Source organism: Tauraco erythrolophus, chromosome 16 (genome assembly GCF_009769465.1).
Source record: "Tauraco erythrolophus isolate bTauEry1 chromosome 16, bTauEry1.pri, whole genome shotgun sequence".
NCBI lineage: Eukaryota > Metazoa > Chordata > Aves > Musophagiformes > Musophagidae > Tauraco > Tauraco erythrolophus.
Genome location: NC_141480.1, coordinates 3,071,358 through 3,214,551, shown reverse-complemented (window position 1 = coordinate 3,214,551; position 143,194 = coordinate 3,071,358). Strand labels below are relative to the sequence as shown.

Here is a 143,194-nt window from a genome sequence, read left to right as displayed (position 1 = left end):
GGGAGGCACGTGTTCCCTGCTGTCTCCTCTGCTGTTGGAGAGTTACCTTTCTTAGCTAATTATTTTTGGCCAGAAGTGAATGTTGTAAACTGTCCCCGACTGCATTTGCAAGGGCTTTTCCATTAGCTAGCTTTTGCATTCCCATATCTTTTCATGTAACCATCACATACAACTACTCTTCAAACTAAGATGGTTGTAAAAATGAATGTTCCTGTCAGAACTTGCTATAAATCAACTGAAAAACCTGCCCCAACAGAATTCCCAATTCAAATACATGGGCCATGTATTGGACAAGTTCTGTGTCCCTCCACCCCTACCCCTGGCAGAAGAACGTGGGTCTGGAAGGCACAGCAGTTCAGTTTTCCTTTGCTACTGCATGGGCATCTGGATGTGCTAACAGGGAAACCCTTGGAAGTACTGCCAGTGGCGGCAGTTTGTTTTTCCAGGGTGTGTGGGAGACTGGAAGATAGTTTAGGATCCTTTGCTGCTGCTTTGTTGAACATCCCCAGGGATCAAGCTGTTGATAGGTGCGGATGGTTATACCTTCCATCTCTGCAGAGTTACAGGAATATTGTGAAAAGCTTTTTTGGTGACATTTTTATAACTGTGTTTAAGATTATTCTGGAACGCTTCCTCGGAAAAGATGCTTTCACTCCCAGTGTTCTGTTGATTTTTTTTTTTTGTGATGTTAGTAGTATAAAACAGAAATTGTCTTTGTACACAAAAGGCATTCAAAATGTCAACCTTTGCCAGCCTTTTCACCTAGTTCTGATTGTACTTACAACGCTTTGATGTACGTATGAGAATTTAGTCTTGTATGTGCCAGTTCTTGTAGCATCAGCAGCTTTCTAATTTTTTTCAACTTTAGGAAGTTCTGTAAAATCAGTTTGTGTTGACGTGTGGTTTTTGGGTTGTGGGGTTTTTTTAATTGCAACATTAGTTGTGATCAAGTGGGAGTTAAATATATTTTTGTGTTGTTCTAGAAGTTATTTTGGGCATAGCTTGAGGTAACAGAAGTAAGCACTTGTAAGTCAGAGCAAGTTCCTACCTGAGTTCTACCAATTTAAGGCTCTGGACGTGGATGAGGCTGTAGATACATGTCCTCTTCCCAAACTCAGTGTGGTGAGGCTGTTGCCTCCTCGGATCTGATGACAGTGCTGGTCTGTGATTGCTCCCTGACTGTTTGCAGTCGGTCATCTGGGGCCGTCGTGCTAAACCGAACCTGCCTGGCTGTGTCTGGCACGAGTGAAGGAGGCCTTGTACAAAGGCTGTGCAAGGGGAAATCAAAGGAGCAAGGATTGAATCTCCATCCTCACTTAGGGACCCTTGAACACTACACCTATAGTCAGTAACACAGTTGTTGCCCTCTGTTCCTTTTATTTAGGCAGTGTGTTAAGCTGGAAAAACAGTTTATTCCTGGCTGAAGAATAAATACTGTAGCTCAACTCCTCAGAGTCAGGTCTCCAATATTTCTGTTGGTTATATGGAAAATACCTTCCAATACAGGTGTTACGTGCTTGCTAGTTAAGTACGTTTTTTGAGATTGACACGTATGCCTATCTCAGCCTCCAGTCAGTATCCTGACTGTGCCTACTTGTGGTTGGAGTTCTTTGAGCAAAAGAGTTGAAAACTTTTGGAGCTTATCTGCAAGTCCAGCTTCGCATATCAGGCACAGCTAGTTTGGGAATAGCTTTAGTCTATTTCTTTTTTTAACAACTTGAATGATACGAACTGAATTCACCTCGCACCTACAGACAGGACCAAAGGCCATCTCTGTGTACGTGGTCAGCTTCACGCGTTACTACTGTTGCTGTGTTTCTTTGAACTCCCATGTAGAGAGGAAGACATCTGGACTTCCTGAGCTATTTGGCCTCTTAAATTTTTTTTAAAATACTTTTGTAGACTGTGTTTTTCTTTGAAATCAGAGTTGCAGGCACTAAGATTCTTCTGCATAATACAAAATAATGACATTGAGTTCTTTCAGGGGAGCCCCTTCCCATCCTCATTTCCCATTTGGTCTTGTCAACTACTGACACTGAAACAGCGATTCCCCTTCTCCCAAATCTGCCTCTTGAGGGAAAGAACACTCCTTTCAGTTGTGCTGAGTATGTAAAACTGCTAATGATTTTTCCAGTTGAAGTGTTAAGGGGACTATCAAGACTGCGAATGGCATCAGTCAGTGCTTTGTAATACAAGGGAATAGAGGGTTATTTGCCAAAAGTTCCCTGCCTGCATGCTTTTTGTAGAGCTTCTAGTATTTACGGGAGAAGGAGGAAGATAGTTGTCTCGTTTACTTTCATATGCAGTACTGGCATTAGGATTGATCTTTTGGTTGGCTAACGGGTTTAACTGGTCTCTCTTCTAACCAAACAGAAATTGCTAAAAGAGTAAGGGAGCAGTTGTTGCTGGGTTGTGGAGCAGTGAAGAAGGAAACTCTGCTTGCTGTGTGTTGGGAAATACGGAGCTGATTGGGTTTTATGATTTTTTCTGTTGGTTAATTGCCTGTTCTTGATTCATTGTCAAATAATAATTGATACATAAGCCTCTAAACTTTGTGCACTTTGAATTAAAATAAAACTTTTGTGTTCATTTGCTAGTTCTTTTTGCCCTATCCCAAGAAAATGAATGGCTACAAAGGTGTAGTGACCACACCATGACACACGTGTTCTCAGGAGCTGTGTTGTGACTCTGACTGGGCATGCCTCGTTTTCCTTTGTTGAGTTCTAAACCTTTGCTGTCACTGGTAGTGAGAGAGGTTAGAAATGGAGGTGTAGCCACTAGTCACAAAACCAGAGAGAAAGCAGATCGGTTATCTTCTGTTCCAGTCCTGAGAAAAGAGTATTTTGCTGCTGTGGCTTGTTCTGTGGGGATGGAAATCCTGTTTTTACTTCCTCTGGAATACTAAATAGTTAAATGTCAATGGAGAGCTTTGTATTTTAATTTTACTCCTACTTAAACATTCACATGAACTCCTTAGTGGTTTCCGAAGTTCAGCATAAATCAGTTTCCTATTTGTCATATGTAATCTGACTGCTGTTGTGTTGTACCTTCTCCACAGAAGGGTGGTATTGGAGGCCTCGTTTCTCTAGTTTTGTTTAAAATGTCAGACAGTGATTGAAAATACATTTTGCTCTAAAAAACCATGAGCCCATTTTTGTCTGAACATGTTCTCTTTCCTCTGCAAGTAAGGGATGGGGGGGAAACCCTTAAATTGAAAGAAACGTGTGTACTCTGCAGAAGAATTGCTGACTGTAATGGATGACTTTGCTTGGAAGTGGAATTTCTTCTAGGCCACGAGGTTTGGCCAGCTAAAGCCAGTATTCATCCCAATTAGCTGATCATTGTGCCTTTAGTCACATCCTGTACATCTTGACGACAGGAAATTATGGGTGTGGTTGAGGTCTTCAATCTCATCAAAATATCTTTATGTTAACTACAAATACCTATCCCCCCTCCTTGGTTACACTGGATGCTTCTCAACACCCAGTTTACTAGACAGCAGGTGTGCATTCTGGTCTGCCAAGAAGAACACATTACTGACTGCAACCATGACTTTGGATCAATGTCTAATTGAAATAATGGTTGGATTTCTTCTACTGAGTTAGTGGTAGTCTTTTGGGAAGTGCAGCAGTTTCAAACATTGTTCTACAATTCTGCAAAGCCACAGTCATGTTTAGTGCATTGTGGTGTTTTTTTTTCCTGATGTGCCTCAGTGTTTTTAGGGTAGATATTTGGTTTGAGCTGTCCGAGCTTCTGCGATCATGTAGGGATCTAAGAAGGGATAGGAGTAATTGAAAAATAACTGATATGTTCTGGAAACACAAAGGAATTTGGGTGCAGGTGAATTCAGAGGATTGTTCAGAAATGGACCACTCGAATTCTGTGAGGCATGGTTGATGATCTCCTCTGCTCATGAGGGAAACTTGCGTGTCCTCAGCATAGAGTGAGTTGAGAGAGTGAGTGGATGGATTATAGCCTTTGTGGCACTTGACTCTGAGCTTTAATCTGTGGGATGTAGGATAAAAACACATGCAGGGAACAGGGGAAACGGGAGATACTCTGCATATATACAACCTCTGCATCTCACTAAATAAAATTGTGAAGATCTGAAAATCATGCTGTAGTAGTTTTAATGGTCGTAGAGGTTTTTTTTTTAATTCTTATCCCTGCCTATTCATTATAAAATGGAGTGTTTACACTAGGATCTTGCATTGTCTTAAAACAATGAAGCTAATCTTCCTATTTTAAGAACAGTGTTTTGCATAAAAGATATTCTTTGTAAACAAAGGCAGCAAAACAGTGTTTTACTGTTTGTCTGGCCATTTAGATGGTGTGCAGCAGTCCAGGAATGTTTTAATTCTTAAATACTGGATTGTATTTTTATGCAGTACTACTTGCTTTACAATAAAGTGAAAAATTGTTGTTTTCTCGTGTGTTTAAACCAATATGGGTTTTATTCTTTTGGGTGCTTTGGGATTGTACCAGTTGCCTCTTTCCAGTGAAACGGCTGAGTAAGCCAATATTTTAGATATCAAGTAGAAACAAATTCCAGTCACTGTGACTAAGCTGAAGTGTATTCAATATGTGCTTACTGTTTGAACTTTGAGATTGCTTTAAGTAAAATACGTGACTTTCACCTCGGCAGTTGTTGTTTATGACAGCATTTTACTTGATTCTTCTTGTGCAACTGTGTCTTATAACTACGTGTTTTTTCTGTGGTGGACTTCCTTGGTGCTTGGCTGTAAAATCAGCATTTTTTATTAATTTGAAATAATAGGTTCTTTTCAGTCTTAATCTGTGTCTGCTTGCACTTGGTTTTGAAATCAAGAGTGTGTAGTGCTGAAAAAGGAGTTAAGCTGATTTGGAGGTAGGGTCTTGTGATTGTAAATGTAGTATGCTGTTGATACCAAGTTTATGCTTAAGTTTATTCATCTGTTTTAAATTTTAGAATGCCATCACAAATTAAAATTTCCATGGTGTGAGGTGCTTATGAGGACAGAAGTCTTAATGTTAAGAATTGTTAAGAACTGAAAAAATACTGGGAGGTAAAAGCGCTAATAAATGTTCAAGAAAAATCTGTTTCAGAATTGCACAACTGTTTATTGTAGTGATAGGCAATGAAACTTGGATGTTTCGAAACATCAGACTTGGATGATGTCAAAATACCGCAGAGTATTGCGCTGTGATCCTTCTTGGCAATAGGTCAGTGGGTTTTTGAAGTACAAGGGGTCAGGTGTGTGTCTCTTCCCTCGCTCTCCCTTACTGGGGGGTTTGGCCAAGGAGTGCTCCGTCTGGTGTTGGAGGCTGCTCAAATGCTCTGCTGCTTCCTTGCCATGGGGAAGTGAGGAGAGCTGGTGGTGTGAAGCTGGTGTGGTTTCACCCCAGCCGGCAACTAAGCCCCACACAGCTGCTTGCTCGCTCTGCCCTGGTGGGATGGGGGAGAGTCAGAGAGTACAAGTGAGAAAACTCATGGGTTGAGATAAAAGATGGTTTAACAGGTAAAGCAAAAGCCGCACGCACCAGCAAAGCAAAACAAGGAATTCCTTCCCTGCTTCCCATCGGCTGGCAGGTGTTCAGCCATCTCCAGGAAAGCAGGACTCCATTATGCTTAACGGTGACTTGGGAAGATGAACGCCATCACTCCGAGCGTCCCTCCCTTCCTTCCTTCTTCCCCCAGCTCTATATACTGCACGTAACATCGCATGGTATGGATATCCCGCTGGTCAGTTGGGACCAGTTGCTCTGGCTGTGCTCTCTTCTGGCTTCTTGTGCATCTCCACACTAGCAAAGCATGGGAGGTTGAAAAGTCCTTGATTTCTTAGCATCTACTAAAAACATCAGTACGTTATCAACATTCTTCTCATAGCAAATCCCATGCAAAATCCGAAACACAGCCCTGTTCTAGCTACTAAGAAGAGAATTAACTCTATCCCAGCTGAAACCAGGATAGAAACCCAGTGCACTGGGGAAGGATGGAGAGGGAGGGAGTTGTGTGATGTGGCTGAGCAAGTAGCATCATCATGGATCTTGGGGAAGGGATCAACAGAGAGGATGTGGAACCAGATGAGGTTGCACAGGGCAGCATGTGGTCCAGCACAAGGTCAGGGTCACAGGTACTTCAGTAATACTAGTGATAGCTTAATTTCTGTGAAACTTGAGTTGTGGAATTGTAATATTACACGTGTTGTCTTACAAATTGTGTTTTTGCTATGTTATGCTATATTAAAACAATTTTTGCTTTACTCTTTTATAGGAATTAATTCAATGTGGAAATTCAGGGTATGATTGATGGACCACTTGTTGGTGGCTTGTTTTCAGGGTGTTACTTTTTCCACTTTCAGCTCTGCTGAAGGCTCTTCTGTGGAAGCAAGTGTACTGCTTAAGCACTTCAGTATATGCCACTGTTAATGCTACAGGACGTGGTAAGACTGTAAATGGGCTAAGCAGTTCGTTAGGCAGTATTTCGTGAAACTTGGTTCAGAACGTGGAAATACTGAAATCCCTGCACCAGCGTTCCTCCACTGCAGGATGTAAATAGAGATTGCTGTTTTGCAAGTTGACCTGGAACAGTCTTTTTCCATCAGAGAAGCTGTCTAATTCACGCATGTGATCGAATGCGTAGCTAGCTGAGTGATTTAAAAATTTCAAAAACTGAGGAAGCAACAGCTCCGTTGCTGAGAACTGTGCTGTTTGAATCTCAGTCAGCATAAACGTCGCATACCTTTGAAAAAGGAATGCTGCATTCTTTGTGCAGCGCTTCCAGTCTTAGAAAATATGGCAGTAGAAAGCATTCTCAATTCAAGAGCAGTTTTTTTTAATATTGGAGTGCTGTAAGTATCTGCAATGTTCTCTGTCAAAAGGAAAATTAAGCTGGCTAATGCTTCTGAATGTAATAGTGTATTAAAGGAGGCTAAGACTGTTAAAACGCTTTCAAAACATCCGGTGAGTGTCACTGCATTAAAATGAACTTAAGTCAGGCTATCTTAAAATAAATCTACATTTTTAGCATCTACCACAAGCCAGCAATGACCTATCTTTAGCACTAGGCATGGCATGAGTGGAAACTCTCATGTGAGGTTGACTTTTGGTGTAAATATGTGTGCAGAGTGATTTAATTTTCATGCTGTAATATCTGAAGCGCTGTGTTATGCAGGGTGTTTAACAGTGATTGTGTTTTTGCATTTCTTTCTAGTGTTGAAGGCAATGTTGAATTTCATCAATCACCATCGTTAAACTACCTGTTGCTGGCACTTTTCTTGTTTGAAGTGGTGACCGTGGTGGTTAGCCTGGGCGATGTGTAGGAAGAGGGAGACCAGTTTTGGGAGTGGGGGTGTCAGTCGCTATCCTGCTGGTGGCTTCAGGAACAGCCTGGAAACTTGGACCCAGCAGCATGTTTCTTAACAGCTTGGCTCATGGCAATACCCAGTATTTAGTATACTGTTTGGATTGTAGCTTCAAATATTTATTTCTTTCCTAACTTTTAAAAATCTCACGCTCTTCAAATGATGAATTTTTCCTAGTGTATCGAAATACTTCTTTGCTTAGCAGAAACCTCCCAAAAATGAGTATGCTGCTTCAGTTGTTAGGTTATGTTTGAGAAAGTTAAGAAAAATGACTCTAAAATGAATGTGGTGTTACTTTTCCATGTCTCTTATACTGGTGTATGTACTTCAGAATATTTTGGATTTGGTGTGGCCTGTGCATAGGTGGTATTTGGTGCTGTTTCTGCAAGTCTTGTAGACATCTTGAGTTACAAAATAGAAGAGTTTTTGTATTTTCTCTTGTCATTCTGGTAATGAGGTTAAAAAGGGATCCTTTTGAATAGGAACACTGGTGCTTGAAAGGCGTAGAAATCTCTGTGGATGGTAACTGGTAAACTTGTTACTATTTATATTACTAATACCCTCTTGATTTAGGAAATTGTTGTGGTGTGTGTTTGGTGGCTGTTCTGAGAACAAACTAACAACTGGCAGTGTGGTGGTACGATTAAGGAATTGCATTATTTCAAAATTACCTTTCCGATACTATATTTAGCTTGTGCTTTTTTGTGTGGATTGCTTTTGTCTGCAAGTTTTCTGTACACAATTTTGTGGGGGGAAAAATATGATGACAAAGATCTTTCTCTGTGCTTTGGTTTATAAAGACACAACTCTGTGTTCCTCATGTGTACTTAAACACAAAACATGTTCAGAAAGCTTGTGCAGACAGTCCACCTGCTCTGCTATTGCTGATGCCACTGGATGTTAGCTCCTGCATCGTGTAGGACTCTGCCTTTGCATTGGAAGATGGATGTATGGATGGGGGGCAAACTGTCTTCTGCAGCAAGGCATCTGCAGTGCAGAGCTCCCCAGGAGCTTCTACTACCTGATACAGTCGTGTTCACCTGCCCGAGGGAGAGTCTCCCTTTTGACCATGACTGAGTTCAGGCTTTTGAAGGGTTGGAGTTGAGACATTGTTGTGATTTCAGCTTTAATTTTTCCAAATCCTGTGAACTTCTTCAATTCGAGCAGTGCTGATCGTTGTTTATGCTTCATTAATCTGTTTTTATAGAAAGTCTGAAGGTTTTTTTTTTTCCAGTATAGCAAAATGAATTCTTAAAATACCCTCCTTGGGGAGGGAAAAATACACTAAAACCAAATTCTGCTACTAATATGGGGTTGTATAAAGCAAAGTGTGTGTGTGTGTTTGTTTTTAAGTAAAAATAAACTCTTATTCTAAGTGTTTTAGACAAGGAAGGGACAAGAGTGGCTAAAGAGGGCAGGCAGGAGACAGCTGGAAGCGGTAGAGCATACTTTGAACAAAATGACTGTAATAAAATGACTGTTCCCAGACAAACCCAATTTATGTGTGTGTGTTTTTGTTTTGTTTCATAGGCTAAAGAAATTTTGACAAAAGAATCTAATGTACAAGAGGTGCGATGTCCAGTCACAGTCTGTGGAGATGTCCACGGACAATTTCACGACCTCATGGAACTTTTCAGAATTGGAGGCAAATCACCAGACACAAACTATTTGTTTATGGGGGACTATGTTGACAGAGGCTATTATTCAGTGGAAACAGTCACATTGCTTGTAGCTCTTAAGGTAACTTTTCCTCTCAGCTGTACAATTCTCTATAAAACGTATATAAATGTTGTCCTGACTGTATGTATTATCTGTTACGGATTGTACGACATCGGTTTTATAGATAGGAAAACTGGAATGTCTTAGTTTTCTAAGGCACTTCTGAAAAAAAATTAACATTCAGGTGCAAGCCTGGGTAACTTTTTCTAAAATGTGTTGTATTTACTTTTATTTTTTACTTGCCTAACTAGCAGTCATTAAGAATTTGCTTAGAGAGATCAGCTTAATGCATAGGTGTAGTAAAGCCCACTAGTGACAATGAAGAAAATTTGGAATTAATCTTAAAAGCGTTTGGCAGCTGAAGATTTAAATGAATTGTCTCTTCTTTTCTCACAGGTTGCAATTAAATCTTCATCTTACAAAGAGTTTGGTTTTGATGGCTTTATTGACATTTGATGGGAGGTGGGGAGCTGTGACAAATCCTGTTTTTTTGGGAAGATGTGTATTTTGATGTCTTTAAAATAAACTGTTATTTTTAGGTCCGTTACCGTGAACGTATCACAATTCTTCGAGGGAACCATGAAAGCAGGCAAATCACACAAGTATATGGTTTCTATGATGAATGTTTAAGAAAATATGGAAACGCAAATGTTTGGAAATACTTTACAGATCTTTTTGATTACCTTCCTCTCACTGCCTTGGTGGATGGCCAGGTATGTGAAATTTAACAAAGTTAAATGTTATTAGTTGTAAACAGAGTGACTAACACTGTATACTTTAAAGCTGAGGGCTGATAGAAATCTCTTGCATATTTTTTCCTAATCAGTTCTACTAAACAATAATGAGTGTCTGTGCTGATAGAATTAATGTAAATGAATGAGATAATCTTCACATATGTAACTCTTCCAGATTTTCTGTCTACATGGTGGCCTCTCCCCGTCGATAGATACACTGGATCACATCAGAGCACTCGATCGCTTGCAGGAAGTTCCCCACGAGGTACTGAAAAAGAGTTTTCTAAACTCATGGTGCGATTTGTGATTCAGCGTGTGTTGGGTGTTTGAATACATAGGCTGAGAGTGAAATTCAAAACAATATAAAAGCCTAGCTTCCTGTGCTAGGTTGTTTCTTGGGTTTGTCTGTTTTTTGGGAGGGGGAGGAGGTGGGGATGGGGTTGGTTTTGGTGGTGTGGTGTTTTTTTTATTGTTTTTTTTTTTAAGGAAAACTAAGGGGCATGTTGTTGCCTAAAGTAAGAAACATTTTAGTGTGCCTAGAATCTCAACAGGTATCACCACTTAATGAGCTCAGAGGTGGGAACTATTTCTGTGAAGGTTCTTATTTTGGATAAACTTCTTGATAGTATTTCCAGTGTTAACTGGACCAGCTGTTGTAGTTGATGGTGGATTTTATTTAGGTCTTAGATGCTGCAACAAGTTGTGTAGGATTTTTACACTCAAATTTCTGAAACATCTTCAAAATCTCTTACAGGGTCCAATGTGTGACTTGCTATGGTCAGATCCAGATGATCGTGGTGGCTGGGGGATTTCTCCTCGAGGTGCAGGTTATACATTTGGGCAGGATATTTCAGAAACCTTTAACCATGCTAATGGCCTTACGTTGGTTTCAAGAGCTCATCAGTTGGTAATGGAGGTAAGCAGGATGGCCTGTGTGTGTAAACTCTTGATTGTGTCGTTGCTACATTAATATTGTACTCTGTGTGTAAGAGATGTGTGTAGAGTCTTCCAGAAACTATTTTGACAGTATTCGTGTGCTACTAAAGGATTTTTCAGTTTGACAGTGGAGTAACCTTTATTTTTGCCTCTTAGGAAAATCTACAGTAACATCCCAAAACAGACTTTAGTAGTAGATGTGGTATTGCATTTAGGCGTAGTAAAATGGTTGTTAAATGTAAGTGCTGAGTCCCTTGATAAGAAAAAGTACACAAATGTGTGCCTTGAAAAAAGATGTGTTTGTCCTTTTTACCTTGGATGTGTGGTTTTGTTCTTAGTCTCTAGTTATCCCTGACAGTTAATGTTTTTAAATGTGTGTCTGGATTCTAGTTTTGATAATCACAGCCGAAGATTCAGAATAGATTGTGTAATTCAGAATTACTGTTGTCATTTTTTTTAATGCTAATGCAATGGAGAATTCTTGCTGATTTTTTTTTTAATGTGTTTAGGTTGTGCTTGCTAGTAAGAAGGAACATAGGAAGGCCAAAATTGCTACTTACCCTTTTTCTCTCAAGAAGACAAAAGATACAGCCTTAATCTTATTTAAAATGACACTACAAATGCCACTTAGGATTTTGTGCATTAAAAATTCAGTTTGGTAATCAGATGGTTTATATATAAACAAATGAACTTGGCTGTCATAATTACTAATGTTTTTTTTCTCTCCAGGGGTACAACTGGTGCCATGATCGGAATGTAGTAACAATTTTCAGTGCTCCAAATTATTGTTACCGTTGTGGCAACCAGGCTGCAATTATGGAACTTGATGATACTCTAAAATACTCCTTGTAAGTATGTGTAAAAAATGAGATGTATGTTGCCCATGATTTTGAGATAGTTGCTGTAGCAAGATACCACTTAATTATTGCGTTACGCACTTTTGGGAGGTGAAGTGGATGTGACATTGTGGGATTAGCCGTGTCTGAAGTCTTGGAATCAAATGTCTGGAACAGCCATTGATACCTTATCCGTCAGATTAAAGTGAGATCCCTTGGTTTTGTTCTGTATAACTGGAGTTTAATGAAATACTATAGAGGTATGTGATTTGGGACCAGGAGTACTCTGTCACATCTCAGGCAATGCCTTCATGTCAGTGTAGGGCAAGAGATTTTTGGAGTCTTCAAATTCTTAAGGTGTTAGAATGCTGGCTTTTTTAATGAGGTTTCTAACCACCTGAGCAGCAACTTTACTAGTAGATGAGGCAAAAGCATTGTGTAAACTGCCCCCTTTGACAATTACTGGAGACCTTATGCTAACATTTGACCAGTTTCTGAGTTTTTAAAGTGAAGATTCTCTCCGGTCTATAGTAGTAATCATAAAGGTAGTTTAAAACACGGGGATTGTAAATATGTACTAATAAAAGGAGTGGAAGAAGTTGAATGGTTGCTGTAGAAGACTAGACTTGGTTGAAAAAAAACTTGAAAAGATGTATCCGTGTTAGGACCGCTGCTCCTGTGTTTCACGTCTGAAACTGCTGAATAACTCCCGCGGTTCCGTTAACGTCTGTGCTTTTCAGTTTGCAGTTTGATCCAGCGCCGCGTCGAGGTGAACCGCATGTGACTCGTCGCACCCCAGACTACTTCCTGTAAAGAGATTTTAGACCTGTACAGTATTGCCATGAACCGTATGTTGACCTAAAGAAAATGGGAAGAGCAACAGTAACTCCAAAGTGTCAGAAAATATTTAACATTCAAACTTGTTTTCACATGGACCAAAAGACGTGCCATATTCAAATGCAAAGCCTCTTGTCGTCAACAGCTGTGACCACTTTAGAATGAACCAGTCCATTGCATGCTGAAGCAACATTGTTGGTCAAGAAACCAGTTTCTGGCATAGCGCTATTTGTAGTTACTTTTGCTTTCTCTGAGAGACTGCAAATAATAAGATGTAGACATTAACACCTCGTGAATACATTTAACTTTCCATTTAGCTCTAGCTTTATTCAGCATGACTGTAGATAAGGGTAGCAGCAAACAATCATTGAAGCTTAAAGAACATTTTTAAAATAAGTACCAAGGCCTCATATTTGTTCTGAAACTGTTTGTTTGTTTTATTTTCAGGGAATACTGTTTAATTTAATTGTATTGATTTTTTTTTTTGTCTGCACTCAGTTCCCTCTTCCACTCTTTGCCCTACCATATTGTCCCTTGTAATTGTCCAAGGATAGTGAATTACTTTGAACAGAACTGTTTTTTTCTGTAAAACAATGTTACTGCAGGACAGAGCTGCAGTGTTTTTCATAATAAACTTGTGAACTAAGTATGGAAAAATGTCAAATCCTGATTGCCTCTCAGGCCAACTGTGGTTTAATAAACGAACGTGTAGCTGGATGGGTTTTATAAACTTGCATAGAAATTTCCACGTTAAATAAGTAAAACCGAGGTGATTGGAGTGTGCTGGAAAACTCTGACCTTCTGAATTGTGTCGCAGGGAGGTGCCTGGTCACTGATGTCACGCAGCTGAGAACAGAGCTCACTTATTACTGACGTAATAAGTCTCTACTGAAATATTCAAAAATGGAAGAACGGAGCATAACTTAATTGATTGAGCGTGGCTTTTCTCAAGTGTAAATCTAAGTTTGAGTAATTTACCATGTAGGTGCTAATACTTCAAATCATTTGCTGAAAAACTAAGAATAAAACCAGTTTTTCTAAATATTAAAGGAAATAACTTGAAATTTAGTACTACGTGTATTGCCCAGGCTTCCCTTCTGAAAAATAGTGGTGTGTGTTTTATGTTAACTTCTGTTAAAATATTTCCTTTTTACTAATTTGTTTCAGAATTTGAATCCTGATTTGATTATTTTATTCAAACCAAATTCCAGCTTTATGCCTCCATAAGGATTGTGTTTGAAATTGATGGGGCATATCCTAAAAAGATGTACGGGGCGGCTGTTTTAATAGAGGAGTCTTAATATTCATACTGTTCAGGAGCCTTGAAATTCCTTGGACACAGTGTAAACCCTGCAACAACATAGAGGATTGATTTTTTTTATTCTAAGAGAAAGTACAGAAAATTTGAAAATGTCCAACTTAACCTGGAGGCACTTTTTGGGGCTTTCTTTTCTGCTTGGAGGACTGCTTAATTCCCTTAACTTGCCAAGGAAGTGCTGCATTTCACCAAGCATGACTTCATTCCTTTTCTGAAAGGCTCGAGTGGTTTTTCTTCAGCAAAAATTCAGCCATGTCCTGCAGGTTGGGTTCCAAATGCTTTCTGGAGAGCGCTCAGTCTTCTGCAGTTTGATCTCTCACAGGAAGAAGTGCATACTAAAAATAAGTGCACCTGAAGTGTCTTTTTTTAGTATATTGGGAATTTTTGCTTTGATCACTATTTTAAAAAAAAATCCATTGCTGTAGAGAGCCGTTCACTTTAAATTCCTTTGACTTGCCGTTCTCTGGAAATGTTTTTGTGGCTAGAACTTTGTGCCTCAATTGACACCATTCCTTCAAGAGTAATGGCTTTGCCCTATTTTCAGTTTTCCCTGGAACTTTAATTGGCGTGACTCATCTCCTGCTCTGGGGGGGGAGCAGTCAGTTCTCTCCTTCAGTTTCTGTACGCGGTGCAAGGGTACAGAACCAAGTAAAGTCAGTGCAGAACATTGAAGGTCACTCCAGTTTCCCCACCATTGCACCATCACTGGCCATTCAAAGATTTCATTGAAAATACCACATTGTGAACAAAAAAATGCTGCTCTGGTGGAGATTGGGAACCAGCAGTACTGACCAGCTGAAAGCACGTTTGGAAGTTTCAGGAGGAGAATGCAGACTCCAAGTAGAAATAATTAATGTCTGATTTATTGGTAGCTGATTGATGGAAGTTCACCTGAGTGAAAGCCAGCTGCAGAGAAATGAGCATAATTAGGGTTTGTTCTTGTTCTGGAGATCAGTGTTGATGTTTCCTTCTTCGCTCTAAGGGCTGGTAAATGCCATGAAATGTGAAATAGGAGTAGCTGGAACTCCCATACTGTGGTAGTTCAATAATATTTTCTGAAGCAGGACAGTTAAGCCCAGTGGTCAGTGAGGGGCTGACACTGGGATTGGACTTGGCAGAATGCAGTCATGAATGAAACTCGATGCTTTTCCACAAACCACTCTTCTTTTTTCTTCTGTTTCTCAACAACTTGGAGTGCCAGTAGAATCCTGTTGTTGTTGGACAGGTGGAGGAGGGTTTTGAGCTTTCCATACTGCATTTCACTTAAGTCACACTTAATGCCCCGTCGTTTGGCCATTTATCTATTGGTGTATCGGACTGAAGTAAACACTCATTTGGGGAGGCCTGTCCTGAACTCGGGGTCATTAAGTCAAAAACAAGAGACGGAATTACACTCTTACACAGGAAAACATTCAGTAACTTTGGTTTTGAAAGGAAAAGTGGTATGGCTTTGAAGGATATAGATTTGCCAGTTTTTTTCCCCCTGTGCCCTCTCTGCACCTTTCTTCCTCTGCCAGTTCCCACCTTCTGCTCTTTTCCCTCTGCCCGTCACCTTCTGCCTGGCAAACCCCGATCTTGGGTGTTGCGTGTGTAGACAGATGTTTTCTCCGAGGTAGAACCAGCACACATGTTCTGTGGGTTGGTGCCCGTGTCAGATTGTTCCCAGCTGCTGACGTTGGCTTCAACGTTCAGTCTCCCTGCTTCCAGTGCTGGGGCAGCGTTCCCTGCTTTAGATCTTGGGACAATACCCTGGGATGATACTTGATGCACGGGCAAGTGAAGAGGGATGGAGCTGGTCACCCCATTCTTCCCCTGGTGTCTGGGAGCGAACAGTAAATTCCACCTTGGGGAAGAACGCGGTGAATGTACATGTTGCTGATGAAAGCTCTGACGTTTCACCTGCCTGTGTGCAGTCTGCTTAGTATCAAAAGTCCATCTGGAAATGTTAGTAGAGAAGAGATTTCGGAGTTGCTGATAACTTGCTAATCCATGCTTCCATATTCCACCTCAGGGATTTTCTTTTTTTTTTTTTCGTTTTCATAGTAGTAGACACCGAAAGTCATTCTCATAAAGTAATTGTGCATTAAGAGCCTGGGACAAAGTCTTTGGCAATTTATAAGTTCAGCCTGAATCTTAAAAGCAAAGGGTTTCCTCACGTACAACATGAAATCAAAACTGCCTCACAAGTGCTAGGTTTATTTTGGACCTTTTTGTAGTTCCATAAACACATTCCTTGTTTTTTTCCCCTCTCACCCCTTCATTTCCTTAGAAATACCAGAGCTGTCAGAGGAGCTGTGACCTAAGGAGCAGGAGGGGGCTGAAGGATAAATGCGCTTGTTCCTTCTGGAAATAATGGTCTGTAAGAAGAGGCAAGTGTGATCAAATCACCAATTTGAATTTCAAATGAAATGCTGCTCCAAATTCAGTTAATTGAAGGTGCAGCTCCACTCTCACCACTTGCACACCTGTCACACACTCGTCGATCACTGAAGCTGTGACTGCCTTTTGTTTTGGCTGTATCACGGAAACTCAAGATATGTTTCAGGGTTTTTTGCAGAGGTTAAAGCAACGTTTTACATGAGAGAAATGGCTTTTTAGTGCTCCCTGGTTTTTGCAACCACATGCATGGTTTACATGAGCTTAGATTTTGGAGCAGAATGTTTGCAGGCAATGGTTTTTGAGCTCTTGTGGAACGCGTGGAGTGCCTTCTGCATGCTACAGCCCTTGCTACATGGAGTATTAGCTCTCTGCAAGTTCCAGAAGGTTGCAAATGGGTAAAGTGTTCAGTAAAAATTACCCTGGACTGCGTAGAAATCTTTCAGTACCTGTGAATACACTAAAAAAGCCCTGCAGAGTAAGCAGTTCATGAGTCAGCCTACTGTGGTTTTTTAAAAAGTTATTTTGGTGCTCTAATTCATTTGGCTGTGCTCCTTTTGGATGCAAATAAAGGCAAGCGGCTCTCTTGAGCAAGGGACCAGAGTTCTTTGGCATATATACAGGGGAAAAAAAGGCTGAAACAACACTTCTGGTTTTAAATTAAGCAGTGCTGCATGGTTTAGCCTTTTAAAACCTGTGCTGTGGCTTAAAATCTTTATTTCAGATGGGTTGAACTACAGCTCCTGATCTCTTGATCACTCTGTGGTGAACAGAACTTTTTTTGGATGAAGATTGAACTGATTGCTGTTGGTGTATAAAACATTAACCACTTACAGTATCTAAATATTCTATATGTGTAATTGACCGACATATAGGAAATATATAAATCCAGGTTGGACATCATGGCTTTTGGAGTAGGAGGGCACTGTAGCACAGGGACAGGCTAACTGGTGAGGCTGCAGAATATCTCATCTTGGGAGTTTCCAGGGTTGGGATAGAAAACGCCCCAGCTGAGCTGGCACTGGGGCTCGTGCCGCTTCAAGGGGGAGAGCAAGGGCCCTTCCAGCCGACATTTCTGTGTTTAAAACTGTCTTACTGCTTCGCAGCAGCTTGATGAACGAGCGAACGGGATAACCACCGATCCCGAGTCTCGTGCGCTATTAACCCAGTCAGACACCACTGCTTGTGGTTTGCAAAACAGCAGCTAGAAATAAATGGAGTGGGGAGGTGTTGGAATAACTTCAAACCAACACCAGTTCGTTTTTTTTCTGACCTTACCAACGCTGCACTGGGACTGGCGTTGGAAGGGAGCAGAGTGATGAGGGTGAGTATGCGGGATGAAGACTGGCAGGCAGGTGCTTCTGGTGAGACTGTCCATTTTGCAGGTACTTGTATCATCGCATGGGGTTGTATAACTCAAACTAAGCCCTTTTTTTATTTGCTCTTCCTGCTGACTTCTCCATACATCTCCCTCATTAGATTCCCCCCAACCATAACTGGGTTTTTTTGGACAGGTTGGGTTTTTTTCCTAATTTTTATTAAATATATATGCTGTCTTCTAGATTATGCATTTAAAAATCAAGTGCTGAACTGTCAAAGAGGAGTGTACTGATTAAACTGTGAATTACATGATTGATTGGGCTGAAAGGCTTTAGCCTGCCTCCCAACTGCCTTTATTTTTCAGGAGTTTGAAAAAACACTCACCACCACCCAACCTAATCATAAAACTTGCTGTGAAAACCCCTTCTTTATTGTTGCTGGTCAATGACCACTGCTCTTTTCTGTCTCCTTTTCTATGAAGAAAAAGGGGAGGCCCTGGAGGAGCCTTGTCTGAGAGCATCCCGCGGTGTTCATTCCATGCTTGACCCAGTTTGCAGGCAGCTTCGCTCCTTCTCCACTGCCCTGTTTGGCCTCGGGGAAGAGGAACGAGCCCGCTGCTGCAGAAGGGGGAACCCGTGCCCTGGAGAAGGGGTGCTGCGGCTCCCTGGGAGTCTGCTCGCCTTTCTTCTCCCTCTCCAAGAAAGGCTGGTGATGAGATCTGCGTTGTGTCGCTTTTTACCTGCAATCTCTTTTTAAAATGCTTTGAGTTAGCCTGGCTTCTGAAACACACTGTATTTATTCCCATGGACTTTGAAACCTCAAAGCAACTGTTCCTTATCGTCCGTGGCGTCAGAACCAGTGCAGAACCATCTGCTTTTTGGACTCTGAACAGCTCCAAGGTTGAAGACCGGTGCCATGCAACCCTTTAAAGCCAACCTAGTTCACTTAACCAAGCGTGAGAGTATCGAGGATATTCACAATTGTGTACGTTGCCACTTAAGGTCGTTTTTAAGACCATTTAATGCAAGTCTACGATTTTCCTTCAGTTCATGGAACACACACGAGCGCATGTGCCCTCGGATGAGCCCTGTGGACCGCTCCCCGCCATCTCCGGTCCCTCGCGGCGAGCCCCGGTGCCGCTGCACAGTCGTGCCCCGCACGTCCCTGCCGTGGCCGGCGGGCACCGTGCCCCGGGCAGGCCTGGGGAGCCAGGCTCAGGTCCCCACGCTGCATTGCCATGGTTTCCTGCCGCTCTCTTGTAATCCAGCAGCCTAAACGGGCTGGATGTGGGTGGGTGACTCCCACCCAGCAGCATCTTTTCCAGGATGAACGCAGCCGCAGGAACCGCGGGATCCGAGCTCGGCTCCTGCTGAGCCCTCCAAATGGTTTCAAAGGATGTTGGGGCTCGACTGGTACAAAAATGGGTCTGTTTCAAGTATGGGGAGGTGGAGTGAGGATGAGGTTAGGAAGTAGATGCTGCAAATACGCTTGAGGCACGTGCATTTCTATTTTTAATCCTTCCCTCCGCCCCCTTATCTTTGGACTTCTAAACTAGAATCCCTGTAGTTATGTAAGGGGAATATGAGTGTTGTTAGAGGGAGAAACAGAAGCTAATAAAGAAAAAAACCAACATGGTGTCTTCTTGACAGGAGTTGGGTATTGAGTTTTGTCAGTCTACCAGTGTTAGTCGGATCCTCACCCAACCGGTGGGCTCTGCCACCCACCATCTTCCATCGCTGGGGTACAACGCGGATGAAAAGCGGCACCTTCCCAGGGCAGCTCCTGTAACACAAGTTTTGATGAAGTGGAAACGCAACAGTAAGCTTTGGAATTTCCAGAGTTGCACTGAGATGAATAATTTTCCTCTTCTGCTGCATTGTTGCAAGATTGCTTTACACAACAGTGGCACAGGCCTTTGGGCTCGGCAATGTCGTTCTACCATCTGTCTCTCATGAATAATTCCGATGTTTTCTGTTTTTACACTGATCCAGCCAGTTCTCCTTTTTTTCCCTTGTTGATGTGGCTGTTTGTTTTAAAAAAACGTTCCCCATCTTTCATATTCCTGAAAAAAAAAGGATTTTTGCTGCAAGTTTCATCCTTCCCTACGTGTAGATTAGGTTCTTGTTTAGATTTGATGGTCACACCTCGCTTCCCAGAAAATCATACCTGGCTCTCTCTGCTAGAGCAGCTGTGCTCTGGAGACCCTCGAGTCCAGCCCTTGCCGGTTCCCCCATCCCTGTGGGGATTCAGGGAATCCAGGCTGAGTTCTGTGAAGTTTCCCAGCTTGTTGATGGAGCGAAGCAGAGATCTATGAAGCCTGGTTCTCACTAGGCTTTGACAATTCCACGTCAACGCTTGTGATGTTGAAAAACAATCGGTGTGTTATCACCATAGACTCTAAATCACTCCCAGCAGCAAAAAAAACACCCTCCTGTTTCTCTGTAAATGCAGAGTGTGAGGTGCTTGGAGGGGTGAAGGGCACAGTAGTTTTTTGCCTGGGAGAAACAGCCAGGAGGAGAATCCAAAGCTGAGGAGCGATGCAGTGCTCTGCCCGGGAGGCTGCTCTCCAATGCTCAGCGTGTTAAAATCCCCGTCCCCCTGCGGCTGCATCGCTGCTCAGCTGGCTTCGCCCACAGCCCCGGGATGCTGCCAGTATGTAGGTCAGAGCTCTTCTGGCTCTGGGAAGCGTTAAATCAAGCTTGCACTCATCTCAGTGGCTCCAATCTTTTCAGGTATTTGCTTTAGTGTTCAGCTCCCCCTTCCTCTTCCGAGGTCTCCGTGGTAAAGGGCCCTTAGTTGTAATTTATCTGTGGATGATACATGGTGCAATTATCTTTATGGCTCAGAGTGGCAATGCTTAGGTTTGGGATTATTTGCATGGTAATGATTACCTATGCACGTAACAATTGAAACTGGGACACTTATTTTCTGAAAAATCTTGTTCTTTGCCTTGCAGCTTTAGTGAAGGATGAGTCTTTTGTGTTATTAATACCGACTGACTCGCAGGACTCTGGCTATCAACGCTGCAGCAGCTGCTTTTTCGCGACAGATAACAGCAAGCATCTGGACTAGCTGGGGAGGTTCATTGCACGATACGTAGGGCACAGCGGGAGGCGGCCAGCGTGGGATTACAGAATATCTGTGACAGCCGTCTGCCACTTTTTTTTGGGTGTGGGGTGTTTTTGTTGTTGTCACTTTCCCAGACTTCTAATTCAACAGCTAAATTCAAAGTCCCCCGTTTACTTAATTTTCTCCCTTAGAAAGCTGTAGAAGGCTGTTATCAAATAAAAAGCTCATCGATAGTACCACTTTGAATTAAACTTGCACACAGACGGTAATTAAGCATGGAACTTAGCTTTCTGCCTCTTCCTAGATTTTATTAGATTTGTCTTGTGCGGAGAGCAAGCCCCATCCCCCCTCTGCTGGGCCTGATTTGCAGTCTGAGAGCTCGCGCTCGCTGATCACGAGCCAAATTAGAAACCTTCATCTCTGGCAACATGGGAAAGGGGATTTAGGATTTGCAGATATGTTTTCCACAGACCACCTTCTGTCATTGTCTGATCCTCGAAACCAAGGAGTTTTAATAAAAAAAAACCCACACAAAAACATTTAAGGAAAATAAAAGCAGTGTTCTTTTTTTTTTAGTGCAGTGAATGTGGTTCTCAGCATTCGTGTACAAGAGGGGGTGACCGAGGAGGAAAGAGGTAAATGTGATGATGGTACACTGAAAAAGTCACACTAGGCATAGTTTGGAGGCTTCACACATCTATATATGTATTTAAAAAAGGATAATTAGGTGCTAATGAAGGGTGAGCAAGCAGCTTATCTGGTTACTAAGACCAGGACCTTTGAGGAACCTCTGTTAGCGTCACTGAGCATCACCTGCCACCTTTGGATGCTCACTCGGCTGTCATGGAGAGTTCCACTGAGGCGCATGCTGCAGAAGTGAACAGTAATTCAGGCTGGAAGGGACCACTGCAGCCTTCTGGACCACACTCTGAATTTAGATCCATCCTCAGTCAGATCAGGTTGCTCAGTCATCTTCAAGCGTGCTGTAACCAACGAGCTGCTCCACATCCTAAAACCCACGAAACAAGATTCCCCAAGTCAGGCAGTGGTCTCCAACAGTTCTTTGGAATTTCTATAGAAATCTATTTAAGTGATATGATGATGTAGAATAGCCTTGCTGTCACCTGAGCCCTAAGAGGTTCTTCCTGGCTGAGAGTTTGTATTTGAGCTTTCTGTCTCTCCAGAGAGTCAGCCCGAACCAACAGACCATTTAAAATTAAATAATTCCAATATTTGTGGTCTCACTGGTTATGTTACCAGGTAAAAAACTAAGGAAAGAAAGACTTGACACTCTTGACACTTCAGTGGCTAGGCTGCTGCCCTGGGCTACAGACTCTTGAAATGAGCACAGCAAGCTTCTGAACGGAGACTTTCTGAATCTCAGGAAAACTCTTTATGCTCAAGGCATTTTTGAGCAGGTACGACTGTCGCTTGTTCCGTACGCTGTGTGCTGCACAGCCTGGGACCCCAAGGAAAAGGAAAGCTGTGAGTTACGCAGCACTTGTGCTCTGCAGTGCAATGCTGTTGCAGCAGGTACCAGGCTGCTCACAGGTAGCCTGGGTATGCCTGCACTGAAGTGCTGTGAAAACATGTTCCGGTTCTAAAACCATTTTAAATTACATCTGAAGTAAGGCAAATTGCCATAATTACAGGTTGTCACTGTGTAAATATCTTAACTGCTTAAAAGCCACTTTGCCATGGACAGCTGATGTCAAACTGGGCTCCAAAGCATGCTGTGGACTGAGTGTGACAGCACAACACAGCACCTTGAACACCTCAGGGTTACTCAGGTGGACTCATACGCTGGTTTGCCTTCCTCACTGAGCAAAAACTTTCAGATCTCTCTTCTTCTCACCACCCCATGCCTGTTGCTATCTAGCACATCCTCTTGACCTTTCAGGAAGCGCCACCTGCACTGGGGTACACGGCTCAGGTGGGGTGTTTTGCCACGGCAGCACTGCTCTGACCGCATTTCTGTGGTTTCTAGCTCCCAGTCTGCTCCTCCGGCCTGACGGCTCCTTGTGCAGCTGGTGTTTGGGGAGTTTTTAATGGGTTCTGGCCATGGGCAGAGCTGTAGCTACCTGGAATTCCTGGCTGGAGCCCGGGCAGATGTTCATCGATTGTTAGTTAGACCTAAATCCATTTCCAGCACCACGTCCTGAGCTGTATTCCCACCAAGAGAGCAGCCTGTTGTAACAAGGCGAAATTAGCCAGTTTTGCAGCGTAGCTCTTTAGTTCAAAGGTGTCCTGCTGCCCGGGCAGCCGCTGAAGATGGCATCTCACCGCACCCACACGCCAGACGCCACCACGGACCGCGGCAGCCCCACCGACCCCCCCGGCCCCCCGAGCGGGGTGCGGCACCCACAGCGCCTCGGGCCTTCTCCTCGTGAACCCCGCGGGAAGGAGAACACCCGACGTATGCGTTCGGTGACGACTCCACGTCACCCTAAATCACCCTTTTAACCACGCACGGTGCCCACCGTGCCCGCGGACCGGTTGTTTCCCGGGCCGGCCTCCAGGCACCGCAGCCCGAGCGCCCTTCGCCATCACAGGTGAGCTCCCCGCACGGGCCGGGCGGCGGCACCGGGCCGCCCCTCGCTCCCTCCCCGCGCACCAGGCCCGGCCCGAGGCCGCAGCGGCCCCTCCGCGCCGCGGGGGGAGCGGGGCGGTGGGGGGGGCGCCGCAGCCGTTGGCCCGCGCGAGGCGCCCCCGCCCATTCTGCGGCTCCCGGCGCGGCCGCGCCGCTGCCTGAAAGACCCGACGGCTGCCGCGCCGTTCTTCCAGCTCCTTTCGGCTCCGCTGCCCGCTTCCCCACCCTTCCAAGATTGGCACGGGCCCGCTTTTTCACCGTCGCCCGCGCCCGGCGTGGTTCGCGAGCAAAGGCGAGGCGTTTTGCGCAGGCATTCGCGGCAGCCAGCCCAGGCGGGTCCTTCACCCCTGCCCCCGCGCCGCTGCCCGCCATATAAAGCCGCCGCCGCAGTCGGGCCCTGAGTGCCACCGCCGCCGGGTCCCGTCAGCGCTGAGCTGACGCCGCCGCCGCACGGTGAGGCCCGCGGGAGGGCCGCCCGGTGCCGGTGGGCCGGGGAGAGACGCCCGAGGGGGCGGCAGGGGTCGGGGGTTGGCGTGGGCCCGCCGGGGGGAGGCGGCGGCGGAGCGCCTGGGAGGGCCGCTGAGGGGGCGGGCCGGGGTCTGAGCCCTTCCTGGGCAGCGCGGGGCGGCGGCGCCCCTGGGCCGCCTTAGGGGAGGCGGTGCGGGGGGAGAGGCCCGTCCACGGGGTCTGGGAACGCAGCGGGGGCGCTTTCCCCGGGCCGTCGGGGCCTCCCCCGCGCGGCTGCCGGGTGCTCCGGGGCACTGCGGGTGTCCCCTCGGAGCGAGGGGGGCGGCTCGGGTGTGATTTCGTTAATTAGATAAACGCAGCGCTGCACGCAGTGACACGGGGAGCGGGCATCCCTCGGGAAGGGCTCCGGGAGCCGCGGGGTCGCCTCGCAGCGCCGGTGCAGATGGCCGAGCTCCGCGTTTCGGGTTTCTGCACGCAAATGAGTGTCGTAATTCAGGTTCGTCCTTTGGCCGGCTCCCAGCCCGCTTCGCTGAGACCGTTTTGGGCCGGTCTGCTTAGTCACCCGGTTCTGCTGCTGTGTGAGGCCTGGCTGTTTCCAGAGCTCTATTGCAGCGTGCGAAAAATGACTTTATTTTCTCCTTCCGGGAGGCTGAGCTCTGTGGTATAAAAATAACGAAACTTGCATTAAATCCTTGTCTGTTAGCAGTGATAAGACAGTAGAGTAACTTCACTCTGTGTGGTTCAGGCTCTTAACAGGAACCTGAAGGTCTCAGTGAAAGCGAGTTTAGGTGATGGAGGGGTCTCGGTGCGAATATTCTTGCAGGAGCTGGACTCGTTGGGGCAGCATCCCCGTCTTGCTGGCTCCATTGTGCAGCATTATGTAATCCCAGACACGAGCAACGGGAAGGCTGGTGTATGAAACTGGGTTTGTTCTTGGGTGCTCCCTAGTAATCGCTGCAAGAACAGATGCATTAAATCTGAAATGTATGCCTAGATCAGGGTTTTTTTCTTTTCAAAGAATCATGCAAAACACCCATTCGGAACCAGTTTTTAATCTGAGTTTGAGTTTTGAAGCTGTGTGTGTAGATATATATTTGTATCTTTGGAGCAGTCATGACTGTCCCTGCAGAACACTCATCTTAATTAGAAGTAGCACTGTCATATAGGGTTACATTACTGTCTAAACATTAACCAGCCAGTCACTCTGCCAAGTGGGAATTAAAGCAATGAGGACTTCAAGCTGGTGGGAGCTGCTTAATAACACACTTTGGCCTTGTTGGACGGGGATTGTTGCAGCACTGTCAGGCTCAGCCGTGCTGAAGAGCTACAGGAGGCACTCAGGAAGGGGAGATGTAAGTGTGCTGAAAGTGGGCCAGCTAATTCAGTTTTAGCGGTTCAGGTACTGCCATGAGGATGGAGCCAGGCTCTTCTCACTGGCATCCAATGATAGGACAAGGGGAAATGGATATAAGCTGGAACATAGGAGGTTCTGCTTAAACATGAGGAAGAACTTCCCAGCAAGGGTACCATAACGCTGGAACAGGCTGCTCAGAGAGGTTGTGGAGTCTCCTTCCCTGGAGATGTTCCAAACCTGCCTGGATGCATTCTTGTGTGATCTGATCTAGGTGGTCCTGCTCCAGCAGGGGGATTGGACTAGATGATCCTTTGAGGTCCCTTCAGATCCCTAACATTCTGTGATTCTTTACTACTGTAAGGAACTTGCAATGTAAGTTTGCTGAAAGTGGGCCAGTTAATTCAGTTTTGGTGGTTCAAGTGCTGCTGTAAGGAACTTGCATGCGTAGCTCTTGGGTTTGGTGGAGGAAGAACGTTTGAAAGTTAATTTGCAATTCCTTGTTTCTCAAGCTTCTCTTTACAGTGCCTTGCAGGCTGTACTTACAAATACATACTTTGGAGATCTTTAAGCAGGTAACTTGAGGAAAAAATGAAACTGTTGCAATGGTCTGCTGCTAACAAATATTTTGAATTGTAAAGGAACTTACTGTAGCACATCCTACTAGTTTGTTGAGAACTGGTTTATAAAATTATTTGGCCAGTGGTTGTGCCTTCAAGTCAGTTGGTTAAGTGCAGTGATACCCAAACAGATGTCATGTGTAGCTTCAGGCAAAAGTTGTAACCTACTAGGTGCTGTATCAAGTGCATTACTTGTGGATTTGAGTTGTTCAATATCTGGAAAGATGCATTCTTGTAAAGTTTCATTATTTTTCTGTTAGTGACATCTTTGAAGTCTGCTTCTATTGTAGGTCTTATCACAGCTTGTTTGAAAAACTTTGTTAGCATTAGGAAAGACTTAAGATGACTATGCATTTTAACAAAGTGTTGATCTGACTTCCTACTCTGTGAGAGTAGTACTGAGTGCTAAAAAGCCTTCCTTGTAGTTGTATATTGCTTTTTAATCTCTTCGGAAAACCAAGCACTTTCCTGAAGGAAAGCCTTTGATCCTGAGTAACTTGGTCTGTTTGATTGTGGAACAGGGGAGGTTGGACTAGAGGGGTTCCTTCCAACCTCAGTTTTGATTCTGTTCCAGAGGCTGTAATTTGAAAACTGCTTTTGAGATCTGACGTCATTTAAGTAGGTAAAGTGAGTAGCAATTGTTTGGAGTTGAAGAAAAGCAGTGTTTTGGAAGTGTTGTTGAAAGTTGTTTCAAGAGAAGGATAAGCTCTAGTGTTGCACTGTAAAAAATGTAAGCACTGTTGACTAATAAGTCTTGTGTATTCTGTGCTTTCAGATTAAGAAAAAAGTTCCTTTAAATTGGTGTTAGGTGTCTATCAAGCCCTGTTTCTTAGGCATGAGGATTAATGAATTTAGGTGTCTTGATTGAAGCAGTGAATAATCTGAGCATGTGTTAAGTGGTACTGGGCTATCTGCTGTTGGTAAGAAGCAATATAAATAGTAAAGGTAACAACTAAACTGAATATTGTGTGAAAATAACTGTCCTTCTCTTGCAGATGCCTTCAATTAAACTGCAGAGTTCAGATGGAGAAATCTTTGAAGTCGATGTTGAAATTGCAAAACAGTCTGTAACTATAAAGACTATGCTGGAAGGTAAGAGTGTGAAGCCTGGAGGATTGCTAGCTGGTGCAGAGAGAGCAATGTGTTCCAGGAAGCCTTCTGAGCAGGGATTGTGACCAGAGGAGACAAACTGGTGCTGTGCTGAAAAAGGATTCCCAGGCCTAGGAAGCAGCTTGCTGTCTTATGTCAGAACAGCTGTGTTGTGGTTTAACCCAGCTGGCAACTAAACACCATGAAGCTGTTTGCTCACTCTGTCCTACCCCTGGGGAATGGGGAAAAGAACTGTAGGTTGAGAGAACAATTTAATAACAATAAAAAACTAATATAAAAATAATAATGATAAAATATTAGTATATTAATATATATGTAATGATGATAATACATACAAACAAGTGATGTACAGTGTAATTGCTCACCACCTGGTGACCAATGCCTGTCCTGTCCTGGCAAGTGATCCCAAAAGAGAGAAGTTCTGACACTGCAATCCTGGAGAGGCCTCAACAAAAGCAACAGAGCCTCGGGAAGAGCAAGAGCCCTTCTTCCTGGTCTACCCTCATCTCTGTACTGGGCATGATGCTGCATGATATGGAATACTCCATTGGCCAGTTTGGCCCTCAATCCCAAGTCTTAAGTTCAAATCATAAGGGGCTTTGTGGACCCTTTGTCCTGGCCATGCTTCCCCTCAGCCTGTTGTGGTCCCACACACTGGGAAAAACATGACAAGCTGAAAGGTCCTCCTTGTCTCAGCACCAGCTATAAACATCAGTGTGCTATCAACATTCTTCTCATAACAAATCCCAGACTAAATCCAAACCAGAGCTCTTCTAGCTGCTGAAAGGAAAATTTAACTCTGTCCCAGTCAAAGCACTAGGACAAGCTGGAACAGTTGCTGTTGTAGCATAAACTGTGCTGTGGGTGGATGTGCTCTGGCAAAAACCTTAAAGCTCAGTCCCCTTGTTAAGGGTGCTTACAGGGAGGCTTGTAAAATATAAGCACCCTGCTGCCTTGCTTACAGCCTACTTCACTTTTGTAAAAGTTAAGCAAACAGAATATCTAATAACATTAAAACCTAAGTTTGTTTAATCAAACCAACTAGTCTTATGATGTAAATATCTTCTAAATGGGATGGGAGATCATAATCAGTGCAATGAAGAAAGAAACAAAGTGCAGCCTATATTGTGAGCTGGCGGATGCAGCTCAATTATTTGGGATAAATACTTAGTTCTGATCTCCTGCTGACATAAATTTGAAACAAAAGAACTCGTGGTGGGGGAGGGGAGATGTGCCAGATGGCCAGGATACAGAGCAAACTGTCTAATCCCTCTAGTGCAAATCCTCATTGTTTACTGGTGGCTTTTTCCAGTTTTTGGGTGTATTCATGAATTAGCTTAGAAAAAAATCTTTCTATAGAGATGGTTAAAATGTTATTCTTGGGTATAAATCTGCCTTGTTGTGACACTGTATACACAAGAACCATAAAAATAAGGTTGAAATACTCCAACCATTGAACACTTTTTAATTCTGTTAATAAGATGCTGTTGAACATGACTAGCAAGATGAGCAGGAGCGTAGGAATCGGTTACAATACACTGGGGAGCACAATTCTCCAGTTTTCTCGTGCAGAAGCTGTGTCACTGCTGGTGTTTAGTGACACTCAGGTGTTGATGAAAGGGAAGTTACTCATGGGAAGTGTTGTAAACTGGGCACCATAGACTAGCCTGTCACTAATCTGGGTAGGAACTTGATTCCTCATACAGATGGAGTGCACTTGCACTACAGCTGGGTAAGCAATGATTAATAGTGTTTTGTGTGGCAGGTGTTGCAGCTGAAAGGTGAGGTTGTGTTGTGTTGAGCATCATGGGACCACCAATGAAGTATAAATTTTCTGATAACAGATGGAATTGCTGTTTTGGAAGCAGTGGGGACAAGTTGAGCAGAGCTGACTAAACTTGAGATATTGCTTGAATTATTTCCCTATACCAACAATTTTGGACTAGCCACTTAAACTGCCACCATGTCCAAATTACACATTTCCGTTAATTGGTGTCATATGCAGTACCCTGTAGTGTCAGTATTTTAGTTTTTGAATCTATGAAATGAGTTATTCCAAACGAAGTGGTACTAATATCCCACAAATAATAACAGTAGTTGACTTGCCTAAATACAGAAGTACATGCTGTTTTACTTGTGCACTATTTTGATCAGTGATTGTGGTGTCAGTCATCTGTTCTTAAAAATCAAGTTCCTTGGTGATGTAGAATTTGCTCATCTATGTGTATGAGTGAAGGTCTGTGTAGCTACTCAATTACATAACTAATTACAAGATGTTAATCTTTGACAGGGTGTCATCTAACTGTTAGCATCTGTGTAACAAAAAAATGCATCTTCTCTAATCAAAGATGGCTAATGTGGTATTTGTTCTGTAAATCAAGTCCAAATTTTAATTACGTTTTTCTCTCAATTCTGACTTTGCCTCCTTGATATGATTAAGGAATTAGTGACAAACTTTATCCAGATCTGTCTTGAGCATGCTGACAAGCTTTTAAAATAAGAAGTGTCAGAAGCATGCTTTCTAAATGGCTTTGTGATTGAAGGATTTCTGTAAGAATCAGTGCAAGCGCTTCGGGGGCCAGATAACTGGCATCTCTGTGACTACAGAACTTACTGCTCCTGTAGAGGGTGAGACAGTGTCTTTACTTAATACAGGAGATCTGAGTTCTTATTTAATAATAAATGGAATGGGAGATCTCATTTGGAACACTTTGGTTTAACTTGTGTGTTGGACTCTTGGAAGTAGCAAAAATACATAAATATGTTGTCTGATTCTTCAACATCTCTTATTCCCGGAACACAGCACTAGCAAGTTCTGCTCTGACGAGTAACTGGCTGCTTAACTGGTGGTTTAGTGGTGCTCTCGCTTGATGAGTGCCTTACTAGCTACTTAGCCTAAGCTTGGTGTAAGCTAGTACGTATAATGCAGCCGTGGCTCCACAAACACTTACTGAAGCTTTCTAAAAGCTGCTGACTTCACCAGTTAGGGATCCTTTGCTCCCAGTCCATTCAGCCTCAGTGGTGTGGAAAGAGTGGAGAATTGGTTAAGCGGTGCAGTTCAGAGCAGAGTAAATGGTTTTGCCTGTCAATTGCTTAGTCATCTTTCTGTTTTTAGATTTGGGAATGGATGATGAAGGTGACGATGACCCAGTCCCTCTTCCAAATGTTAATGCAGCTATCTTAAAAAAGGTAAGGTGCTGAAAGTGGTAGTATTGTGTGGCAGTAGCAAAATGTGAAGTTCATGCTGGAGTAAGATATTATGAACTGTTGTATTAAAGGTACTTTTCATGTGCTAGCTGTAGGCTTAACCAGTTTGAGGTGTGTGAACACAGGCACCTAGGGTATCTGAGAACTGGGGTGAGGCTTGCAGGCAGATGGTGGCAGAAGACCTACAGGGGTGACCTTCTGGAACAGCCAATGGAGGCCAGACGGGCTTCCTAAGGTGTTGAAGTGGTGCTGGACATCTGTGCACACTGGTGTTCCATGGTATTAAAGTGCTGATTTTAATTGGATTCTGTGAACTGAGGTGGCAGTTCACGAGATCCAAATGTTAGGAGAAAGGATTAAGGGACAGGCAGTGGTGAGAGTAACTGGCAGTAGCCATGCCTGTGTGGCACTTAGTGTTTGAGACACTGCGTGCACCTGGTGGTGTTAAATTCAGTAGTAGACCATGATAATTGTTGGGTCAAGTGAGGAAAGTGGAAGAGGATGTTGCTGTCTTCAGGGCAAAAAGCATCTGAGAAGTAGAAAGTGGTGTGCCAAAATCAGCACTGGACTGTTTGAGGGTAAATACAGGGTTAGGAATTATTTCCTAGTGAACATACACATAAATACTTGTGAAGTCTCTTGAGTTGGCAGAATGGAACAGGATTTTACTTCCAGTACATCCCTACTCCTTTTAATTTTAATTGTCTGTGTGATGAGGTGGTGGGGTTTCTTTTTTGTTGTGTGTTTTTTTTTTTTAAAAAAAGGCAAGCTTGTGAACTTTCCAACTTTGCCAGGTGAACTTTGTACTGTGGTGAACATGTCCTGCTGGTAGCTATTACCAGCCTACACTCTTCCCCTCTGTAGTATTCTGCTTAATAAGAGTTAATGCTTCTGCAAACAGATTAACCACCACAAAATGAGGTTTAGATTTCCTTTGTGCAGTCTTATGTGTGTTAGCACAGGGCTGAATAACTTTGTAACCCCAGCAGCTGGCTTTTAAGATCATAAGTAATTAACCAGCTAGTCAGATGGGATTCTTGAAGGCTCTCGTACTCCAGGATTGGGGATCAGTTGTTTTAAGATGAAATATTGGGTAATGGAACATGTTCATACAGGATTCTAATGTTAATCTAGAGAAAAAGGTACTGTCCTTATAAAATGAAGTTAAGTTATAGTTGGGGGCCTAATGGGAGAATCATTTGGATAAAACTTTAATATCGAAACTGTAATTAGGTGATTCAGTGGTGCACCCATCACAAGGATGATCCCCCTCCTCCTGAGGATGATGAGAACAAAGAAAAAAGAACAGATGACATCCCTGTGTGGGATCAAGAGTTTCTGAAAGTAGACCAAGGAACACTTTTTGAACTTATCCTGGTAAGTGTGTTCAAGATGTGTGAAGACTATGCCTTATGCCTGTGAAGTGCACTGTGTTTGTGCACTTGTAATGCCCAGCATTAGATCTGACTTGCTCATTTATCAATTAATGTGCTTTTCTGAATATGGGGCCCTGTGTGTCTCTGTTCTTCTGGCTCTTGGGCCTTAGTTGAGGGCTTATTACTAGAAATGGAGTTCTGGAGATCTGCATACAAATTAAAATCCAGCTGTGACTAAAATTTTGTACCTCGTGTGGTACTGTGAGCCAACATTACTTGTTTCAGCACTGAAGATCTCAAATGTTTGCAGGCTTCTGAAAGCCTTTGTAAAAGGAGGAATTAAGGGGGTGTGTCTTTCATGGTACAAATGACTTTCCCTTCTGTTTGGCAAGCAAGTTTTAGGTACTGTTACTTCAAAGTTCTAGCTAGAAGCTTCTCGAAATGGAGGTGGTCTGTTCACAGTTACAGTTTCAGTGCAAGCATAACTTGGGTAGTACATCTCCAGAGGCAGAATATTGATATGGAGGCTTTAAATTTTGAAACTCTTCTACAGGCTGCAAATTACTTGGACATCAAAGGCTTGCTTGATGTCACATGCAAGACAGTTGCAAACATGATCAAGGGGAAAACTCCAGAAGAAATTCGGAAGACATTCAATATTAAGAATGACTTCACTGAGGAGGAGGAAGCACAGGTACTTGATCTGGGTTTAATTATAGTTTAGCTGTGTTTTTTGTGCTGAATTATTGTGTGGTTCTTCATAATTTAATGTGTGATGCAACTGATTTGTTAACTAGAAATGTAAACTTGTTGTGGCTTAACCCCAGCTGGCAACTGAGCCCCACACAGCTGCTTGCTCACTCCCCCTTGGTGAGATGAGGGAGAGAATTGGAAGAGTAAAAGTGAGAACTTGTGGGTTGAGATAAAGACAGTTTAATAGGTGAAGCAAAAGCTGTGTGCACAAGCAAAGAAAAACAAGGAATTCCTTTGCTGCTTCCCATCAGCAGGCAGGTGTTCAGCCATCTCCAGGAAAGCAGGACTCCAAGTGTAACAGTGACTTGGGAATACAAATGCCATCACTCCATCTCCCTCTTCCTTTGTCTGCTCAGATCTATATACTGGGCATGACATTTCACAATATGGAATATTTCATTGGCCAGTTTGGGCCTCAATCCTAAGCCTGAACTCAAATCCTAAGGTTGGAGTTGTGGGTCCTTTGCTCCAGCTATGCTCTGTCTCAGCTTCTTGTGCACCTGCACACTGGTGAAATGGGAAGCTGAAAAGTCCTTGATGTCTTAGCAACAACCATAAATATCAGTATGTTTATCAACATTCTTCTCATACCAAATCCCATAATAGATCCAAAACACAGGGCTATTCTAGCTAAGAAGAAAACTCTCTCCCAGTCAAAACGAGGACAAAACTAATGCATCAGCTCCTCGTAACTGGGTTGCTATGAGTGCGAGACCTTTCAGTGCCTACAGTGGCTGCAGCCCATTACCTGAAAAGGTCAAAACAAAGCATATTGATTTCCTACCTCAAATATGTTTTGTAAGAAAGCACGTAGGCTTGTTTGTGGCAGCCTTAGTTTGCTGTTGCAGAGCTGTAGTAAGAAAGCTGAAGGTGTATTGTTGCGTGTGGCTAGAAAGGTAAGATGCTTGTATTCCCTGTCTTTGCTGAACTCATCAGTCTTGGAACTTGAACAACAAACCAACTGCAAAATGGCAGAGCTGGGGAAGATCAGAGCAGGATGTCTTGTTTAAATGTAAAGGCAGTGAGTTGTGCCCTTTAGTTTGTCTTCAGTGCTATGTCATGAAACGAGCAATTTAGTCTTAAGCTTGTCCATTTGCTTTGCTCGGTGGAAAAAAAATCAGTTTTGGTTAAATCTAGACATGAGAGAAATTGCTTGGTTTATATTGATAAGTCAGTTTGCAAGACTGACTTTCTAACTACAAACCCTGCATGAAAAAGTAAAGCTGCTTCCAAGTGTACACCTTCCTGCAGTAAGTAAGCCTGAATGCTTTGGGAATTCACAGCTAACTTAGAAGTTCACTGCAACATATTAATAGTTAAAATGTTCTTTCAGGTACGTAAAGAGAACCAGTGGTGTGAAGAGAAGTGAAGTATTGTGCCTGACACTCGAACACTGTAAGGATTGTTCCAAATACTAGTTGCACTGCTCTGTTCATAATTGTTAATATTAGACAAATGCAGCAGCAAATGAAGTTGTGTTAGCAGGATATTGTTCCCTTTGCATGTGTAGTGGTTTTTGAGTACAAATTTAAATCTTCTGAGTTTTTACTAGCGTAATTGGATGTCTTTTTACTTTACTCTGCAATGAATAAAACTGAACTAAGTGTGGATTCTGTATGGAAAGTAGCACTCAAGGTTGTCATTTTCATTACACTTTAAAACTGTTCAAGTCCAGTTACAATGCTAGACTCCGTTGTAAATAAAACCACCTATGACTTCCTCAAGAAGAACATAACACTTGTATTTACAGGGTATTGATAGCTTCAGAAAGGAAAAACTAGAATGTCTTGGGGAACTGGGTAAAGTAAAAAAGTTACTGGATTTCTTCCAAAAACGTTGTAGGGAAAATTAGTGTTACTTAAAGCTATATAACTTTCAAGTTGGTTCTTGTCCTGCATTTTTTTTTAAAAAAAAAAAGGAAAATTTGACCACTTTCTTGTCCTGTTAGTCTTGCCTTATAGCCTGGTGAAAAAGGTGATCTAGAACTAAGCAAGCTCCTGACAGCTAAAATTTTTAGTACTTCAGCCATGTCTTGAAGACCTGCCTCTAGCTGGTAGCAAACGAAGAGTCTGTTGCTTTATGCACAGGATGGGTGTGTTTTTTATACATGTTACTGTTCAAAGTGGAATCCCAAGTTTGACCAAAAATGACTGACATTACCAAAGTTTAATATTATTGACCTGTGCATGCCATTAGTGGCTGGTTTTTAGGCAATTTTAAACAACCCTTGTGCTGTAGCTCTTTAAAACATGGTTTCATGTGTCCACAGGAAATCTTATGCCTCTGTATGTGATACTTCAGCTTGTAGAGAATTAATTATTGAATACAAAGCTAATGCAATATCAAGCTTAACTTCTTTGGACAAAGCCACTTGCAACTAGTTAAACAGTAACTGGTTTTGATTTTATTTTTTTTTTACAGTTCCCTTATAGGGAGTAGGTGATGGTTGTGTGGTAGATCTTTCAGGTGTGCTCTTAGCTTGTATTGCATTCCATTCTCTGTATAAACCTTAGAGTAGAATGAACCTTAATAAACATACTTATCTCACTTTAAATATCAGTGTTTCACTTCTGAATTAATAAAGGGCTTTTAAAATTTTGTTTGCAAATGGTTCTAGTTATTTGAAACCAGACAATCTTACTGTCACTTACTGCTGAGCGTACACATTGTAGCACTGAGGCAGGGGTTGATTGAAATAAAACATTGAGATTTTGTCAAATGACTAATGCAAGCCACTAGTCACACACAGTGGGCAACTTCTCAAATTAAGTTGGAAGTTAAAGAGCAAGCAAGCCAGATGGATACTTTTTTTATGGCTTACTAGCTATTAGGTAATCTTTGATGTAACCATTAATGAAAGCATTTATAAGTTGCTCTACTGCAGTGTTCAAACTGATGCTTTGGATGCAGCTGCTGCTCACCTTTGCTTAGTCATGAGGTTGCTGGACCTGCCTTTGTGCTGGTGTGTATATTATAGGGAGATTATAGCTCTATATTGTCAGTGGGCATAAAATACTCCAGTGCTAGACTTGGACATGACAAAGCCTTTCCAGCATCCTGTGTTGTGAACAATCCACCTCAGTTTAACAGTGCTACTAGAGAAGAATCTTCTGATGGCAGTTCTGTTTGTGGCTATATTTGTAATTTAATATTAATTCAGCTTATCCTGGATTCTTATAAGAAATAAATCCATCTGTGTGTGAAGTTAGTGTTCCAGAATACACTAGTTCATCCTTGGAGTGCTCTGTTGCTGATGTAGAAGCCTGTACTGTAACTGTGCTGAATGGTAGAAGCCTATAAATTCCTTTAGTACTTGTCATCAGAGCAGGTTTCATGTTTACTAGCAGCCACTGCCTCCCACTGTGCCTCGCTGTGCTGTGGGATGAGGAAGAAACAAAGACATGTAGTTTGTCTTCCTCATTACCTTGCTTCTATTTTGTTTGCCATACCTGCATAAAATGCACTCGTGACCCTGTGGTAAGGTTTGCTAATGATCAGAACAGCTTGCCTAAAACATAAATAACCCTTGGTGGTCAAATGCTGCAATGATGGAGCTTCTGCTGAAGCTCCACAGTTGTGGCAGTTGGTTCTTGATTCTGATGCAAGTGTGGAGGTACAGCATAGTGGCGTGCAGAAGAAAAGGCTGGTCTGGGTGCTCTAAGAATTATATAGCTTTGACAGGTTTTAATATTCTTAGTAGCCCTGGTAGTCAGGATTCTGTACAACTTTAATTGAAATTCCCCTGTGGGACTGTCACAGACTTCATCCACATTCCAATTCTGTAGCTGCCTGACATGTATGAGTAAATAGTTTTTGTTTTTTTTAAATCTCCGGAGGTACACCCTCTCATTTGTCTTACCCACTCCATAATACCAGTGCTAGGCTGTAGTGAACAGCCCTCTTCAGGAAGGTGCTGGGACAGCCTGGTGTAGCATGTGGATCCTCTTCTGCTGAACCTGATAGTTCCCTGCTGCTGTAATAGACACCAGCTGTGTACTCTGAAGTTCTTGAAAGGGGAGAGACTGTCCAGTTTCCCACTGTTAAACTTTATGTTGCTGTTTAACTTGGAGGGTTCTGCCTTAAGGTTTTGGTTTTTAAAGTCATGGTATGATCAGGAACAGCTCTTGGTTAAAGGCATTTAGTGTGGGGGTAGGGAAAGGGAAGGCAAGGAAAGGTGTTGATAGGCATTGTAGAAGATGGTATTTTTTCTTAGTCTTGGTTTACTACTTCAGTCTTACCCACTGAAGACTACTGGAAGTTACTCTGAAAACCATGCATACAAATGCTGAAGGGGAGGGGGGAACCAAACCAGTAATCCTTTTGAATTCTAAGAAAGTTATTTGACTGTTTGATAGAATTATAACTTCCAGTGGCCTAGTTTGAATAGCCAGTCTGGCAATTATTTTATTTATAAAGCTATAAACATATTTTGAACATAAAAGCCAAAAAATACAAACTCAATGAAGTAAAAAAATTACAACAAATGATGGATAGTCATTGGACAAATGAAAGTACAGCTGCAAAACATTTATCCCTGCTACATACATACAGTGGTTTTACTTGGTTTAATGAAGTGGTGTTTCTATGACTTCTACATTCAAACTGATTTCAGGAATTCAAATATGTATTTCAAGAAGAGCTGAAATTGTGAAAGAACTAAAAGAAATTCTTGTTGTGATAGAAACTTAAGGTCAAAGTTTTCCTTCTGTTAAAAAAAAGAGTATTAACACAAAATAGTAACACTTCATACAGCATTTCTAAAGACACTTTTTTGGTATTAATAAAAGTAACTTTGTTTTGGCATTGGGTATCACCCAAGACTTGATGGTGCTCACTGTTTTGTCTTGGAAACAGGCAGCTTGTCTCATAGCGTGTGTGATTTAGGGGGGGGGGGGGAATAAAAATTAAATTTTCTCAGTTGCAGCAGTATAAACTGACCATGTTACAGTACACCAAGCAGGTGTTCTGAGTTTATACTGGGGTAGCTGAAAACAGAGGGTGAGGTCTGGCCATAAACCTGCACCTACTGACAGCACAGCGTCTGAACGGCGCTGTGCCCCTGTGAGCCCCAGTTTGGGGCACCAGTTGGAAAAGGGCTGTGACTGCTCCAGCTCCGTGGCTGTGCAAACGGCCCCGTGCCGTGGTCTGCATGAGGAAGGGCTCCCGGAGAGGGGGGCAGGAGGTTTTGCTAAGGAGGTTTTGCAGGAATCAGCTGGAATAACGAGGAGAGGAGGCTGTGCTACAGAGGGGCCTGTTGCTGGGCGGTGTGCCCTGAACCAAGGCAGGAATTGCCGCGCTGGGGAGCGGGCGAAGCGGCCCCGAAATAAACGGGCGGAAGTCCCGGTGGATTGCGGAATAGGGCCGGCTGCTCCGGGCACACGAGCACTGTGCAGTCCTTGGTCAGGGCTTTCCCCTGCATTTCCTCTGGTGTTACTGGGACACATCTGCTTTTTCTTTTATACCTGCCTTTGCTTTGCTGCAGCGTTACGTGCTTTATGCAGCCACAAAATACCAGTCGGGGATGGAGTTGCTCCAGCTTTCCAGCCAGTATTGAGTTACGCTCGGCCACTCTGGCCGATGTGTCATCTGTGGCGTTCCCAGTAGCTGCCACTTCTACAGCACCTTACATCGAGGGTCTCAATGGTGAGCTGAAACACAGCTTTTTTTTTTAAGCAATTTTTTTTTTTTTTTTTTTGTAATCAAGTGATAAAAAGAGACTATGTCAGATGTGCGAAGAGTCTGCTGAGTTCCTCTGTTCAGCACTGGAATATGCTGTTGTCTCAGCTTGCTAAAATAATTTAAAAATGAGCAGATTGCGTACAGATCTAGTGCTAGATAATTAACCCTCTGAGTGCCGTACGTACACGACTAGGTGTACAGCTGGCAGTCTGTTCAGGTAATGCTACTTCTCTAAGGGTTAAAATGATTCTTTCAGACTTTAAAATGACTCTTCAAAATTTCCAGGTTTGTGCACGTAGCTTTCATTCAGTGCTTCTGAAGTTACATTTACACAGGAGAGGAATAAAGCAATAGGTTTGGATCTTCTAAACTAAAACTGGAATTAAAAAATCTACACTACTATAAGCAAAAGTACCTAAATAAAGGGAATAAACCCAAAGCTGCTCTACAGACTAATCAGGTTGTTGTTTTTTTTTCCTCAAATTTTCAATCTTTGAGGCATAAACTTGTTTAAAAAGTTATGTTTAGCCCAATGTAAAAAATTAGGGTTTATGTTTTTTGCGTTAAGGAAAAAAATATAAAAATATTTTGTACATTATAAAGGTCATCTTAAATTTCTTGCAGTTCTACAATAATATTACTACATAATTTGTATTCAGTACTCTAAACCCTATTCTGTAAAGTAGAAAAAAACTAGACCTCCCTCTCCCTCTGTGTGGTGTTATTTTTCTCTTCAGCAGTCTAGAATGTATTTCTTTCAAGCAGGAAAAAGTCTGCACTGGACTAGATTGTGGTCTCTGCGAGAAGTCTGTAAACCTGAAGTAAATCAAGAACTTGGATTAATTTGGGCTTTGCGTCAGTTCAGGGAGATCAGAATCTGTCCACAGTGTTTTCTGTTTATCAAGCTCAAAACATAAATAAAATACCACAAACTGGTAAACGTTTCCAAGCTGGAGAGAACACGTTAACATTTGGCATGACGGTGGGAGCGGAGGGAGGATCTTTTAGAAGAAGCTAGAATAAGGTTTTTTGAAAAGTTCCACACCAAATCGTGAAGAAAAGGGTTCTGATGTTGCTGAGGGTGGGCACGGACGGAGGCCTGACGCCAAGAGCAGGGTGGTGTGCCGTTCTGCTGCCAGACTGCCCCACGGCAGAGGAGAGCCGCGCGCGGGGGCACAGCATCACCCCTCTCCTCTGCCCCGGCCGCTCGGGACAGCGCGTCCCCTGCCGTGGGTCAGTCGGCTGGCCAGAGTTCCGGCTGTCCACGTCTGCACTGGACAATTCCCAACAGCAAGGAAGACCCTGTGCCTGACCGACGCTGCGAGCCATCCGCCGTCGGAGCTGCCAGTGGCCCGTCCCAGCTCCTTTTAGTGCTCCCTTTTCCTCTGCCGTGCTGCACGCTTGCAGAACGGGACGAGTCTGCACAGAGACCTGTCACCTGTAAACAGTATCTTCCTGTTCTCCAACAAGAAGTGGAAAAAATTCACCTCGTTGGTTTAAATATTTCATTTCTCTATTATCTGCTCGGGTCAGAAAGCTGGCATGGCTACATTGAGTTTTCAGACATTCAGGGCTTTTGAGAAATGCTCCTATTCCAGCTTTTCCAGCTCTGTGGTGTAACGGCTACGAGAGATCTGGGAGTGACTACGCATTAAAGCAGCTCGGGAGGCAGGGGGTGGAAGCCAGCGTTGGATCCATAGCACCTACCATCTACTGCAGCAAGCTGCGGAGTCGCCTCTGCGTTTGGCCATATGTGAAGATAATGCAGTTAAAAAAAAAAAGAAAAACCCCAAACAAACAAAAAAAAGCAGCACAGGGCAGGGACAAAAGGCTTGTTTACTCATTAGCACGTTAAGTGTTGGTAAATACTGATTTTTTTACTTTTTTTTTTTTAAATCACTTTTCTATCTTTACTCCTCCCTCCCCCCCAAAAAAAAACCAACCCAAATGAGTTTTTCCAGCATCCTTACGTCATCCTGTTGCCTAGCTTTGCGCGTTTTACAGTGAGGTGGGGAATTTGGATGGGCCTCTGGTCCTTTTCAATGGGCTGCGAAACCAGGTGGGAGAGAGCCAAGCTCCCAGTGTCCCGGCCAAGGTGGTGGGACTATGTCCCCGTGGAGGCCACGCTGTACGCTGGGGACTCCGTGGGCGCGGGAGAGCACCTGGTGATCAGTCTGGAGGAGCAGGTGGCGGTTTGGAGGTGAGCGGAGACGGGGAAGGGGTCAGGCTGTTCTCTGTGTGCGGAGTCAGCGGGGGCTGCGAGCTTGTCTGAAGGAAAAGCAGAGGAGATGCATTGGAGTGCGTCCAGAGGAGAGGGAGGGGAGTCTATAGCACTTCCATCGGAAGAAACTGGGCTGGCACAGCGTCCTTCTCCTTGTAAGTACCGAATGCACTTCTTTTTCCTCCTAAGAACAGTGAAGAGAGTTATCTGTGAATAAAGGGTGAGTTCACGGTCACACACCAGATGTAAACCAGCGCTCGGCGCAAGCCGGGGCACGCAGCCAGCCGGGCATCCGCGCCCCCCGCCCCGTCCAGGGCAGCCCCCGGCCGGGCTCTCCCTTCTCCCCGGCCCGGGCTCGCCCTTCTCCCGGGCCGGGATCGCCCTCGACCGCGGAGCAACGGGGCCGGACTCGGGGCTCCGCTGCGCGGCCCCGCGGCGACCGCCAGGCGGCGCCCGAACGGTGGGCGCTGCGCGGGGCGGGCGCTGCGCGGGGCGGGCGCTGCGCGGGGCGGGCGCTGCGCGGGGCGGGCGCTGCGCGGGGCGGGCGCTGCGCGGGGCTGGCGCTGCGCGGGGCTGGCGCTGCGCGGGGCGGGCGCTGCGCGGGGCGGGCGCTGCGCGGGGCGGGCGCTGCGCGGCCGCGCACAACGGGCGCTGGTCCGCGGCTGCGGGCTCGTAGCGCGGCCGCTGGAAGAGCGCGCTGCTCTGCGAGCGGAATCCAAAGGGAGCGGCTTCACCCACGAAACGGGGAGAGGAGGTCCTAGCAAGAGCAAAAATGAGAAAAACTAATCAAAAAATCAAAATGGTAATAAAAATCAAGGCAAAAATAAAACCCAAAATAATAATAAAAAGCAAGACATGTTTAAAAACCAAAATAATACTAAAAATCAAAATAAGGAGGTAATTTCTCACCAGCTCAGCACTCACGCTGCCATTCAGGCTTCTCTGCTTCTGGAGGGCTGAGTGGGGCGAACAGGCACCCGCTCAGTTCAAGACTAAAATGTTCCCCGATGCCTGAGCCCACACCCAGTTGGCGCAGGGCACACGCAAGGCACATGCAGAGCACACGGGACACACACATGCACATGGTGTTATGGGGCAAGTCGGCTGACGTGCCATGGCACGGGGTCACCGTGCAGGCAGGTGCCCGGTGGCCCGCCGGCCCTGGGCTGTACCAGCTCAGACAGGGTGTGGAGCACATGGCATCGCTGTGGTCAGGAGCGCCAGGTCACGCGCTGCCAGGACACTGCCCTTCACACCATTGTTGGCTTTTCTCCTCAGGCAACACAAGTCAACCCAAAATTTTAAGGTCTTAAGAGCCCATTTCCTAGCACTTTCCTAGACTTGTGCACAATTACTATCTATTTAGCTCTTCCTTCTGCACCAAAAGCCTCTCATCTGGGCCATCTCTGCATCTCAACATACTTTACATTCATTCCCACCTCTGATGATGACTCAGTGTACATGGCTGAGCTGAAAGTGCTCTACAGAGATTCAGGAAGAGGGAAGAAAATGGCCTGGGACCGGCTGGAGGAAGACATGGTCCGAGGCTGTCTGAGGTCCTGCTGTGGATGTTATCCTGAGCCCTTCAGAAGACTTGGTCTTTGGAGGGTAAATCACCTTTTAAACTGCTAAACTAAGGAAAAAACAGCTCAGACACTTCAGCCTGTAGCTTTTCTGGGCAGGAAACATTTGCTGTGATCTCTCCTTTAGGAAACAGAGTACAAAATGCAATGTAGACAGACACTGGAGGGAAAGATTAGGCAGAAGGACCTGAACTGGACCTGCAACTGTGAAACACTCAGTTCCACGCTCCCTTTCTGTGGAACGTGACAAATAAAGCTCATCAGCTGGGGATTTACTCACAAAAAGGGTTTTTTACAGAAAAGTACCCTGACGGTGGCAACTCCCCTCCCCTAGCCTCCACTTGCCCACTGGGACTGGGAAGGTCCCAAAGACAGCAGCATCTGGGGAGCAGGAACCAGCCTCCCTTCACCCCTCTGGAGAAGATATTCAGGTTCCCCACTTGTTTGATTTAGGGAGGTCTCAAAATTACTAGTTGTGCATCATCCTTGCTGTAAGTGGATTTGGGTGTGATTTCTCCGCATCCCTGGACAATTCTGCTGTTTGGTATCAAAGCCAGGAATATTTAGCCTGAGTTCCAGTTATCACCTCATATGCCCAGATTACTTTAACCACTCCCCGGCTCTCCAGAGTCAGTCCCTGGCTCTGTCATGTGTTGTCTGTACATACTCCATGTTGAGCTGGTTTTCCTTCGTGTGACAGATCCCTCCCGTCACCTGCTACAGGTTCTCCAGCATCTCAGTATAGTTTTAAACAAAAGACATCTCAAGATGTCACCTTAATAGTAGTGAGGGAACAATTCCTCTGCTGGAGCTGGTATTAATGACTTTACAGCTAAAACAGCTAAAAAAGAACATCTTCCTCCCGCTCAGCTCCCTGCCTCAGCTGTCTCATTTGAGGAAAACAGATCAAATGGAGAGCTTGCTAATGCGGGCACACACCTTTCTTTGATCTTACTAATGAAAAACTAGACAGTGTTAGAATATGTATTAACTAGTCCAGTATTAAACACGACTTTGCACTGGATGTGAACAAGACAAGTGCTATTACTGCTGTCAGTGTCAGCGTTAGCCGTGGTGACCCAATTAATGCGATATGAAACACGACAGCCCTGATGAACTGAATATTTAACTCGGAGGTTACTCTACATGGGCTGTAATTTCCCAGCGCAGACAAGCCCGGGGAAAAGCTGTATTTCCCACAGACATCTCAGGAGCAGCTGGAGGATGGAGAGTTTCAATGCCCTGTTTAAGACGACACAAATATACCCACCGATTCACTGATTTGATTTAAAATAACGGAGGGGGGAAAAAAAAGCAGATCTGATACTACAGACTGTCGATAACGAACCAGGTTAGTGGGCTACGGTTGATGTGGCTATTACACAGCTAAAGGGATTGATCCCTCTCCCTTTAGGAACTAAGCACCCTGGAGCGGTTTGCCAGGGGTGAGGAGGAGGAGGGTGAAAGCTCTAGAGCAGGAACACCCAGTTTTAACCTGTTGACATCTCCTGCGGGGTGGAAATCCTCCGGTGGAAGTTGCTTTCCGCAGGTGACCAGAGCACGTAGGACAGGAGCCCTTGAGCCGGCAGCAGCACGTTAGTACGGGAATTGCACAACAGCTGGGATGAACCAGGGTTCCAGAGGCAAAGGTTAAAAAATTGAAGCATGCCAAGGGCTCCGAGCGCTGCAGCAGCCGGTGTTAATCGGGAAGCAGTGCAGAGGAGAAGCTGAATTAAGAGAATTCAAACGAAGGCAGAGGGAAGTTGGAGGAACTGCCCAAAAACCCTGAGTCGTGCCCTGCGCCGCGGTACGGGGCTCTCAGCTCGGTGGCATCGCTGCGTGAGCGATGGGGTCACAAAAATCCCTCTCTGGACATTGGGGTAAAGTATTAATGAGATATGAAGGCAGCTCTGGCCAGATTCCTAGTTAAAAAATGGTGCTTGATGACATTATTAAAGGTGAGCGGGGAGGCTGGCTGTTGCGTGGCACGCCGAGGTGCTGGAGGCGGCCGCAGGGACGGGAGCTCACCCCGGGGTGCCGATGGCCAAGCACCGTCCGGACTCTGCAGGGCTGTGCTTCGGGGTTCAGATTGGGGTAGACTAACTGATTTTAGTCACTTTAAGCTGCGGTGAGCACGGTAAGCGTTTGCTAAAAGTCCTCAACGCACTGGTACAAAAACGTGCTATGAATCGCAGACCCCTGTCCAGGCTGGAGCCTCTCCATTCGTCAGTGCCCAGGTCTAGAAGCCCCCCAGGAACTTTTCCTGCCTGGCTGCATTTGCAGACCCCCCAGAGCCAAGCAGCACTTGCTTCATGCACTAAGCTTTACTATTGCCCAGCCATGTCTGTTCCCTGGAAGCCCAAGGCACAGGGCACTTCCAAACTGACTCGCTGCTTGAGGCTGTCCCACCCCTCCCACGGTGGGTACTGCAAAATTTCAGGGTCAAGAAGAGCTGGATCTTGAAATACATGGTTAACCTCAGCATAAATAGAAAAAAAATCCATTAAGTACTCACTACTGGCCCCAGGGTGCTATTTATGTGATATAAAATCTTTTAATAGGGGAAAAAAGCCCCACATCAGGGTCACAGAGGTCTCCACCCTGGAAATAAGCTTTTAAGACCAGGGAAGTCCATCAGCCGAGAAACACGTACAGCATTACACCAACATTGCCCCGGGGGGGTAAGAAACCCAGGGTGCAGCCTGACCCTTGCAGCTCGGCCAACAACTGCTGACGATGCCCAGAGAAAACCCCATCCCTGCCTGGCCGGAGCAGCCCCCACTGGCACTGGGACGGCTGCAGAAGGATGCCCAGAGCCGAACCCGCTCGCCCAGGAGCACCCCAGCAGCGAGGAGATGCTGATACACACCTGCACGGGCCGCACCAGTCCGTTTGTTGGTTGAGGCCAAAGCGAGCTCTGCATTTCTTAGGAGAGGCAGGATCTGAACACAGAAGCATGCGTGGCGGAGAATGGGCAAGGCAGAGGCACAAAGAGGAGGAGGAGCAGGAGGAAGAAAAGAGGCAACATCATTTTAGCCACTTTAACACACGACTAACAGACTACAATCCAACTTTGCTTTTTTTTTTTTTTCTGCAACGGAACGGTGCCGGCACCACCTCTCCTGGAAAAAAGTGATCGTTAGGCAAACATCAGTGATCTCCGCCGGCAGCTGGAGAAGAAGGAGGTTTGGGAAACGGCCTCAGCTCTGGGAAATATGGGCAGTTACGGGGTAATTCACAGCTCTTTGAGTAAGTTTGGAAAAGCTGCCAAATCCCAGAGGTGCTGCCAGCCTCCTGTGTCTGCATCCTTACCTGCTCCCTGCCTTTCCAGCAGCGACTAAACGGGGCTGCTCGGACTGCGCATGGAAAAGAAGAGGAGGAAACGTTGCAGAAGCAGGCTGAAAGCAGAATTAGCACCAAGGAGAAGCAGGCCCAGGTTATACTACTCTGCCCTCCACCATTCCCCTTCCAGTTTTAATGGAAAAGCTATTCTCTGTGCCCTTTCCTAAAATGTTGCAGCTTTACTGTATAAATTAGGGGACTCATTAGGGTGAAGCCCTGTTTGCTTTCAGGCACATCATGTTTTTCCTCTAGAGCTGGAAACAGGATTTGAACAGCACGTTTCTGTGCTGGATTCACGCTCCCTCCTTCAGCCACCACCACTGTCTCCTGTAGTGTACAACCAGCAGTTGGTTTTCAATCCATAACAGGTGAAATTACCATTTCTGTAGCACACAGACAAGACATATCATAGAATGGGATGTCTTGAGGTATGCCAACATGTATGGATATATACAAATAGAGATACATATACACACTCCATATAAACCTAAAAGCTTGGATTCCCCTTATCAGGGCAAACACTGAATGAGATCAATGGTGTCAACTAAACTGAAGATACTGCTGGGACACAATTCTGGAATTAAACAATTCCAGTTTATGGACAATTCAAAGAGGTTATCCAACAGCGATTCGTTAAATTAATGAGATAATCTGAACTTTATGGATTAATGTGGGCTGCAGGATTCTGGTCGCAAGGACGTATAGTCCACAGCAATAACACCAGAGCTGGACTCCCACGTTGTAGTCAACAACTGAACCGCCCAGATGCAGCCAGCTGTGCACCTTGGGATCCCCAGCTCAGCTGTGGCAGGTCTTTGGGTGGGTGTGCAAGGCCAGGAGAGCAACAGGCTGACGTGGCACCCTCCCCAGGGAGCATTTCTGGCGGGAGAGAGAACTAGTGTATTGCTTAGAAAGCCAACAGCCTGTCATCTGGCTGGCTTAATTTATCCAAAAGTAAAAGCACGGAGCTGTAGTGGAGACTGGTAGGCTGGAGAGCGGGAAAGGCTCTTTGTAAGTCTACAGGCAATCACAGAACAGACATACGGGCAAAACTGGGCTGTCTACCTTCATGTATATGTGATGCCATGGGGGGCAAGGACAGTCTCTTGATGTTTCGTTAGGGATATTTAGTGGTACAGGTGTTATTTATTCCTGATACAGCAACAATGCTTCCGAAACCAGGACAGGAATAACCTTGGATGATGGGAACGTGTGTGTCACCAGCTGAAATCTGCCAAAAGGGCCTTTTCTAATAAACAGCGCGGTGCGGGGAGGCAGCTGGTACGGGTTTTTAGTGTGACTTTCCTTAAACTCTAGGTTACTTGGAAATGAAAACCAAATCTGGGGTAGTGCCATGGGTGACCTTCAATCCTGCCACTGCCTTCAGTCCCACGTGCAATATCGATGCATTTCAGAGGAGTTTTCTTTAATTAATGGCATCTGTAGGGCTGATGGGGACACTCACCCTGCATGTTTTGAACAGATTAAACTTACTGAGAGTTAATATGAAGTTATGCACTTGCCAAAATCTAATATTTTCAGTTTTCACACACTACCTGTGTTCTAAAATTCAAACACGTCTATGAAAAAGTCGCAGAAATGTTAATTTATCGTGTCTTAAAAAAAAAAAAAAAGTGTATTTCTTTAGTTACGCTCAGGAGAATAAAAAAATCCATGGTAAAAGATGACAACTGATTCGGATTATCCCCTCTAAGCAAAAACGAAGGGACAGCCACCGAGCCGCAAGCATTTACCTGAGTTGGAATCTTGCTGCTTCTCCCGTGTTCGTCTCTTCTTTTTCCCCTAGGAAATGGAAGGAAAGGCCGTTAGTCCATGCTCCCAGGGGACCGAGGGTGCTGTGCAGGGCTCTGGGGGCTGGATGGGGCCCCCAGGGAAGGCTGTGGCTGCTGCCCAGGTGAGTGGTCACGTCCTCATTGTAACAGCCACAGTGCCGCCCGCTCTGCCCGTGCCAGGGAGAGACGAGCCGGGAATCGCTGCGAGGGGACCTGCTTGGGTCTATCTGCGTGGACATCCCTTCCCTTTCCCCGACCCCCCAGTCCACTGCTCCAGAAAGCAAACCCAGGAGGAACTCTCGGAGCAGCCACCCAAGTTGCGTTCGCACACATGCTGGTGGCTCCTTCTACGCAGCCCAGGTTTGCTCTGGGCACATCCCTTTTCTCAGGAATAACCCCTCATTTCCAGAATCCCCGGATCCAGCACCACTGGCCTTTTGACTCATCCCAAACCCACTCTGCACGAGATCCATGCCTACGTAGAAACAGCAACAGAAACTCAGAGGAGATGGTGGCCGCATCCCAGCTGCCACCTCCCATGTCTGCTGCATCTTCCCACCACGCTGCTCCCTGCTCTGTTTTCTAAGTCCACAACCACCCTACAAACACCACTGAGACTCTCACTTCTGCTGCACTCCACGTACAAAGGCACAAGAGGAAACGTTACTGGATGCAAAACAGCTGTGATAAACCCCACACCTGTGTCCGCGCTGCTCAGCACCTCCACCAACTCCTGCCAGTCCTCCTCAGCCCACCCTGATGCGTCTCACCTGGGAATCCCACCCACTGTCACTTTAATTAATTAATTGGTAATTTCATTGCTAGATTTAACTAGATTAAAAGAATTAAACAAGATTTACCGCATGCAAGGGAGGCAGTCTGATCAACAGCTGATCCTTCTCACATGTTCTTGTTCCTCCTCCCTCTTTATGTTTCTAAAAAGCACTTGGCCCATTTTAGCACCTTCCCTATTTCTAATACTTGCTTTAATGTGGTGCCTTATACCTGAACAGAAATTGCTCCATATCGCATTACCAGGAGGAGCATCCTCGATTTCAAATGGGAAAGAAAGTTTTAGGAAATCCTCAGAAATTTATTTTTAAATAATACTTGTCTATTCCAGTGCTTATGCAGCGCTGGACCCACCTCCCATTCTTCTGTTTTCTTCCTTCCCTAACAAGAAAACCCAATTTTATCCCCAAACTGCCTAATGAGCTTATTAATGAGGGCACAGCGGTGCGGGAGCACAGCTGGCCTGCGTGGAGCCGGCACCTCGCCGGGCTGCCTTTGACCCGTGACTTTTTATATGACTTCTTGTGGTTTGAGTGAAGGTGGAAAGCTCCAAGCTGCGGTAAGCTTTTGCTTCAGTGTGGGAGCAACGGTATTTCCTGCCCGATATCCGCATCACGTGCTGCAGAAATGACCTACATTCCTCCTCCTCCTCCTCCTCGCTCAGGCTCTGGGGAGAAAAGCATCTCTTGCAAGGACCACAAGCCCCAAAACAGCTTCTTGCCGGTGCCAGGAGAACCGACGTCCACCTTCGGAGCTCAGTTGAAAAGAAAACTCTTCTGGAGCAAAGAACCAACCCTTGCCAAGACAAAGGATGCTACGGGATTGAGATTTCCACGGAGGATGTGCTTGGTCTTGGAGGACGATGGTGCCTTGCTCTCAGCGATGCTGCTGCTGCCCTCCAGATGTTGATGCCCTCCAGATGTGTGCCCAACGATGCTGCCGACCTCTGGAGCAGCACCAAAGGTGCTGCCCCAGTTTCTCTACGGGTGGCTCCGGAGGTCGGCAGCATCCAGGACTGATCCTGCAAAGCTGCATGTGGATGCTGAGCTCCTGGTCTGTGCTTGCAAGGAGGCAGGGATACGGACAGGGGGGGCTTCCTGAAACTTCTGCTTTTCCTGCATCATCTCTGCCTTCTGTTTTTGTTTTTGTTTTTTTTTTTTTTTCTTTTCTTTTTTGGGGTCTGTTTAAGAGTGTTTTCTTGCCCTGGGTGGAGTTTGGGCTTTCTGGAAGGAGGGTTTGGGTCTGGGTGGGCTGGACGGGTGCTTGCTGGGGAAAGAAAGCGGCTGCGAGGGAAACGACGGAGTTTTAGATCAAAGGGCAGAACCCTCAAGTGGACGGACGGACGGACATCTGAAGACTTATGTGTGCTTTGCTTCAGGTCTCTAATGAGCTCGTTAGGCATGTAAGATCAAAACGGTCGAGAAAACCACTAGAAAAGACCCGGAGTGTATATCTGTGCTTCTGGGGCACTGCTACACCTCTGCAACCTCGTTTCACACAGTCCTTCTGAAGTGATTAATACAACTAAGAGGAAATGAAAGTCAAGAGTAACCTTGCAGTGTGCCATGGAGTAGCCCAGAGACTTCCCAACTGCTGGCCCTGCCACCACGAGCTGCAAAGCAGCTTTGTCCTTCCAACCAGACCAGGAGCTGCTGCTACTTCTTCCCGGGAGTGGGGGGCCTTGCAGAGTCCGGCTGGTTCACTGCAGCCCCCTCCAAAAAGAGCCTCTATTTCAGATGTAGAGCCGAGTCAGCTCTCTAGAAAAACCAAAGCGCAAGTTTTTCTCCGCTCACGCCTCGGGGATCGGTTTGGCATCGATTGCTGCGGCAGCATTACCTTGCTACAGCCAAAACCAGGGCAGATCAAGGCTGGAGCTTCCCTTCTTTGCCTTGTACACAGGGAAAGTTGGAACTAGATGATCTTTAAGGTCCCTTCCAACCCTAACCATTCTATGATTCTATGATTCTAAAGCTCTTCTGGCTACGGGAACGCATGATCCCAACACCCAGCATGCTTCAGAGCCCTCTGCACTAGCTGATTTTTATTGCTGAGAACCACTGCTATTTGCTGCGTGGCTCAGCAGCCACTGCCTGCTTTGGGGGCTTGTTTTTTCTTTTTTTTTTCAATCCAGAAAGGGCTTTTTCCCTCTAACAGCAACCTTGGTTGGCAAACAGGCTCACCAAAGAGCTGGATTTAGCTCGCGAGCTCACCAAGCAAGCAGTGCTGTTGTCTGCGTGCGCTCGGATTGCGTTGGAATACTTTGAACGTGTTGTGCTCGAATTGGCCGGGGTCCCTGCAGGACAGGCAGAAGCTCAGTGACATCATCCTGTGGGTGCTGCTTACACGTCCCACAATACACGGGGCTCCTGCCTGGGATGTATCCCACGGAGAGTCCGAAATCTGAACCGAGCAGCCTGCGACACCGAGGTTCGCACTACAGCTTGTACAAAGCAACTTACACTTCCCTGTTTTGCCTTTTTAACAATTATTTCCCATTATTATGATGAGGCTCCTGTGGGTGCAGCTTGGGCAGACACCCTGCTCTAGTTTTAATCCCTCTGATCAGAGGCAGCAGCCCGCAATTCACCAAATCCCCCCAAATCCTCAGCGTGTGCCTGGGCTCAGCACCACGGGCCCAGGGCTACGGAGCCCGCGGTACCCAGCCCCATGACTTAAAACTGATGAACGAGGTGCTACCACAAAGCCAACGGAACTGATGAGGCGGTGGCAGCCCATTCAGGCCCCCCAGCCCACCCCAGTGCAGCCTCCCCATGAGTTTCTCCTCCTGCATCTCTGCCCCGTACTCTGCTCTCGATGGCTCAGCTGCTGCCTGAGATGCACAGAGCAGTGGGTTTCCATAAAATTACATTTCCAAAGATCATCCACATCACTTAAAAGTTCCTCTTCCTTTCTACTTGTATTGACAATAAGTGAACAAATGGTTGGGGTACCTGGGGAGCTGTACCATTCATGCTATGGGCAGGCAATGAGCCAAGACAATGTTCAAAATACTCCTGAAATGTGAATTTCTATACTATAGCGCCGTCAGGAATGGCACTAGTGGGGACAGGTGGATTGTTTGGCAAACACCAGCTGTCAGCCCCCCACCCCGGGTCGTTTCTGGCTGTGCCATGGGGAGGGGGTCCGAGCTGCAGCAGCCACTCACATAGTTGTCTCTGGCAGACCAGCCGGGGTAGAGCTGCATGTGGAGCTGCCGTTCCTTGCGAGCCAGTTCGTAGTACTTGGCCTGCTCCTCCCGGGACAGCGCGTGCCACTGCAAGGACAAGGGTGGCAGTGAGACGTGGCCCTGCCATCCCCTCCCAGCCCAGCCCACCGCCCCCACCCTCCTCCGGGGCGAATCTGACTCCATGTGTTTAAGGGATAAGAGCACCTGGTTTGGAAAGCAGATGCTCCTTACGTGCTTGAGAGCAGCTGCAAGGGACACGGATGCTGCACTGGGACGACGACGCGGAGCCCCGTGTGCTCTTACCCTCCTTCCCAGGATCTGGTTGATGGCAGCGCTCTCCTTCAGGGTGCATTCGGCAATGACTTTCGCCCGCATTTCTTTCATATACAACATGAAAGCGTTCAGGGGTTTCTTGATAGTGGGCTTCTTGGCTTCCTTCTCTCTCTTTGGTTCTGGTTGAGGTTTCCTTGGTGGGACCAAAGGAGGAGCTGTCAGCATCAGAGCCCCCCCTCCAGTTTGGCTGCCCGGTGGCACCAAGCTCAGCAGAGGACTCGACACCAAACCAACCCGGTGGCACCACGCTCAGCAGAGGGCTCCACACCAAACCAACCTGGTGGCACCAAGCTCAGCAGAGGGCTCCAAACCAAACCAACCTGGTGGCACCACGCTCAGCAGAGGACTCGATACCAAACCAACCCGGTGGCACCACGCTCAGCAGAGGGCTCCACACCAAACCAACCCGACGGCACGAGCAGGTGGGGGGCTTGAGATCCGCACCTCGGATGCGTGCCGTTGCCTGATGCAGGCAGAGCTCGGTGTTCATCCATCCTCCCCCCAGCCCGTGCAACCATTAACAGGGATAAATGAAATGGGCATTTCACTAACGCTGCTGAGCCCTGCCAGCGCTTCCAACTTACATGTTTCGGTCATAGTGCTCCATCTCTTGCTTGCCGGAGTGGGGCACGATGGCGGGGTGCGGGATGCCGGTGGTGTGCATACCGGAGCCCAGCATCAGCGGGTGAGTGAACCTGCAACAGAAAGCAGATGAGCCGTGCCAGGGATGCTCGGGACGCTCGGGCAGCCGGAGCAGCACGGCTCACGAGGCGGCACTCTGACGTGGCAGAAGCAGACGGTAAGCGGAGGACACGGAAAGCAAACTTGCAGGTGCCGCCAGGCTGGCGCAGGGCAGGCAGTGCCCACCACCCTTGGGTCGCCCCTGCCACGCCGGCAGCAGGCACGGCCGGCTGAGCCGTGGGCAACGTGGGTGGCAAAGGTCTGGGTGCCGCTGCGAGGAAACCAGCTTGCGGCGGGAGCCAGCCTGGCCGAGAGCAAGGGCGCTGTCAGCCAGTGGTTTCAGCTGCTCAGATCTCTGCTGTTGCAATATCTTATGAGCACTGGAGGAAGGAACAACAGACCCAAGGCAGGGTTTGGATGGGAGAGGTGAGGACCACCCCGCACCTTTCTTTTAACAGAAGTAGCATAAGCCTGAACATGAACCAAACTGCATCTCTAGGAGGTGCACGTTGCCTACGCAATGCTCGCCGCCGACACGGCGCTGAGATCACGAGAGGTCTCGCCCGCTCTCAGGCTTCATTAGCTCTCCGGAGAATTTCAGAGGGCAAAGCCAACGCAGTCAGCTTTGCCAAGCTTGCCACTTTATGGCTGTAGCTCGAGATGGCAGAATTGCCTATGGGAGATGAACTGTTCATTAGATATGCTGGCACGAAAAGAAAAGCTGTTTAATTTAATCCGCCAGCACGGTCTGATCCTTATCTGACCAGGTGTACGTTCTCGGCTGCAGCAGCGCTGCAAAATCCACCCCAAAATCCTGCGAGCGAGAGCTCCTACACCAGGCTCGGGGAGGCTGCCGGGCCTCCAAAGGGAACGGAACCGTTAGCTCCTCTCTTGCCTTCGCCTTCGAAGGCTGGCAAAGCGATGCCTTGGCAAGCAAGGAGGGGTGGCAGTACCCCAGCCTCCGCTGCGGGGCTAATGGTCTGCACTGGTTGAGGGTTGCATGGATCGAGGGCTGCATGGATCGAGGGTTGCATGGATCGAGGGCTGCATGGATTGAGGGCTGCATGGATCGAGGGTTGCATGGATCGAGGGCTGCATGGATCGAGGGTTGCATGGATCGAGGGCTGCATGGATCGAGGGTTGCATGGATCAAGGGTTGCATGGATCGAGGGCTGCATGGATCGAGGGTTGCATGGATCGAGGGTTGCATGGATCAAGGGCTGCATGGATCGAGGGCTGCGTGGATCGAGGGTTGCATGGATCGAGGGCTGCATGGATCAAGGGTTGCATGGATCAAGGGCTGCATGGATCGAGGGCTGCATGGATCAAGGGTTGCATGGATCGAGGGCTGCATGGATCGAGGGCTGCAAGGATCGAGGGTTGCATGGTGTTCCTGTGGGAAACCTTCACTAACAGCTCTTCAGGACAACACGAAGCAGAAGCGAAAGCTGGTGCATGAGCACACACAGCGTGCACATCCCTGCGGTGCCGCCGTCCTCGCTGCAGCCATGGGGGCTTTGCCCACCAGCATGCCCGGAGGGGCTGGGCACTGCCATTTCCACCTGCAGGGGATGTATTTTGCTCACTGGGACATCACTGGGGTCATGGTACATTTACAGAGGGCAAAATTTGACCATAAGCTTGCAGTATGAGTGGTCCGAGGCTGTGTTACGCACTTAGGGCTGAGCTGTGCCGATGGACGGACAGCACGGAGCTGCCCGCTGCCCGTCCTGCTTCTAAGGCTGAGACTGAGTAAACCAGATCGGTCTCTGCAGAGCGAAACTCAGCAGTGGTGGCCGCAGGGATGTATTCAGGATTAGGGTTAATGACAAGGAGCAAAACCCTGAGCCATGGATTTCAACTCCTTTTCCCAATGCTGAGCTGAAGGCAGAGTTTTCTGGCTTTGTTTTGACTTCTGCTGATTAAAACCCCGTCGTGCCGCATCCTCCCGCGCCAGTCGCTATTCCCCTGACCGCCCTTCGGACCAGGCAGCCCGGGGAAGGTGCGTGGCCGTGGTCTGCTGCAAGCTCCTGCTGCACAGACTGCAAGCTGCGAGACCAGCCGAGCTGCTGCCCTGTCTCACACAGCTCGTACTCACCTGGAGAAAGAAGCCCCAGCAGAAAGCGCTGACGAATACGGCTGTCTAAATCCACATGACGGGAGCGGATAGACAGACTGGCTCTGCCTGGGATCGGGAAGAAAGAGTCTATAAAGTATCCACAGCTACGTGGTGTTTCCTAAAGATATCCTTGGCTAAGGGGACTGAGAGCACCAACAGCCCAGGAGCTCTGCCTGGTGGGATGCTTGGGCTGTCCCTTGGGCTCGAGGGGTGGTGAAGGACTTGGACTTTATTTCGGGAGACACTGGGCCTCCCTGCAAAGGTTGGATCCAACTCTGCCCCCCCCTCTGTCCCCGGTGTTGAGGAACACGGCAGCTTTGAGTTCAGCATCCCATTAAAATGCAAAGAGTAGAGGTGTGCTGAAAAATTAGGAGATGTTGCTATTGTAGAGAAAAAGTCGCTTAAAAGAGCACGGTTTGACCAAAAAACTAAAGCCTGCTCAGAGTCTCCCTCTTGGGAGGACACCTTAGGACAGGAACGTCCCGGTATCCGGAGATGAAGCACCTACTCTGCTTCAGAAATGCTCTAGTTTCCCCAGCACATCCCCAAAGGGATGCCCATCATTTTTAAACACGCTAGAACCTGGTCCTGCATTTCTTTTGAAAGTTGTTTCATACTGGAGAGCGGGCATGTACCAGACCTGGAGCTGGAAATTATTTTTGAGATAATACAATAACTATTCAGGGAGTTCCTCCTTGTTCCCAGCAAGGGAACCCCCCCCTCCTCTTTTTCCCATGGCGACAGCTCAAAAATACCTTGGCTTGTTCTGCAAACCTGCCAAAAGATGCTCCCGGCCTCCAACCACGCGTGGAAACCGAGATGCCCGCGGAGGACACGCCAGGGTGCTTAAACCCCTGCAGATGCTCTGGACAAGCTGCACAGAGCTGTGCCTAAGACCAGCACCAGCTATTTTCAGCTTTAATAAGCCAAAAAAAACCCCAAAAGCCTGTTATCATTGTGTGGTGCCACCCCGCTGCCCTGCAAAGGACCGAGCTCCTGGACGCCAGGGATTTTTCAGGGCTAAAGACCGTTTCTGCCCTGAACCGAGGAATAACGACAGTGGTGCAGCTGTCAGGCCCTCGAGCTGCGCTTTGGAGGAGGAAAGTTTCTGTTCCTGCTGCTCCAGAAGCTGCTGTGTCTCGGCTTGACCGAAATCTGCAGGATCTGTCTGTAGGAAAGGCAGGCGAGGCGGCGGGGCTCTGTTTACACCCTGCCAGGCAGAAGCCCTCTCCCACCCCTTAGATGTCGGTGGGTATAAACACGCCAACAAACAGCCAAGTGCTACCGAAAGAACCTTTGAAGTTGGAACGCAGCTGCCCCGGGGCCGAGAAAACACTCGGAGCTAATCCAGAAGCGACACGCGTTACTGCGGAGGCTGAGATATCGGGATAGGAAAGGAGCCGGGCACTCGCGGCGTCAGCCGAAGTGATCCCGACGTGCAAGTTAAGGCAACTGCAAAATCAATCCCTGACGGTTGGGAATGAACGGTTACAGCCCGTGTCACCTGGAGATGGGAGGGTGGCTTGGAAAAAAGGCATGGGATGGTGGCGGAGGGGCTGCCGCGGCACTGCCGCCGCTCGGCCCGGGGAGCGACACGGTTCGCAGGCTCCCAGCTGCTGTTTGCTGCCAGGCTGCTGTGAGCAAAACTCACTCGACTGGACTCTGGGAAGCATTTATCCGACTGTCATCCCAGCTAATTACAGGGAGAGCGATTGCAGCTCCTCCTCCCGAAGCACTCGGCAAGAATGAAGCCCGTTTCTACCCAGCTCCTGCCCGTCAGCTCGTGGAGGAAAAGCTGCTTTCCTGTGCATCCCTGGCACAAGCATCCCTGGCACGAGCATCCCCAGCACCAGCATCTCCAGCACAAGCATCCCCGGCACGAGGATCCCCAGCAAGAGCACCCCTGGCACGGAACCCCTGCTGCCCACCGCCTCCCGCGCAGGGCTCAACTCTGCCACTTCTGCACCCACCCGTGCCCAGGTGCTGAGCCTCGGCTGAGGACTGGGCACTTCAGGAGCGGTTTTGGGGCTCTTTCCATAAATTTTGGGCAGGCAAAAGGATGAGCAAAGGTTCTATCACAGACACAGGCGCTGCGAGGTGCTGCTCTGCGCTCCATCAGGCCCGTCTGGTGCTTTACCGTATCTGCTCTGTCAGGCACTAACGAACGGGTCTGACGAGGTTGCTGGAGGATGCCAAACCCCGCAGACGCCGGAGCAGCTCTCAGCACTTCAAACTCCTTCCACCATCGACTGAATGACAAACACTCTGTGCAAAGCAGACTTTGCCCCTTCCACGTGCCCAGGGCTGCCCTTAACAGCATCCCACCCTGGGAGCGGACCTTCCGTTTGGCAAACAGGCTCCTTTCTCAGCCCCAACTATTTTTTTTTCATGTTATACAGCACAGTCACCCCAGTACTTGTTTTTCCTGAGGATGAATCACATCGTATGAGGAGTTAAACCATCGCCCAAGAGTAGCAGATTTAGCACAGAAGGCAAAATGTAATCTCTTTGAAGCCAAACTCTGTACCAAAGGCCTCAGCCTCTGTTTCCTTGTGGTTAAATATCTGGAATATGAAATTCATGAACAAAACAAACCAAAAAGCTAACATTTTACTTTGTGTTTTCATACGCTTCGCCTCTCCCATTCTGCAAGACATTCTTGTACCTGGAGGTCTCACCGGGCTTTGCTGAGGTTTTGCCAGCCGGCACCAGGGGGCATCTGGCTGCCTGCCCCCGCCGTCGCCCTCCCCACTCTCTTCCCCTGCCCCAGCCACCCCAACCCACTGCCCACAGCCGCCAGCCTCCCTGCCAGCCTCTGCAAGGTCCCCGTGTCACTGACGGGGATGAAGAATTAATCAGAGGAGTGATGATGCCCACACGGCACCGCCCGCCAGACCTGCTCCCTCGGTGTCACGGTGACAAAAGCCAGTGGCAATGACCACGCAGCACGTACCGGTGTGTTTTTCACTCATGTCCCTGGGGCAGGTTTCCCAACGGGCTGTGGGAAACATCCCGCTTTGTGGGATGCTTCTCCGGGCTGGCCCATGCTGGGGGCACATTTTGGGAGTGCTCCAGCTCACAGTCCCTCCTTCCCCATCCCCACTGGGGTAGTGGGTGCCGTGGATCCAGCTGTGCAGTGGCCAGGCTGAGGGTACCGGGGTCATTTGCTGGGGCAGGTCTCTGCCACCACGTATTTTTTCCCTGCGTGTCAGACTCTCAGAGGCACCATGGCCCAGCGGATGGAGCATCCCGCTGGATGACACCACGCCGGCAGCACGCTCGGGGAAAGCACTGCTTGTGCTGAAAACCCCAGCGAGGGAGAAAATTACCTCCATCTCCAGGAGAGAAACTTTTGTTGTGATTAGGTGAGGTGGGTAGGATGCTCTCCGTGGGTTTCCTAACCCACACAGGCAGCTAGAGGTAAGGCAGAATTGAGCCGTTTGTAACCCCGCTCCAGGGATGCCCCAGCCAAGACAAAGCCTTCGGCCTCTCCGCAGATCCGCTCCCCATCTCTAAAACGAGGCTAAATCCTCCTCCCCATCACACAGCACGCAGGAGGGATGCAGCCGGGGCGAAAGCACCGTGGAGGTTACGCAGAACGGCCGCAGGCGGTTTGTTCGATAAACCGTCCCCGGTACGGAGCGGCCGGCGGGCTGGGGGCTGCGCGGGGCCGAGCCCTCCACACTCACCATCCCATCGACGGCGTGATCTGTCCGACTCCACCGGGAGGGAGGGGGTAGAAACCGGGGATGTCTGAGGTCTGCGAAGGACGGTGCACTCCTGGGAGAAGGGAGAAGGAGATGAGTTGGAGCCGGTACCACGCTCCCCAGCTGACCTAGACCACTCCCCAACCCCTGCCTGCTCCATCCACGGACACTCGTGGGCAGCAGGGAATATATGAGCAAGCTGGCTGTGAGCGGCGGGATAGTATAATTTCCCTTTTTATTGCTGTGATTCTCTCTGTGGATGTGGTGGGTCATCCACGTTGCTGCAGAATCACAAACACTGGGGAAGGCAGCTTGCTCCTGCACAAGCATCATCCCTGCTCCGTGCCACCAAGCAGCACCTTGCTTTGGTAAGGGTTTGGTAAGGATTTGGTAAGGATTTGGTAAGGATTTGGTAAGGATTTGGTAAGGATTTCATGGACTCCAGACATCCCTCTGCCCTTCACAGGGAGCCTGTTCAGGTGCACAACTGACAGTCAAAGCTGGTCCTGCATCCCCTTCCCACCAGGCATCCCTGGGACCCCCATGAGTGGCCAGCGGGGACGCTCCGGCAGCACCACTTCTAACTCGACTTTAAACGTTGAGTCCCCATTCAAAGCAACTGTTTCACGGGCTCTGCGGGTGCCAAGGAACACCGGAGGTGGGTATGGTGCCAGCTGGGAATTCACCCTTCACACGGGGAATCCCTACGTGATCTTCAAAGCCGCTGGCACGGGTGGCATGGCCAGAGGAGACAGCCGCAGCCGCTTCCCTTTCTATCCCGACTTGAAAACAGCCCACGGAGCCCGGGGCGGCAGGTGGGACTCAGACAACCGCGGTGCTGCTGGCAAACACAGCCTCCAGCTGACCCCCGGACTGGAAGGGAGCTGGGGCTGAGCTCTGCCGCAGCACCGTGTGATGCTGACTGCTAACGAGGCTGACCGCTAACGAGGCTCACACAAAACACCGTACAGAGATTGTCCAGCAGCTGTTCTGGGCAATAAATACATTGAATAAATCGGTGATTAGTTGCAAGTGGTTTGCAAACTCGAAAGTCTGGCTTATTCTCCCAGGTGTACTAATGATAAATTATTAATTAGGAATGACACCAAGAGATTCCAAGTATCTTATTAGGAGTTAGCTAAAATAAATACATAACTGAACTGAAAGGAGTATATAACTCAGTACGAGATCAGAGATAAAGAAGAAATTTTTTACAACAAGGGTGGTGAGGCACTGGACCAGGTTGCCCAGAGAAGCTGTGGCTGCCCCAACCCTGGAAGTGTTCAAGGCCAGGTTGGATGAGGCTTTGAGCAACCTGGTGTAGTGGAAGGTGTCCCTGCCCGTGGCAGGGGGGTTGGAACGAGATGGTCTTGAAGGTCCCTTCCAACCCAAACTGTTGTCTGATTCCATGATTTACCTGCAGCTGTGCTCAAACAGAACGCAGCAGCCCCTGAACCTCAAACAAAACCAGCATCTGCTTTAGACAGCAGCCAGGATTTCCTGAGATTTGGGCCTCCAACAACACAAATTGCATAAGCCAGAGCACAAGTTATTCTTGCTGGCCCAGTGGTCGGGGCACCAGCCACTGACTCAGAAGATCCTGCTTGTATTTCCTTGTCTGCGTGTCCTCAGGCTACTATGAAATACTTTAAAGGGATGCTGTGAGAATGAGTACGACGGTGACTCTCAGGCCCTTACACCAGGTGATAATGGGAGATATTTCAGCCATGAAAATAGAGACGAGACACATCCAGAACAAACGAGGAAGAAAACCCTCGCCCCAGCAGCGCAGGGCTGGGGCATGCAAAGCTGATCACAGCTGCACCACAGGGACAGGTCCCAGCTGAGGATGATGGTCTGAACCTCTCCACAAATAGGACCTGGGTGGGGTCCCTGGGATGGACAAGACTCCCCTTGTGTCTGACATAAATATACAGGCTACACGGGAAAGGGGAGATGGAAAGACCGGTGCGCAGCCGGAGGACAGCAGACAGCTTCCCAGCATTAGCAACCCACCACAGAGATGAACGCTTGGGGACTACTCCAGTGCCAACCATAGCCTCCACGGAGGGACAGAACCAGCTCATCCCTTGGGTGAGCTGCTCCCATATTGCTTAAGGCTTCCCAGGCTAACAGCGAGTCCCCGGAGGCAGCTCTCGGTGCGGGGCGCTGCGAGACACCCGCACCAGCAGCGGGAAGGAAGGTGTGTCGGGTCACCTTCCCGGGAGACTCGGAAATCTGCACGCTTCCTCTTGAGACTCTGAAATCTGCCATTAGCTGAGCTTTTAATAGGTTTATTTTGTTAGCTCTTCATATTTTTCTGCTGAGTTTATTATGCTGTGGCGGCTGACAAGCAATGTGCTGGCTGGAAGAAAAACCAGCATGTGCCTGGGTGTCTCTTACACCAGACCTAAATCCTCCCCATCAGCATCCCTGACGAGTCCAGAACGTGGCCTCCGGGCTCAGACCAGGGATAATTCAGCATGCCCTCCAGCCAGGAGCACCCTCAATACCCCATCGTTTTAGAAATGCTGTTAACTCGGCGAAGCTGATGTCTCTGGGGCAGTTTGGATCACTTTTGGGTGGAGGCCTTTGCCCAAATCACAAGTTGCTTTTGTGCCTCTGTCTCTGCACTTATTTCTGGGCTCCGATGAACCCCAAACCCCTTCCTGAATATACTTTGACACAAAAGTGTCAATTTGCTCACTTTCACATGAAATCAAGGCCAGGTTTGTGTGAAAGCCTGGGTGATGTGAACAGATGTAGAAAGATTCTGTTGCACTAACGTAGGGTTGAGAAAAGTTGGATGTTACCCTCAGCTTGCCTGTAACCCACGAAGAATGATGGGCCAGGGTGAATTCCTGTGCACGTACCTACATTTTACAGTTCAGGGTTGAACCTCTCCCTACTGTACTTTCCTCTGTAGCCTCATGAGCTAATTCACATGTCCTGCACTCACACAGGAACCCAAAAAGCCAAACCGTGTGACAACCACATAACGTGTGACTACGGACACACGCATGCAACAATCCAGTTAGCTATCAGACACCAATCCTGTTTAGTCAAAATATTTCCTGTTTCAAGCATTTATTTTCTCAAAATGACAACCTGACAACAGTTTGGGTATGAGTCAAAGGAAAGATTACTTTCCATTTTCTGGTTGACTCTTACGCATCGTCTCGCGGGCTCTGGTCTCGTCTCAAGCTACAAGACGGCTTGCACAGAGAATTAAGCAGGCTTGATCAGCAGGGTTGGCACTTTTGATATCAAACTCCTCTCCACCAGGATTACGAAGCATTGCCAATATGCTAAATAAACTTCTACTCTTACACAATGCCCCAGTTGACCAAAACTCTTGACTTTTCCCATTGATTTGGGACCTCAAAAGTGACAGCCCCGATCTCAGGGATCTCCGGCACCGTCCCCCTCCCACCGCGCAGGTCCCCAGTGGTGCCATTACCTTGTTTCTGGTTGATGTCAGCGGGCAAGTGGGGCGAGTGGGAGCCGTGGCTGAAATGGTCGTTGCTGTAAGGGATGAGCGGGGTGAGCGGGTGGACTCCGTGGGACGGCTGCACGACGGGAACTTTGTTGGACTGCAAGACAAAAGGAGGGAGAGGGCTCAGAAGTTGTTGAGGAGGCAAGGAGGGCCGGTGCCCCTTGTAGGTCCTGTTGTTGCAAGTGAGGCTGGGAATCAGAAAAAGTCCCCAGTGTCTCTCAAGGGCAAGGCAGAAAATGCCCTCACCTACTTAAATAAACACTACAGCATCCTGCAAGAAAAATCTGTAAACCAAGCAGCGACAACAGCTGAAGACAACTGCATGGGTAGGTGGAAAACAGCTCAAATCAACATGAAGTTTTCAAAAGAAGAGCTTTTTTTCATTCATTTCCAGTATCTCTTATCCCAGGATGAATGCTACAAGCATGTTACCCAACGCACCGCTCTTGTTTTCTGCCTCGTGCTACCACAGAGTCTAAATCTGGACTTTCACATCCTGCACGTTCACTCTGAAAGCCACGCTCGGGCTTTCCTAACCTGGGCGCTCAAGCAAGGAGAGCCACGCTGAGGGCAATGCCTTCGAAACAGTGACGTGGTCACCAGCGAGTCCTTGGGCTGAAATCCCCCTCGGTCCGAGCTCTGGCACTGGGAGAAGGTCTGGAGGGAGCTGAGCAGCGCTAGGGATGCAAAAAACCCGGGAAATTTAAAAAAGAAAAATCCAATGTCCTCTTGCAGCTGCTCCCGGTTACGCGCGGCGAGGCCACGGGAGCCCAACATCTTTGCAAAAGGTGCTTTTTTTGTGAAGGCAACGGGGAGTACTTCTGCGTGTTGGAGCAGAGAGAGGGGAACCTGTTCAAAAGAGCTGTAAGGAAAACACACACACACACGCACACGCACACATACGCCGCCGTCTCCAGCCAGCCTCCTCGCCTCCAGCATTTCAAGCTGCTCCCTACATGCCCGGTTTCGCCCATGGTTGTCTTTAAACCCAAACTGACTTCGCCTTGGTGGAGGAATGTTAGGATTTGCCCCAGATAAATCCATAAAGAGAAGTAGGACTGAGGGCACCCCAAAACGGGGAGAAAATGAGAACGGATCAGGTAAGTTCCCAGCTCTCCTGGGGCTTGGAGCTGGGTATTGCCAGCCAGACCTCTCGTGTCCCACCAGGACATCTACAGATGATTTGCTGTGTGACTTTTGACAAGTCATTTACAATCTCTGGACTTGATTCACTGGTGCCTTTCACTTTGGTAATGATTTTGCTCGGGCAGAGCGAGCACGGAACGCCAGCTGGCTTTGGTGGAGGTGGTGCAGCTGGAGCCCGTGGCGCTGGAGGACCTGCCATGGACCTCTCCCTGCTGCTCCGAGATGTCTGCACAGCAGCTCAAGAGCCCTGGGCAAGTCCTGCGTTTTGCATCGCTGCTCCGAGGAGGAAACCCATGAAGTGGAAAGGAAAACAGGCTGATGGAGACGCTGCTTTACATCTGTCTTTCCTAAAGGTTTGCTCATGCAAATAAAAACCAAGCGGCACGCAGATTTGCATTTAAGAATGAATGAAACCCCTGAATTCCTGATGTTTACCAGGCATAGATTTACTGCGTACAGTGGGATACTAGGAATGTAGCCCTCCTCCCCAGCACAAACTGGTGTGGCACAGGCGCTCTGTCCTGCAGCAGGGCCACGGGCTATGTGGTTTTACCCACCGACAGTGGCGCTGGGCTGGCTCCTGCTTAGTTAAAGACATGTTTGGAGCTCTGAGCTTTTACTATTCTTGCCCATGAAATGAGATAAGAATAGCTTTTCAGTGATATTTCTAAAATTAGCTATAGTTTAGCTTATTTAAGAGCCAGAAAGCCAAAATTAGGGATATGCAGTTCTAAGCATACATTTTAACACAACACTGGAGCAGAACGAGCTCGATGCTGAGCTGTCTGGAAAACCTCAACTTAAGCATTTCTGCCATTCAAAGTGGGGCAGATCTTTCCTTCCCGTTCGCCCCGTGCCTGATCCAGAGCACAGCACCATCCAGCAGCCAGCCTCGCTGCCTGACGGCTGTCAACAGCATTCGGAGCAACGACAGGAGACACAGACCACTACAAAGGCAGCTGAACAGCCCTGATGCTGATCCACAAGGTGCCTCAACAGTGAAAAGCACAGAGCACGTGTGGTTACAGCAAAGGCACGGGCTGTCCTTCTTCCCCAGCAAAGCAGAACATGGCAGCTTGGTGGCACAATCGGTTGCAACTCAGTTACGCAGATTTTCCATCAGTTCAGATGGGAAACAAGAGGTTGCACCAGTAAGAAGAGTTGGCCTTCCCCGTGTCTCTTCTACGTTTGCACTTGCCTTGCTGAAAAACTTTTCTCCTACTCTTTAAAGTCATAAAAAACTGGTGGGGAAGGATGCTCAGGAGGGAGGTAAGACAAACATTTCTGCAAGAGGCTATCCATCCCCCTCCTGCTTCCTCCGTTGGGGAGTTTTTTACAGGAACCTGTCTCACAGATTGAACCAACCAAGGGAAGAAGGAAACATTGCACAAAGATCTGGAGAAACAGAGAAGAAGCCTTCAGTGTTTATCCCCAGTTTGAACACTGCAGCTGCTAACAGTCACGGTCCATGGCCATGTCCACAGCTCCTGGTCCTCACCAGATGGGCTGCAGCAGCCGCACGCATCTTCGCTGTGAAAACGCATCTCGTTTATAGAAAACTATACGCCAGAGAAATTGTATCAATTCCTCTTTTGTGCAAAGTCTAGAGTTAGTTTCTGAAATCAGCTGCCGTGCATGAACCTTGAAGAGGCTTTTCAAAGCCAGAACTCATCAGCTGACGATGTCTTATGCCATAAAATTAACCTGATGCAAACGTTTTCTGCTGAGCGGACTGATTTAACATGAGGGCAGTTGGTTTGGTGTCCTCTCAGTAGGTCCCCTGGGAGGACATGGGGTGCTGCTGCTTGGGACACCACGGGGATGTGCTGCGGTTTGGTGAAGCGTCTTAACTGTATCTCCTCCCCAAAGCCATGTTTCAATACTGCTCGGAGCAGTGGTGACGGAGCTGCTGGTTACCCACCACCCAAAACAACACAGCTGGAGCTCAGCATCATGGCTCCAACCCCAAGTCACCCCAAGCGACCTCTTGTCCTTTGTCAGCCGCGGGGGGACACGAAAGGGCCCTGAGGACAGTATTGTCTCACCTCTCCCAGCACGGCCCTTCGAGGGCAGGTCGGGGAATGAGCTGTGCAGCCACCACCTCGCTACAGAAATGAAGAGCTGCATTTACAGCAACACCAGAATGGTATTTCCAGAAAGGATGGAGCAGCAGAAAGGGTTTTGCAAGCCTGGAGGGCCTTTTTCCCTCTCCAGTTTGCTAAATCACAACTCTTCTGAGTGCCCACCTCTCCAGTCAGCAGTGCCCACTCGGATCCCCGTGTGCCACGTGCCAGCAGCCGGTGCCACTCGGTGCTGGGGCACGCACCGACCCCGCAGACCATCACCCTACCGGGATTGATCAGCCCCATCAACCCGGCTGAAAATAATTAAAAACCAGAAAGACTACGAGGGAAGAAGCTCCCACGTTGAAGCCAAGAAGTGACTTTAATAACTCGAAGTAATTGGATGAGCAAAAAGAAAACGCAGTCGCATTAATTATTAAGACAGACTAATTGTTGGCAAGGCAAAACTGGGAGACCTCACCGCTCACGCTTGGGTGTCTGACTGCGACAGCAGCTCGAGGCCAGCAAGAAAACTCCTTTTGCTGAGCACACACAAACCCAGCAGGTCTTTCACGTGAGCATCACCCGCACGTTCGGAGCCGCAATGTTGTTCAGCTCTGAGGTGCCCCGTTGGGCACAGCACCCTGTGCCTTCGCTCCCATCCCACGCTGTGCGTGCCCAGCGCGGGCAGCCGCCGGGTTATCCCAGCCTGCGGGCATGGTGCTGGTTGATCAGAACCATAAATGAGGGTTTTTTAAAGAAAATGCGTTTTTTTTTTTTCATTGGAAAATGGTGAGAGATTGTAATCAAACATCTTCTGGAAAGCACAATGTCTTAGCAAATATTTTGACTCATTTTTTTAAGACTGATCTATTTAGTAACGATGTGCTGAAAATGAGTAGTTTTAATTTTCTGGCAGAAGACAATTCATAACTAAAATGAAGCGGCTTAATTCTACTGCCCCTGCCAATGCCTGCTGCCCAACTTAGTGAAAAAAGGTTTTGCTGAATTTCATGACAGCTGCACCAAGCGCCCAGGATCAGTCCTGGCACGGGGCGGTCGGGGCCGTGCAGGCGACCCGCACCGTGGCGAGTTGTTTAACACATTAAAGGAGAAGAGCAAACCTGTCTGCAACACTGCAGATGACACCAACCAAAGAGAGCTCACCTTACAAGGCTGATCTTCCTCTGCCCTCTTGCACACAGGGACAAGCATCTTTCCTAGGAATAACCCCTGCTGGGTTGTTGATGACTAGATTTCAAGAGTTTTTATGATTTCCCCGGATTTTGAATAAAAAAATCTAAGTGAAAAGCTGGCTTTTTCATAGTTTGTTTTAACGGAAAAGTCACATCGATGACGCTGTTTGGTAGCAAAGAAACTTATATTTTATAGATTTCCCATATGTTTGAAATAATCAAATGAATTTAAGAATTTGCTCTCACTTTATAAAAGTCAGCCCAAAGCCCCCAGGAGATGTACCGCATCGTCAGCCGATTCTGAACGTGCAGTATCACCTTCCTGCAAAACCACAGCATCACTCACTGCATCCCCCGGCTCCCCACGCTGAGCCAGAAAAACTCCACTCCAGTTTCTTCCACGGGATTTCTGGACATCTTAACCTTCCTGTGCTGCTTCTGCATGGTTTTTTACAAGATGTTTTAACAGCTCCTCTGAAATGAGAGGCTGTGTGTTTGCAGATGAGCCAGCTGGGACTTCATCGTGGGGAAGCAGCTCCAGCATTCAGGCTCCAGCTGAGAGCACTTCTGCAGAGCCAGCGTTGGCGAGCACCGGCCAACACCCTGGGTGGCCAAAATCCCTGTGGCCAGCCCAAAACCAAGCAAGGCCAGGTTGGATGAGGCTTTGAGCAACCCGGTGTAGTGGAGGGTGTCCCTGCCCATGGCAGGGGGGTTGGAACTAGATGATCTCTGAGGTCCCTTCCAACCCAAACCATTTTATGATTCTATGAAAACAGGGACCAGCTGACCAAAGAGTCCTGCACTGCGGGAGCCACCAGCTCCTCAATGGATGCAGAGGACTTTGCAGGGAGAGGAAAACCCATCACCCCTCGTGATGCCTGGAGACGGGTGTCCCCATCACCCCGGGCCATGCTGGTCCTGGTGGCTGCATCCTGAGCGAGGGGAGGCTGAAAGCACCCAGGGGGTGCAGGATCCATCCCCCGCGGCACGGTGGCACAAAGCGCCCCGGTGCAGGAGCTGGCGGCAGGGGAGAGCGCTGTGGTTTGCAGCCTCGCCGGCGAGCCGAGCCGCGGTGAGGCGAGATTAGTCACGTCACTTTCAAATTTTCCCACATCACCGTCCCCAAAAATAGTGAAACGAAAAAGCCGTGGGCCAGCGCGGCGGCGGCCGGCGTGGGGCGAGGGGCCTGGCTGAGGGACGGGAGCTCGGGCTGGCGGTTGTGCCACGCCGGCAGCTGCCACCACCCATGCAGAGGTGGGTTTTGGCAGCCTGTGCCACCAGCTGTGCCGTGTGTCCGGCTGCTGGGAGCAGCCCTCGGAGCCGGTCGCGGCTCAGAGCAGGCAGATGGATGGGGTGAGCTCCAAGCACATCTCCGTGCTCCATCATCCTGGTTGGGTCCATCCAGGGTGGAAGCCCTGGGTGCAGCACACATGCTGCAAATGGCAGTCCGGCCCCAAGTCGCCCCAAATGTGTTCGCTTCGACGTCACTTCTCAGAGAGGGCGAGACGAGTTGACGTGCCGGCTATGAAAAACAAAACCCACCAAGTTTTGCTGTTGCTGATTCAATGAGGAATTAATTCCTCTTCGCTGCAAAATTTAGTCATCGTGCCACAGAAAGAAAAGGTGTAAGGTCAGGCTGCACCGAGCATGCACCGCTGCTGGGGAAGGAGCCTGTTACTGGGGGGAATGTGCCTTTTGCTCTTTATCCAACAATCAATCCAAATTAGCAAATTATTAGGGACATTATTGGGTACATCCCACAGCATCGGATCAGCTTCTGGGAGGGCTTGCAGGGCAGCGCCGTCATTTGGGGTGCCCGGGGACCCGGAGCCCGTGACTCAAACCCAGTTCTGCACATTTCAGGGTATCTCTGAGTTCTGATAAAACCTCCGAGCTCGGGGTCCCGGACCGTGTCGGCAGACACCTTCACCCCCCCGTTTGCCCACGGTGTTGCACTGGGAGATGCAGTGATCAAAGATCACCCCAAATACCCGCCGCAGGCTGTTTTGGGCGCCGACGGCGAGCGCCGGGGCCGGAGCCCTCGGCAGCCTGCGGGCGAAGGCAGTGTCGACTCATTTCTCGTCTCAGCACACTTTTTTCTCTTTTTTCACTTTTGCTGCAGTCACATCGCCCCAGCCCGCTGCCCCAGCAGAAAGGAAACAGGGAAAGTTAAAACCACCCACGCTCAGGCGCTGCCCTCGCCCCACCGTGCACCCCTCCAGCAAAGCCGAATTTCAGCAGCAGTGGCATCCCCCCAGCCCCTGCCTGGGGCTGGGTCACCTGGAGCCTGGAGGACTGGAGCTGGCCCTTACCCTCAGCACCACCAAGGCTTCCTCCAGAGACCAGAAGACCACATCTCCCATGACCAGGAGACCACATCTCCCATGACCAGGAGAGCCCCGCTGCCCCATGCACCCCATCTCTGGCTGGTCCAGAACTGCTTAGGAGCAGCAGTCAAACAAAGGGAAAAGTAATAACATGCAGCTGTTAATTCTGGCATTAATTCTGCATATGAATTGCAGCAGGGAGCTGATCGGTTTAGGATATACATAAGGCAAATATTGTCCTTGCTCAGGTTTTTATCCCTGCACTCTACATTTTGTGGGTGATGGAGCGTTATTCTCTGAACTCTTCCCTTTCTCTCTGATTTCTTTCAGCTTCTTTAAAATCCAGCTCTGCTTTGAAGAGGTAATAAGGCCCCTAAGCAATCACAGAATCATAGAACGGTTTGGGTTGGAAGGGACCTCAAAGATCATCTAGTTCCAGCCACCTTCCACTACACCAGGTTGCTCAAAGCCTCATCCAACCTGGCCTTGAACCTGCTCTTTTTTGCACATCCAAGGGGGTGCACTCGCCTTAGTGGCAAAACTCAGCTCCCGTGATGCTGACGTTCCCGTGTGACTCGGATACGCGTCACAGTGGCGTTAGGGGACTCGGCTTGGGTACCAGGGGACAAGTTCTTTGATATTTAACACCTTTCGTGCCCCAGCACTCAGAGAGGTGGCCAAGCTCCAGACACGACGGGGACAAATACAGAGAAAGAACTTCAAAACCTTTTAAAAGTTCTCAGCGACCTTCTGTGTTGCTGCTGGTTTCTGTTTTTAAGCAATGATGGTTATTATTTTTAAAGGGGAAATAGCTGAAGCTTTTCACCGTTTACGGGCACAGGAAGAGCCGTTTCACTTCTCAAGTATTTATCTTCTCAGAGAAAGATGTAGGTGGTTCTTTGTGAAAAGAAAGAAAAAAAGAAAAGGCATGGAAAAATAAAGCTCAAAACTCCCTCCCTGAGTTTGTTCTCTTACGGTGAGAGAGGGCAAGTGTGGAGGCAGCTACATCCCTTATGAGAGAGGAGAAACCCCCTGAAAAATGAACTTTTGGCATCGCAGCCCAGTGTTTACAGTCACATTCGGCAGAAGAGCCACCTCACTCCAGAAGCCTCCTTGACTGTGCAGAAAGCCCCGTGGCTCGGCGCTCGCCTTGCTCGGGAAATGCTGCTGCTGCGATGCTGGAAGCGGCTCCACAGCCCTGCGCCTGCTTGGGGGGGGACACCAGCACCCCACTACGTGCTGGCTGCCACGAAGGGCAGCGGTGACATTTGGCTTCACAGAAACAAACACCGGGGCAATATAACCCAGGGGCTGCGCCGCGATGCCAAACCCCAGCTGTTTTCTCCCAAATCAGGGCAATGTGGTTGTGGGGCTGCATCACCCCCCAGCTACTTCCCCTGTTCTGTGACATCCATCCCTGGTTATTGCCTCCCTCGTGCTCTGGGCTACGGAGGAAAAAAAAACCCCTCTGTCCTCTTCGTGCTACGTGGTTCTGCGAATTTGAATCAAAAGCTGCAAACCCTGGAGTTATCGGTAAAACCTGGGGCTTCAAAGGAGAAGGCACTTGACCCACGGAGGCTGATAATATCTGACCTCCTTTATTTCGCTCGACTGAGCGGTTGGGCTGATACCCAGAATTAATCAGGAAAATGTCCAAGGGGGCAAGGGAGGAGAGCAAAATAGAAGTATGACACGGAGCCAAGGCTTGCCCTTTGGTAAGGCTCCAGGCACCGTTTCCAAAAGGACCAGAGACGTTACCCTCCGCATGCCCGGCTCACGGGAGCACCGGCACCGACCGAACCTCCACGGGCAAAGGCTGGGTGAAACGCAGCGATTTCTGGGTGCGTTTGCCAGCAAATCAGCCCAACAAGAACTCTCCAGGTGTCAGGGCCACGACGTTCTCCGGAGGCAAATCTTTGCCTACGCATCCCCTGGGCATCAGGTGAGGGCTCCCAGCTGCCCCGCTGCCCTTTTCCTTTCCTTTTAGAACAAAAACAAAACCAGCCCGTGCACTTGAAAGAGCGCAGGGAAGTTAACAAACACAAAACACAAAGAATCTCTGATGAGATTTAAGGCGTTTCGATTCTCCGAACATCAGAGGGGGTGAAACTTGCCCCTTCGTGCCGCAGCGGTGCCAGGGTGCACGGTCATCGTGGGTGACACTGTCCTGCCAGTGTCGCCACTGTCACCTTGGGACCTGGACAGGAGACCCATCACAGGACTTTTGTCCCTGTCTCTAGGCTTGGGATGGGATGGCTGCCAGCCCCTCCTGGCAGGCATTATACTTCCTGGTTTGCTTCCTATTTATTTATTTATTTATTTATTAAATTTCATTTCAATCTGCTAGTCTCAAAGCTCAGCTTCAAGGGGCACCTCACCATGCAAGAATGCCACTGGTTGAAAAAAAAAAGAGACAACAAATCAAAAGTGTCTCACCCCACCCGAAAGTAAATCCCCAACTCGGTGACTGCGCTGTGAAAAAACAATAGTAACAACAGTAATAATAATAATAACAATAATAATGATACTGTAATGCTGCTGACTTGTTCAGAGAGAGCTTTCTCCGACCGCTGAGGCCACGCGCTCGGGGACGACACCAAGAGAAGATGATGGGATGGAGGCAGCTGTGCCCAAGCACATGCCACTGGCTAACGAACAGATCAGACGATACGAGCGGGGAGGATAATTTCCAACAGTTACCGTCGTGCTCGGGTGTGCGTTTCCCTGCTGGGGTGAAGCCCTTTGATATTTATATGGACATCAAGCTCATTTCCAACAGGGATGGCCACGAGGGAACACACCGTGGCTGATGTCTGGCCCAGACCTTGCTGTGGCATCACTGCCGGGATGCCACTGGGATGGCCAGCTGCGGCTCGGGATGTCGCTCCCACTCTAGTATTAATTTTTGCAACCAGCTGTGGAAAAACTTCCAACCAGCCCAAGGAGCGATGGCTGCGGTGAGGGGCATCCCGCCCCACCGGGCTCCTCAAAACCCATCGGGGACCCCAGGGCAGGACTGGGAAGAGCTGCCCCTGCATTATCCTAATCTGCGCTCACACTTATTTCCCAGTTTCCATGATAAACGACTCTCTGGAGGATGCGGAGGAAAGATAATCCCCTCCAGAGCCGAGGGGCTGCTTTACTGACACCCCGCAGCTGTAAGGCGATAGCAGCTTCCCTTGTTGCTCACTTTCAAGGGTGACATGTTTACAAAGAATGCTACAGCCACTAATCCTGGATGATACCCTGTGTCTGCCTGGGAGAAATCCTAATTTTCCTGATAGGAGGAATTAGTTCCTTTAATGCTTAATATCCCTTTTTTCCTCTGAAAGCAAGCAAGCGTTATTGTGCAGAGCGGAATAAACATTTTAATTAAACGTGGAATTTATCTTCCAGCCGAATTCGTACGAGCCCCCGACGATACGTCAAACTCCGCTTTCCCGTTTTGAATCTTCCTCTGATCTCTTAATGCGAGTGGCTGAATTAAAACCTGGGCTTGGTGGATTTGCATATAATTAGAGAGCAAGGGAAATTAATAGGGAATTGAACGGTTTTCTCTTCTGCCCATCTGATGTTTTCACCAGATTAAAAAGAGTTGATTTTTTTTAATGACTGTAAGAATGTATTAAATATTATTTAACCTTTTTTTTGTTGAGGGGAGGGAAGCAAGCAGACTAAAGAAACAAACTTATACATATGATAATGAACGCCTCCTATCGTGGGAAGCAAATATCATTGTAATTAGGATTAGAAAGGAATCCTAATTAATCTTGTCCTGCCACTTGACTTCTAGAAGTTCCTTAAATGTTACCTCCAACGAGATGTAAAACAAGGAGCAGTTTAAAGTCTCGCCAGATAATCCCTGTGCGCAGTGAGTTGCTGTCGTGGCCGCGGCCATCAGCGGCACGGGGTGAAGGCTGGACGAGCATCCCGGCCGAGAGCCGCTGGATTTCGGAATGAGGGGTCTGATCCCGGCACGTCAGCTGGATTCAGACTGCAGGGGAACACGCAGCTCTGCTGCCCCAGTCTCCTAATTTCCCACGATGACCGAGGTGATGAGATGGAAAGCCAAGAGAGATGGGATGCACCAAGTGCCACAGCCACGCACGACTCCGTACAGGGATCTTTTGAGGTCTTTTACCATGTTGTTTTTCAGTATTGTCTATTTAGCAACAGTTATTGGGCTTGTTTTCAGGATGGGACTCAAGGTAAGGGATGGGAATAAATGAGGAACCTCCAGTGCTGAGCCATCCCTACCTCATGCCCGATTTCATCTCCTCTACACTCGTGGTGATAACGATTACCTACCGTGCTGTATGAAGTCATACACATTTTAACTCGTCATGTGTCATCGAATCCTGTTTTTCAGGTATTGAGATTCATAGATTTAATTGCCCAAGATTTTACTACGGGAGTGGATGGTCATGAGATTATTTTCCTCTTTGGGTCTCAGTATGGAAAGCAGTTTTGGGAGAGCTGGTTTCCAAACTTCAGACCCCTGCTGAAAGCCTCATTTTCTAAACACAGCGAAATAGAGTGCAAGGAGGTGCCGTAACGGGGGATTGTAACCTGGGCTAGTAACGACACACAGCAAACTTGATGCTTTACACTAAGTAATAAATAATAAAAGAATCCTGCTACAGCTAGGTTGGCTTCTCAGCATATTTCTTCCAAGAACTCCAGTAAGTTTTTGGCTATGGCTTTATGAGAGTGACTGTGAATAACAGCCCAGGAATACCATGGTTAGTACCAACACGAAAAATTTTCACTTCGAAACCAGAGACCACACAAAATGTGCCCGGTCTTGGATTTCTTTTTAACCCAGGCTGATCAAAAGTTCACAAGGCAGGACTGATCAAAGGCTTCACGTTGAAAAAATGAGAAAGTCACAATTTCATATGGTTTTGATGAGAAAAATAATTGATGAAACTTGGCTCTTTCAACTTGGTTTTGCTTTGAGTTTGGGGCTCAGCTGAATACAAGAAGCAAAGAGCACAAACCCGCAAGGATTAAAATCTTAGTACAGTTTTAATGATCTATGGGGGCTCACCACCTGTCCCACAACCGCATGGGGTCAGGAATTTCAATTAAAGTTATTTATTTTTGTCAGGATAACCAAGTCATGGAAACTACAACTTTTCGTAGGGTGCATCTTCATCAGAGTTTTGTTGGGAGAAGTTTAGGTCCAGGACAGAGTTTTGAGTGACTTCTTGGCCGATGCACTTGCCTTTCCGGGAGGCAGAAGACCCAGACACATGCCATGCTCATCCTGAATCTTTCTTTTTATTTTCATGCTCTGATAAGATTGCAACAGCAATCTTCTACCAGATCGTGATGTTTTATGAGAACCATGATGGCCAACCACAAAGAGGGTCCCAGTGGTCCAACTCTGACTGGAGAGAGCAGCCTGAGCATGGCGGCTGGTGGAGTGTGAGTGGTCCCATCACCACAAATTTTGAGATTTGATAAGAAGCTCAACACAAGCCGGCAATGTGCACTGGCAGCCCAGAAAGCCAACTGTATCCAGGGCTGCTTCGAAAGAAGCGTGGCCATCAGGTCGAGGGAGGGAACTTTCTCCGTCTGCTCTCATGAACCCCCCCCTGCAGTGCTGTGTTCAGCTCTGCAGTGCCCAACAGAAGAATGACATGGAGCTGTTGGAGCGGGGCCAGAGGAGACCACAAAGATGATCCGAGGGCTGGAGCACCTCTGCTCTGGAGACAGGCTGAGAGAGTTGGGGTTTGTTCAGCCTGGAGAAGAGAAGGCTCTGGGGAGACCTTCCAGCACCTCCCAGTACCTAAAGGGGCTACAAGAAAGCAGGAGAGGGGCTTTGGACAAGGGCATGTAGTGATAGGACAAAAGGCAATGGCTTTAAACTGAAAGAGGGGAGATTTCAATGGGATCTAAGGAAGAAATTGTTCCCTCTGAGGGTGCTGAGGCACTGAAACAGGTTGCCCAGAGAAGCTGTGGCTGCCCCATCCCTGGAAGTGTTCAAGGCCAGGCTGGATGGGGCTTTGAGCAACCTGGTGTAGTGAAGGGTGTCCCTGCCCATGGCAGGGGGGCTGGAACTAGATGATCTTGTAGGTCCCTTCCAACCCAAACTGTTCTGTGATTCTATGAGATATCATGATTTCATGCAGGCAGCAAAGGGAAAAAAAATACCAACTTTTCTGGCCGAGGTCAGACTTATTTTCCAAAACAGCTTGTCCTGGGAGCTCGCCCTGCCCCGCAGTCAGCTATGACACAGGACTCCATGAAAAAGGTTTTCCAGAAACGTTAAACAAAGCAGAACTGAGCAAACAGAGGGATGTGTGCAGAGCCGGCCCCACGCCAGGCAGGCACCAGGGCTGCTGAACTGCGAGCAGGCAGCTGTGTCCCAGCACAGCCCCGTGCACCCCTGGGGCACAGGTCTGCCTCTGCCCACGCCGAGAGACCCCAGCCATGCCACCGCGCAGGACGCCGGTGCCACCAGCAGCGTCCCCGAGGCAGGTGACTATTTTCCTTTAGGCAGCTCATTTTGGGGGGATTTGCTGGGAAACGGAGGGTGGTTTCTTAGCTCCTGCTGGGGGTCACCTGGGGAGAGCGTGTGGGCTTCAACCCTCTTCAACACCAGAAAAACCTCGGGGTTCCCATGGAGGCGTTTGCCAAACTCGCTGATTTGGGTCCTGTTCTGTGCCAGCTGCTGCCACGAAATACAAACTGATCCCCTACAGCTGCCACAGCGTTTACACCCATTTAGATGGAAGGGAGAAGAAAAAGAATTCAAGAGGAAGGAAGAACAGATGATAATCCAGTATATCAAGTATATATACTTGATACTATATATCAGTATATCAAGCTTCTGGACCTATTTTTTTCCTAACCAGATAATTAACTAATTCAACTCACTCCCAGAGATCAGCCATTTAACTGTAGGTCATTTTGTAACACAGACTCTTTTTTTTTTAACTTAACTTTGACTTTATAATGTCTCTATTACAATAATTGACAGCAGTAGTGGCTGAAGAATGAAACTGAGGTTACACAGAACATCAATTATACTAAAAAAATACATCTACCGCACCTACATGCACACAACCTCCACATGCCTACGGTGCAATTTTTTAGCATAGGTATTATTTAGGGCCTGAGCTGGAAGTTTGTGTGTCCCACATCTGCTCTCTGAAAGCCTGGGAATAAAAAATTTATCTTGCTATCAGGACAATGATCCACAGGCAAAAAAATCCTCGCTTCAGGACATTACTACATGATCCAATCCTATACTAGTACTTCATTTTTTAAAGTGAGTGCTCTTCATAACCAGTGGATTGTACATTTCCTGAAAAATCCAATTAAAACACTATTTCCATTAGGTTAGGATTTACATTTTTCCTGTAGTTTGCAATTAAAAAATAAACCCATCTATCTTATGGTCATCATCTAAGCGCCATAGGATGCAAAAGGTAAAAAACAAATAGAATATAAGCCAATGTGCTTTTTTACACTTTTTTTGGTTTTAACTGAGGTGCTACACAGAGAAAACGATTTCTTCTTAAAACACATGCTCAACAGAGAATATCTTCCCTTTAATTTTTTGTCTGGCTCTCTCCACTACTCCAGGACCTAAAGCAGCCTGGGACTTTCTGCAGAAATCAAACCCCAAATGCAGCCAAGACCCAGTTGATGCGATTTAGGAAGAAACCCCATCTCAGAACAGGCGAGTCCTTAAGTCCCCATTTGAAGCATGCAGGGTGACCCTCCCAAGGGCAGAATAACGTGCCCATCTGCCCAGGTCACTGCTCCCCAGCTGGCACCCGCACCTCCTGCGCCAGCCCCGGCAGCGACATGCTGCACTGCAGCTCCAAATGGCTTTTAGCAGAAGTGTAACAACTGCAGTATTAGATTTACTAGATACAGAATGAGATTTTTAAGTGTACAGGATGCTTCCCTAACTGAATCCAGGTCAAAGTCAATGAAAGTTTTCCCGCTGATTTATCTCACCTAAGGCCAAAGACATGCCGCTATCTCCAGCGCTGGCGGGCGCTCGTTCAGGTTTTGAGGGACTGTAAAGTTGGGAAACACTATACCTTGCCAGCCTGGGAGATTTCAGGTGTTTTATCCACTGCGTTTTCTTTTTGTAAACATGCAAAAACAACGCAAGGTGCCTTGAGCTCGCCAGGCGCGCCGATTCCGCAACACCGCGCCCGGCAGAAATAGAGGAGAAAATCGCTCTTAAACTGCGAGTTTACCAGCAGCAGTTAATTTTTGCCTGTTGAGCTCTGCAATGTTTTAGCACCTCTGCTTCAACCCAAATTTACTCATTTCAGAAACCCGCTTCACTTCCCGGCCGCGCTCCTCGGTATAGCCGGCTCTGCAGCTGCAGGCGCTCCGTGCAACGTTCCCGGTGGTGGGGCTGGGAACCAGGATCGGGGCCGCCCCGAATCTGGTTCCCAGCCCCACCACATGAAAGGTGCTGGGTTTCGGTGGGGCTGTGTGCCGAGCGAAGGCCACAGCGCTACATCCTCGGTGATCTCCGGTGCCGGGGGTTCCCGCGAGAGCCCCACCAGCCACCCGACGCTTCCCACAAGATAAACACTTGTTTGTTGTGTTACGAGGGGATGGGCAACACGGCCCGTAAAACGTTGCCTTCGGTCGATCTCTCTTATCTTCACATCCATCTGCCTCGGCACAACTGTTTCGTATGCGTTCGGGGCTGTATTCAGACCAAGAGTTGAACAGCAATTGCATTTCTTAACTGCAAAGTGTTTTTTTTTAGGGCGGAGACCTCTTATCTGCTGCATCTGAACAAGATCGAGCTCAGCAGGCTCGCTCCTGGTTGTGATTGTCACCGGGCAAACAGTAAATATTGCTTATAACAGGATATTTTCTGTAAAATATTTACGTACGTCTTATACAATAGTGCAATAAAAACTAGTTTACCATCCAAGCTCTCACATTCAGCTCAGTGGCGTTTCTCTATCTGTCTGTCTGCCCACCCAGAGAGAGAAGAGGAGCGGGGAAATTACCGAGGAACAGAGGCTAATGAGGATTTTTCCTTATTTTGTCCTTATGATGGCAAATTTTGCCACTAATTTCCACAGGAGTATCGCCTGGCACTCTTTACCCGGTAGCATAAAAATTCATGAGGATTAGAAACTGGTTAGAAAGGGCATAAATACGTGTGCAAACACACACGTCAAGGCAAACACGTGCACAAACACACACGTCACGGCTGTCCCCCGTCCCAGGGAGCTGCGGCACGCTGCCACTCTGCGGGCAGTGGTTCTGCACGGAGAGGTCGTGCACCACGTGCAGCAAGAGATGCGACGCCGGCACGGAGATGCTCAGCCAAACTGTTTGGGGGGCTCGTTTCCAAATGTCTGCGCGGCATCGCAGTCCGGCTACGATGTTTTCCACGCTAACCGAAAGCAGCCGGTGCACCCGCGACCCACCCCCCTTAGCCATCCCGGAGCTGCTGCGCACAGCGTATCCGTAGGGTGCCTGCACCAAGGAAGCATGAAATTATCTTGAACCAGTAAGAAAACGGCAATAAATCACCCGGCGCTGACGGACAAGGCACGGCGACCCCCTGCAGCACAACTCCAGTGCAACACTAACCCCGACCTGGTACCAGGGGGTGACACAGACGAGGTCTCGATGGCCCGTTTCCAGCAGCGCTGCCACCTGGCTGTGCCATGCCGGGAAGGATGGCATGTGGCCACCCAGGCAGACTTTGGGTGAAGGGGCTGGGCACAGCCCCCGGATTTGGCCAGGCTCCGGGGATGGTGCAGCTAGAGGGTGGTTTGGCCATGAGACCAAACCACTGCTGAGCCTTCACCAGCATCGACACAATACGGGGATGTGCAGAAACTACCAGGTCCTGGAGACCTGGCAGGGAAAAGGAGGGAGGGAAGCCAAGACACCACGTACTGGCACTGCGTCTCTCCTCTGATCAACACCCTGGCACCCGGCGCAGCCCCTGGCCCCACGTGCCGCTGGCCCCGAGCCCCCCAATCGCCTCGAAGGGACCAGAGTTGGATGGAGCACTGGAGCATCAGGCACTGAGAGTGGCATGGGAACACAGAATCATAGGATTGCATCCCATCGGCTCCCAGAGGGGAGGGAGGGAAAGGTGCCCTGCATCCCCAACCAGGCTACTGGGCACCGGCACGCTCACCCCGTTGCCCCCAAGTACTATGTCCAAAGTTACTGCGAAGCGGAAGGGGAGCTGCCCCCCCTAACCCTCCTCATTAATCCTCAGGCTCGTGAGGTTATCAGGACCCAACTATCCCCGTTAAACACAATCCACTTGCGTGTTCCTTTTCCAAAAAAGCATTACTATTTTAAATTACTATAATTTGTGCTTCAGACTAATAAATCATAATTATTCAGCAGAAAACAAAATTGTAGCGTGGAATTTAATCCCTCATATCGACTCTATCTACTCTAAACTAAACTAGCTACCAGCGATCTAAGAGTGAGCTACCTGGCAATCAGAGTTTACATGGTTTATTTTTTTTATTTTCATTTTCCGTCGGGTACTCCCCGAGTACGCGCAGTCTCTGCTCTCACCCGGCGCGTCCCCAGCTGTGCTGGCTGCAATGACATCTGCTGGTGGCTACGAACCTTCTCAGCTGGCCACGGTATTTTTATTCACAATACTAAAAGAGGCAGCTATATGCTCCTGCACTTTCCCCATCCCCCCTCAGCTCAGTGCAGAGCCATGGAATGGTATTTACGGGAAAAAGAAGAATTTTGCCATATCTGAGCAAGCTCAAGAGGTAACCCTCCCTGACGTGCCCCAGCAGTCCACGGAGCACAGCGCTGCTCTGAAACTTTGCAGTGGTTTCTCTAAAAAGCCCATGTGCCACGGTTAAAAAAAGGAAGGGGCGGGTTTCGCCGTAATGGAAGAGTCGGTGTAATTATAAGTTTCGGGATGATGGCAAAATCCAGAGCAAAGACAGGCATTTCCAGTGGCAGATCTCCAGCAGTTTCCGGAAAGATAACCTCAGTTCTGTCTTTGGGTGGCAAAGACGCGTGTTGGGAACAGGGCAACGGCAAAGGACCACACGGATTTGAGGCTGGTAGGGCTCCCGAGCCCACAGACTAGGAAATATTTTCCTTTTTCTTACTCTGGGGTTTGCTAAGGAGCATCCCCCACCTCGCAGTGAGGCTGCGGCAGCCCCACCGCTGCCGTGCCGGGTATCGCTTCCCAATGCGCAGGAGTGCCCGAGGAGCCCACGAGCTGTTCCCAACGGGGCAAGGCTGTGCCATGCCAAGCTGGATGGGACATGTGCCGCTGGCGCTGCGGGACAACCGCAGCTTCCCATCAGTACAGGGGTGCCAGAGGGGCACGGGCAGCGCTGAGAGGTCCCCGCGGTGCCGCAATGCGCATCGGGTGCCCAAACATCGTTAAAAAAAATTGCCTCCTAGGGTTGGGGTCTCACTGAAAACTAATTATCTTTATTACCGGCTGAGTCCGAACCCTGTTTCCGTTTGCACCCAGATTCCTGCTACCAAACCCGAGGTGCACAGGGAACGCAGAGGAGGAGACACAGCACCAACGCCGATGCGTTTCAAAACCCGGAGGCGCGCTGCGGATGCCAATACCTAAAGGGATTTGTCATAAACAATCCTTCACACGGGGCAGCGGTCACGGAGGGCGGTGCTGGATGGCGTCTTTTTGCTGAGACTGGACTCCTCGTGCTTCTGCACCACAGCCTCGAACGCTGATTGCAACACCCCTGCCCCGACCAGGGTAAGACGGCTGGCACCCGCGCAGGACACGCAAGGAAGCAGTTACAGTCATCCCTGTTGCTCGGGATTTTTTTGCTATAAGATACATTACATTACTAGAAGAAAACAACTGTAATATAATTTTTAAAATTTCTACAAGAAGTTAGTCCCCACAGAAGAAAGAAGGGAACACAGCCTGATGCCACAACCACTCTAATCAGGGCAATACTTCTCATCACCACTTACTACACGTGATGGGACCCCTTCTTCTGTGATATTGCAGTAAGTTAAGAGTAATTTAAATTCTGGAGATGGTCACTTAACGATTTTGATAGGAGGGGGCTGCAAGTTGATTTCTTGCAAGGAGAAACTTTTAAGTCCAGCAGCCATCCCACACCACAACGTGACCCGGCCACAGTCTGTGGGCTTCCAGGCGACGCAAGAAGCGAGATGATGGGCGAGATCAGGGCAGGATGGAGACTGAATTTTGCATGGCACTGAAGACTACCAGTCTATGAGCTTGGGAGCTTTGAAGAGCCCGATGTGTAAAATCGAAATAAATGAAAATAAAATAATTAAATAACTCAGATGGCAGCCAACAGACTGCTCACCTAGCATTTTCCCACCTCGGGCAGGAGCTCTGATTAATGCTAATTAGCTTATCTGCACATTAGATCCTGATGATTCATCACTTACTACCCCAGGAATTATGACGCACTGGGGAGAGATATATTTGTAGATTCCATGGGTGTATGCCATGTCTGGAACACTTAAATGATTTTGGCATGAAAAGGGACCAACCACAAGCCCAGCTAATCAAACCAGCATTTCTCAACCTACATCTTCCAGTAGTTATAAAAAAGATTGAGAGCAAAGACAAGACTATGGCACTGAAGACAAATTTATCTGCCTCATCAGTGCTGTACGATCTTTGCAGAACAAAGGGCTTTATAGGCAACCTGCCAGGAGCCTGTGGCTGCTCCTCGTTTGCATATAAATTTAAAAAGAATTTTAATAAGTGTTAAACGCACATGATTATTTTTTATTTATAGCTGAAAGTAGGTGTATGCAGCACTTTATAAAACACAGAGAAAATAAAAACTACCTTTGGAAGTCTGAATGGAAATCAATGGAAAAACCTGCGCCTGCTGCTCTGAACTAAGTTCTGGGGACGCGGCTTTGTTCTCCCGCGGCCACGGGCGCAGCGGGGACGGCTTTGAATGGGAGCCTCCTCCTTGCAGAGGTGACACATCAAATCAGAAAGGATGTGCTCACAGATGTGTGCACCTCCCGGGAGAGGTGGGCAGATGGCCGGGCTCCCTCCTACCGCCGGGCGACTGCCGCTTAACGCGGGTTTGGAAATGGAGCGGCTCATCCTCACGCAGCTTTGGTCGGGGCGGTCTGCAACACAGGGGCACGCAGTCTGGGTGGACTTTGGCCTCGAGTTTCTTTGCGTTCAGTGGTGAGCAAGTGTGCAAACAGCCTGGAGCTTCTCTCCCTCTGATAGCTTTGGAAATGTTGATTACATAAATCCCAAACGCTCTTTTTGTATGTAAAACAGGAGCAGCTGTCATACTCCTTCCAACTGAAATAGTCCTATTCTATTCTATTCTATTCTATTCTATTCTATTCTATTCTATTCTATTCTATTCTATTCTATTCTGTTCTATTTCATTCTATTCTATTCCATTCCATTCCATTCTTTTCTATTGCATTGCACTGCATTGCATTCTTTTCTATTCCATTCCATTCCATTCTATTCTATTCTATTCTATTCTATTCTATTCTATTCTATTCTATTCTATTCTACTCTATTCTATTCTATTCCATTCTTTTCTATTGCATTGCATTGCATTGCATTCTTTCCTATTCCATTCCATTCCATTCCATTCCATTCCACTCCACTCCATTCTATCCTATTCCTATTTCTTAAGCATTTGTCCCCGAGCTGCAAGGAAGAGGTGGTTCCCTCACACTCATCACACCACCAGGACCTGCTGCCTGCCCGCGTTCTTTGTAAGCAGGGTAAGGAAAAAAAAAGTTGAATTCTTCTGTGGAGGCTGAAGATTCATCTCTCTTTCAAAAGCAATGTGAAGTCATGAAACAGAAGAGATCAAAGACTTATTTGCGAACTTTACAGCTATTATTGGATACAGTACCTGTTCAGTCCAAGCATCTCTACCTCTTCTGGAATTCAGAAGAATTTCCTCAGAAATAGATCCTTGCACCACTGCTGAGCTGCAGTCCATCAAAGCTCCTTATTTACAGGAGGTTAATTAAGGAAACTGTTCTAGCCTCGTCATCTCACAGTGATGACAGCAGATACTCTTCCTTGAAGCCTGTTTTTTCCAAGGAAGACTTTTGTCAGACTGTGCACCTACAGTACCAATTTTTATTGCATCCATGTGACAGCAGGCAGGGAAATCTGGGACAGGACACTCCCTGACCCACTCGCTCGGGACAGCAGCGCTGGTGGCCGGAGGCATGCCGCACCGTCAGCACTCTCCCATTTTTTCCTAGCTCATGGCTCCTGTGAAACATGAGCCTAAACGAAATCCTAAATGTAATTTGGAGAATGATATTAACCCCAGGCCCAACCCTAGTGTCAACTCATGGGACCCTAGATCTTAGCGTAGTTTCTACCAAAAAAAAAGCATCCTAGCAGCTCCACCTGGATCCTGTTTTAAGGCAGGTTGAACATGGCTTGAATCTTTATGGCCTGGCTGAGAGTTTTGGTTAGAGTTAGTATTTGGTAAGTGGAAAGCGGTGGTGCTGAGGTTGGAGTAGGTGTCAGGACTATAACCCAGGCCAGGATAAACAGATGAAGTCAGGTTTTGAGAAGGTTCAGTGGAGGTGTATGAGCAAAGCAAGGGGAGAGGACACGGAGCACTGTGAGACCATTTACTTCTGGGACTGGTGATGGTTGCATGAGTTTGGGAAGGTCCAGCACTGCAGTTTTATCAGAAGAAACTGATGGGCTAGGACAATAAAGGGATTTGGAGGAGACAGCACCAAAACTGAAAGCTCATGTTGAGTGAATCTGTGACTCCTTTGAAATCTGGGGTCACCAGGAGCCACTGGAGCATCGAAAGGGCTGAGGTTGAGGTCAGGGTTAGAGTTTGAGTCCAGCAGATGATATGGTGGACTCTGAATGAACTGCCACATCTGGAGCCATCATATTCAGTTTGGGAACTGAGAGACGTTCCTAGGGCTGGTTTGACATTGAATGTAGGATTAGGGCTTGAACAAGGAGAAATCACTGAGATTGCACCACAACGGAGGTCACCAAAGCAATCTGAGAACTGCTGAGTGCCCCTGGGTCATGCTTCCAACCACGGCCAGCAAGGCACTGATGACCAAGGTAGCAGGTAGAGCTTAGAGGGAAAGCACCAACTAAATACTGTATCGTGGGAATTCAGAAGCAGCTACACGGTCTCATGGCTTTTCTCAGCCAAATCTTAATGCTAAAATTTTCCCTTCCTATCCAGTGTCTCCAATCTGCCTTAACCCCTGTGCAGGTCAGTGCTCTGTCCTGGTCCCCAGGCTCACTTCCAGCTTTACCTTGTGCTCACTTAGTTCATAGGTCTCTACTAGCCCAAACCTTAACCCTAACACATGCCTCACCCTACCTCAAAACCAGATTTTATTCTTTTGCTAAATTGCACATTCAAGCCAAATGCTCACAAAACCGTTGCCACATGAGAAACGATCATGTCTTGGTTCTCCCAAGCGCGGCTGGTGTTCGGTACCCAACGAGGAATACAAGGAGTAAAGGAGAAGGAGAAACTACAGGAAATCTCTTTCCTTCAGGGCAGGCTGAGCGACCTGTGAAACCCACACATGTTGCGTTACAGACTGAAAACCTTCAACGCTGCGGGAGGAATCAAAAGTAAAAGCAATTATGAACGTGGAAGGCGATTCTCTCACCCACCCCATTAATGCACAGTGATAAACACATCTGAGCGCCCTTTGCATAGAATCTATACTGGGAGATCTCCTTTTTTTTTTTTTTTCCTGGTCCCAAAGTGGAAACTCTCCATTTCAGAGGATGCATTGTAGATATAGTCAATCATACTTTTCCCCCTGACTTTCTGATTAACAAGCAAATGATTCCACTACTGGGACTCCCATCCTGCTCTTCCTTTCAAGGGACAAGACACCTGACCTTCCTTGTATTTTCAGGCTTTACTCCCTGGATCTGATCCTCAGCGTGTTGGCCGCAGAGGCGAGGCAGCCTGGATGAGTCCTGTGCACAAATAACTCTTCCCGGCGCTCTCAGCTCAGCAGAAGGGCCATTCCCTGCCTTTTCCCTGCCACCTCCAAGAGGGGAAGATACAGTCATCCACGTGGGATGCTGAAGGGTATAGGTATTGTATGACCAAAAGCAATCCCTGGTAAAGCACTTAAAGACTTACAAAGACATGAACTTGTCTACAGAGGTTTGCAGAGGCTGTCTGTCCATTCAGGTTTGCACGACAGACAGCAAAGGGAATCCTCACGCCAACGTCGACTCCCTCCCACCGCCGCGGCGAGCTGCTGCCGTGCAAAACCCCCCCTCCACGGCCGGGGGGGGGGTCACAGCTCTGCTCACCCACCACTCCGAGGTGGCCACAGGCTGCTGCTCGCTGCCAGCCTGGCCGCTGGCCAACAGAAAGGGCACAGGGAAACGCGTGCACGCGCGTGTGTCTGTGCGCGCGCCGAGGAAGTTAAATTTCAGTTTCACACCTGAAATTCTTCACTGCTCGAGCTACACGGGCTCCTCTGCCTTCAGTCCACGTGGAGCGAAGTTCAGGTGAAAAACACCGTGTCTGTGTTTTCCACGGTAAACCACAAAAGGGTGCAAGTTCGCATCGCTTGTATTTGCAAACAAGCAACTTCTGCAGGCACAGAACCCTGGTTCGTTTGAAACCCTCGCCCCCAAAAGTGTCTTACGTTGGAGCGCGCGGAGAAAAAAGAAAGTTAAAATTCTCGACCACAAGCAAAAAAAAAAAACCAACCTCACACTGGCCCCGCTGTATCCTGTGTACCATTAGCGAAATAGGAGCCTGTGTTTTGATTTCCATGCCATGTTGTCTTTCTGGTCTGGCCAGGGTTGGTCTAGACTGTATTCTGAACAGAAGGAGAAGTTAATCCTTCACCTCCCTCCCCCTGCACATCTCCGTGATACGGGATGAGCCCAGGCGTTCTCAGGCCCAGGAGCAGGAATAATCACCCTCCAGGACCATGCATTAATTTGTTCTGCTCTGTTCCCAAATTCAGTCTCTCTGCTTCAATTATCGCTCTTGTTTTCCACCCAACCCACAGCATGAGATTTCGCAGGATGGGTATTTCAGGCTCTAGAGCCCAGCTCCTAATTCCCCATCTCTGCTCCTGGCTTCCCATGCTATGGGAGCCTTTTCTTTGCTCCTATGCATTGGCTGAAGAATGGGAAGCAAAACCAGAGCTCTAAACCCACTTTTTACCACCCAGATGCTTCATTATGCTGCTCCCTTTTGAGCAGGTGCTTTACACAGAAACATTCAACTGAGGGAAAAGAAGATTAACCCATTTGTGAATGACCAGATACTCTCATCAGCACTGGCTGCTAGTCTTCTCTTCTGAAAGTTGCACCACTGCACCTGGCTTGCCTACATTCTTTGTAGGTAATGCAATCCCCATTTAAAAGAGAGTATGTGGCTGCCCAACGTCACTTGGTACCTCCCTTCCACAAACAGCAGCGGAAAGCAGAAGATGCAGAAATTAGACTTTCTCATTGACTTGCACTCTACAACATGGTAGAGGTCTAGTTCACTAGAACTGAACTAAAAAATGGGCACAAATAAGGTGAATTCCTCATCTCAGCTCCTGCAGCATCAGCTCTGTGGCAGCTCCAGGCAGCAATGCCCAGAGTTTGGGGACAGGATGAATTCGGGATACACCCGGCCCTCGCCACAGCTCCAAGTACCTCCCTGTGAGTAATGAGCATCATACCCTGCCGACTCATCCATTACTCACGAGTAAATCCATGCGTGGTGGCTTGGAAATGAAACATAAAAAGAGATTTTTATATAAATATCTATTGAAACGTGTTGCTGAGACTGAAAAGGAAAGTTCTGTGCAAGGCCACGTTAGCATGCATTTGCCAGGAGGGAGCATGAGCTATTCCCAGCGTTTCCAAAGAGTGGCCCACCACTTGCTGATGGATCGTTTCCAGGCACTTTCACTCCTATCTGTGATTACGGCAGCTCAAGCTTCTCCCCTCCCTCTATCCGGGCATGTTTTTGGGCAACCCAGCAGCAGCTTCGATCTCCATGGCTGGTGGTGGCCACGGCACTTGAGGAAAACACTTCAGCCCTGCTCTCTCCATCAGGCAGTGGAGCTGACTCCCCCTCCTCTCCAACTGATTTCACTCATCCTCTTTGCAAAGGAAAATCCAAATCTCTGTGAACCCGTTGTTTAAGGGAGCAGGAGAGCAGAGACCAACACCCATCAGCTCTCAACATGCTCTGCTCATCATTCAAGAAGCAGAGTTTTAAAACATACATCAGAAGAGCAACATTTTGCTCCTTTCCAGCTCTCTCCTGATCCGATGCTCACGGAACGTGTTATGTCTTATCCGAACACGCCGCCGGGCAGAGCGATGCAGCCTGGTGAACCACCCTCAATGGCACACGCTCCGTCCTACAACCCAAGCGACAAACCCCACTGCCGTTCCTGCCGTGTATGGAAGTCAGGACATTCCATACGTATGAAACACAGAGATCGAAACAGTTGATATAAACCAGTCCTCTCCGCAAGGCTGATCAAAACCACAGGGCAACGGGTGGTGCTGCGGGAAGAGCGGAAGCCCAGCGCGGTACCCGAGGATGCTGCTGTCCTTAGGCACCCACGGCATGCGCTCCCCTGGGAGTTTGGTACCCAGGATACTGGTGTATCACTGGTTTAATTCCCTGTTTCGTAAGCACCACTGTGCTGCTGCACCTCCTCCCTTCGTGTGGGATCTACCTACTGTCACCGTGCCAGGAATGGGAAAACGAAGAGGACAGAGTGGCCCAGGGATGCAGCCGGGGAGCGAGGGCTCAGCACCAGCTGGCACGGGGATGAAGGAGAAAGATGTGCTGGAGACACATTTCTCTGCCCCAGGAAGATGCAAATAAATACCCCCACTGCTACCCTGACCTGTATTTGCCCCCACGGAGGGGATTTCTCTGAGGACCAGGGAAATCCCACAGCATCACTACACTTTCTGGGAAGGCTGGAGGACGAAAAAGGCACCTGCCACCATTTGAGTCTCTAAAACCTTAGAGGCCAGCAGAACATCAATGGAATAATACAGAGTGGTTTGTGGGATTGGGATAATTTTCTCTAGAGGTATTTTGAAAAAGCAGGATCACCGCCACCCGGCAACAGTGTGAGTCAAAGGCACGACTGAAATCCTCTTCAACTGCAGAAGAGCTGCTCTTAACAAAACGAAGTGGTTAAAAGGAGATATGTTTACAGTTGCTTTGCAAAAGGAACTAGTTAACTCGTTTTTTCTGAATTCAGGTGGATGAGCACCAGGAAACGGCTCCAAAAAATGCCCATATTGGGTTCCACGGTTGTCAGCTTGTGATTTCGTGACGCAATTCCAAGACTGAAATTAAATGGCTGTTTTTTCAGTGTTAGTCATGCAACAGTCCTCTGGGATCTGAATGTCAAGCTGGGTCAAGCTCTCTCCTTCCTCCACACGGTCACCAATTCTAAGGAATATATAGGTCAAATTCTACGCAGACACTCCTGTAAAGCTATTATTCCAAATTATACGTCAATTATCTATGTTGAATTTAGCAACTCTTCCTTTTAAATGCAAGCTTGCTTGAGGACTTTAAAACTTTTGGTATCTGCAGTAAATGTTTTGCCTTACAGTTGTTATCCTGAGTCCAGACAGGACCAGCAGTGAATGGAAGTTGTCTTCTTCAAGGAGCTGCGTGGTGGCCTTTGAAATCTATTCCTGATGGTCACAAAAACTCAGCCAACAGAAAATCTCAGCACCACAATTACTCCTAACACCAAGGGGGAGGCAGAGAACTGAATGGACAGAAAAAGTAAAGAAGTTTGCAACCTAAAAGAAGAGATGTTGATCTAGAGCTTTCCACCTCTTTAGCAAGAACTTTTACATTCAACAATGCAGAAAAATTGTATAATGAAGAAAACCCTGTTCACATGTAACTCAAGTGGAGCTGGAGAGGCTGGATGAGAGTTAGGATCTAAAGAAAACATTAAAGAATCATATTCCTTGCTTTGCATAGGGCAGTACACATGAAAAAACACCTAAAGCTCAGAAATAAGCATAATTCATTTTCTTTCACCTAATCTGGTCATCTGCAAAGAGACCTGGATGGCATTACACACACGGCAAACCAAAAATGTAAGAACCCAAGCGCAGCCAACGATTTGAACAATGAAATGAAGAAATTCAAACAGAACAAGATGAAGATGAAAGAGAATTTCTGAATGAGGCCGTTCAGAGTTGTTTTTCAGGCCTTCACAGCATCACGTACTGGTTGGCTCCACCAGCAGGACACGAGATTTTACCACTTCTGTATTTTTCCTTCCTAAACTAGAGATTATGGATTTGCAGGGCAATTAACTAGAACTAATTCTCTTTTATTGTTGAAGCACAATACTGACATAGAGACAGAAATCCGTGATTGGTCAAGCAAGAAAAAAAACATTTAAGATGTGGAGAGAGTCAAACTGGGGGGACAAAGGCACCCTCGACTTTCCAAAGCAAGATTTCATTTAGTCTCATGATCTAACTGCCCTACACTTACCGAGCACAGCAGATTGCAGATTCTCCTGGGGAATCTGGAGAACGCTCCGTGAGCCCTGCCAGCTCCCAGACCACATGAATCATGGCTTAGGATTTTCAAATTCAAAACATGCAAGAAAAATGATCCCTTTTGATACCACGGAGGTCTTAAAATGTCTTCGGGATTGGGATCTAACTTTCATTACCCTGTCTGTGGATGAAGTCCCCTCCCAAGTGCCAGTCTGGAAGAGCCTTGGCCCGTGGCAGCGATGAGGTGCACCAGGGTTATCACTTGGGAACGTTTCGGACATGTACTGATAAAGAAAAGAATGATGGAACTTGGGGCAGGTTTTTTCCACGTCTGTCAGAGGTGGAGGTGTCGGGCATGTGAGCAAGTGGAGAATTCACGAGCTAATTTAGCAAAGAAAAGGAAGTTTGGCAGGCTTTGAGGTAAAGTCAGTTAAAATAATGGTACAGTACTGAGGCAAAATAACCGAAAATACGAGCCCCACAACATCCTAATCTCTGTTTAATCAATTGCGTTGATGGAGGCTGAGGAAAAAGTGTGTACTTCATTCTGTCAAAAATATACATTTTTGAGTCTAGGTTGCTGGCAACAGATCGTTTGAAATGTTGCATCCCACAGGGAGCTGACCTGCTGGAATATCCTTTGGTTTATCATAAATTTTAAAATTTTATGAATACCTAGGTGTGCTCAAGAAAGGCATATGAGTTGTTGCTATTGAAATTCAACAGGACTTACGCAGCAGAGACCTCTGAGTACCCAGCCAAAGCTTTTATGTATGAAATCAAAAAAATTTTACAAACTAAGTCCTTGATCTTGCATGTATAAATCCAACACTTGCAAATACAAATACATACAAATAATTTTAGGCACAAATTTTTGGGCTGGTTTTAACGAGACCATCCATATATGTGAAATCATTTACCTACGTGGGCATCTGCAGGTCGGAGCCTTAAGCACAGCAAAGACTTTGAGAACGTTGCCCATGGAAGGAGCAGTAACCATCAGTTTCACAACAGAAGGAATTTACAGCCATAAATCTTTAGTGTCCATACAAATCAGACAAGACTTGAGTTTTTAACAACTAATATAGAGGTTGTGTGGCTTGGACTTTGGTCCTCTCTCCGTGGGACCCTTACCCACCGATGGTGAAGCTGCACTACCACAAACCTCTCGTGTAGACACGTCGTGCGGTGTGAGCCACAACCTGTATCACAAGCTTATCCCAGGGAGCCTGTATTCGTTATTGAAAAGAATTAACAGAACCAAAAAGGGATTAAACCAATAAAACACGCAGACATCGAACAGCCGCCTGCAGAATTTTATCTAAAAACCTACACTATTTTTGGAGGATGATTCCCTTTGTGACGAGCATGTTAACCATGATACGGAAAGGAGTGAAGAAGTATATCTCTGAATTGTGTTAGAGAATTACACTTGCTGCCACAGAAATCTGTAGGCAAGAAAAAACACACCATAAAAGATGATCTTAGATCCTCTGTGAGTCTTGCACATGGGCACATCCTACCTGGAAGTTAGTTTCTGAGGAATCTGAGGACACAGTTCTTTTTGGGAATAGTATCATAAGCAACAAGAATAGCCAAAAAGTAGGAAGAGCTGCTGCTGGAGAGAAAGAGCAAAATGGGATCACGGAAACCATGGGAAAACACGGAGCCCTGGGATAACAAAAGCTCCAGGGCTTTCCCAACTGCTGGCAGCATGCAGACCATGGCCATGCCGACTCACTCCAGCTGAACATCCAGCCCTAGCTGCAGAGGTAGGTATCCAAGGATGCCATATTCCAGCTTCGAAGCTAACGGAAACAGATTACCACCAGCAGAGAGACCATTTTTGCCACTACCATGTTTTGCAAGTGTGGGATACAGCACTCCCAGCTCCTGCCTTCGCTTGTCATTTTGGGTGCACAGCAGCAGATCCAATTCTGTCCCGATGAGATAAAGCACCTCAGCTCAGTGCTTGTACTAAAAGCAAATTGTAAATGCAGGGTTATAATTTATTTATGTACATTAGAAACGAGCTAATTTGCACTAGTGACTAGATACCCTATTGGAGGTTTTCATGTTTTATGAATCAGCAAGCAAGCTAATGAACAAACGATTAAGGAGTGAACAAAGAAAAGTACTTTGTTTGTGACTTCTAGCGAGCTCTACTAATATATTATATTAGTGAATACATTTGGTTCAAGCAGTCTAGACAGTAACCCACACCACGCGTTAAGGTATTTTAGAAAAGAAATGTCTGTTCGGGGTGCGATTCCGAGAAGCGGGCGAGCTGGAGCAACAGGCAGGCAGGGAATTTCTGTCTGACGGGATGAGCTGACGACGGGAAAAGAGGAACGCTGCCTCAAAAGCGTTTCTATCCTTAAATACAGCTGTGGGTCGACAAACATGCAGCTGTTATTCGCACAGGGAAACTCAATATATTTAGAGGGGGCTGAAATTAAGGCCGTTCGCGCAGGGTGCTGTCGCGCCGCGCGGCTGAGCGCAGATGCTGCCGGCGGCTGGCGATGTGCCGGCGGTGGGAGGGCTGCCACTCTCGGCTCCCAGAAAAGAGGTGAAGAGAGGTGCTCCAACAGCGCATCTCCCACTGCTTTCAGACCAGCGTGGTCCTCTCCACCCCTGGCAGGAAGCGTGGCACATCTGCGCCCCACCAGTGCACCCCGCGGCGAAGGCGCTTTGCCTTCCGGTACGGTGCTACGGGCGTGCAGGCTTCACACGAGATGTGCCTGGCAGCTCCGGGGTGGCTGGCAACAGGGCAGCCCGGCCACCTCCATCCCGCTGCCAAAAACCTGCCATCTCTGCCCCGCTCCAGCTCCCGCGCCCGAAATGTCCCATCCGGCAAACAAGCCCGGCAGCTCCACTGGGTACCAGCAGCTACAGCTCGGCGGCTCTTTTTTAGGCCAGCCATAAAGCTGGTAAACACTTGGACTAGTCTGACAAAACATTTGAGCAGGAGGAAATGGGGTGTGTGCAGAAATACTCCATTACATATTGTAATGGCAGACATTAATTCAATGTTAATAACACTTTGCACTTTTCAATCACATATTCTAAAACCCTTTAGATAGGTGGGGAAGCATTTGGCTGATGATTACTGGGCAGAGCCCAAAGGTGTATTCTTCCCTTAGGCACGAGGAGATGAAGTGACTTGTCAAGAGTGGCAGAGCTGGGAAGAGAATCTACATCTACCCATTTCCAGACCTACATTCCCATCTAGTTGCCAGAAAGAGGAGTTAATTTAAATATTACCGTTCGCTGACCTACTTACAACGCTACCATCAAAACCTGGAAGCCGTGATCAAGTATATTCCCCTCTATACTTGGGCTTTTTTAGGATAACGCTATCTTTGAAGTACGCCTTTCAGCTGCATTAAACAGACGGATCATTATTATTTGCTCCACTTTCTTAACAAGTCCCTGTTTGCTGCGCTTCAGCCGCTGCAGAATTTGGATAGACTCTAGTTCAGCCTCGCAACCCCGAAAAACACCCTCCCAGCGCAGCGACTGCTCGGTGTTGCTGTCACCCTATGGCCATGGTCACACCTTGCCCGGGCAGCCGGCGGTACCAAAAGTCACAGCATCGGCACAGAAAGAGCAGAGAGTTTGTGACTATGCCTGTACCTGCTCCTCTTTGTCCTCTCCTCCTTGGTTTTCTCTTTAAACAACCTTCTTCTTCCTCAGCCAGTCCATTTTTGGTACTTAGTGGGCCACTTTGTCACCTTTTATTGTCAGCCTTCCTCCCCTTCGCCAAAACCTCAAACCCTTTCCTGCTTGCAGAGAGAACTACAGGCACAACCAAATGTCAACAACCACAGCATGCAACGTGAAAGACAAATTCAAAATACACATCGTCTCCTTCCCGGCGGCCGGCATCACCCATCGCCGCTCTCCTCCTGCGGTTTCTCGGGTCCCCCGTCCCCTGCAGCCCGCCGGGCATCCCAGTGCCAGGCAGGGCAAAACCCCACCGGAGGTTTTAAGCCGCTGCACTAGATTAAAAAGCTGATAGTGCAAATCTGAAGTAAGAGGATGGAGGAAATGGTCAGCATCGTGCCCAGTTTCGAGGGCTGACCAGCGCTTCCTAAGTAGGTCGCACCAGGCGGAGGGTGATCGCTGTTATCTGGCCCCGCTATCGCCGAGCTGCCCCAACGTGCCTCCCCGGGTATTGCCACCCCGGCCACGCTCCGCTCGTCCTGCGTGCCACGTACAAGCTTAGAGCTGTGGAAGGGCAAAATCCCAATTTTAATGCCCTGGGTGATTCCAGCCCGACAGAACCACAGTCCCCAAAACTTGGTGTTTTCTCATCTGGGTCCCAGGAGCCGTTAGACATCCCCAGCCCTGCCGTAACCTCGCTCCACACAAACTGTTTACAGACATTTTATCGAGGTGCACCAGGTGTGGATGCGGTTACCGACTTTGAGACTGTTTACCTCATCCTCCTTTCTGCATCACATTGTCACAGACTGTACATAAAAATCAGATAACAATGGTACTTCGGTCACAGCCAGCTCAGCCTCTGCACACTCGACTCACACATGCACTGGAGGACGGGGTGCATGTACAATCCTCGCAGCAAACCACACACGAGCTGGTGCAATCAAGTAACCGCCTTATCTCATTTTTTTTTTTGCTGAAGTAAATTACACTGAATTTTTTTTTTTTTTTTTTTACCCTTTTTCAAAGCTCGTACACAAATGACAGGATGTTGTTGAAGGAAAATATGAGCTTTCATATGCTATTATTAATAGCACATGCGCACCTCTCCGCTGCTTTGATCTTACTGTAGGTTCGTGTTTATTCCTCCTGACTCTGTACCGGCTGAACTCAAACCCGGTGTCTGCTCCGATAGAGATCACGAACAATTAAAGTTGGATTTGTTAGCCACAACATCGCGGAGCCAGAGCTATGGGATAATTACAAGGGTGACATTCGGCCGAATAAACTATATATAGTTTTCCCAAAGTCTCTTGGCCATGACAAGGTGTTTGCTGTAAAACGGAAGGGTGGTAATGTGTACTGAATAAGTGCTCTTTGATATTTCACATGTAAGTTAGAGCATGTTCAGGTTTTGTTTGCAGCGGAACTGTGCTTCTCCCATTGTTTTCTGAGCCAAAAAAAAAAAACCCAACAATGTTCAAAAAAGCCATTACAAGCTGCCTTAAAACCGACGTCAAAGGTTCACAGCCATCTCGGCTGGTTTCAGGGACCAAAATCAGTTTGTATATATTATTATATGTATTTTATATATTCTGCTGGCAGCAGAGAGTCAACCCTGCTGCAGAAAAGTGCAAGGCTGGCAATCAGAAACAAGCAAGCGCCTTTTCAGTGAGAAAATGTGATTCTATTATAAATTAAGACCTGGAGACCCCAGTACCAGGCAGGGTTCATTTGTGCTTGGGGCTGTATGGCTTATAGGACCCGAGCCCTTCAGCTGTACAGCCACCTGAACACCACTCCTTTTACCAAGGTCAATGGAGGGAAGGAGTGAAAAAATCATAGAATCATTAAAGAGAAGAAAGTAACAGGAATGCGATAGGTGATTCTATCAACTGGCTTCGTGCAGAATTAGACAATAGTTTTAGACAGCCTGTGTTCAAAGCCCTCGTCCATCAACAGGCCACCAAAGGCAGCACACGGGGATGAAACGCTGCAGCGGTGGGAGACCCATGTTTGGAGGGGGACTGGTCCGTCTGTCCGTCCTTCCCTGCATCTGCTGCTGCTACAGCCCGTGTGCCCCAGCTCCCCCTCCTTCGTCCTCACGGGGCACACGGACGTGCATTAAAAACATCCCTGCAAAATCGGGGGGGTCATTTTTAAAACCTCGCTCAGCTCATTGACTTCAGAAGTGCCCCGGAAAAAAAAAAAAAAAAAAAATTCTTGATGAATGTTTTTGTGAAAATTCTGACCTGGTGAAAAATGTTACCTATTCAATGTTGAAAAACAACATCAACCGAGCACGGGCAGTCTCTGAAAAATACCAATGGCAAGAAGTTTGGGGAACTCTGACAATTCCCCGTCAGCCCTAACGACTGTGGAAAGGGAATGGGGAACAGCAGCAATCACAGGAGACAGTGGCTGCCAGTGCTGCTGAGTGATATTTACATCAGTGTCCTGCCAACAATACCATTACTGGATTATCAGGGCGGATTAAGCCTTTAGCCAATTACCCCGACTGGTAAATTGTAGATTGTCTAGACTTCTTCATGTTCAACAATATGTATGAAGTTTCTCTTTATCGCTACAGCATCACGCGATGCTCGTGGGACGGAATCCTGCGCTTCCCCGGGAGGTGCAGGCGAGCCGTGCCTGCAGCTCCGGGTTGCCTGAGCGTGGCCCTGTGCACAGACAGATCTATTTCAGACAGGATTCTCATAAATTCAGAACGACTTCCAAATTTCTTGCCTAGGAGATCAAAGAGGCAAGCATTTGCTTCGTGCCATCTGCGGAGCTGCTCAACAGGGCAACGCAGTCTGGGGAGGGGGGGGAGGAGAAGGGAAAAAAGAAAAGTCTCAGAGATTATGCCCTCAAAAACAAGCTCGAATGCCACCCTCACATTAAAACACTGGTTGGCAGTAACAATTAATTTCTTAACTGAAACCCGCCCAACTGTGTCCAAGTGTTTTAATTTGCCTATTGCTACAATATGCAAGGGAGCTGGCAGTAATGGATTTGCAATTAAAACTAAAACTGGCAAAGAAATCGCAAAGCTGGCAAAAGAGCTAATCTGCAAGCCATGATCACAAGATTACAAAGTGTTTATGCACATGCTAATTACCTGAGTGCATAGCTGAGAATGACTTGTAGGAGAGAACACTGGGTTTGCGTGATCTAAATCCCTGGATCCGCATGGCCGGCCCAGCCGGCACCCTTCCTGCTTCCCACAGCTCCCGCCAGCCGGGGAGCACAGGGGGAATCGTCATGGTCCCTGCTTGGAAGCAGGGAGAGGGACAAGGGATGGGCTGGTAGGGTGCCCCCAGTGCCACCCGCATCGCAGCCGGGGAAGGATGGCAACCGCCTCTCGAGCAGGTAAACGCCAGTGGTCACTGGGAGCTGCATCCTTGACCGGAACACGGAGCCCATCGGTGTGAAATGAAAACCACCCTAATAAACCAGCACCCAGTTATTCACCATGTGTGCTTTCATCCTGCTGTTTCTTGGCTCCAAAAGTACGTTTTGGAGCAGGTCCCTGGAGATGGGTGGGTTGCAGAGCACATGGCCCTGCGCTGTGACCACCATGGGCAAACACGTGCCTACGGCCACGAGCACGAAACCTTTATGAATTACCTGCAAAGGACAGCATGGGAAGGGAAAAGGACTTAAAAGCGACCAAACATCCGCTCAAACAGCTCATAACGGAAAGTGACAGTGGTCAGGGGCACCGTGAAGAGCAATTCTGAACCACAGGAGAGAATTTCAAGGAGAAAACGGAGTGGAAGAGTAGTCCCAGAATAAAAGGCTGCTGGGAAAACTGAGATTCTTTAATATATAGGATTAAGGATTGCCAGTATCCTCGGGGAGGAAATGCAAATGGGGTTCAGACCATTTTTTCCATAAAAATTAGGAAGGAGAAAGAACAGACTTTGAAGTTCAACATGTTAGTAAATGAAAGCAACAGCAAAGGAGACACAAAGAGAAAGCAAGCCCTGGACGCCTAGAATTATGTCTTAAACATTTGGTACTGAAAGACAGAACCCGAGGTGATGAGGAGACTTCCCTTCATGCCACGCACAGATCCCAGAAAATCTCTAGATTAGAAACTGCCTGAGAAAAAAGTATTGCACAACAAAAGTAGGATGGAGTACACCGTTCAAATGGGATTCTTCGGGCCTTATTCAGCCAGCCCGGGATGACGAGGCTGCGAGGAGCACATCAACGAAGACCTGGTGCGTATGCCAGGCTGCTCCCGGATGCGCAGAGCAGAGCAAGGATTTCTGGATGGTGCTTTCGCTCTATGAAATGGTGGCTGGAGTTGGTGTGGAAGGAGGTGACAGTTCATGGACACCTGTGGAGATGTCAGAAATCCAATGGGTGCCTCTACAGACATTCACAGGCTCAGTTGCGTTGATGAGGACTGATCGTTCCCGACACCCTCATGAAAGCCGGACGGTTAGTCCAGGCTGCACAGAGGTGGTGAAGGACCAGAAGGACATCATAAGGATGCACAGCAACAGTCATCGCTGTGTCTGGCAGAGGGATGGATGGTCTTTGTGGTGACTTCTCGGAGGTACCAACAGCCTTGCTCGGTTCTGGTAGCTGGCTGAGATGGGCAATTTGTATTTGGCTGATGGTCGTTCCAATCTGTGTACTTGGGTAAGGCAATTACAGAGCCAGTTCAACCCATCGTTACTGGTGGCCGTGGAATGCCATGTGTCAGGAAATGGCATCCGACCATCACCAATGCAGATAAGCATGATGGAGTTAATTAGCACTACGGAGAGGGTGGTTCAAGGGAGAAGCGCTTCAAAACTTGGCTTGAACATTAATTTATCCATCCCTACCTGTAACACACCGTCAAGCAGTTAATGGTACATCCAGATTTTGGGGTAACTGAGTGAAATTCAGGAGTCCATGGCATAGAGGAGATGATACACCATGATAAAGAGGAGATGATATAATGCTGGGTTCTTCAGACTAAAACTCTATGACTCTACAGCTGTTCCTTGCTCCAAGTGAGATGTGTGGACTGTAAGAGTTTAAGGACTATAACACAACCACAAAGTCTTTTGTTGTTTTGTTTCTTTTTTTTCTCTTTTTCTTTCTTTCAATACATTTGGGAGAAATTTTTCCTTACGTCCAGAGATTTGGTTGGCTTCTCTCTACTTGTTAGCCTGCATTGAAGCCAGGCTCTGCTGCCGGGGTCTGCCATTCTGCATTGCACAAGGAAAGCCCCAGATACAACTGTTGCCTATTTAAAGTCATCTACAAACCAGTTTAATAAAAGCTGACTGCATCTGCTTCCATGTTATTAGTTCTGCCCCAAAACTCTGTTCCTGGCAACACAATGTTCCACGCTAATGAGCCAAATCTTCCCCTCCCATGGCAGTACTCCTAAACCTCCACACCATTCAGTTCACAAAGTTACCACCCTGTTTTTCCCTCGGGGGAGGGAAGGATTGCAGCTGCAGAGGGGGTTCTTCAAATAATATGAAGGCCAAAGATCTGTGGGAAAATCTGCTCTCAGACAAATAGCACTTGGGGGCATCTGCAGAGGGAACCAGCCCCTCTTTACTTCTGTCTGGGTCCCACGTCCTTCTGGCAGCAGAGTTTTTTAAGAACCAGGCTGCCATTAATCCCCTGCCAGTTCCTACACCCTACCATCCTCTGTGGGCAGACAGCACGGAGTGGGAGATAATGCTGCAGGGAAGTGGTATTTACTTCGGCTGGATTTTGCGGCTTCATGGGAGAGTTTCTACTTGGGGCAGTTGTTTCTCACTCGCTCCTGCTGCAAGAAAGAGGGATTTGGTGTAGATTAGGACGACTTTTCTCAGCTCCTTTTCCAGTGGATTTTCACCCGTTCTCGCCGCTTCTCTCCCTGCAGCACCGAGCGCGAGACAAACAGCGAGTCGAGGTTATCGCGCTGTAGCGATGCTGCTCAGATTAAAGAGAAATCAGATAACTCTCATTACCTAACTGAAACTCGCTGCTAGTTATAGAGAAATGGTAACGACTGAGAGCTGGAAGACTCTGCTGCCCTGAAAGACACCCCACGGCATCCCGGCTCAGCTAGGGGGCTGCGCCCCGGCTCTCCCACCTGGCTGTCCCCGTGTTTGGGATGCAGAGATGCTTGGGATGCAGGGCTGAAGAGATGCCCAGGATGCAGAGATGCCTAGGATGCAGAGATGCAGAGATACAGAGATGCCTGGGGTGCAGAGATACTCAGGATGCAGAGATGCCCAGGGTGCAGAGATGCCCAGGATGCAGAGATGCCTAGGATGCAAGATAAAGCCTCAGCCACCATGAACACGTGGTTTTGGCCTCCGTGTGCTCAGACCTGGAGCCTCCAGTAAGGACAACGTAAGCTTAGAAGTTGACAAGGCTTTAATATTTCACAAATGGATGTGTTTGCAAAGCATCTGCCTAGCCCATCATGCCTCGTTTCCTCGTGTTTCTAAAAGTTGGACTGAACTCATCTGACCGCCTCCTCTAACGCTTTCTGTTATAAACCTTTCTGCACCACATGCGACAGCAGCATCTTCCCTGGAAAAGATTTCATTCGCTTCTGACTTTGCCTCGAGCCATTAACTGACAAACTGGCAGCTAACTACTGCTAACAAATGATTTCCTAGAGATTACTGTTTAAGTAAAAAAGGTTCCAAGATAAATAGACTCATTCTTCATGACAAGGAATTTGAATTATGCATCCAGGGGTTTGGTGCGTGTGTCCAAAAACTACGCCGTGCAATCCTGGAGGTTGTTCTCATCAGCATAATACAAGTGATTAAATAAGAAATGACAGTTTGTCCTCGGTTTCAGAGCACGGATTTGTGGGACGTGTGTATTTGAGACGCGTTGGCCCATCCAGTCATCGCTCGCATTCAACTAATGCCACTCTATGAAATTACCATTTCGGCTGAAAAAGCGATTTGCTTTTAAAGCGAGCAAAGATGCCAATCGCCTTGAAGGGGTTGTGGTTTTAAGGCCACCTGCAACTTGCTAAAAGATTATGAAATTTCAATTTGTTTAATATCTTGAAGTAAATGGTCTAATAAGCGGCACAGCTTACTTTTTTTTGGCTAGCCCTTCTCTGATGATTTCTGAAATATCTCGCCGCAGCCTGTGTCGGATTTTATGGGGGTTTTTTTTTCAGTCTTGACGTGCCTTTCCCTGCAGTGCTCTCCAAATATCGCTTACACAAGAAACGATAAAGCTTCAAAACTCTCCTGGGGGAAACTGAGTCACAGAAAAACAAGCTCCTGGGGGACTGGGAGCAGAAGCTGGAATAAAACCACGCTTCCTCTGCCGCAGCCCTGCACAGCAGTTACAAGATTATCCGGTTCCTCTGCTATAAAACTCGGTAGCATGCCTCACTTCTTACCTGATTTTGAGAACATCCTGTGTTAACACATAAACAACTGGCGTTACTAATGTCTGTTTATTCGGCTATTTACACACGTCTGACACGGCACCTGGTGCTCTCCGGTAAGAAGATCGCTCGGCTCCGTATCAAACAAACTCCCGGGGCACAGGCAGGAGAGAGGCAGCTCCCATCCCCCCACCCCTGGCAAACAGCAACGCACCCACCCACCAGTCAGCCATTTACCACGGCACCCTTTTCAGAAGAGAATTTGGATGAGGAGTGATGCTTTTGGATCCAGGAGCTGAGCTTTCAGGGATTCACTGCAGCCTGCCTCATTCCTCAGTGCACATTTGTATGCAGGTCCACGTACTAGATCAGTACAAATAGTATATTATAATTTTAAAACAGTTTCTTTTGCAAAGTTTAAATGTATGCATGTAGTTATACACTATTGCCAGCAAATGTCAATAACCAAGCAACTGGCACTGACATATTGGGTAATTTTCTGTCCTCTTGAGTGAAGAAATTAAATTTTCTCTACAACTCCTCTTGTGTTCAGGTGCTGTCAGAAGTCCTAGCCAGCACACATTTAGTGTTTTTACCTGAATTCCGCTCCTAGCAGGAAAAGCAGAGCTCACCAGAATAGTAAAAAATTTACATTACCACATATAACCCTGGTTTCAGTCATCAAATTAATTATGGAAAACACAAGAGGACTCAAGGCTGATGTTAACTTCAAGCCAAAAGTGTTCAAAAACTTTTGGGCTTTTTCTAAGCATCAGTATCCGTTGCATTAATACAGAGCATGTATGCCAACATGAGCCAAGGTTTCTTAGCACTTAGCAGGAAATATTTCCTTAAATTACCGCCGACTGTGTTTAGAAATGAATGCGTTTACTCTACGAGGTTTAGGTAAATTTACCGCCTTGTCAAGGTGTTCCCACGTCCCCCTGTTGAGCTGCTTTAGGGAGCTAAATTAGCAACAGCAAACACATTTCTGTAATGTCATTTTAACAGCATTTGTTTCTTCAAAGTTGCTCACAGCCTGCAAGAATTCAACGGATCGATCTGCAAACCTGAGAGCCTGTTTCCAGGGGAAAAGGACTCCCGAGCTGGACAAGGGACAAGAGCTGCCCTTGAGTTACAACAACCTGGGGAACGACTGTACGTCTCGGAGTGAATCACTCTGAGCTGCATTGCTTGAAGAGTTCGTGTCCTGCCCCATTACAACCACAGCTACATCTGATTTGAATGAAACTTCAGACTTAATGATTTTCATGCCAGCTAGTTAAGCAGCAATGCCATTTTCTTCAGTGCCCTATTATTTCATTCGCTATCTCCAAAGATTTTGCTCCAGTTCCAAAAGCAAACTTATTTGGAGGAAATAAGACTGTTCCCAACTGGCTTCGGAGGGGCCACACACATAAAACCCTGGACAGACTTATACCACAATCTTCACACATCCTCATGTTTGAGGGTGTACGTCTCCAGCATCCCCATCTCTACTCATAAAAGGCAAACAAGAGATCAGCACCGAAGATTCCAATGTCTTTCCAGAAAACTATCCCTATAGTAATGATTTCAAACAAATAACAAGCTAAAACCAAAACACAACAGCAATAAGGTGTGATGAGCTCTTCAAAAAGATCTCGAGCGATACCAATTGGCAGGACTCTGTTGTCTATCCCAGAGCTACGGCAGCTCATCCCAGCCAGGGCTTCGCTGCGAACACACCGGAGCCAGGAGGCTGCATCCTTCCACGTTTCAGAACAAAAGCCAAGTTCTGATGGCTGGGACGAGGAAGAACATTTTTTGTTGTGGATACATTACTGTGTAATTACTGCAGATCTCATTTACTTTCCCTTGAATACTACAGCAGACACAAAGGCCGGGTAGATGTGGCAGCTCCTTGTGTTATCTAATGCTCTGGGTTTACATTTTCACAGTTAGCCTTCCAAAATATCAGGATGTGTGTGTCTATTGAAGGAAAAAGAAAATATTTCCATTGATAGGAGACAGGGAAATAAAACTGATACTGTCAACTGCTATCAAACTGACAGCAAGGAAAGAGTTTCATGTAAAATTTAAGAAAAAAATAAAATCATTTACCCGTTTTCTCAATAAAATCAGGATTAGAAACGCACGGATAAAAGATCAGAAAGGAACACTCCTGGGTAAAGGACTATTCATGGGACCAGAACATGGAAAATTCCATAAAGCACAAATGTTGCTAAGAATATTCAAAAGTCAAAGCTTTCTGTGGGTGTGCACGCATAGAGATGTCAACACAACTATTTCACGATCGCCGAAATTGCTACTAGCCTGCATCCTCTCTGAATGGCTATTTTTAGGACCCAGCCTTTCATGTGGTATAATGATGTGGATTTTACAAGAGCATTTATAATGTGTTTCATATGGTGTACAGTCCTGGAGAAATTGCTTTGTATCAGAGAAAGTTAAAAAGATTTGGGTGGTTTGTTTTTTTTTTAAAAAAACTGTATTTCTTATTTTATATTATTGCTTCTGTTTCGGATTTAGGGTTCATATGCATATTTTAATTTATCCTGTGTGACAGCACTGGCTGTCCCGAAGGGACACTCAGCACAGCCCAGTGCCATCCCACCAAACGCCACCCGGATTTCTGAATCCGCGCATCCCTTTGGACGGTCGGATTTCAAAGCTGGCGATGCCACACTGTGTAAGTTATAGCAGGAAACCAAAGCTCAAAGGCCAAATTTCGACCTCGGGTAAGCTGGTGCCAGGGGTTGTGCTCCGGCTCCCCCGTTAGAATCTGCCTTTCTTCTTTTAGGGCAAAGTCATACAACGCGAGGTCTGTAGAAGACGACGACGACTCTTCGCTATCTCTGCTCCCGCGCCAGTAATTCCAGGGCAGCGGCACGTAACGAGAACCAACTCATCAGCCTCCCCGTGCTAAGAACAACAAATCTTCATGCGGTAGATCTTACGATGGCTTATTTCCTAAACATGAAAGCAATCTCCGCAGTGCCACCTCCTCAGTGGTAGAAGAAAAATTCCACATTCCCGATCCTTTCTCGGCGTTTTGCTGGGAAGAACCCCTCCCCAGCACTTCTTCCCCAAGTGTGTTTGTAAGTGTAGCCCCCTCGTGCTGAGCCAAGCACACTTTACAATCCTGGCCTCTCACATTTTGCTTTTGTCCAAGTCCCATCAGAGGAGAACCTCTGTTTACGCTCGTGTATGCTATTCCTCAGAGCAAACCACAGCAGCAAACAAATTCAACGTATAGCATACAAGTTAAATCACTTAAAAATAAAAAAGAAAAAGGTTTTTTTTTTTTTTGGTCAATCCATGATTACTGCGTTGCTCTTCAAGGCAGACGTGTACTTTGTATATTATAGCTCCAGATTCTCAACGGAACAAAGGAGATACTGTTGAGACGGTTTTTTGCCTATCATTTAATCAAATGTAAAGTTGTTATAACCGGAGGGGAAAAGTGCTCTAGATTCTAGTATCCAGCTTTACTTTGGTTTCAAAAACTCACCACAGCATTGTTGAGTTTCTTGTTTTGTTTAACAAAATACTAATTTTGGGACCCCGTGAAACACAATCAACCAGATTCTTTTCGTTGCAGCTGAGCTGTGTTTAGCACAGAAGCGGTGGACTGGAGAGGAGTGGTGGTTTAAAGCCACTTTGGTGACCTCTTGCCCAGCACCTCCAGCCAGCGGGATGCCCTGGATTGGTACCTCTAGTTCTGCCAGGTTCTGCTAAACCCTCCTCATCCTCAGCATTGGCCAAATGTCCCATTTTCTCCGTGAAACCACCTCATAGAGGCAGCGGTGGTGGAATAGCCCTTCACAACCTTGGGAGTGGTCATAAATTATGAAGACCCAAAGGCAAAAATCAGAGAAGGGGCCACAGGACGGAGCAGTGGTAAGTTGCTCTGTAAGGAGAGAAGGTGAGAGCGGTTTGTCCAAGATCATCGGGAGGTGACCAAGAGGAAGATCCTGCCATAATCAAGACTCAGAGGCTGACGATGTTGCAATCACTTCCTTTAAGAGATGAAGTAGGTGGGTCCGCGAGCCAACAGCGTGTGCTGCATCGGCAGTGCCAAGGCGAGGACGGAGGCTTCGGCTGACACTGGCAGAGGGCTTGGCACAGACTTTGCCGGTTCCCAGGACATCTCATCGCTCATGCCATGAAACATTCGCCCTGCCTGGGGGCTGGAGGGAGCCATGCCCTCCCAGACAGACGGCTGGACAAGCCGGCGGACAGTACAGGCATCCAGCCTTTACTGATTCAGCTGGATTAAAACTGGAAACTAGGAAAGGAACAGCTCTGTGTCCTCTTACCAACCCTCTGAGTCACCCGTCCTCCTACCAAACCTTTGTTTCATCCTCCAGACACAGAGAATATGAGCAAGTATCATCTTATAGCTTATTTTTTAAAGGGAGATTTGGAAGAATAGCACATGAGAGAGCCTGTCAGGGGGGACTTGCATGTCCCAACTTGGTACCAGCCTGGGATTTGGTCAGGCTGAGAAGTTCTCCCTGCCGCAGTGGCTCTGCAAAGAGTTCAGGAAGCAACTTGTACCTACTCTCCTATTTCTGTGCCCTCCACCCACCGTTGGCAAACGATGAGGTAAGAGCATATACACATCACGCAGGGAGAGATGCTGACGTAAGCCATCTCCTGGCACCACGAGCAGCGAGCTGGAGCAGCTAAGGCATGGGAAATGGAGGAAAAGCAGCAGCAAACAAAAGGAGAGGTGTTGCATGATGGCTGCGGACAGCCCAAAGCCTCGGACAGGTGGGATGGAGAGAAGCTGTGGCTCCCGCAGTGGCAATGCCCTCTCCAAGAGGACAGTGCCGGGGATGTCCAGCATCTGGTCCTTCTTCAAATCAATGCGACAGACAGGAGAAGACAATCCTTGAGGATTTCATGAGGCACTGGTGACTCACACATGGTGTGGGAGATTTTAGTAACTGAACGGCAGCACGTGCTTGACCCAAACCTTTGGTGTCCAGCACAGCCTCCCTGTGAGCGTACACAACGCTCACAGATGCACGAGTCCTTCCTTCACCGTCTCCACGGTGAATTAGCAAGGGGGCTCAAAGGCCAACCTGTAGGAAACGAAGACTAAATTCGGTCTTGCTGAATCACTCACGGCCAAAGGGCAGACCAAGAACTGCGGGTGTGAAATCAATGGCAAGCCGTAGATGTTTCCTCAAGACTTGATGTTTCTCAGCACTTGACTGCGCTCTACCAACAACCATCATGTCATGTACACACAGACACACACAGTTCGGACCGGATTGCAATCTAAGGTGTGCAGCTCACACCACCTGTATCCTGAAAACCTGCTTCCCTTGCAGATCACACTACAGATAGAGAGGGATTCAGCCTGCGATTAGGATCTGGCCCTTCACTGATGATCTACAAGAGCAGTCAACAGAGTCATCCCTACAGAGTTGGCAATGCCTGTTTAGTCACAGGAACACGTGTGGTTGCTTGAACGGGTACCTCGGAACAGCAAACGCCAGCACACCCAACCATACGGATTTGTCAGAGTTTCCACCCAAATACAGGGATTTAATGATGCCTGTAGACCTACGGCAGGAGAGGGGCTGCAAGCTGCGAGGTGATGAACGAGTACGTTGCAGAGCTCCTCACCACCCTCCCGCTGCTCCCCCCTTCTCTTGGTTAAAGCTTTGGACACCAGACCAGCTCCATTCTTTCACCCCGGACACATCATGTGCCGCTCGCCCCCAAAACACTTCGTTCTTCACGGTTAAAATCTCAAAAATATTAATCATTAACACAGATGAGCTTTGGGAGCTTGGGTGGATGTTAGGTTTTTTTTGCTTTTCTCTCCAAATTCTCAACCGGTTGAGCTAATGACGTTTCACAAACAGCAACAGTTGGGAGCTTGCAGGAACGGTGCCTTTACCGGACATAATCTCATAGCAACTCCCCACCGACAAAGCATCCCGTGCCTGGGAAGCCAGTTCCAGGGTAGCCTGCAAAGGAAACCCAGTGGGAGAGCAGATACTGCTGAACTGTCTGGATCACGTGCACACTTATTCACATGCACGGATTTACATAAAACTCGCTTTTGTTTCCCTGTGACATTTTTCTTTCTCTTTTTTTCATTCCAAACAATTTTAAAAATAAGGTTATATTAGACCACACACAGGCAGTGCTGTATCATGTCACTGCTTCTTAAGCAGAACTCTAATTTATTTCAAAGGGAAGTTCTGCTTCAAAATTGAGGGTGTGATATGAACTCAGAAATTAACACAAGAATTTTCCTTGGGGGGAACCAAGGCTGAATCAGACATGCAATAAATGACCTCGGAAGCCCTGCGCCTTGGTACATCCACCTATCCGACATTACGCTTTAATAAAAAAAAATATTTTCACCATTATCCTAATTCAAGCTAGGTAGGAGCGCTGGAAGAAGTGGATTCACTCTGGTCAGGAGGGAACAAATTACTCCTCTGTCTGTCTGCCAGGACGTCCATCAGCAGCCACCGCACTCTGCGCTCCTTCTGCCGGGAATACGGTGATTTACTGGGACACAGAACCGTCCCGGCGAGGTCCCGCAGCACAAGCCCTGCTGCCAGGGAAGCTGGCTGGGATGCTACGGCGTGTTGCTCTCCCACAGCACCAGGCACTGCTGGGAATGTACAGAGCTACTGTTCGCTTCCAGCTGCCCTCCCTGCACGCAGCACATCTGGAGAGGGACGAATCCCCATCACGCGGCGACTCCAGGGAGTTCTGCCGCTGGTTTCAACAGGATGAGAACTCGAGACAGGAAAAAGTGGTACTAAACTATTGCCCTGACAGTGCAAGCCAGGACAGAAAGACGATTTCTACACTGAAGCAGCTGAGCTGCAGATTTCCTTCCGCCAACTGCTGCGGGGGCTACAGCCTCCTGCAAAGGGATGGGGCAGCCCTGGGGGAAGGGGGCTGCAGCAGAAGCAGCCGCATCCCAGGGCTCAGCTGCCTCCACTGCGGACCTTCTGCTTGGCAAAGGGCAGCAGGAGACCTTCAGCTCCCTGCTTTTCGACCTCATGATAGACGTTGTGGACCTGTGGCCCCAGGCCAGCAGTAACTGTGCTTTCATCTTGCCCTGGCCCAAGGGGATGGTTCAAACCCACTGAACGGGCACCCAGTTCCAGGAGCCCGGCGGACCGCAGGAACCAGGCTCTGAACATCAGCGTTAGTTCCTGTGCCTGACATCTCATTCGGGGACTTTAAACATGCACAGCTCGGGAAGGTACCACCACCCTTCTGCTCCTATGAGAGCTCTGGTTAGACAACTTAATTACTAAGAAAATTACGTAGTGTCTGTTTTCCAAAGAAACTGAGGCTCTTGGACCTCTGTTCCTCACACAGACAGAAAGTCCAGTGCCTCAGCTTTATATAAAAACCACTTTAATTCTGCCTTCACGCACCTCACATGCTCATTACACACAACAGAGGTGCACAGGAGGTGTGAAGAGCCCCCCCCGGAGCTTTCCCACCCACTGGAGTGGGGAGAGGTTGTGCCCTACATACGGGACAGGACGGCTCATTCCCCTATTTTCCAGACCTATTTACAAAAGGAACTAAAAGGAACTTATAAGTGCTCCTTCTACCATTTAACTACCACATGGTACAAGATATAACAATGTTCAGAAAACCCCCTCGGGTCTAAACTCAATTATACAACTGTAGCAAGAAAAATATTTTAATCTGATCAAAGTGTTAACATGTTTGACCATGTCTGACCTCTAATGTTTGTAACCACCTAAAAGGCTGATGTTCTTACTAAGGATGTACCTTAATTTGATTTAAAGTCATTTGTACTATTTAAAAAAGGATATAGTTTTATGATTTTATATTTCATTTAGAAAAACAGTTCCTCACCTTGTTAATATTCTTTAAAAGTTTCTCGCAGATTTTTAACCAGCAAAGCCTATATATTCCACTCTGGGAAAAGCCGGACTTTTCAAGAGTCTGGAGAGCCAAAGCAGACGCAGGAACCACCACGCATGCGACACCTGAGAGCCAGGTGAGAAACGGTTCTCCTGGTGCCTTGCAAAATTTGCAAAATTTTGAGATTTCAGATGCACCCACAGTCTGTGCTGGGGTGCTCTTAACTTACCTCCCCGAGTGTGCCCTCCCCAGCCCATCCAGCCGACGGGGGCTCACAGCATAGTCCCAAAACACGGGACACCCGGGCTCAGCCCACTGCCTTCTCCCCAGCTCCAGAAGCACCTTCACCCCCGAGTCCTCCTTTCTCTCTTTGACACCTCTACTGCCAGTCCAGGCTCCTCATCCATGCTCAAACCAGCATCACTCCACCCGAAATTACCCTAAACCAGTGTTTGCCACCTGCAGCAAAGGTGCCTCACCGAGCCCAACACCTGGGATCTGCCGCTGCGGGGTGGCTCTTGCCACATCCCGCTGCTTGCCAGGGACATCAGCTGGGCTTGGTGGTGCTGCTGATGTCAGGTACCCGGGACACGTTCAGTGCATCACTCGGGAGCGACGTAAATAACACAAGTGGGTGTGTTTTGGTAAAAAGAGACAATTTTGGCTGGGGAGGTGCGGGCAGGATGCTGAGGTGAGCAGTGTAACAGTTAGTGGGCTACAACCACCTTGAGGGAAACAAAGCAAAAGTGATGCTGCTGAGAAAATAAGAAAGAAAAAAGGAAAGCGGCACGCTGGTAATGCCGGTAGCGACACACCCACCCAGGCCAGGCCGGCTCCAGTGCTGCTCAGCACCCTGACGGGGTTCGGAGGGAGCCCACAGGAAAAAAAATGTGGTTTTACAGTGCGTCGCAGGGCGGGGGTTCAACCCACAGCCTCGGTGCCGGCCACCCTTCGACCTCCAGGGAGCTGTATTGTATTTTTCAGTCAGTTAGATGTAAAGCCCTGACAGTTTGCCAAAGCACTGCTGGGTTAATTTTGTTTTAATTGTTATTTTTTGAAGGTTCTGAAATTAATCCTAGCTGCAAACAAGCGTTTCCAGGAAGCCCCATTAACCAAAATACAATCTCCACTATCGAGCGCACGCATGACTGTGATATGTAATCTCATTCCCTCACACAACCCTCCTCCCCGACTCCACTTGTGCTGAAGTGTTAATTAAACACACTTTTATGGATGGTTAAGTATCTGCAATCTTCAGTCACAGATCTGACCTCCTCAATTATTGGAAGTAGCCACTAGATTATAGCCCACACTATACAATATACACAATAGCAATAAATCTATAGGAAAGCAATACATAATTCACTCTGATAACCTCTGCCCAGTCAATATAAATACAAGACAGAATTGCCCAGAAAGATATATCGGAATAGCTACTGAATAGCCTAAAAAAAACCCAAAAGACTGGCTTTTATCTGAGGAAGAAATCTTCTCGTGTCTGCTAGGTGACGGATTTTTAGCTGAAAACATCAAATCAGCTTTTTAAGTCACGCAACGTAAAACACAGCAGGATTTGAACAGGCCTAAGTAAAGCTGGCTGAGGCGGCGGGCGATTTCCGTGGCTCTCAAGGGGACGGGATCGTTCCTCCTCTGACACTCAGTTTTTTCCCCCTTCGAGTTCTGCACAGTCTATTTACTCCCGTCCGCAGCTCCCACGGTAACCTCTTGGGGTTTTGTTACATTATCAAGCAGAAAGGCGATCCACAAATCACAATCTACTTCTTAGCTTAATTGCTAATAAATAGGCTATTGCACTTTGTTGCCCATCTAGTAAGGGTGTAAGATTAAAAGAAATATTCTACTACAGCAAATAGGTTCTGGGCTAATGTAACTCTGAATTTACCCAGATTCTATACCAGGGAACAAACTAAATGTGTTTGAACAAGACAAACTTAATACTCTCATTTAAAATGTATCAACAAGAGAGCAACTTAATATTTTAGAGGGGTGAGGGGGATACCTGGTACCTGGAAGAAAGGACAGGAGGTGGGAAGCAAAGGAAGAAATGCTTACTTGGATTACAACAAGGTACGTTGGCCCTGCCTTGCAAACGCATCTTTTCTTGCTGTAAACTGAAGGAAAATTTCAAAATTTAGGGACGGATCCTCAATACCTGCACACCGACTTCAGCAAAATTAGGACAGCCTGCAGCCGGGGCAATCTGCTCCCCCAGGAAGGGCTGTGCCAGGGCACGGGCAGGCTCACGGAGGGACCCGTCTCCTCCTGCCACACAGGCCAGCGGGGTCGGGTGGCAGGACACGGCAGAGATTCCAGGGAACAACATTTCATCACACTTTGAGTTTCATACTCCACAATCCATCCATTCTTCCTAATGCCAGTTTAACATCCTACCCCTCTAATGAAAAAAGGGTTGAAATCAAGGAAGGCTCATATATTCTTTTAAACTTTTTCCCTTCACACGTTAGAAACTAAACCTGAAAAACACCACATGATGTTCTGCTCTCATTTTCTGACTGTAAATGCAGAATAACATCTGAAATGAATGTAGCCACGAGCAACACGAGCACTGGCTATCGGCTGCAATGTCGCGACATTATTTTCTGAAGTTCTGATAGAGATGGCGATGGGAAAAGACGGCTTTAGTTTAATTATTCAGATAGCAAAACTTACAAACATTAGAACATACAGAATTACTAAAGCTGATTTGACCCGAGGGGGAAAAACTTTACAGGAAGAAGACGGGAATAGTCCTTCAGCAGCATTAAGCCTTTTCCTAAAAACCTCCATTGCCACTTTAGAAGCACAAGATGCACTTTCTGGGCCATCATCCACAACGGAGCCCTAACCAAAGGCAGACCAAAACCTGGCCCTTTTACAAGCAGATAACGTCGAACTAAAGTTAAGCTGCGGGATGTATCCCCGAACACAAACACCAGAAGCTGCTCACCTCCAAAGCCCGTGACCCAGAAAAAGGAAAGGGCATTCTTACATGAGATATTACAATTTGATTGCTGGAGGAGTAAAGGCGAACCTAGAGGGTGGGGAGACTGGAGAAGCAGCTCCTCCAGCAAATTCGGAGCGAAGCAGGCGCTTGCTGCCGAACATCTTCTCCTCCATCCCAACTCCTTCTCCCCTCGGTTTGGAGAGAACAGTGCCCAGGCATTTCAGAAACAGGGCTGCAATTTGCCAGTTAAAAAAAAAAAAGGCACGTGTAGGTGCCTGCACGATACCTGCAACATACTTCAGCAGTGAGAAAGGCCACGAAACTTCTCCGTAAGGAGAGGACGAACTCACCAGAGGTGACATAGATCCATTTGGCAGATAAGGGTCTGAGAGCATGAGGAAAGGGTAGCCAGAATACGCAGATCCTTTATACATCCCTGGGTCCTGATGCTTCATACCTGCGAAAATTAAAGTTGCCCATTAAGATTCACCTTATGACAGGTGATTCCGCTGGCTGTCAGGGAGCCCCAAAGAGGTTACAGCACATTTTGGGAGTCTTTTTGCCCCCGTACTCCTCGGAGAGGGTGCTGGGGGGTGTCGGGGTTCCCCCGAGGGTGCATTGGGAAGGCTCCTTGCTGACAGGAGCAGCTTTCCCGGGGGGGCTGTGGCAGCCAGGCTGGCATCCCTGACTCCCGGGGGCTGCAGGGCGGCAGGCTCTGGGATCAGGGGGTTCAGCCACCGCCGGGAAGGTGAGCGCTTGGCTTGGGTGGGCCAGCGAGGACCAGGGATGGGGACACACACGCCCTCCCACCCCCAGCCGCGGGGATCGCTGCTACTAACCATCATCCATGTGGTCCGGGAGCTTCTCCTGATAAACCCTCTGCGGATCCTGCACACGCCTGAGGGCCTGCATGGGGAGGAGAGAGAGAGGCAGAGCGAGGGGTGGCGGGGCGGGGGGCGCGGGCGCGGGGCGGGGGCGGCGCGGGCGGCCGGGCTCACCTCGGGGTCGGCGGCGGCGGCGGCGGCCGGGCTGCCGCTGCCCTCCGACTCGTTCACCAACGAGGACTTGAGGTCGGCCAGGTCGCGCTCCGTGAAGGCGTTCTCGGGGATCTTCTCCTCCTGCTCGCCCTCGTCCTTGAAGGCCAACATCTCGTCGGTGGCCCCCAGGTCGTCCCCGCCGCCGCTGCCCAGCTGCGGCATTTTCCTCCCGCCGCTCCCTCCCGAGCCGCGCAGCAACTTTCCCGGCGAGTATTGTTCTCCGCCGCCCGGATCAAGCCCTTCGCAATTATTATTTTTTTTTTCTTCCCTCAATTTCTTTTTTTTTTTTCCCCTCTTGAAAAAAAAAATTTTGCTCCCTCTTGAAATTTTTCTTTTCAAAGTTTTTTTTTCCTTTCAACTTTCAAACTTTTTCCTTTAATTTTGCTTCCCCTTTTCAAATTCCCTTTAAGCCCTTTCTTTTCAAAAAAAAAAAAAAAGAACTCTTAAAATTATAATTGCTTTTCCTTCTTAAATCTTTTCCTTCCCCCCCCCCCTCCCTCCCTCCCTCCCCCGGCGGCTCACGGGGGGCTCGGCAGGCTGCGGGCTGGGCGTCGCGGGATGCCGGGCTCCACAAGCCCCCCCACCCCGTGCCGCCCCCCACCCCCCCGCGAGCCCCGGAAAGTTTCCCTGGGAGCAGCGGGCGCCGGCGGCAGCCAGAGGCACGGAGCGCCCGGTGCCTGTGTGCGAGCGCGGCAGCGCGGCGGCCAAGGGCTGCCGACATCAAAGCGGCCGCCGGGTGATTGGCAGCTGCGGGGAGGGGCCGGGGGCGGGCGCACACGGAGACACACACACACACACGCGCGCGCACAGACGCGCGCACACCCCGCGCGCGCTTGCACACGCGCTGGCACGCGGAGGTGCTGCCTTAAAGGGACCGCCAGCCCGCCTAAGGACACCCCCACCCACCCCGCCGGCGCGCTATAGCGGGGTGACCCCCCCCCCCCCCCACCTCCCCATCCCGGCCGTGCGGCCCGGCACGGGGAGGGGGGACCCCGCCGGCTCCCGCTATGCCAACCCGGCCCGGCTGCGGGGGTGTTGGGTGTTTGGGGGTGCGGGGTGCCCCGACGGTGGTGCAGCCCCCCCCGGCGGTGTGCACGCAGACCTGAGCGTGCACATCTGTGCACGCGCGTGTGGGTGCACGCGCCTCTGCTCGCACGTCTGTACACACGCCTGTGCTCACACGTGTTCGCACACATCTGCACGGACATCTGTGCGCACACACTCACCTGCACACGCGTCTGCGTGCCCCCGTCTGCCTGTGCATCTGCATCTGTAGGTGCTTATGGGTGCGTACACAGCTGCACGCACATCTGCACGCAGACATCTCCAAAAGCATCCCCGCACGGCTCTGTGTGCACACATCTGCGTGTGCACAGTCTGTACACAGGCCTCCGCACACGTCCACATCTGTGCAGCACCACACGCGTCTCTACAGGTGTCTGGGTGTGCATCGACACGCACATCTGTACACACACATCAGCACGCACAGCTACACATCTGGCACACGCGAGCACTCGCACACCTACACGCACACCAGCGGGATCCACACGCATCCCTGAACACATCAGCACAAGTGGGCACACAACTGCACACATCAGCACGCACACACATCTGCACATGGAAACACATCTGCACATGGAAACACATCTGCACGCTCACGTTTGCCCGTGAATCTACAAGCACAGATCGGCAGCACACGACTAAACAGAGAGGACAGTCTGTACGATGAGCTGCAGACACACATCAGCACGTGTAGGTGTGCACGTACAGACACACACCAACACACATGCGTGCACACACACACCCCAACACGTACATGTGTGTGCACAGACACACATCCACACATATATGTGTGTGCACACAGAACACATCAGGATGTGTACGTGTGCGCACACGGACATCCATCAGCACATAGGAGTGCACATGGACACATCAGCACACACACACATCTGCACACGGAAACACATCTGTACACGCAAACACATCTGCACGCTCACGTTTGCCCGTGAATCTACAAGCACAGATTGGCAGCACACGACTAAACAGAGAGGACAGAGAGACACATCAGCACGTGTAGGTGTGTGCACACAGACACACACCAACACATGCATGTGTGCACAGACATACACCAACACATACATGTGTGCACGGACACACATCCACACACACATGTGTGCGCACACAGAACACATCAGGACGTGTACGTGTGTGCACGTGGACATCCATCAGCACACAGGAGTGCACACGGACACATCAGCACATATGTGTGAGCACATGCACACACGTGTGCGCACAGCAGTTGCGTGCTCACGGCCGGGGGAGCACGCCACGCACGCAGGCACGTGCGGGTGCCCACGGCGATGCCCGCGGCCCCCCGCTCCCCACCATCGCTCCCGCATCCCCGGCCCCTTCGGAGGCACAGACGTGACGTCGGATCTCAGAAAATTATTAGTTTTCCTGAGTGCCCCCGAGGGTCAGGAAACACGGAATTACCGTCCTCGCAGCCGATTTCGAAGACACTAAACACTTCTGTGTCGGCGTCGGATTTTTTTTTTAAGCAGTTCCCATGGAAGAGGAAACTCCCCATCTCTTCTGATCACATACGACAGGTCCTGTGCATGTCTCCGGTAGCCTAAAACAACACTCCGATATTTATTTTCCTTAATTAAGATTGCATAAGATAGCCCTGGGTCCTGGAGACTTTTCTACAGACTGTAATGACGCCATGTAAATTGTTTTTTATGACCCAATATACTACATATTGTCACATTTCAGCCCTTGAATAGGAATCTAAAAATCTCGGTCCCTATTTTTCCTGCTAATTAGGGTATTATTAGTAGGGATATAATCTCATTACTTTTTGGGGAGGAGAAGAACTAGTTGGAGCCACTTTGAAAAGTACTGAGTATATTTAAATGAAGCAAAATCCGTCTTTCTGCTAATTGCTGATTTTGCATGACATAGAATTCTTGTCCTGATTTAGGGGCCACAGTTTACGCTGGGCTAAAGGAGAGGGGAGAGGGAAAGGATGCCCTTTGCTTTTTTTCCTGCTCAGCTCTCCCACCCAAACGAACGAGCGGGCTACCCCATAGGAAACTCCGTCTGCAAATTTCCATTCTTTTAAACATCACGAAAATAAAATAAGCTGCAGCCACTTTGAGTGATAATCATTTGAATGAAATATTTGCTACTTTTAAGATGTTTTTTTTCTTCTTCTTTCAGATGATCCTCTTGTTTTGCATGTGAAAAAAATCGTCTGAGATTTACAGCCCTCCCAAATGGAGATAAAGCCTTGGCAATGAGTTGGAAACCTGTTGTAATCTGTGATCCAGGAAACAAAGAGCCTCATTAATGCAGAGACTTTGGTGAGCCTTTGATGTTAGCTAGCATAGCATTCACTCTCAGTTCCATTTGCATTTAAACATTCATAAAAACATCATCTCTGCTTCCTTTGCCTTAAGCAATTTAGGAGTAAAGTATAGCTTCTATTTAAAGAAACCCACTGTGGTGAGGCTTAGAATACAAATATCACATAATCTTCAAGCAGAGCAAATATTTTATCCTACATTTCTGGTGGGCACATTTAATAATATTATATTTAAGACCCAAAATAAAAGATCCATCTTATTTTCATTAACCTTACACCACATACTCGAGTGAAAAGAGAAAAGGGGCCCTGGTAATTCAAAATATACTACGTACCAATTTGTGGAAGTAAGAGAATCCAGAGGATTTTACATTATTCACGGGAGCTGAATTTTTGAAAACTGCGTGCCTACAGCAAGGTGCCTAAATCCATATTCAGGCACACAACACTGAAAATTTTGAACAAGGTTAGTTTTTTATATATAGAGCTGTAGTTTTCTGAGCTGCAGAATCTTCATCCTGGTGTTAGAATGGAGACAAATCAGGTTTTTTTTTTTTAATTATTATTAATTTTTTTTACATACACGTGAAAATAAAAGGCTAAAAAATCAGAATAATCCTAATGTGGAGATTTTCTTCCAAGAGAAGGCACTGTTGCTCCTAGAGGGCCTCCGGAGGGGATGGCAGCGTGGGGGGAATTTGGGCAATCACTTAGAAAACAAAGGCCTATCTATCTTACTATTTTCAAAAGTATTATTCACCAACACACCTAGCAGAAGTCGAACAGTGCTTGACTTGATGTTTGGAAATATTCCGCTCAGGTCGCCCACATTCACTGTGCCATTAAAAATAACAGGGCGAGTTGAAATCGATCCCGTGTCACCTCGGGAATTCTTTATGTTTTCACTCTAAGGAGCAAATATAAGGAAATCTTTATGTTTGGTGCTGTGAGTCAGTTCAGCCAGACCGATGTTTTAAGCATTATAAGCAAGTTTCCTATATGATGAATATCCAAAATTAAAAACTGAAATGGAAAACACTTAAAAACAACTTTACCTTGGATAAAATATTTCTGGAGCTGGATCAAAGTAAAACAAAAAGCCTGGCTTGCTTGTCAGATCATATCTGCGCCGAACTTCAAGGTTTGATTTGTATTATTTACATGGAAAAGGTCCCAAGAAACCAATTTGGCACTAAGTATCTTCATTACGTTTTTTCGCTTGTATGGGTGATTAAATCAATCCAGGGCTCCTATTTTAATTTTTTTTGAAAGGTGCAGCCATCTGTGAATTGAGGAACTTTTCTGATGTCATCTTTGTGCCTCAGACATAGGCTTTTTTCCTTCCTTTTTTTTTTTTTTAATAACAAGACTTTTGAAGGAGCATGTTTGTTTCATGATTAGAGTTTCTAACTGCCCTTCCACTAACTGTTTAGAATTAAAGGTGTATAATAACTTTTTAGAACATTTTAACTGTAACACCTGCAGAGAACAGTAAACTGGATTAAATTATAACCAAGTCTGTCTGTCTGTCATTCCTTCTATTCCTCATCCTGCATTTATCAGCACGTTCTCTGCACGCTCTGCGTGAAACTCAGTACAGGTATTTCTGCACCCCGCTACACACAGCGGCGTTTCGTGACTTCACTGTACACATCACATTAAGTGAAGCCTCTCCTTTAAAGTCAATGTAGATATTGCCACCAACTTCTCTTGGGCTAGGGATGCATCTCCTGTTCTTTAAAAGGGGCTTCAGAGTGAAGCACTTGGATTTATTTACTTTAGTTTATTTGGTTTTCTCAGGTTTTTGGTTCATTTAATAGAATCAGTTTGGAGTAGCTCCCATTTTACTCTCTTTGGACACGTTTTATCCTCTCAGACTAGTTCATTTAATGTGGGTGAGGGACACATCTATCCCTGGCAGGTTGAATATCCTACGTCTGCCTTCCTATTTCGTTGTATTTGCAGCAAATATGTTTCCCTGACATGCATACACAGATCAAAGTATGCTTTAATTCTAAACCAGATTTATTTCAGCGTGGCTTTTTTTTTGTAGCCAATTAATCAATTCTCTACTAACAGAGGAACCTTCTAACTATTTACCATTCTTTTGGAGAAAAACATTTGCGTGATGGTCCCAGAAGGATGGCTTGATTGATAGATTTGGCAGCGCAAATGCTTCAGATGAGACGGATGAAAACTCCTGTGCGGGGTTCCAGCTGGGAGCAGGAGCTCCTGGAGCATAGGCTGGTACCAGCTGAACTAATCCTGGCAAGTGACCAGAGTAAATCAGGCCACTGAAAGCTCTGTTTTGCCCAAAGGGGTTTACACTGGTGTAATTACCTCAGCATAGTCATAGCAGGAACGTTTCCTTAGTCTAGACAAGCTCTAATAGGTGAAATAGATCTATCGTTTGCAACTGAAACATCTCGACCCAGCTAAGGCAAGCGCAAACTCTCGCCGCCTTCCTTCCGCTTTGCTTTCCCTTCGCTCGGGCGCGCCCGAGGATCCAGCAGGATTTTGTGTTGGTTTGGAGCATCCTCTAGTTTCATTGGTCTGCAATAGAAAAAAGGGTCAAACGGTTGCTCAGCCATTGCTCAGACCTGATTCACTCCACCCATCTTCATCTTGCACGGTTTTAAGTGCTTATTTGACTTCGTGCATCGATCTAAACGTGCTTAAAGGATTCACTGGCAGATGCCAAAAGATTGCTTTTAAAATACCAACGGAAAATCGACTCCCTGCCATCGCAATATTTAGGTTGCTTTCAAATGTCTACATGCTTTTCTGGAAATGTTTCCAGCTGTTAGGACTGGAGACTCCTTTTTTCCCCCCTTGGAGGCAAGTAGCGAAGGCATTGCAGTCCGCCGACTGGGCCCAGCATCCTGCTTTCTCCAGGAAAAGGGGATAATCTCTCTCAAAAGACTTCACCAGATGTCAAAAGCCATGGTGTGAAATCCATTTCGGAGGCTGTGATCTTTGGATAACTCCCTGCTTGTACGGCACAACATGGCACAAGCCATCGTCGAATCTCCCAGCGCAGTTTTTGGGTTTTCCTTTGTTTAGAAGATACCCTCTGTTTCCATTTTGTCAGGTTGTAAGACTGTCTCTTCGGGCAATTTTCACTTAACAAGTCTTTTCTTTGTTCCTGATACAAATAACACTTTGGATTATTAAAGGACTTTAAAAGACTCATCTATTTTTCACTCTGTGTTTTGCTCACCTCTCGCTGTTGGAACTGGACCAAGCAACTGGCATCGTGTTTAATATTTCTTATTACTTTCACTGTCAGGTTCTCAGGCGCTTGCCCAATGCTGAAATATCTGAGTTTCAAACAGGAAGGAGCATGTTTATTTGTTTACAAAAACACTTTTCCAGGGCTCCATCCTGTGGTCACACAATCATCCAAGTAGTCCCTGCTCCCATGAGTCATGCCTCTAAATTAAAAGGACCCATGAAGATGGATTTGCAGAATCACACTCATTGCTTCCACAACCGTTTTTCCATAAACCATCGGGAAAATTATGTTGATTTTCGGATCCATAAAACCTTATTTTTACCAAACCAAAGTATTGGGTTCCTTTTTTCCCTGACAGTGTCCTTCACATTTTAACAAAATCCTTACAAGCCGATAAAAAGTAACCCCTTGCTGTACATTTGTTACAATTCACATAGAATACACTTTGTCCTGGGATTCCTGTTTGTACCTTGGATGGAGCAAAGTACAGGAGAAATCCAAATATTGTTCTTTTAGCTCAGGCTCTGCTCAGACATGCTATCCAGGCTGCAGCTGAGCCTTGTCAAGAGGTTGTTATCCAGAGCGAGCTTCCAACTGCTTCTTCCCTTCTTGCACATCTCCCACCGAAGGTGACCGTGCTCCATTGGATGGGACAGCACAATTTCACGCGTAGGCACTCCCCATCCTGCTTCTGTCCGAATAAGCCCGTTCCTAAAAGACAGCCCTATTGTTGAAAGGGCACTAAGAAGAACCATTTCAAAACACCTGGGTTAGACAGGTCTGAATGAGGATCACTGCTGACAACGGGGCTGCACAGCGGCGATGAACTGCCGAACTGGTGGCAGACTGAAACTGGTTTTAGTTGTTGTGACTTGGGACATCTGAATGGAGAACGGCTGTTTCTGGATGCTCGAGAGGGCAGCGAAAGGAACGAGACCCAACCTAGAGGCTGCTTGGCCAAAAGGGACCTGCGGGGACTGGTGCTGCTGGGGGAAAGCGAAAAGAGTTTAGGATTGTTATGACAACCCTGGCTGCAGCTCTTTCTGTGATCCCCACATTAGCACATCAAACTCCTGCAGAGCCGAGCTGGAGGCTTTGGCAGTCTCCTGCCTTACACCAACACGCATTTGAGCCCCGTGGCAGGAAGCCCTCCCTGAGACTCTGCAGTCTGATCACCTCCTTCCCAGTGCCGGAGCTATGCAGAAAGAAAGGGGGAAAGAAATGGAAACAGCTGGTAGGAAGTGAGATTAAAAGGAAACTGTCAGGATAACGGTGGTGGGATAGGGTGGCCAGAGCAGAAGCCAAAGGAAAATGATTCCAATGTCTAAAAGCCACCCATATCATGTGGAGTGTGTTGATCACTTCAGCACCACTCCAGACCCACAGCAAAAGGTGTCTTTCTCTGCACCTATTAGTTGTTTTTTTTTTTCCTGCATTGTTTTTAGTTTATGATTGTTGCCTGCTGTGAGAAAGAAGAAAAATAATTGAAGAGATGAGGGGGAAAATGAAGCAGGGAAAGAACCTGAGACTAGAGGGGTATCACCGAATTTATAAATGTTCACACCAAAATTATTGAAAGGAAAAGAAGGAAAGAATAGAACATATTTACAAATCCTAATTGAGCAAGGCAGAGCTTTCTGCTAACGAATGCAGAGCACTTCATTTACTACTTGGAATGTATTTTTATTTATTTTGCAGATGTTATTTCTTTCAGATCTTCACTGATGACTTTCTCTGACAACGAGCCAGGGTGAGCTTGTCAGCATCATACCTCTGTACTTCAGACTGAAAAATGAGAGAAGGGTGAGGAGAGGTAAAAGCAGAAGGGAGGCTTGTATTCCTGCATCATTTATGCCACCCCCTTTACCCTTGCCGTTTCCCTCTTGCCAATAGTTTCATCGCTTCCCCTCGTTCGAGTGGGGGTGGGGGACCTTGTGCCAAGTACAGCGTGGTTGCTCCTACCTCCTTCCCTGCACTGCTGAAGTGGCTATACAGAAACCAGATTAAAGCAGCATTAAAAGCTGTGCTACAAATCCTGCCACATTAAGCAAGACAATTCTTGGAGCTGTTTTGGGCTAGCTGAACAGAAGGGGTGCCTTTGAGTTGAACTACATGTTTCAACAGTATGTTGTTCTGAAAAGTGTTGTATATGTGCCGACATCCGCTGTTGGCATGTGTACAGACTGAAGCTTGCCAGCTCCTCCTAATCTGGAAAGAGGAGACATGCAGTGCTAAATACATGTGTCATCACTAGTCATTCCCCCCTCTCCTCTCCCAATTTTATCATTTGGTTGTGCAATATATTTGAACCGAGTCAGCCCATTTAGTTCAGATGAACTTAGGCCAAATAACTGTACTGGAGCTGACTTCAGAGGCTTGAGAGGAGTTGCTGGAGTAGCTCTCCCATAAGGAAATGCAAACACTCTGTTATGCTCCTTATTCTACTCCTTAGACAAAGGTCTTTTGGTAGGGTTGCAGTCAGAGGGAGGGAGGGCGAGCCCCTAAGAACACAAACAAACTATGCAGCTCGTTGCATCATAGGACTTTTGACTCCCGTCACGTTAAATCTTACAGGCAAAACAGGGCCAGGCCTAAGCAGAGCTTACAAAGGGGACTCCAAGGAATCCCGTGCTGCAAGGGATGGTTTTGGTGACTCAGTAGGTGACAAAGGTTCTTCTGAGTCAGGACTGAAGCAGTGTTTTTGCATGACGTTAGCACACCCGAGCTTAGGATGTTTTTTAGACTGAAAGCCTGACTACTCATGCCAGTAAGGGTCCTGGGAGATTTTTGCACTCACACAGGTGGTGATTCCAGTCTCCTGGTCAAAGTCCAGCTGTATTAACTGCGTTTTCCCTCAGTAACTGGTTTGTATGGTGTCAATTATTGCCCCCTTTAAGGCTATGACCATAGTCTATACCACAGCCCTGAAGCATGACTGTAGCTGGTTGTCATGCACCTTTAACTATTAGTTGGAAGCCAACACCTGGGCAACTACAGCATCAGCTGCTCAGTATTTAGGCAGGGATCTCAGGGCTCCTTCCTCTTCCCCTGATGATGGTTACAGCACTAGCGGTATGTGAGCTCTCTCATTTCAAACTTGTCCACAGAGGCTGTTGGGACACCTTTGGGTTTCTGGGCTGGCTTAAGCCAGCTTGTGTGGCTCTGTGCTTTACCACCAGCACTTCCCTGATCATGGGGTATGTTCAGGAGTTACCTGCAGCTCTCCTGTTTTTCTTAAGTGGCTTTGGTGCTCCTTATCTTGTCAACCAAGTGGGCTGATAACAGAAGCCCTGAATGCGGTCAGGAGTCCAGAGTATGGTTTGGTGGATCCTCATCCAGATTTTAGCTCTTGACACCCTCAGTTTTGGACTGATGTGCATGGGAGTTTGTGTCCTTAATTCTGTGGTGAATCTGTTAGTTGTGTGCTTGTGATGTGTATGGATCCAGGAACGATGCAGTAGAAGCAGATGAGGTGTTTCTGAAGGCGATGGAGATGTGGAAAGTGTGCAGTTGCAATAGGCAGCTTGGTTACAGACAAATTGAAGTTGCTAAAAGTTTCAGTGATTAGAGAAGAAAGCACAGAAGCGGAGACTTTAGAAGGATAAGAAGAAAAAGTATGTAAAAGTGTGATCACTCATTTTAATGGCTAAACATGAATTGTGTTACGAGATGCTTTCATCTTAGCATAGGTTAGCATTCCCTAGCTTTTTATATTTGTATATAAATATTTTTCTTGAAGTAAAGTCAGCCTAATTGGAAGTAAGAGCTATTCTGTCGTTTATTTTAATACTCCAATATATTTCCCCTAGTTAATCATTGCTATTTCTAAATATAAATTTCCTTTCCTTTTCTTTCAAGTCACTTAAAATGAAAGGGCCTGCTTTACTCTTTGACCTTCTCTAACAAGCAGATCCTTGAAATGCAGCATTTCCAGAAAGCAAGCTGTAGGAACAACAGATGGATTTAGTAAATGACAGCCTGCGGATGAATTGTATGAGGAGTAAGTTTGGGACGGAGGCTTAAAATGCACAGAAATTTTCTATGCTGTAGCTTGTTTCTTGCTGTCAAACACTGCCTGGTAAATGCGTAGCGTGTGTGATGTTGGCTTTCTGTTCTGATTGATTTGTAGAAGCCGTTCCATCCCAAATTACCAGCTATTTGGGTCTCAGCCTGCAATCCTACTCAGCCAGGAGACTCTGTCCTCTAGGTACGTTTCAGTATTTTGCATTTCTTTTATTTGCTAAAGCTATTCTGACAGACTACTTACACTCATCAGCAGATTCTAAAACCTGTTTGTGGTTTCCCAGGGATTTCACAGACAAATTAGTGCATGTGTATTTGCAGGACAGGTGACTCCTAAATGATAAAAATGTAGTTTGTAATCAAAGTGCCTTTCTTGTAACAATAATCTTGAGCTAGATATTTGCTTATCTTCTGACGTGCTAATCCTAAAAAAGATTAACCACTCATTTTTCAAAAGCTTGGTCTTGGTTCTGCAGACCTTGCTGACATAACTAAATCTTACTGAGTTCATGAGGTGTAATTGTGTGCAAGGACTGCAGGAATGGACGTTCCCCTCAATAGGTTTCCTCGGTGTGATTTAGCTGTTGCTCTGAGGTTTGAAGCTCCATAATGTATTTGGTACAGAGTAGCAGCAGTAAGTTGTCATCGTGATCAAACACAAAGCTTCTGTGGGGAAGAATAAATTATTTGCATAGGTGTGATGCATGCTTGAAGGGAATTTGATAAGTTGCATGTTGAGCACTGGGAAAATTTCTGAAAATGATCCACGTTGCTCTTCATGGTGTCAGAAACAACGTTGGAAAGAGATCATCACTGGCTCTGGTTATTGCATAGCATTATTACAGGTCTTCTGAAATGAATGTATCTAAGATAGCATGGCAATCAATGCAAGATCAGGCAGGCTCAGGATTTTTTACATAAATAAGGATTTATTTCTACTCTTATATTCCTAAGATGGTCAATGCATTTTACAACGATTTCCTGTGCTGTGTCTGAGTTTGCAGTCCTTGAAGTCACTCGCGTTTCCATCAGTCGCGTGACGGACTTCGGTGAATCTCTGCATCGGGGTTTTGCGTGGAACCAACGTTGTTCAGTCCGAGACTCGCAGAAATCGCGTTTGCTTTAGCTAAAACGTGATTCCCTTTGGTGAGGGAAAGGTGCATATGGTAATAATGAGGATGGTAATTTTGTCAACACTTGGGAAACTTGCAGAAAATATTCTCAGTGCTGCTTTCTGCTTGCCCTTGGAATGTGGGCAGTGGTTCACTACTGTCCACTGCCCCCGTCCCAGATAGTACCGACTGGGGACCAGTCCGGCTCCCATCCCCGGGCGTGCTCCTGCTTCCTTACAAAGGGAACTAGTGCGTGTGGGGGATGGGTGTGCATGTGGATCTCCTCCGGAAACAGAGATGGTGTGGGATGAGGGTGTGTACCCAGGGACAAGGATTGCAGGGTGTATTGCAGGCAGCATCTGCCCAGCAATGTAGATTCTGCCTCTAGGGAACCTTCCTTCAGAAGAGCGTCTGGCGTTGTGAATGCTCCGCTTGCAGAGCAGGTCTCAGTGCTACTGTGCTTAATATCCTGGTAGCATCCAGTGGCCAGGCTACAAATTACACTTGGTAATGGTAACAAGATTCTGCAAAATTTTCGTGCAATTCACAGGTCCAAGCAGAACTGCTTCTATGAGAAACAGTGGCACAATGCAAATTTTAACAATTAATTCCAGTAAAACAGCAACCCTAGTCTATACCTGTGAGTTTCTTCCAAGGCAGACACTGAGTGAAAATACATTCTCTTTTTTTTTTTGTTCTTCTCAAAAGGTCCATCCCATGACAGTTATCTGCACAGTAGGTTTCACTGCGTTCCTAGGGCTACTCACTTGTAAAAGGGCTGCAGCAACGCACAGCAACCGGAATAGTTTTTCCGTGATGTGATTTGTTACTGCTCTGAGGTTTGCCACTCCATAATACGAGTTGTTGATGCAGAGTATCCATGAGTTGTCAGAGTGATCAAACAAAATCCTGTTCTTAAGCCACTCACAGCAAAGCTACATAACGGTTTAAGATCTGAAATGTCCAGCTGAATCTCTACAGAGAACTGCTTAGGGAGGCAGAATGTAATTACCCATGCTGGAGTCTGGCCAGGTTTCCAAGGTTAACACCTTTCATCTCGACATCAAATCTTTAATGACCACATGTGGTAAAGACATTTGTTCAACATCTCGTTTGGGAATACAGCATATCCAGAGTTACTGTGCCTCTGTTGTCACGCTGGAGTTTGGCTTCAGGATTGATCTGAAGGGAAATTGCTCTCAAAGTCGCCAGCAATACTTCATGGACAACCACACGTTTCCTCTGGAGACTCCTATTTGAATACAACCAGAACCTACTGGTCTGATTTTTTTCTTTCCTCCAAATGATCTGATCCTCAGTCCTTCTTACAAGCTAATAGCAAACACTGCAATTACCCTTACTTCCAGATTGCCAAATAAAATAATTACAGAAGTAGGCACTGTGATTTTGGAAAGATACGTTAGAAAACGAAGGGGAGTGATGACAGCATGTTCTTGCAGTGCCAATTAAAACACTGCTGAGGAGATTCAACGCTGCTTCCTGGAGATCCAGGCAGACAAGAGATTGACAGGGATTCACTCAAACAGAAGGATCGCAGAAAGGCTCCTTTCTGCTCCTGAGCATATGGCATATGGCAACACAGCCAGGGGAATAGCCTATAGAGTGACTTTCTTTAGCAGTACGTACCATTTAGAAAGTGGATGGAACAATCTGAAGCATCTTTACAGAAGATATTTGTTGTGATATCTGAAATGGTCTAGCTGAAGCAAAGAATCATTAGTTCTAATTCATTAGAAGAAAGACTTCTCTTTATAACCATTAAACACATTAATCTTTCCATTCTATTAATTTCTGCTTAACTGTTACTTTTGCTTAAAAAAAATTACAAAAATCTAGGTTATGAGGGTTTGAGGCACATGGAATAAAAGCTTAAAAAGAAATACGTGCATGGGGACAGAGGAGATCATGGGTACCTCATAGCATACTGAATACAAACTATCCAGGCTGTAATTCTTAGTGGATGGGGAGAAATACCTCATCCTCAGCAGCAGTTTTAGTTGCTGAATGAACAAGTGGATCCCAGTTTTCTCTCTTATAATGAACGATATGATCCTCTCCATGTGTCAAGGTGGTGCGTAAGGCTTCAGTCAAAGTCTTGGGGTTTTTTCCTTGATTGAACATCCATGATGTGAAGGTCTGGTCCAGCGTTTTACACCCTCTGCTCTTTAGGTACTTCGCAGTGAAGGTATGTAAGCACTTTCATTTGACATATTGAAGAAGTGAAGCTTAGATGTTGCTTGTGCAAAACTAGTCACAAACTAAGTTTCTCAGCCTCTCTACCGATACTGGAGAACACCACTATAAAGCCAGAGGAAGTTGGGTTTGTCCATTTCTAATATCGCAGCATCTCCTGAGCTCAATGTGAACCTTTCTGGTTTCTGGACAATACATTTTTGTTCATATGAAGCAGCATTTGAAGTGCAATACATTTCTAACTTGTGAACTGAAGCTAGACGGGGCTAAACTTGGGTTAAATTCTCCCCTTTAAAAGGCCGTTATGTTTTCAGATTATTGACATGTATCTGTTTCTTATCAGTCCAATTTGTAACCTGCTAAATGAGTCAGTCTCATTTCTACTTGGCATCTGTCACAGTCAAACATGTCTCTGCTATAGAGAGCTCAAACGCTCGCAGGTGTTAATGTCACTAGCTATACAATTTTGCTACGTCCCTGTTTAACTATTTCTCTGGACTCTGTGATGGTTGATGGTTTCTCCCCTTAGTGGGTGTAAAACAGCAGGAGTTTGCTGGTTTCTTGTGTAAGAGTGCGACCATACACCGTGGCAGTTTTCTTAGGAAGAGGTGTTGTAAGCCAAGGCAGAGGTTTGTAAAAGCTTTGGCTGCTTTCCCTTGGAGTATGTACATCCCATTTAGCTAAAGAGAAGCTACAGACCTTCTAGCAGCAGCTGTAACCACTGGTGCAGCAAGGATGCAGAAGAGAGCGAGAAGACCTCCATGTTCTGTGCAGGTCTTGCTGAGGATGCCAGTAACTGTTCAGTCTTGATGGTGTATTTTGTAGCAAGATACCATGTTCTTTAGGAAAATGAGCACAATGACTCTCAAATACTAAATACAGAGCTGAAAAGAAAGGAGGCTGGAGCATCCAGGGCAATACAGGTGATAAGTCACATAGAGTTGACCATCTAGAGACTACATCAAGATCATCTTGTCTATTGTAATAGAAGTGTCTGCTATGAAACAGTTTTTCTTCCTTATGGTTAAACAAACGTGTGCCTGTATCCAGACAACATTTGGGATGTGGTCCCTTTCAACCTCCACCAGAATCTGATCATGTGCTTTGCTTCCCATCTTTCTGTCAGTGGCATTTCAGCAATTCAAAATGTCTGGGTTGGTATGTTTTTGGCTTTTTTTAGAAGTAGTAATAAAAGAAGCACATGCTCTTCTTCAGCTGGTGGTGTGCTGTAGTTCAGCACAAGCTCATGAGCATGCTTTCCATAACACAGATAGCTGCGAGGCAAACCTGGAGCTGCCACCTTACATCTCCAGGAAAAGGGAAAAGTTTCTTAAACGCTTTTCTTTTAAGGTATCCACTTATCCTCCACTTGCTGAGGAGCCACCTGTCCCTGCAGGGCAGGCAGAGGAGGAGGCTGGGGGACAGCTGTGCCCCTCCATCCTGCTGTGGGATGAGCTGAGCCAGCCTCTCCCCCTCCTCCAGCCCCCACGGTGCTTGTGTTGGCCTCCTTCCACGTCCAGCCACGGCCAGCGGGCAGTTGAGTTCCAGCATGGCCAGCAGCAGCTGGCACGGGAGGCCATGCCGTGGCACCGTGCCTCGCTCCCCACGGCCCCTGCCCAGCCCTGCGTGGCTCCTGCATCCCGTGTTTTATCCTGAGTCTTGTGGGAATTTACAAAGTCCTTGCTCCTGCAGTCCCAAGGCTTGGCTTTAAAAAAAAATACTAAAAATTCCAATTCTCATGACTCCAAAGAAAAGCTTGGAAAGAAAGATGCTGGTGTTGGAACCAGAAAGAAAGAGAAAGCCTAAACATCTTGATCAGTTTGAGAGCTTTTTTAATCTCATGATTTTTTTTATCTCATGACTTCTTTTGATCAAATCTCTCTATTTTTTCTTTCTTTCTGTGCAGAGTCTAATGACTTTTGTAAACTTTTGTTGGCAGAACTAACAACAGCTTAAATCGAATGACTAATTGTTTTCATTCATCAGCTATTCATTGTAAGAACAATTAGAGTTTCAGTGTTCTGCCCCCAAATGAGGGCTGGATCCTGCAGTCATGTATTACTTATGTTACCTCTCTCCCTATTTACGTTCTCTAGCACATAGATGGCCCTATTCAGCATCCATCCCCTTCTTTTAAAATCCAGTTGCTTCAGATTCAGGTCAGAATTCAGACAATCCAATTTTACTGCAGCTCACTGTGATTTCAAGCTAGAAATAAATTACAATCTATTCTTGTAGCTTGATTTGTTCATATGGTGGTAGGTGACTACTAAAATATTTTGATGTCCTCACTTGCCTTTTTCTGTTAAGCAGAAATTTAGCGCCAAAGACAGGTTGCCGTACAATCACCAAGACACCAGGTTCATTTTCTGAAGCATACTAAGTATTTCCAGCTCGTTAGTAATGTTTTTGTTTTCCCACATGTAAGATTTAAAAAAAAAAAAAAATCCCTGTAGCAAACCTCAGGTTTCCTTGGTGAAGCACACTCAGTCTGTGAAAGGACCAGTAATAGTTCAATTTGAAATGGTTAAATAAAAGACTAATCTTTCACCTGCCTGTTTGACATGAGTCGTAGGACAGAGTGAGTAAGCTGCTCTGGGAATGGAGCTCGTGTTCCCTGATCCTCCGGGTAGGGGTGAAGGATGAGTCTCTAAAGGTGTCATCGTCTGGGATTTTGTTGTCGTTGTGTGGTTAGAAATCGTACCAGGATGGAACAGCTCAGCAGGGATTCAAGTCCTCTCTCCTCCGAAGGTCCACTTGTGGTCGCGTGTGCTGTCTGCCTGGGGCGCTGGGAGTGTCCAACCCACAGGAGCAGTGGGAGAAATGTGTAGGAACGGAGTCATGTTGCTATAGGCACCTCCATCGGTGAATCTTCATTGCTTTTCATGCCACTTCGCTGCAACGTGGAAGAGTCACAGAAATTATCTGGTTTGGTTCTGTCTCAGAGCTGACATTGAACCAAAAACCAAGTAAAGACAGCTCTACTGGATGCTGCTGGGTTCTGGACGTGGATTGAAAGTTTGCAATGTTCCCTTGTCTTTCTAGTGGGCAGAACTGAGGCTTTGAAAATCATTGAAGCCTAAACAGGGAGTTTCTGATCTAATCCGAACTTCGTAGCTCAATCCTATTTCTGTTACTGCAAACTACATTTGTGTGTATGGTATTCATTCCTAAATCCCTTATCTGCTTCTTGTCCACAAAGCAGCTGTAGTTGGTAGCAAGTAGCTCATGGAGGGGGAGAATCAAAGTGAAAATGGTAATCTTAACGCCACTTTGTACTTGGCAGATCTCAAAATACTTCACAAAATGAAGGTGCCTGATTTTAAACCCTTCAGCCACTCAATGTGCCAGTTAAGAGGAGGGAGGAGAAGCATTTGTTTGTAACTGAGCTATTTAATGTAGGATTTGTGTCTTATGAAGTGGCAGTGCTGCTTTTCAAGGCTGATTAGGAATGATGAATAGATTTGGGTGCTACAGCCCTTGAAACGAATGCAAAACTCGCTCCACTTCAATGGGAGATGGGTAGAGAAAGTTGTTGCTATTCCAGTATCTTCCTCTGTGAGTGTCCCGAGTAGCCCCATTTTGAATTGCACAAATATTGTACCTAGGTTTTGAATATTCTGGAAGTAATCCTTAATGCTAATGGGTAGCAAAGTGATACAAGAAATATGAATCTCCTAAGAATTTAATTTTAAACGCTGCATCTTAAAGCAATGTAATTCTATTACAACATCAAAACTACTTTGCATATATATATATTTCTCTTTTTCAAGGCTCTCAATATGATTTATGAGCAGCAATTAACTAAACCTTTTAACACCATGTGACAGAGGTGTTGCTGGGCCCATTTATGAACCAGGCAAGCTGAGGCACAGAGGTGTCAAACGTAGCTTGGCAGCAATGGTATTGCAAAATGAAGACCAGAACCCAAGAATCCTGAATCATAGCCCCTATTCTAAGAGCTGCCCATTTATTGTTAGAAGAGAAGAGCATTGAAATCCACTGGGATTTTAGCAGTCTGCTCGACTAAAGTCTGGCAGATTTGAGAAGTTTATAAATGCTTTTAAATACAGAGGGGTTATCTTTATTAAATGATGACTGTAGGAGGATTTTAACATAATGCTGAAGAAACACATCTAAACCGTGGTGGAATGAGAATAAATATAAGTTATTTAAAATGAAATCCTGCTGGAACGGATTTTTCCTGTCATTCAGCAACATTTATAGTTTCCTTTACACTGCTCTACCTATGTAACATAAAAGCCTTTTAAAAATGTAAATGGTAGCTGGCTTGTTGAATACTGTACTTTAGTGCTCACAGAGCACAGGCTTCCTTCCTCCTCTGGTCAGCAGGACCCAGACTCTGTTTGCATTATGTTCAGTGTAAAGGGTAAATGTGGGCTCTGTGTTTTATGCTTACAGGATAGTCTGGGTTTGCAAATCCCTGTTGGAAAACTGGGATTTCCCAGTGGAAACCTCATAGGATGGTGTAATGCTCCTGACTGGGGAAAAAGGTGCTTGGAAAAAGGCACTCCAGTCAAGGTAAAATTTACTCTTAGCTGAGATCACTGCAGTACATAGAGTGTACCTCAGGTACCACGTTCATCTCAAACGTACCACGATTGATGTGGCTGTGATGCTACTGAGGCAGAGCTGGAATTACAAACCTGAATACCTGCTTGCAGTCTTGGTCCCAGAGGGTCTGCAAGGCGTTCTGGATCGATAGAGGTGCACTAAGTGTCAGCTAACACTGAAATCAGCTATGGTCAGGTGTTTAAAAAAAAAAAAAAGGTGTGTCTGAACCTCTATTTTACAGCACTATGTACAAATGAAAAAATGTATAACGTATCTTGTAGTTTCTTACCTGCCAGTATGTTAGTAACATGGTAAGAATTCCAGAAGATCTACCTTGCTAATCGTGAAAGGATAGAAACATGTGAAAAGTTGATAAAAGTGGCATGGGGACTTGCCATGTGTTTAAATCTTGGACAGGGAAATGCTTTATTCACATCTGAAACTAACAGCTATTTAGTAGTGGAAATAGCACTTTTTTTTTGTTGTACAGAGATTTCTGCCACATGGCAGATGATTTAATCAGGGGATTTTTTCTTTTAATAAAAAAGGAAAAGAAGAATAGAGATGTGGGTAATTAAATAAAGGAAATCCTCTTTCTGGTTTTAGTGTAAATGCATTTATTACTTGTAAAGGTGACTCATTTGTAAAGACACACACACAACAAATGGGCACACCTTCAGAATTATCCAAGTCCTTATATGAGTGTGAGCAGTACTTCATAACTGGTATCAAAATGTTCCACAGTGATGGTCTGGGCTACCAGTAGTTATTGCTGTCACTGACATACATGTTCTCTATGTTTATTTTCACATGCACCTATATTAAACTCTGGGCAGTATTTTACCCTTTGCAGATAAGTACTTGAAAGAGAATCAGGTAAGCAGATAATATTGCTGAAAATAAAGATATAAACCCCATTTTAAAAATCAAAACCAAAGGCAAAACAAATAGCCTTTTAGGACCCTGTAATGCAACACAAACTCTGCAGCCCTTAAGACTGGATGGTTTGATGATCTTTGTGTTGTTCTGGGCACCTGATTGAACTCAAAATCCTGCAAAACTGTAAGGCAATCCCTGCCTATTGTTTGTTTGGTGTGTTGGGTTATTTTTTTTTTTTCCCCTGGCTGAAGGTGCAAAGCAAAATAGGTCTGTGGTCCCGCTCCCATTATGGGCTGTGAGAGTTTGCTTACACTGAAGTCACTGACAAAACCCTCAGTAGCTTTAATGGGGGCAAGAACAGGCTCACCATGATGTAGTCTCGAGTGTTCAGCTCAAGGCAGAAAGACAGGGTCTCTTTGAAAATGACAACTTGTGGGTTTTGGAGAGGTCATTAACATATTTGTCATGGGGGAAAGAGGGTAAATAAGGAGCTTGAAAAGAAAGACATATTAATTACGCTTCAGACAACATTGTTGTGCACTGATGACATACTGCAGCTCTCCAGACGACTATAATTTGCAAGGGAACCCAACGAGTAGGAGACTTTGCAACAAGCCGAGCAATTAGTTCTTCCTGAGTTGCAAGAGTGACATCATGTGTGCAAAACATGCCTTCGCCTTCAGCTAACAACACTTACTCATTTATTCTTCCTGTAGGGTCACTGTTTGCCGTGAAGGCCATTAAATCGTACCTCTGATGGATGCACTAACTTTCAGAGTCTAGTGAATAAGGGTCCCCAAAGTGCAGATAAAGAAAGATGTGTCCAAAGCACCAGCTATCACCAAACACAGCTCCAATATCTTAATTTATACCCTGTAGCTGGTCTACAAAATTACTGTATTCTTCTAAATACCTTAAATTATTTTTCCAGGATCTTGAAAACTTGTCCCTGTTGAAGGGATCTGACCTGATAAGTGTGGTTTGTAGGTTTTGTTGGTTTGGGGTTTTGTTTGTGGTTTTTTTCCTTTTGGTCTGGAATTATGTCAAGGCTTTGGAAAAGGTGAGAGGTTGCTTTTATGAGCTCTTTATATATAGACTTCTGAAAGAAGCATGGAGTTTATTTAAGTAGGAAATGTGATAGAAATGAAATACTTGAACAGTGATGTTAATATGTATTTGGGTGTAGATTTCCAGTAGCGTGTGTGTGGTTCCCTAGGTTGGCTCACTTAATATTTTGCACTGCATGAGTTTATCAAAGAGACTAAGGATCCACCTGATACTCAAGGAGGAATAAATTATGGCATTGATCTATAGAGACAATTACATTTATTCTTTAATCAGATACGTAGTCCCACTGGAGCCACATACTACTTACCTGCAGTAAATTAAGCTTCTGTGTAAGTGCTTTGTAGAATCAAGAGCCCAAAAAAACTCATTTTTTTTTTCAGCTCTTTTCTCTGTTAGAAGTGTGATGCAAATTGTTGTGTAGTTTTTGATATTTTTGCTGGATTAATGAAAAAGAAAAATGGCTATGAATGGGCTTGACTTTAGAGAGATATTTCAGTGTGTGAAAAGCTGCTTTATCTTTAAAGAAAACCGTTACTACAAATGCAAAATTCGCGTGTCACCACTCCAGTTTTTTCTAAACATAGCAGTGGGCACAAAGATTTGGTAGAGCAGATGCCACATGGGGCCACAACTAGCGTGGCACAGAGAGCTGAGGAGTCTTGCATCAAACGGGAGCGAGTTTCTCCTGCTGCAGTGAGGTGCCAGACAGGGCTGTACACACATCCTCCTTGCCTTTCCCTCATCCTGGGAGAGTTTGATGCCTGGTGGTGTTGCTCTCAGCACACCTCTCTGTCCCAAGTTTGCTGTCTCCCAGTGAGGTAGGTGGGAAAGCTCTTTTTACCAGCAGCCCAGTCAGACCCGTGATACTCCTGTCCTGTACTTTCTGTTCTGCAGATCTGTGAAATTCCAGGGCAGTGACTTCAGTATAGCAGGATATTCGGATCTGATCACCCATCCCATGCTTTCAGCATGGTCCTTTTGTTTGTTTTTTTTTCTAACTCACATGTTTACATAGATAGAATCTTCTAAAATTAGAACCTGAGGAAAACGGAGACTTGGAAAATAGAGACCTCATCTCCAAAGCCAGCAGGATGCCTTAAGAGGAGCTCTTATTGCTATTATTAAGAATATCAATAACCTTATGCGAACGAAAGGCAGGAATGAATCTGTCACTGGACTGTGCCTGGGATGTGTGACATGTCTTTATGCCCTTACAAAGCTGTAGCAAAAAATGTCTAAGAGAAATGGTAAAGCTGACGATGGCTGTTATGTAGAAAGCTATACAGCAGGGAGCTGTGCAGCCTTTTAGTCCCTGCTGACACTGAAGTTTCTTGGTATTTCTTCAATTTGTGACATCTCATCCCAGCAGAGAGAGACAGATCGCGTACAGCATTCACTTCATGGTTTTCTGCAGTAAAATTCCTGTTTTGATCACAGCAATGAAGGAAGGTAGACCTCAGAGTATGACAGTAAAAGTGCCAAAGGGAGGCAAAAATTGCTGAATTCTGTGAAAAAGTGTGAACCCTCCTCCTTAGCTTCAGCTGCAGGGACTTTCCTCTTAACTGAAGCCTGGGGATCCCTTCGTATGAGCCTATTCAGTTAAAACTTCTTTATCTGTAGCTGCCAGCATGGCCACAGATGTAATAGGGGAAACCATTGGTTTTGGTGGTGTGGTCAAACGAAGAGTAAGGCATGTTTGCATGAACTGTCTTTTTGGCTAACAAGCTCCGCACAGCCTGAAGAAGCAAACCTCCCACAGAGCCAGAATCTGCCTGCTTTGTGGACCATTCTGGTTGAATTATTCCTCTGGCAATGCACCCCCCTGAGCTAAAGCTTAATAATGTAAAGCTGATGACAGGCTGGTTTAGGTTTTAAGTGCATGGTTTTGATTAATTCTCTACATTTTGAGAGACAAAAAATGTGTAAACTTGGTCTTTACTGAATGCTGCACCACTTTCCATGTGTTGTTGACCTACCAAAATTGGACCTACCTGATGTGCTTCTCTGCATACTGGAGAGACAGAACTGGGACACTCCACATTTAAATCACAGTATACAGAAGTAAAAGTCATCTCTCCCCTTTCTTCTATATACACATATGCGTGTGTGCCTGTGTGCCCATGCACATACCCACTGGGCTCCCTACACTGCACGTAAGAGAATCTCCTTGGTGGTTTTAATGAAAATGCAGTTTCATAGCTCTAATGATCAACAGCTGCAAAAATGCGTGCTTTTCCCCTTCATCTCTAGACTTACTCGAAATATTTTTGTTTTGTGGCTTTACTGGGTGACTCTCCTGATGAACTGATTTTAAAAAATCACTTAATTTCTTCGAAGACCATAGTGGTTACCATAGAGATATGTTAGCTGCAAAACAAGGAATAATTAGTTTATGTTTGTTCCTTTGTGTCTCCTAATTTCTTCCATTCAGGATTTTTAAGCGTATAATTAAAGGGATTATTCAGCTTTGTGATTTTTTTTTTTTCCCCCTCTCTATAAATTCATTTAAAGACAAAACTCTGATGTCTGTAGAACATAAATAATAGTGATTATATGTGGTAATTAGTCCAACCTGTTTGTCCACATAGCAGAAAAGAATGTGTTTTCTGTCGAAAGACTGCAATGCTGACTAGTGGTCACTCTCAGCTTTGACTGTGGCATTCCCAGTTATCTATCTCATCTCTTATGGCTACTCAACTAATTACCCTTAACGAAATGTGGTTTGGAAGTGGGTCTCTTGAGAGCACTGCAGGACACCTTCTCGTGTCATACAAGTTCTGGGGCAAGCTAAATTTGACAAGAAAGGCATCCGAGGGCTTCAGAAGTCTCTAAGGTCAGGGGACAATTGAGCAAGGATGTGGAGCATTGCGACATTGGGGTTTAAGGTAGTTATTTAACACCTCTGCCCTGGCAGGATTTGCTGAGTAGGCAAAGTTCTGCCTGTCAGTGTGGAAGGGCTGAAACTTGTAGGACTTCTCCAGCAACACTAGTGATGGACTGAGCTTTTTGCAAAATGGCAGTTTTCCCCAAACACAGGAAAGGGTGTTGGAGCCCTTCAGTTCAGGGTAGCTCAGAGGTTAAATCACTTTGCAGTAATTCTCCGCTCTTTCTTCAAAGCTCCAAGATGAAGAAACAGCAAAAGAATCTTATCCCAGAGCTACACAGTCCTGTTCACTTTCTCCAGTCCAAGCCGTCTGGAAATGTTCCATGGAGCGCAGGATTCATGGGCAGCCTCCTGCTGCCCACCAGACCAGCCTGCAGTTGGGTAGCCAGGATGCTGCCTATGGAGATGGGGGAGGTATGGCCATACGCTCCCGGCATCCTGAACCAATTCCGAACCTCTGAGTTCTTCTAGGGAAAAAGTGATGAATACTGCCAGTACCTGATCTGGTGAGTATATCCCAATGACTCTCCCGGATGAAACCTTTGAAGAAAAATAAGAGCAATGAGTGTGATGTGGCTTTCGAGAGCTCCGATCTGTGCCAGCCTCGGAGCCGCTCTGGCCTGGACGGGGACATTGGGCAGGTGTGAACTGAGTCACCCGCAAACGGATGGGCGTTTTGAGCGTTACTGTGTCGGGTGTCGGGCTTTAACGTCTACAGTAGTCCCACTTTGTGCCTCCTGTTCTTTATTTGACCATCATTTTCAAGCTTCTATTTTCATTAAGCGTTTCACATCCTCCGGATCACCTGGGAACAAAAGCTGAGTGTCCCGGGACGCGTTTTCTGCTCCGCACACCCCGAACCCCCCCTCCCCCCCCCCCCCCCCGCCGTCATTTCCGAACACAGCGATTTATTTAAGGACCAAACCGCGACTCCACTACAGAAACCAAATTCGAAAGCCTGAGCCGCACTGGGAGGCTGTGGCAGACCCACAACGCGAGCCGCCCTGTACAGCCTTTGCTCGCTAATCCCTTTTCCAGCGGCTCCGCGGGTGGATGCTGCCGGGACCCCCCCCGCGGGGCGCGCCCGCCCCCCGCCATCTTCCCTCCGCCGCGGCGGCGGCGCCCCCTGGCGGCTGGCGGCGAGCGCTGCCGGTGGCGCGCGGCCGCGCTCTTTCCCGCGGGACGCGGAACGCTGCGGGACACCGGGGAAGCGCGGGGGGGTTGTGCCCGTTCGCAGCGATCCCGCCGCTTGTCACGGCTCGTTTCCCGCAGCTGGCGTTTAGGGCCAGCGTGCGGTGGCGGGCCGGGGAGAGCTCGGCGCTCCGCGGGATGCGGGAGCCGGGAGCGCGGCGAAGCACAAATCCCTCTGTCTGTCCGACGCCGCCTTCCATGAGTTCTGGTCCTGTACGGGTCTAGTCTGCACTTTGACATCGCCTCTGATGTTCACGACTTAATGCCCAGTGTTTGGTTTTTTTTTTTTTTTTTATATTTCGCACCGTCGGCTTTAGCTTCTTGAAATATAAAATGAACTTCCTAATGCAAGGGTGGCTTTTGGTAATAGAACATAATATCCGGGAACAGGCGTTCAGGATAGAGCATTCACTTAATGGAATTTTTGCGCTGTTATGAGTTGTTTACCTTAAACATTATTCTGAGAAGTAATAAAAAAAAAAGTAAAGAAAATTTTGCTTAATAACCTGGGCAAAACAATTATCCTGCCGAGACTCTATTGAATCATGTATGCAAAACACAGAAGGTTTTCATAACAGATGTATTTAATCTTGATGTGATGCTTGGTTTTAACCCCACAGTATCTTGCAAGTCCACCTGAGCTGGACTCGTTCCGGTGTGCTGGAATGGGAGAGACTGAGCCAGAAGCCTCCGGGTTCGCAACCAAGACTTTGCTCCAGTTCAAGCCCCTCAAAGTCTTGTTATTGTCCAATAGTAACCATAATAATGAAGGCCTGGAAGGTCATTTATATAATAGTTCAATGGCTTAGTTAGTTTTCATAACTGTTCGCAACAGGCTTTTGGAAGCTCTCCCAGTGTTTATTGAAATAAATGTCAGGGCAAGACTATTGTGGTGTTTGTGTCATAAATGTAAACTCTGGCAAACGGAGGATAACCCAGTGGCATGCGTCGCTCCCGAGCTTTACCCTTCTAGGGAGAGGGCAGCATCTGGCAGCTCTGTCTGCAATTTGGTTGCTATTCAGTGTAAAACTGCTTCTACTTGGCTCTGGCTGTCACTAGTAGTAGTGATCGAGCATCCTGGAGCACAACGAAAGCTTGAGTCTGTGGAGCTGTGTCAAAAACTGGTCACGTGGAAGCAGAGGTGCCAAGAAAAGGCTCCTCTAAAAGCAAGTGTGGTAGGCCTTACTGCCTGACATCCCATGATGTGGTCAGGTGTAAGTGCAGCACCAGATCTTACAGCTGGCAAAGCACCAGCGGGTCACCCGGACGATTTCCCTGCTTCACAAAGGATGGTTCTTGCTGAATATTTATTAGAGCTGTATCGTGCTTGCTCTTGAATTCTCCAGTGAAGCAGTTTCTACAAATGACCCTTTTGTCCCCAAACTATTTCATATTCTAATTTCCTTCTTTATTTTTTTTTTCCTTACGTTGAGCCTAAATTTCTTTTTATTCCATTTCCTATAATTGCTCCCAATTATCCATCCTGCCCCATCACGAACACTTCCCTCCCCTCTGTGAAGCTGATACCTGTCAGATACCCCTGGACTATTTCCTTTGGTCAAAGATATACATATGCAATTCCTCTAATCTTCCCTCTGCCATCCGTTCCCTCAGGCTCTTCATTATTTTGCTGGCCCTGCTCTGAACTGCTTCCCATTGATCAATATGATTTTATGGTGATTTCGGACCTGCTCATGCTACCTTGCTGGCATGATTCTCTCCCCTGCCCAGGTACATGCAACCCACAGAGGTCGTGTTTTGTGTGCAGCTCTGGCTGATCCCACTCTCTCAGCTGAGGAAGCTTTTACAACCAGGGAATTCTCTGTCCCACCATGTAATCATATACTCTGCAAACAGGAGTATGGCACATCGAATACTACTTGTGTAAATATTTACCCAGAGTAAAACATTAGTGGCAAGCATGACTGATGAGGGAAGAGGACAATTTTTGCTGATCACTTAAAAATCCTTTTCTGAAGACTCCTCTAGTGTCTGAGATCTTTGTTTCCTTGGCTCTTTTGGAGGCAGGAGCAGTTGCTGAGATGCAGCTGTAAGTGTTGTTAACTTGCTGTGTAAATCACTATTTATTCTCCGTCGATATTTTCTGTGGGGTGCAGAGACCTGAGTCTGTGCTTCCAGCGTGTCTGTCTCCTGCGTGCTGGGATTCTTGCTGTCGTGGTGTTTCTGGTGACAATAACGGAATGTGGTGCATTTCTGATGGGGTGTGGTGCGTGTGCCTGTGGTGTTGTTTTAAGGGCTTTTAAGCTTATCTGGAAAACAAGCAGTTAGAGTCTGCAAGTGAAGTTGGTTTTGGGTAAGAACATTTTGAGACTTGACTTTGCCGTAGTCTCTTTGGTCTAACGTTCAGGTTTCATTCTGTAATGGGCAAGGAAGATCGGAGAAATGTATGTTTAGGAGTCTTTTTATAGTAAACAAATTATGTTAATATGTAGAACAGAAAACAACTTTTAAAACCACTAAGTGCTAGTAGTGAAATATAGTGACCACCAAGTATTTCATTTCTGAAAATAGACCACCAGAGAATTACATTTCAAAATGTTTTGCTGACTGAACGTCTTTCTTAAAAAGTGAATCTTTGCAAGAATGAAATAAAAGATTTGAACAATAAGTCTACATGAAGTGATTGTGTCAATAAATATCAAGCTAGTCAAGGGTGCGAAACTCAAGTGAACTTAAAACACACAGCGTGTTGTGAACCATAAGCCAGACCCTCCTTTGAGATGATTCACTGGTGTAACGTGAGGATTTGGCCCAGGGTTTATGTTTACAAGGTCTTGCTCCTGATTGAAGTGCAGGATGTTCTGTAGGTTGTTTACCTTTGCTTTGACCAATGCTGAGCAGAATAAGGGAAGGACACGGGTGGAAGGCAGGAGCTCCTGGGACAAGTCGCTTTGCTCAAAGAACGTGCAGTTTTGCTGCCTCTTTGGCAGTTATTGTGACTCATCTTTTTGCTTTCTTCTTTTCTCTAAGTGCTTGGAAAGGCTGATCTCAGAAATGACCAGTCTATAGTGGACAAAATCTTCAGGTTCTTGTCAATGCTCAGATGTTATATTGATGGAGGAGCTCTGAAGGTGGTGGGAGAGGGTGAGAAACAGCCAGATGGTGGGTGGGAGTGGAAACAGGGTAACATAAGATCTGGGATCTGTCAATGCCTTTTTTCGTTGTTGTTAAACAAAGACTAAAAAAGAAAATATGAGCCCAAGCATGCCTTGGAGATCCTTCTGTGGAAAAGTGCTTTGTCACAAGAGCTCCATCTTTCTCACTCAAGCCAAGCCAGTTCCTGGAGAACCCTGTGATTCTGAAAGTGAAAAGCAGTCAAGGTGGACTCTTCCCTGTTCCCACCATAGATCTGTCAGCAGAGTGGAATTGCATCATCTCTGTGAACCTTCCGGGCAAGGTTGGCCACTAAATGTTGTTGAGGGTTTAAAAATCCAGAAAATTGTATTATTACAACATCCATGAATCTGCAGTTGCATTGTGCTTGGTTAAGTGTTCCCTTTGATCTTCCCAGAGAACCTAACCATAGCTAGCTGTTTAATAAGCAGGGAAAGGGCTTCTCAAGTTTTCTGACCCATCCCCTGAACCACTACAGGAAAAACTACCTTTGTCATTCCAGTGAAAACCTTTTTAATCTGTTCTTACAGACTTCCCATGATGGGAGCTCTACAGCTTCTCCAATCAACCTCTTCCAGTGCTTCTCTCTCACTAGGGGGTTTTCTTGAAGTCTAACCTAAGTCTGTCTTGCCAAAGTTTGTCTGTCCTCTGCGTTGCATCATCTGTGGATGTGGCCAGCAAACGATTTTCTTGCTTGGATGACTTTTACAACCGTGATCTTGTCATTCCCTTGCTGGTGAGCAGGGGCTCAGCACTGAGCTCAGAAACCTCAATTTTCACAATCGTCTCCTATGGGCCATGTTTTCAGGTTGTCTGACCATTCTTCTCTTTGACTTTCACAGTCTCTTCAACTGCTCTGTGTCTTTCTTGACGTTGAAGCACCAAAGTGGTTTGGTAGTACAGCCAAGACCGCACTGCTACCGAGCATAGCTGGTGCATTTAGTCGTGTGTCCTGCAGGAAATACTGCATATTCACTTTTTTGGAAACAACCTGCAATTATTGACTCCTGTTCACTATAACCTTTTCACGAGGTGCACGTGCAGGTGCGTATTAGTGCTTACCTCTTTCATTTATGATACTTGTCCATACTGAACTTCATCTGGTTTTACTTCTATTATAAAGATCGTTGTCAACTTCAGTCTTGTTCTCGGATGTGTTTGCAATCGCTTCCACGTTCGCATCATCTGCAAATCTAAACGTGCCCTTTCTGGTTTGTCATCCCTGATTTTAGGGAAAACATTGAGCAGAATTGTATCTGAGACAGTTTCCTGCAGATCTTTGAATCAACTTGATAAGGAGTTGTTGATGTTCACCCTCTAGGTATGGCTGGATACCCAGGTACCAGGGAATGGGGAGCCACTGTGACATGCTGAAGAATCGATGGGGCTAAAAGTGGCCAGGTACCCCCATCTGTTCTGTCTAAATCTGACCAAACCTGAGGCTCTTTTGTGCCTGCAAAATTCTGTTTGTTGCCAGTTCAGAACGGGAGTTGCTGAAACCCCCTGAGGGCAAAAACATTGCCTTCTTTGGGAGCTGGAAACAACCTGAGAGCCACAGTCTCATGAGATTTCCAGCTCGCACAAACTAGCTGCTTGTGTGGGTAGGAAGCAATGCGGTAGAGGGATCTGAAGATGAGAAGGGGCAGAAAACTTTTGAATACAAAGTGTGAACCAAAGCTCAGTGAAGTCAATGGAAACTCTCTGACTGGTAGCTCATGGCCATGTGGAGGGATGTTAAAAAAGAAGAGCAAAGAAAGAAAAAAATATACTGCTGAAGCAAAAAGATTGCTAAGATAGGAGAGGAAAATACATTTCTGTAGAAATTTTGAGGGCTGTGAAAAGATGTCCTTCCAAAGGCTACTTGGAAATGTTTAGAGAAAGCCCTTTCCAGTTAAGTAATAATGATAACACAGGACCCGAAAGAGAGAGAGGAGGTGGAACAGAATAAAAACAGAACAGAAATACAACAAATTTAGAAAAATTAAACCAAACAAACTGCTAGCTTTCTGAAACTCCAGGTGTTGTGTGCCAGCCTTCTCGTGTTTTAAGGTTTCTGTTTTGCAAATTTACTTTCTCTGGTCTGAGTGGCGAGCACATCCTTGGTGCCACAGGGGGAACTGCCCGGCTGTCTGCAGGGCAGGAGCAGCAGGGACAGATGATGGAGCTGTGGGCTCCATGTGTCTTTGGCACCCAGTGCTGTACAGCTTCTCTCCTGTTCTCCTCTTTACTTGGGCACTTGGCTCCCATTCAAATACAGGTGCTGTGATGTTGCTGGTTGGGTGCAGCGTTTTCCTCAGATAAATACTCTGCCTCCTGGTGTGTCCTGCTAATTGCTATTAAAAGTGGTGCTGCCATTGCCTTTTGTGGGCCTGTATGTGTACGTGTGTTTATATAGAAGTCTGACAGCAGAATCTGTCTGTGCTGGTAACATTTCATCAGCAGCAGGGTAGCAATCAGGAGAATTAGTCCCTGGCTGCTCTTTGGTTTCTAGAGCCTGTAGACTGGCTGCTTGTTACAATAATGAGAAATACAAGTAAGCAGCAGTGCATCAGCACTTGCAGTCCCACTTTCTATTGCTGTCATCAAAGGGTTTAGGAAAGTTTGCATTCAGAGTAGTTTTTTTACAATGCACATATGCATTTGCACAATATTGTCTGAGAAATCCTGTGTTGTAGGTAGCAACTTATGGGGAAGGCACAGTTTGGGTACTTTGTTCAGTGTTCAAGGCCAAGTGAGAACCAGGATTGGAAGCAGAAAGTCGAAATAAGCCCAGATGAGCCAAGAAAGAAGTGTGGCTGGCAGCTGGATCATAGCCAGAAAACTAAAAAAAGTGACGTGGTACCACCCTGGTGTAAGAAGCTGATGTGGATTTTAACCAGAAAACTGGAATCATCCTGATTCTCAAAAAGCACTTGGAGCAAACATGCTTGGGGGGTTGTAGATGCCCACAATTTTCAGAGGATTCTCATTCAGTTCTGCCTTTTTTTTTTTTTTTAGTTTGGGGAAGTGGGAGCTTTGTACTGTCTAAAAATAGTGGTACTTACAACCACTTACACGTTTTTATTGTATTGCAGGAGCAGAATTATTGCTTTTAGCCTGGATTTCCAGCTACTGAAGAGTTAGTGTTGAAATCTGGAGGTAAAATTCCACGGTGATTTCCTAGCATTGGTTTTCATGTGGTGCTTTCAAGTTTACCAGCCACACAATAGGCTGGATAAAACTGATACTGATAAAATTGGCAAGAAATATGTTGCTATAGAGAATCCTGAAATGGCATCAATAAGAGCCCCAGGAAAACATCAAGGGGTTATGAACAGCCTCTGTTGTGGCCAAAAATAAAATATTTACACAACACAGACCCTGAAAGTGAAAATCACAGAAACATTTGCTAGGAATGAGAAATTCATCATCTGAAAAGTGACATTTGCAACCTAAGAGTAACCTTTTGCTTTTAAGTGCAAGGATTTTTTTTTTTTATTAATCCTTTTTGCTTTATCTTTTTCCTTTTTGCTTGATATTGTCCCCTCAGCCTGGAACAAAAGCAAGCGAGGGATTGTCACAAAATCTGTTGCAGCTTTTATAGCTCATGTGAAGTTTGAAGAAAGACATAAATAGGAGCTACTGAGCTGGCCTCATCTGAGGGCCAACTTTCACTTCTAGTGAACACTCAAAATTTGGATTTTGCATAAGATAATATATAACAATATGTTACGTTAAAGGTTCTGACTCTGTTACTTGTGTGCCTAGCTGCATGTTAGACTTTGTCCTACACTTGGAGGCTATTTTGGATAGTCCAGAAGTACTGAGGTTTCAGAATACTGCTTCAAATCTCTAGGAAGGCTTTGGTAAACAGGTTATAAATTCTCTATACCAGAATAATCTTGTTGTACCAGGGTACTGGATGGCATTTTTATTGTTATTTGTCTTTGCTTATCACTAATTGTTTGTGTGTTTACCCACTGGTAGGTTGCTGATTTTACAGTGGTTTAGATCACATGCCCTTTTTTGGTGTTCTCCAGGAATTATTTTTTATTTTTTTTTCCCCCAAACCCACTGCCATACAGCTCTTCCTGTACCTGGGCACCTGAGGAAACTTTGCTGGAGAATGGAGTCTTCAGCCTATTAATTGATGTCTGGTTCACATTTTGGTTATACAGACAAGTTTTATTATCGAAGCTGTGCTTTTTAATCCTTTGTTACAAAGGCTGAGAAACCATCAGCTATAGGTAAAACTCAACACTATTGACTATGGGGGAAGGAGGAGGCTCTTGAAGCCATCACATTTCTTTAAGAAAGCAAAGTTAGTCAGAGTCATCTGGATTTTATTGGATTTATTTCACTTCATTAATTTTTAAAGTTTGGTTGCAAAGAAATAGATATTTTCTCTGGAATTGCATGAGTATCAGGATGAATATTTAACATGTTTCCCAGAGAGATGGGA

General features: G+C 46.9%; 3 protein-coding genes across 3 annotated transcripts in view; 2 read left to right on the top strand and 1 right to left on the bottom strand.

The window, feature by feature from the left end:
- Positions 1 to 13,052, top strand: part of PPP2CA (protein phosphatase 2 catalytic subunit alpha) — a 17,938-nt gene extending 4,886 nt beyond the window's left edge. The window contains exons 2-7 of the mRNA XM_086621403.1: positions 8,874 to 9,083; positions 9,602 to 9,775; positions 9,972 to 10,061; positions 10,551 to 10,712; positions 11,462 to 11,580; positions 12,309 to 13,052. Coding sequence (XP_086477529.1) covers positions 8,874 to 9,083; positions 9,602 to 9,775; positions 9,972 to 10,061; positions 10,551 to 10,712; positions 11,462 to 11,580; positions 12,309 to 12,381 — 828 coding nt within the window. The 3' untranslated portion in view covers positions 12,382 to 13,052. The remainder of the gene's footprint in view (positions 1 to 8,873; positions 9,084 to 9,601; positions 9,776 to 9,971; positions 10,062 to 10,550; positions 10,713 to 11,461; positions 11,581 to 12,308) is intronic.
- Positions 13,053 to 23,486: 10,434 nt separating this feature from the next.
- SKP1 (S-phase kinase associated protein 1) lies at positions 23,487 to 34,561 on the top strand. Its single transcript, XM_086621504.1, has 6 exons — positions 23,487 to 23,531; positions 26,513 to 26,609; positions 29,743 to 29,816; positions 31,068 to 31,211; positions 31,764 to 31,904; positions 33,297 to 34,561. The coding sequence occupies exons 2-6, from the start codon at positions 26,513 to 26,515 to the stop codon at positions 33,330 to 33,332; spliced, it is 492 nt and encodes a 163-aa protein (XP_086477630.1). The 5' UTR covers positions 23,487 to 23,531; the 3' UTR covers positions 33,333 to 34,561.
- A 5,185-nt stretch (positions 34,562 to 39,746) lies between these two features.
- Positions 39,747 to 111,232, bottom strand: TCF7 (transcription factor 7). Its single transcript, XM_086621898.1, has 12 exons — positions 111,032 to 111,232; positions 110,873 to 110,939; positions 110,384 to 110,490; positions 60,861 to 60,993; positions 57,383 to 57,473; positions 53,673 to 53,759; positions 51,478 to 51,588; positions 50,864 to 51,026; positions 50,540 to 50,647; positions 46,543 to 46,591; positions 44,316 to 44,388; positions 39,747 to 40,047 (listed from the first exon to the last, which is right to left on the bottom strand). The coding sequence occupies exons 1-12, from the start codon at positions 111,230 to 111,232 to the stop codon at positions 39,747 to 39,749; spliced, it is 1,491 nt and encodes a 496-aa protein (XP_086478024.1).
- Between the last annotated feature and the right edge of the window lie 31,962 nt (positions 111,233 to 143,194).

Excerpts from the sequence above, each read along its gene's own strand:
- TCF7 (XM_086621898.1), bottom strand. The coding sequence starts at position 111,232 with ATGCCGCAGCTGGGCAGCGGCGGCGGGGACGACCTGGGGGCCACCGAC. Across the intron at positions 46,592-50,539 it reads GGTCTGCCAGAGACAACTAT|GGGAAAAAGAAGAGACGAAC; the intron begins GTGAGTGGCTGC and ends TCCATTTCCTAG. Across the intron at positions 44,389-46,542 it reads GCAGCAAGATTCCAACTCAG|ATCCTGCCTCTCCTAAGAAA; the intron begins GTAAATGCTTGC and ends TTCTGTGTTCAG.
- SKP1 (XM_086621504.1), top strand. The coding sequence starts at position 26,513 with ATGCCTTCAATTAAACTGCAGAGTTCAGATGGAGAAATCTTTGAAGTC. Across the intron at positions 26,610-29,742 it reads TATAAAGACTATGCTGGAAG|ATTTGGGAATGGATGATGAA; the intron begins GTAAGAGTGTGA and ends TTCTGTTTTTAG. Across the intron at positions 31,905-33,296 it reads CTGAGGAGGAGGAAGCACAG|GTACGTAAAGAGAACCAGTG; the intron begins GTACTTGATCTG and ends ATGTTCTTTCAG.